Source organism: Lonchura striata, chromosome 2 (assembly GCF_050655825.1).
Source record: "Lonchura striata isolate lonStrDom1 chromosome 2, ASM5065582v1, whole genome shotgun sequence".
NCBI classification, from domain to species: Eukaryota; Metazoa; Chordata; class Aves; order Passeriformes; family Estrildidae; genus Lonchura; species Lonchura striata.
In genome coordinates, this window is record NC_140704.1 from 52,236,637 (window position 1) to 52,346,905 (window position 110,269).

The 110,269-nt window shown below is 42.4% G+C and overlaps 5 protein-coding genes and 1 long non-coding RNA gene across 13 annotated transcripts; 4 read left to right on the forward strand and 2 right to left on the reverse strand.

Annotated features, from left to right (window-relative positions):
* Positions 1–1,054: 1,054 nt before the first annotated feature.
* Positions 1,055–2,476, forward strand: LOC146768246 (inositol 1,4,5-trisphosphate receptor-interacting protein-like 1). Its single transcript, XM_085561305.1, has one exon. It carries the CDS (start codon positions 1,055–1,057, stop codon positions 2,474–2,476), a length of 1,422 nt encoding a protein of 473 aa, XP_085417431.1.
* Positions 2,477–6,943: 4,467 nt separating this feature from the next.
* On the forward strand, positions 6,944–8,365 carry LOC144245964 (inositol 1,4,5-trisphosphate receptor-interacting protein-like 1). The gene has a single exon (XM_077781736.2). The coding sequence runs from the start codon at positions 6,944–6,946 to the stop codon at positions 8,363–8,365; it is 1,422 nt and encodes a 473-aa protein (XP_077637862.2).
* A 3,799-nt stretch (positions 8,366–12,164) lies between these two features.
* Positions 12,165–13,586, forward strand: LOC144245913 (inositol 1,4,5-trisphosphate receptor-interacting protein-like 1). The gene has a single exon (XM_077781424.2). The coding sequence runs from the start codon at positions 12,165–12,167 to the stop codon at positions 13,584–13,586; it is 1,422 nt and encodes a 473-aa protein (XP_077637550.2).
* A 2,885-nt stretch (positions 13,587–16,471) lies between these two features.
* LOC146768247 (uncharacterized) lies at positions 16,472–25,965 on the reverse strand. The gene is made up of 2 exons (XR_014952316.1): positions 19,378–25,965; positions 16,472–18,104 (listed from the first exon to the last, which is right to left on the reverse strand). It is a non-coding gene; the product is annotated as an uncharacterized LOC146768247 (long non-coding RNA).
* Positions 17,359–69,746, forward strand: COA1 (cytochrome c oxidase assembly factor 1). 8 transcript variants are annotated; one of them, XM_085570221.1, is made up of 7 exons: positions 17,359–17,428; positions 29,304–31,349; positions 45,231–45,431; positions 61,911–62,013; positions 64,827–64,978; positions 66,874–66,950; positions 69,411–69,746. In XM_085570221.1, the coding sequence occupies exons 4-7, from the start codon at positions 61,920–61,922 to the stop codon at positions 69,505–69,507; spliced, it is 420 nt and encodes a 139-aa protein (XP_085426347.1). In that variant the 5' UTR covers positions 17,359–17,428; positions 29,304–31,349; positions 45,231–45,431; positions 61,911–61,919; the 3' UTR covers positions 69,508–69,746. The 8 variants fall into 8 exon arrangements, with proteins under 8 accessions (XP_085426347.1, XP_085426352.1, XP_031359789.1 ...); XM_085570226.1 differs by lacking the exon at positions 29,304–31,349 and adding an exon at positions 37,978–38,147; XM_031503929.3 differs by lacking the exon at positions 29,304–31,349 and adding an exon at positions 45,897–45,956.
* Positions 69,747–74,367: 4,621 nt separating this feature from the next.
* On the reverse strand, positions 74,368–99,999 carry STK17A (serine/threonine kinase 17a). The gene is made up of 7 exons (XM_021531977.3): positions 99,707–99,999; positions 92,374–92,586; positions 85,201–85,345; positions 80,314–80,440; positions 79,586–79,634; positions 79,279–79,458; positions 74,368–78,449 (listed from the first exon to the last, which is right to left on the reverse strand). Exons 1-7 carry the CDS (start codon positions 99,883–99,885, stop codon positions 78,116–78,118), a joined length of 1,227 nt encoding a protein of 408 aa, XP_021387652.2. The 5' UTR covers positions 99,886–99,999; the 3' UTR covers positions 74,368–78,115.
* Between the last annotated feature and the right edge of the window lie 10,270 nt (positions 100,000–110,269).

The window sequence follows — 110,269 nt, forward strand, 5'->3', positions numbered from 1 at the left end:
TGCATGTCCTTTTGTTCTGCTGATTGTCTTTCCATACTGTTTCTGCCTACTCTCACCTTCCGCAATTCCACCAGTGTCACAAGTGTTACAAGTGCTAGCAAGCAGATCCATTAATGAATTCTATTCGCCCAGGGAAGAAACAGTATGACCAGAGGAAAGTTTCTCCAGCTGTGCCACAGGAGATTTAGATTGGATCTGCAGGAAATATTCCTTCAACAAAACGGATATCAAGCTTGGGAACAGGCTGCCTAGGACAACGGCTGAGTCACCACCCTCAGAAAGCTTTAGAAGTCCTGGGCATGTGGCATTTGGAGACCTGGCTGATTGGTGGAGTAGGCAGTGTTAAGTTTGTAGTAGAACTGTATGATCTTCAAGGACTTTTTCAACCTCGGAGATGCAGAGATTTAAGGGTAATTCAACCAGGGTGGAGTCAAGGCTTAGACGCAGTGATCCCAAGGGTGCCTTCCACCACGGATATCTGTGAGACTGCCGATGGAGGCAGCTGGTAAGAAAGACCAAAGAAAGACCAAGGGAAGCTCTTTGAAGAAGGTTCACTCAAAAGCAGCCTTAACCATTACACCAGGGCTACTTGGAGGGGCTGAGCTGGGCTGGGGACAAAGAATCGACTTGGCTGGGTTGTGATGTGCTGCGGCAGTTGTGACATCGTGGGGGACGTGTCACAGTGGGGGCAGGTACAAAAAGGCCCCAGCAGGTAACAGTGGCCCTGGATTCCTTGGGCAAGCGGTGAGTGCACACGCGTGGCAGGGAGGCCGTGCTGGGGACAAGGGGCGGGGTTAGAAACGCTGCACCCCTGGCTGGGTTCTCCCTCTGCATGGAGGGAGAGCCCCTCATGGCAGAGCCTTGGCCACGGTACAGTGCTGCTGCTGCTGCTGCTGCTGCTGGGCCAGTGGGACAGGCCTTCCTGCCCCCAGCTGTCTGGGGCCCTGTTCTTGCTGCCCTCAGATCACTGGGATTCATGTCCCTGCTGCTCCCATTGGCAGCTGCCTGCCTCCCCACTCCCCATCAAGGCCTTCTCTCCATCCTCCTGCAGACCATGGATTTCTGCGTGTTGTGGCTCCTGCTCTTGCTGCGTGTAGTCCAGTACCCGCAGCCCGTGGGTGATGTTTTGGATGAGGTGACGCATCGGGAAATGGAGCTGCGTGCAAAGTTCCAGGAAGAGGAGAGGATTCGGCTGGAGCGGGAGGTGGAGCTGCTGGCGCTGATGCAGAGTGGCGCATCCTGGAGAGACCTGCTCTGGTCTGCCTTGCAGCCCTGGCAGGTCTGGGCATTTGCTGGGCTCTTGGTTCTTCTCTTGGCAGCATGGTTTATGCGGAGGACAAGAAGTCGTGGGGCAGAGTTCGGTGGCAAGGAGGAGACGGAACAGGAGAAGGAGGTAGAGGACGAGACATGCGTGTATGATGTGAGATGGCTTCTAGAGGAGCACATACAGGGGCCTGTAGAGGACCTGCAGACAGGCTGCAACAGGACAGTGGCCCTGATAGACAATTTCACAACTTTCCTCGGGCGTGCCTTGAGTGGGACTTTCTACCCGGTGCTGCAACAAGCCATTGGTTTTGGCAGTGCCTTTGAAGGTTGGGCCGCCCGTGAGGAGGAAGTTGTGTACCGGGTGCTTGTACCCCTGACTCCTCCCCAAGGCCACATCTTCCACCTGGAGCGTGACACCGACCAGCAGAAGCCTGGCAGGAATTTCCGTGTCCTTGTGGAGCTGGAGTGCAGCTGCCCCAGGGATTACCAGGGCACGAACATGCTGTGCTTCCAGCACCACCCTGACGTGATTAGGAGGAGGACTCGCCAGCCCAACCTCCTAGACACGCTGTGCACCGGCTCCTACCTCGACGTGGAGAAAACCGTCCAGTGGTTCTGCGCGCTGGTGGAAGAAAACTGGCGTCTTTTGCCCCAGTCACGCAGTTGGCGTTTAGAGCTGCTGCCCTCCAAACGCTCTTGCAAGCTCAGGCTGAGCAACAGCCAAGAAAGCTTCCAGGTTAAGGTGCTGTTTGGGGTGCAGCAACACGCCTCAGACATCTTTATCAGCAGCCAGCATCGAGGGGCCCACACCCCAAGCACAACGTGGCCCGAGACCTACAGCGTGGCAGAGACAAAGTTCTTGAGGCGCATGGCCAGGCCGGCTCCCCAGGACGACTCACACCTTAAATGCCTGCAGCTCCTTGTCCGTGTTCTTGCGCGCAAGGCCCTTTCCATCCCTTCCATCAAGACCAATGTCACGCGCCTGCTGAGCACCGTACCGGCGTCGCAGAGGCACAGGAGACATTTTCTGCTGCAACTGTCGGATGCTCTGGAGCAGCTGCACTTATCTCTGGAAGGCAAACCCCTGGAGCATTTCACAGTGGGCAACCAGAGGCTTCCGGAGGAGTTCCGCTTGCCCCCAGATACACAAAGGGCTAGGCCATCCAACCTGTTCCACGGCCTGCCACAGGATCTGGCTGCCCACCCCTAGGCCTTGATCTGTGCCGTCGCCTGGCAAGAGTGCCGGCCTCTGGCCGCTGCTAGCGGGGCACGTAGAATCACAGCATTAGAGAATCACAGAATCACTAGGTTGGAAGGGACATTTAAGACCATCGAGTCCAACCCATGGCCTAACACCACCTTAGCTATTACCATGACCCTGCGTGCCATATCCAACCTTTTTTTAAACACATCCAGGGATGGTGACTCCACCAGTTCCCCCAGGCAAACGATTCCAGTACTTTACCACTCTTCCAGTAAGAATATTTTTCCTAACGTCCAACCTAAATTCCCCTTGGCACAGCTATGTGGAGTTGTGCAATTTATATGTTTTAATATTTCTGTATTATCCATTGGTTTGCCCCTGTACACCCCTATTATCACTTGGTTTGTTCCCTGTTTTCCCGCCTGGTCCTCCCTTCCCGCCTTTCCAGTATTTGTCCATCATCTTGGAAAGTGCAAAGTCATTCCCCTGTCTCCTCCCAGGTGCCTTGCCCGTCACTCGGTGTTCCTTCCCCTCCACCTAGAAGCTTCTGCTCAGGGCACCGAGTGATTGGACGAGGGCCTGGGGCCCCTCCCATATCCTCCCCCCATTGGACCAAGTCAGATCACCCCATCCTGGAGCCACTCCCTTCCCCTCACCTCATTGGATCACCGATATCCCTCCCTAAAGGTTTACCCCTCCCCAAAGGTTTATAGCCCAGTGTCAGACCCCTCTCGGGGTTCCAGTTGGCTGGCACTGTTCCTGCATGTTTGGCCCGTTGGCCCGAATAAAGTGGACTTAGCCCCCAGCTGGATCCGCCCTTTCTTTCCTCACCAACGAGGCTTGCCTGCGCCGCCCAGGGACCCACGAAGGCACCCTCTAAACCCCATCCGGGAGCAGCGCAGGGTGCCTCCACCGACCACTCTCGCCCCAGGAAGAGCTAGCCGGGGCTAGAGAGACCAGGGATCTGGGGCAGGAGCGCGGCACAGCTAAACACTGTGTCCTCTTGTTCTGTCACTTGCTGCCTGGAGAGAGACACCAACCCCCACCTCACTACAACCACCTTTCCCGTAGTTGGAGGGAGTGACAAGGTTGTCTCTGAGTCTCCATTTCTCCAGGCTAAACAACTCCAGCTCTGTTCCTCACAGGGCTTGTGCTCCCAAGCCTTCACCAGCCTTGCTGGCCTCCTTTGGATGCGTGTGCTTGCGGGGCTTGCAGCTGGTGGCAGAGAACCAGCTTGTAGCTCCATGACAAAGACAGGAATGAATGGGATGCATAGACAGATAGATATCTGTCTATATAACTATAGTGTGTATATATTGATACAAATATTTTTACTAACAGATGTGTTTTAATAGATACATATTATAGTGATAGTTTAGAAATGATCACCTTATCTTAAAAAAAGAAGTAGCAAGTATAGGATGTCACTATTATGCCACAGTTATTTGTGGCTGTTGTGACACATATTAATCCTCTGTGGTTACTGCATTTATCAGAGGCGAGATTTTGATGATGCAGCTATATTTATAAAATATGTATTATACATACACATATTGTATTTACTACAAAACAGTAATTTAATACAATATCTTTAAAATTATCATATTATTTTATAAAAAGAAATAGCAAGTATATGATGTCACTATTATGTCAGAGTCATTTGTGGCTCTTGTGACACATATTCATACTCTGTAGTTACTGAATTTTTCGGAGGCAAGATTTTGATCGTACAGTTATATGTATACAATATGTATTATACACACACATATTGTATTTACTACAAAACAGTAATTTTATACAATATGTTTAGAATTAAATGTTTATTAAATATGTGGAATGTTATATAATTAAAAAATCATCATGATGAATATGACAGTGGAACAATATCAATTGAGTATTTAATAGATCTGTTTGGATGCGTAGTAATGCTCCATAGTTAGCGCATGCATGACGAGCAAGCAAGGATCTGCTGTGCTCTTGTTTCAATAAAAGGCAGTTTTGCAGAATCTGGAGCATGCGAGACTTTCTTGATCTCAGCCACACCTATAGTATTGGTAAATGTCACCCGATGGGAATCTGGGCTTGTGAACAGTCTCTGCGAACGCAACCAAACTAACAGTGCTGAATTGGTTCTAATCAGCAATTAAGGCCACGTGCTCCTGACCCCCCTCTGATCCCAGAATCACAGCATGGCTCCGCTTGGAAGGGCCCCTAGACATTGTCTTGTTGCAAGCCTGCTGCCAAGGGCAGGGACACCTTGCAGCACCAGGCCACATTGCAGCAAGCCCCATGCAACCTGACCTGGAACACTGCCAGGGACTGGGCAGCCACAGCTTCCATGGGCAGCGTGGCCCAGGTTGTCACCAGCCTCAGAGGCACACTTTCTTGCACATCTCCAGCCTAACCCTGCCCTCTGTCAGTGGGAAGCCGCTGCCCCTGGTGCTGTCCCTCCAGGCCCTTGTAAGCAGCCCTAGCGCAGGCCTCTGCTGGGTTTTGTGCAGGCTCTGAGAGGCTGCAGGAAGGTGCCCCAGGAGAAGCCCTTGGAGAGCGCTGGGGGCCGGGAGTGCCACCATCAGGGCAGCAAGCAGGGCCTGGCATGGCCGTCGGGGCGGGAGGGCACAGGCTGGGCGCTGAGGCCCTGCCAGCTGGAGCTGGGAGCTCAGCTGTGCGGCCCAGCAGAGAGCCACGGGCTCTCGCGGCTCTGCATCCCTCACGGCTGAGGCAGCGGCCCAGGCGCAGCTGGCCGGGGACAGGCAGCCAGCCCCGGGCCACCCTGAGGGGCAAACTGCTCTGGGGCCAGAGTCTTTGGTGGCTGTGAGAAGCGTGGCCAGCCTGCCTTGGGCCCCTAGGGTGCTGACAAGTGTGCAGAGGAAAGTGCCAGCCCAGGAAGAAGCAACAACCAATAGCCCCCCCTGCATGGCCATAGTAATACTGGTGTCTTACGCTGGCTGTCTCTCCTTCTATGTGGAAATAGCAGAGGGGATCTCTATGAATAATAAGCACCTTTCAGAACCGATAAAGCTTCACCAGTGTTGGACGGGTATTGCACAGCTTTGGTTCTTGCAAAATTACCGGGAAAAAGGGACAGCAGGGGTAGGTAGGCCAACACAGGCACAGCTGAGAACGGAGGACAAGTTTCTGGCCCAAAATCTTTCTTCAGGTCTGACATGTATGAAATAGATTTTTTTCAGAGAGTAATTAGATAGGTAGGAATCAAAGCACCCTGAAAGTAAAGGCAGCAACTGATTTCCACAAAGAAGGGCCAGTAGGGAAAGGTAGGATGAGAGGAAGAATTAAAAAACGCTGCAGCTTTGCATAGAAAACAATCTCTTAACAGGGCTTCTTAGGAGTGTAAGAGGCTGGGCCTTTCACTCCTTTTTTTGTTCTCTCTATCTCATTGTCTCTTTTTTGGTCATATCTGCATGTCCTTTTGTTCTGCTGATTGTCTTTCCATACTGTTTCTGCCTACTCTCACCTTCCGCAATTCCACCAGTGTCACAAGTGTTACAAGTGCTAGCAAGCAGATCCATTAATGAATTCTATTCGCCCAGGGAAGAAACAGTATGACCAGAGGAAAGTTTCTCCAGCTGTGCCACAGGAGATTTAGATTGGATCTGCAGGAAATATTCCTTCAACAAAACGGATATCAAGCTTGGGAACAGGCTGCCTAGGACAACGGCTGAGTCACCACCCTCAGAAAGCTTTAGAAGTCCTGGGCATGTGGCATTTGGAGACCTGGCTGATTGGTGGAGTAGGCAGTGTTAAGTTTGTAGTAGAACTGTATGATCTTCAAGGACTTTTTCAACCTCGGAGATGCAGAGATTTAAGGGTAATTCAACCAGGGTGGAGTCAAGGCTTAGACGCAGTGATCCCAAGGGTGCCTTCCACCACGGATATCTGTGAGACTGCCGATGGAGGCAGCTGGTAAGAAAGACCAAAGAAAGACCAAGGGAAGCTCTTTGAAGAAGGTTCACTCAAAAGCAGCCTTAACCATTACACCAGGGCTACTTGGAGGGGCTGAGCTGGGCTGGGGACAAAGAATCGACTTGGCTGGGTTGTGATGTGCTGCGGCAGTTGTGACATCGTGGGGGACATGTCACAGTGGGGGCAGGTACAAAAAGGCCCCAGCAGGTAACAGTGGCCCTGGATTCCTTGGGCAAGCGGTGAGTGCACACGCGTGGCAGGGAGGCCGTGCTGGGGACAAGGGGCGGGGTTAGAAACGCTGCACCCCTGGCTGGGTTCTCCCTCTGCATGGAGGGAGAGCCCCTCATGGCAGAGCCTTGGCCACGGTACAGTGCTGCTGCTGCTGCTGCTGCTGCTGGGCCAGTGGGACAGGCCTTCCTGCCCCCAGCTGTCTGGGGCCCTGTTCTTGCTGCCCTCAGATCACTGGGATTCATGTCCCTGCTGCTCCCATTGGCAGCTGCCTGCCTCCCCACTCCCCATCAAGGCCTTCTCTCCATCCTCCTGCAGACCATGGATTTCTGCGTGTTGTGGCTCCTGCTCTTGCTGCGTGTAGTCCAGTACCCGCAGCCCGTGGGTGATGTTTTGGATGAGGTGACGCATCGGGAAATGGAGCTGCGTGCAAAGTTCCAGGAAGAGGAGAGGATTCGGCTGGAGCGGGAGGTGGAGCTGCTGGCGCTGATGCAGAGTGGCGCATCCTGGAGAGACCTGCTCTGGTCTGCCTTGCAGCCCTGGCAGGTCTGGGCATTTGCTGGGCTCTTGGTTCTTCTCTTGGCAGCATGGTTTATGCGGAGGACAAGAAGTCGTGGGGCAGAGTTCGGTGGCAAGGAGGAGACGGAACAGGAGAAGGAGGTAGAGGACGAGACATGCGTGTATGATGTGAGATGGCTTCTAGAGGAGCACATACAGGGGCCTGTAGAGGACCTGCAGACAGGCTGCAACAGGACGGTGGCCCTGATAGACAATTTCACAACTTTCCTCGGGCGTGCCTTGAGTGGGACTTTCTACCCGGTGCTGCAACAAGCCATTGGTTTTGGCAGTGCCTTTGAAGGTTGGGCCGCCCGTGAGGAGGAAGTTGTGTACCGGGTGCTTGTACCCCTGACTCCTCCCCAAGGCCACATCTTCCACCTGGAGCGTGACACTGACCAGCAGAAGCCTGGCAGGAATTTCCGTGTCCTTGTGGAGCTGGAGTGCAGCTGCCCCAGGGATTACCAGGGTACGAACATGCTGTGCTTCCAGCACCACCCTGACGTGATTAGGAGGAGGACTCGCCAGCCCAACCTCCTAGACACGCTGTGCACCGGCTCCTACCTCGACGTGGAGAAAACTGTCCAGTGGTTCTGCGCGCTGGTGGAAGAAAACTGGCGTCTTTTGCCCCAGTCACGCAGTTGGCGTTTAGAGCTGCTGCCCTCCAAACGCTCTTGCAAGCTCAGGCTGAGCAACAGCCAAGAAAGCTTCCAGGTTAAGGTGCTGTTTGGGGTGCAGCAACACGCCTCAGACATCTTTATCAGCAGCCAGCATCGAGGGGCCCACACCACAAGCACAACGTGGCCCGAGACCTACAGCGTGGCAGAGACAAAGTTCTTGAGGCGCATGGCCAGGCCGGCTCCCCAGGACGACTCACACCTTAAATGCCTGCAGCTCCTTGCCCGTGTTCTTGCGCGCAAGGCCCTTTCCATCCCTTCCATCAAGACCAATGTCACGCGCCTGCTGAGCACCGTACCGGCGTCGCAGAGGCACAGGAGACATTTCCTGCTGCAGCTGTCGGATGCTCTGGAGCAGATGCACTTATCTCTGGAAGGCAAACCCCTGGAGCATTTTACAGTGGGCAACCAGAGGCTTCCGGAGGAGTTCCGCTTGCCCCCAGATACACAAAGGGCTAGGCCATCCAACCTGTTCCACGGCCTGCCACAGGATCTGGCTGCCCACCCCTAGGCCTTGATCTGTGCCGTCGCCTGGCAAGAGTGCCGGCCTCTGGCCGCTGCTAGCGGGGCACGTAGAATCACAGCATTAGAGAATCACAGAATCACTAGGTTGGAAGGGACATTTAAGACCATCGAGTCCAACCCATGGCCTAACACCACCTTAGCTATTACCATGACCCTGCGTGCCATATCCAACCTTTTTTTAAACACATCCAGGGATGGTGACTCCACCAGTTCCCCCAGGCAAACCATTCCAGTACTTTACCACTCTTCCAGTAAGAATATTTTTCCTAACGTCCAACCTAAATTCCCCTTGGCACAGCTAAAGACTGTGTCCTCTTGTTCTGTCACTTGCTGCCTGGAGAGAGACACCAACCCCCACCTGACTACAACCACCTTTCCTGTAGTTGGAGGGAGTGACAAGGTTGTCTCTGAGTCTCCATTTCTCCAGGCTAAACAACTCCAGCTCTGTTCCTCACAGCGCTTGTGCTCCCAAGCCTTCACCAGCCTTGCTGGCCTCCTTTGGATGCGTGTGCTTGCGGGGCTTGCAGCTGGTGGCAGAGAACCAGCTTGTAGCTCCATGACAAAGACAGGAATGGATGGGATGCATAGACAGATAGATATCTGTCTATATAACTATAGTGTGTATATATTGATACAAATATTTTTACTAACAGATGTGTTTTAATAGATACATATTATAGCGATAGTTTAGAAATGATCACGTTATCTTAAAAAAAGAAATAGCAAGTATAGGATGTCACTATTATGCCACAGTTATTTGTGGCTGTTGTGACACATATTAATCCTCTGTGGTTACTGCATTTATCAGAGGCGAGATTTTGATGATGCAGATATATTTATAAAATATGTATTATACATACACATATTGTATTTACTACAAAACAGTAATTTAATACAATATCTTTAAAATTATCATATTATTTTATAAAAAGAAATAGCAAGTATATGATGTCACTATTATGTCAGAGTCATTTGTGGCTCTTGTGACACATATTCATACTCTGTAGTTACTGAATTTTTCGGAGGCAAGATTTTGATCGTACAGTTATATGTATACAATATGTATTATACACACACATATTGTATTTACTACAAAACAGTAATTTTATACAATATGTTTAGAATTAAATGTTTATTAAATATGTGGAATGTTATATAATTAAAAAATCATCATGACGAATATGACAATGGAACAATATAAATTGAGTATTTAATAGATCTGTTTGGATGCGTAGTAATGCTCCATAGTTAGCGCATGCATGACGAGCAAGCAAGGATCTGCTGTGCTCTTGTTTCAATAAAAGGCAGTTTTGCAGAATCTGGAGCATGCGAGACTTTCTTGATCTCAGCCACACCTATAGTATTGGTAAAAGTCACCTGATGGGAATCTGGGCTTGTGAACAGTCTCTGCGAACTCAACCAAACTAACAGTGCTGAATTGGTTCTAATCAGCAATTAAGGCCACGTGCCCCTGACCCCCCTCTGATCCCAGAATCACAGCATGGCTCCGCTTGGAAGGGTCCCTAGACATTGTCTTGTTGCAAGCCTGCTGCCAAGGGCAGGGACACCTTGCAGCACCAGGCCACATTGCAGCAAGCCCCATGCAACCTGACCTGGAACACTGCCAGGGACTGGGCAGCCACAGCTTCCATGGGCAGCGTGGCCCAGGTTGTCACCAGCCTCAGAGGCACACTTTCTTGCACATCTCCAGCCTAACCCTGCCCTCTGTCAGTGGGAAGCCGCTGCCCCTGGTGCTGTCCCTCCAGGCCCTTGTAAGCAGCCCTAGCGCAGGCCTCTGCTGGGTTTTGTGCAGGCTCTGAGAGGCTGCAGGAAGGTGCCCCAGGAGAAGCCCTTGGAGAGCGCTGGGGGCCGGGAGTGCCACCATCAGGGCAGCAAGCAGGGCCTGGCATGGCTGTCGGGGCGGGAGGGCACAGGCTGGGCGCTGAGGCCCTGCCAGCTGGAGCTGGGAGCTCAGCTGTGCGGCCCAGCAGAGAGCCACGGGCTCTCGCGGCTCTGCATCCCTCACGGCTGAGGCAGCGGCCCAGGTGCAGCTGGCCGGGGACAGGCAGCCAGCCCCGGGCCACCCTGAGGGGCAAACTGCTCTGGGGCCAGAGTCTTTGGTGGCTGTGAGAAGCGTGGCCAGCCTGCCTTGGGCCCCTAGGGTGCTGACAAGTGTGCAGAGGAAAGCGCCAGCCCAGGAAGAAGCAACAACCAATAGCCCCCCCTGCATGGCCATAGTAATACTGGTGTCTTACGCTGGCTGTCTCTCCTTCTATGTGGAAATAGCAGAGGGGATCTCTATGAATAATAAGCACCTTTCAGAACCGATAAAGCTTCACCAGTGTTGGACGGGTATTGCACAGCTTTGGTTCTTGCAAAATTACCGGGAAAAAGGGACAGCAGGGGTAGGTAGGCCAACACAGGCACAGCTGAGAACGGAGGACAAGTTTCTGGCCCAAAATCTTTCTTCAGGTCTGACATGTATGAAATAGATTTTTTTCAGAGAGTAATTAGATAGGTAGGAATCAAAGCACCCTGAAAGTAAAGGCAGCAACTGATTTCCACAAAGAAGGGCCAGTAGGGAAAGGTAGGATGAGAGGAAGAATTAAAAAACGCTGCAGCTTTGCATAGAAAACAATCTCTTAACAGGGCTTCTTAGGAGTGTAAGAGGCTGGGCCTTTCACTCCTTTTTTTGTTCTCTCTATCTCATTGTCTCTTTTTTGGTCATATCTGCATGTCCTTTTGTTCTGCTGATTGTCTTTCCATACTGTTTCTGCCTACTCTCACCTTCCGCAATTCCACCAGTGTCACAAGTGTTACAAGTGCTAGCAAGCAGATCCATTAATGAATTCTATTCGCCCAGGGAAGAAACAGTATGACCAGAGGAAAGTTTCTCCAGCTGTGCCACAGGAGATTTAGATTGGATCTGCAGGAAATATTCCTTCAACAAAACGGATATCAAGCTTGGGAACAGGCTGCCTAGGACAACGGCTGAGTCACCACCCTCAGAAAGCTTTAGAAGTCCTGGGCATGTGGCATTTGGAGACCTGGCTGATTGGTGGAGTAGGCAGTGTTAAGTTTGTAGTAGAACTGTATGATCTTCAAGGACTTTTTCAACCTCGGAGATGCAGAGATTTAAGGGTAATTCAACCAGGGTGGAGTCAAGGCTTAGACGCAGTGATCCCAAGGGTGCCTTCCACCACGGATATCTGTGAGACTGCCGATGGAGGCAGCTGGTAAGAAAGACCAAAGAAAGACCAAGGGAAGCTCTTTGAAGAAGGTTCACTCAAAAGCAGCCTTAACCATTACACCAGGGCTACTTGGAGGGGCTGAGCTGGGCTGGGGACAAAGAATCGACTTGGCTGGGTTGTGATGTGCTGCGGCAGTTGTGACATCGTGGGGGACGTGTCACAGTGGGGGCAGGTACAAAAAGGCCCCAGCGGGTAACAGTGGCCCCGGATTCCTTGGGCAAGCGGTGAGTGCACACGCGTGGCAGGGAGGCCGTGCTGGGGACAAGGGGCGGGGTTAGAAACGCTGCACCCCTGGCTGGGTTCTCCCTCTGCATGGAGGGAGAGCCCCTCATGGCAGAGCCTTGGCCACGGTACAGTGCTGCTGCTGCTGCTGCTGCTGCTGGGCCAGTGGGACAGGCCTTCCTGCCCCCAGCTGTCTGGGGCCCTGTTCTTGCTGCCCTCAGATCACTGGGATTCATGTCCCTGCTACTCCCACTGGCAGCTGCCTGCCTCCCCACTCCCCATCAAGGCCTTCTCTCCATCCTCCTGCAGACCATGGATTTCTGCGTGTTGTGGCTCCTGCTCTTGCTGCGTGTAGTCCAGTACCCGCAGCCCGTGGGTGATGTTTTGGATGAGGTGACGCATCGGGAAATGGAGCTGCGTGCAAAGTTCCAGGAAGAGGAGAGGATTCGGCTGGAGCGGGAGGTGGAGCTGCTGGCGCTGATGCAGAGTGGCGCATCCTGGAGAGACCTGCTCTGGTCTGCCTTGCAGCCCTGGCAGGTCTGGGCATTTGCTGGGCTCTTGGTTCTTCTCTTGGCAGCATGGTTTATGCGGAGGACAAGAAGTCGTGGGGCAGAGTTCGGTGGCAAGGAGGAGACGGAACAGGAGAAGGAGGTAGAGGACGAGACATGCGTGTATGATGTGAGATGGCTTCTAGAGGAGCACATACAGGGGCCTGTAGAGGACCTGCAGACAGGCTGCAACAGGACGGTGGCCCTGATAGACAATTTCACAACTTTCCTCGGGCGTGCCTTGAGTGGGACTTTCTACCCGGTGCTGCAACAAGCCATTGGTTTTGGCAGTGCCTTTGAAGGTTGGGCCGCCCGTGAGGAGGAAGTTGTGTACCGGGTGCTTGTACCCCTGACTCCTCCCCAAGGCCACATCTTCCACCTGGAGCGTGACACTGACCAGCAGAAGCCTGGCAGGAATTTCCGTGTCCTTGTGGAGCTGGAGTGCAGCTGCCCCAGGGATTACCAGGGTACGAACATGCTGTGCTTCCAGCACCACCCTGACGTGATTAGGAGGAGGACTCGCCAGCCCAACCTCCTAGACACGCTGTGCACCGGCTCCTACCTCGACGTGGAGAAAACTGTCCAGTGGTTCTGCGCGCTGGTGGAAGAAAACTGGCGTCTTTTGCCCCAGTCACGCAGTTGGCGTTTAGAGCTGCTGCCCTCCAAACGCTCTTGCAAGCTCAGGCTGAGCAACAGCCAAGAAAGCTTCCAGGTTAAGGTGCTGTTTGGGGTGCAGCAACACGCCTCAGACATCTTTATCAGCAGCCAGCATCGAGGGGCCCACACCACAAGCACAACGTGGCCCGAGACCTACAGCGTGGCAGAGACAAAGTTCTTGAGGCGCATGGCCAGGCCGGCTCCCCAGGACGACTCACACCTTAAATGCCTGCAGCTCCTTGCCCGTGTTCTTGCGCGCAAGGCCCTTTCCATCCCTTCCATCAAGACCAATGTCACGCGCCTGCTGAGCACCGTACCGGCGTCGCAGAGGCACAGGAGACATTTCCTGCTGCAGCTGTCGGATGCTCTGGAGCAGCTGCACTTATCTCTGGAAGGCAAACCCCTGGAGCATTTTACAGTGGGCAACCAGAGGCTTCCGGAGGAGTTCCGCTTGCCCCCAGATACACAAAGGGCTAGGCCATCCAACCTGTTCCACGGCCTGCCACAGGATCTGGCTGCCCACCCCTAGGCCTTGATCTGTGCCGTCGCCTGGCAAGAGTGCCGGCCTCTGGCCGCTGCTAGCGGGGCACGTAGAATCACAGCATTAGAGAATCACAGAATCACTAGGTTGGAAGGGACATTTAAGACCATCGAGTCCAACCCATGGCCTAACACCACCTTAGCTATTACCATGACCCTGCGTGCCATATCCAACCTTTTTTTAAACACATCCAGGGATGGTGACTCCACCAGTTCCCCCAGGCAAACCATTCCAGTACTTTACCACTCTTCCAGTAAGAATATTTTTCCTAACGTCCAACCTAAATTCCCCTTGGCACAGCTAAAGACTGTGTCCTCTTGTTCTGTCACTTGCTGCCTGGAGAGAGACACCAACCCCCACCTGACTACAACCACCTTTCCTGTAGTTGGAGGGAGTGACAAGGTTGTCTCTGAGTCTCCATTTCTCCAGGCTAAACAACTCCAGCTCTGTTCCTCACAGCGCTTGTGCTCCCAAGCCTTCACCAGCCTTGCTGGCCTCCTTTGGATGCGTGTGCTTGCGGGGCTTGCAGCTGGTGGCAGAGAACCAGCTTGTAGCTCCATGACAAAGACAGGAATGGATGGGATGCATAGACAGATAGATATCTGTCTATATAACTATAGTGTGTATATATTGATACAAATATTTTTACTAACAGATGTGTTTTAATAGATACATATTATAGCGATAGTTTAGAAATGATCACGTTATCTTAAAAAAAGAAATAGCAAGTATAGGATGTCACTATTATGCCACAGTTATTTGTGGCTGTTGTGACACATATTAATCCTCTGTGGTTACTGCATTTATCAGAGGCGAGATTTTGATGATGCAGATATATTTATAAAATATGTATTATACATACACATATTGTATTTACTACAAAACAGTAATTTAATACAATATCTTTAAAATTATCATATTATTTTATAAAAAGAAATAGCAAGTATATGATGTCACTATTATGTCAGAGTCATTTGTGGCTCTTGTGACACATATTCATACTCTGTAGTTACTGAATTTTTCGGAGGCAAGATTTTGATCGTACAGTTATATGTATACAATATGTATTATACACACACATATTGTATTTACTACAAAACAGTAATTTTATACAATATGTTTAGAATTAAATGTTTATTAAATATGTGGAATGTTATATAATTAAAAAATCATCATGACGAATATGACAATGGAACAATATAAATTGAGTATTTAATAGATCTGTTTGGATGCGTAGTAATGCTCCATAGTTAGCGCATGCATGACGAGCAAGCAAGGATCTGCTGTGCTCTTGTTTCAATAAAAGGCAGTTTTGCAGAATCTGGAGCATGCGAGACTTTCTTGATCTCAGCCACACCTATAGTATTGGTAAAAGTCACCTGATGGGAATCTGGGCTTGTGAACAGTCTCTGCGAACTCAACCAAACTAACAGTGCTGAATTGGTTCTAATCAGCAATTAAGGCCACGTGCCCCTGACCCCCCTCTGATCCCAGAATCACAGCATGGCTCCGCTTGGAAGGGTCCCTAGACATTGTCTTGTTGCAAGCCTGCTGCCAAGGGCAGGGACACCTTGCAGCACCAGGCCACATTGCAGCAAGCCCCATGCAACCTGACCTGGAACACTGCCAGGGACTGGGCAGCCACAGCTTCCATGGGCAGCGTGGCCCAGGTTGTCACCAGCCTCAGAGGCACACTTTCTTGCACATCTCCAGCCTAACCCTGCCCTCTGTCAGTGGGAAGCCGCTGCCCCTGGTGCTGTCCCTCCAGGCCCTTGTAAGCAGCCCTAGCGCAGGCCTCTGCTGGGTTTTGTGCAGGCTCTGAGAGGCTGCAGGAAGGTGCCCCAGGAGAAGCCCTTGGAGAGCGCTGGGGGCCGGGAGTGCCACCATCAGGGCAGCAAGCAGGGCCTGGCATGGCCGTCGGGGCGGGAGGGCACAGGCTGGGCGCTGAGGCCCTGCCAGCTGGAGCTGGGAGCTCAGCTGTGCGGCCCAGCAGAGAGCCACGGGCTCTCGCGGCTCTGCATCCCTCACGGCTGAGGCAGCGGCCCAGGTGCAGCTGGCCGGGGACAGGCAGCCAGCCCCGGGCCACCCTGAGGGGCAAACTGCTCTGGGGCCAGAGTCTTTGGTGGCTGTGAGAAGCGTGGCCAGCCTGCCTTGGGCCCCTAGGGTGCTGACAAGTGTGCAGAGGAAAGTGCCAGCCCAGCAAGAAGCAACAACCAATAGCCCCCCCTGCATGGCCATAGTAATACTGGTGTCTTACGCTGGCTGTCTCTCCTTCCATGGGGAAATAGCAGAGGGGATCTCTATGAATAATAAGCACCTTTCAGAACCGATAAAGCTTCACCAGTGTTGGACGGGTATTGCACAGCTTTGGTTCTTGCAAAATTACCGGGAAAAAGGGACAGCAGGGGTAGGTAGGCCAACACAGGCACAGCTGAGAACGGAGGACAAGTTTCTGGCCCAAAATCTTTCTTCAGGTCTGACATGTATGAAATAGATTTTTTTTCAGAGAGTAATTAGATAGGTAGGAAAAGGTAGGATGAGAGAAAGAATTAAAAAACGCTGTAACTTTGCATAGAAAACAATCTCTTAACAGGGCTTCTTAGGAGTGTAAGAGGCTGGGCCTTTCACTCCTTTTTTTGTTCTCTCTATCTCATTGTCTCTCTTTTGGTCATATCTGCATGTCCTTTTGTTCTGCTGATTGTCTTTCCATACTGTTTCTGCCTACTCTCACCTTTCACAATTTCTTTAGTATTACAAGTCCTAGCAAGGAGTTATATTAATCAATTCTGCTACAATATAGAACCTTCCCATTGTTCAATTTTTTGAATTAATTAATTGAATCAATTAAACATCTGAATTAATTAATTCATCTCTTGTATAGAAACCTCTCACTTTTTAATTTTTTTGTTAGGAACAACAAAGCAATGCAATAATGTAACCAAATCCTGATTGTAGAAGTTGACTGGAAACTGCTAGAAGCGTGCCGTGGGAAGAAACAGTTTTAATTTACAATGTGAAATAGCAGACTGTATTCCACTAAATCACCGCAGTAATGCAACAGGTGTAAATAAGTAGCTGGAAACTGCTTAGGTTACAGAACAAACTGGCTTTGCAATATCCCCGAACATAATGCCTTACTCACCTCAGGCAGGGAACGCATACAATAAATATCAAAGCAGGTAGGATGCACTAAGGAACAGCAGCAGAACACACTCTGATGTCATTGATGCACTCATCATTTAATTTCAGATGAATCAAAGCCGTGAGCCAAGGCTTAGGTTCATGTAATCCAGCACTGCTAACACACACACACTTGACAAACACCAGAGCCGAAGTGCTGAGCTTTGGGACATTGTTGGACAGCTTGTTTAAATAAACTGCAACAGGGACAACAGCTTACACAGAACAATGGAGAAGGATAAATCTGGAATGAAGAAGATGAGATAAAGACAGCAGTGGTTAAATTAAATGCTAATATCACTGTGTGAAATGAGATGGCCAGATTACATTCAGAACTTTCTTTAGGTTTTGCTGGACAGACACTGTTGGGCTTTTTTTCAATTTTGACTGCACAAGAGTGGTTTTATGGTGTTCCTTGTCCTGAAAAAAGAATAAATAAAGGAATAATAAATCACCACAGAAGAGAGTAGATCTGGGCAGCAAGCTCAGGTGTGGTCGGGATCTTTCCGAGTCAGGCGCTGCCCTGCCACCGTCCCCTCCTCTCCGCCATTCGCAGCGCCTCCCGCCATCGCCCCCTGCCGCTCCCCGCCGGCGCCGCAGCCATGGCGGCCCCCACGGCGCCCGCCTGAGCCCGACGCGACCGCGCTGCCGTGAGTGAGGGCGGGCGGCCGAGGCCGGGGCTCGGCCAGGGCGTCCCGGCCGCCGCTCCCGTCCGCACCGCCGCACCCGAGCGAGCCTCGCCGCCCCTCCCGGCGGGCTCGGGCCGGCGCAGAATGGCCCCGGGGGGCGGAAAGAGGCGCGGGAGGGGGTTGGTACCGGGGGAGTCCCGGGCACGGCAGCTCCGCGGCGGCTGCGGGAGCGGCGGGGCCAGACCGGGGCGCGGAGCGGTGGGGCCGCGGTGGGGGCAGCAGTGCCGTGAGGCGGGCGGGGCTCGCTCACTGCCCCGAGAGCCTCGGCACGCTTCCTCTCGGCCCTGTTAGTGGTACGTGTACTTAAGATACTTCTCAGCCGCCGTCGGGAGAGGAGTGCGAGGCAAATTTGTCTAGGAAGCTACAAAGAAAACCTGATACGCAGAGAGCAATCAGAGCTGCGGCAGGAAAGATCTCTTGTTGCTTAAACAGGCACAGGCACGCGGTGCCCTGTATTGTGGGGAACTCGCTGACTGGAGCACATCCCGGAGAAATGTGGCGAGGGTAGGGCGATTTCCACATAAAGCAAGTTGTTTGCAGTGACTCATCCACGTAGTAAGGAATCAGATTTACTTTGTTATTCAGGTACAGCTGGTGAAGCAGTTGGGTTGTCTTGAACAGGTCTAATGTTCAAACACTGCAAAGGAAAGGGATTATTATGCTTCTCTATAAAGATTGGAACTTCCCTGTTCAAGTCTGCTCTGATCACTGAAGCAAATATCATTTCCCCTGTCCCTTCTTATCGGGGACGCTGGTTGCTCCCGTTTTCCAGCCTAGTTGGTTTCTTTCTGCTCATTCACATGAACTCTAAGTGCAAGAAGAGAGCATGTAACTCGAAGAGTGGTCTGGGTTGCTTTTAGAGACATTTTTTTATGAATTGAAGTGTTGAAACAAATTTCAAAAATTCCTAGTAGAGATTCAAAGGCTGGAGTAATAGCGGGCTGCGGCAGCAAGGTGGCCCTGTTCCACCGCACAGCTGTACATCGTGCTGTACCTCTTGCATCCGGTTTAGGGATCAGCTGGCTTTTTGAAAGTTGGTTGTTCCAGTGTTATCAATGCTTTCTAGACATGGCTAGCACTGCAGCTGCACAGCCCAGCAGCAGGACGGGATAAGTGGCATGAGCACCTCCATTCCAGCAGCAACTCCTCAGACCTGTACTTAAATCCAGTGTTAAACTGCAGCTACTCTTTGTTTTTAGTCTAAGCTTTGACTCAAATTTGAACAGTAAACCGGTGTTTCATATCATGCAGTGGCCCGTGTCAAGGGTTCTCAAACTTGACTGGGGGTGTGGTAGAGAAAGATGACTGCACGTTGAAAGATAACAAAATGCTGCCTTTCTTCCTTGAGATCCTTGTGCTATTCAAGACTTGGCAAAAATTGCTGCCCTTGCTGTCTCAATTATTTAACTGCTGAAATAGCCCAGATCAGCCAAATTCCATTAAACACAAAGTGCAAAGGAAAGTTATCTTAAACAAGCAATGTACCAATTGTAAAGTTGTTGCATTTATTCCCCAAGGAAGAAAGTATTCTTATCAAGAGGGGGGTGAAGAGGTTAGCCGAACTTAATGTGTCATTTTTTTATTAGATGAGCTTTAACTTAGACTACTGTAAATTGAATGAAAAAACATGGAGAAGGGAGATAAGGAGCTTTTGGGATTAAAAATAAAAATAAACCCCAAAGCCTTCATTAGTATCTTACAGCTTTTTCTAAGTAGTGCTTCGCTGTTGCATTTCTGAAATTAATGAAGTGTGCATGGATTATTGCTGAATGTATTTTACTTCAAAGCTGGTTATTCCCCAGAAGTCAGAGGCTTTGAGTGTCTGTTAACACAGTATTTTCCAGGCCACTTTTCTAATACAAACTTCTGGGTTTTGACTCAATGCCAGAGGAGCAAAATAACATCCTTACCTTTGCAGCTGTGACCACAATATAAGATCAAGCAGGAAGAAGAGCTGATGCTGGGGGTTGTTTTCACTACACTTAAGACACCTTGAGAGTTGGAGCTCACACAAAGAGATGGGCCCATTCACACCCTCCCTAAGCAGTGTGGCTGTTAGGGCACTTGGCCTTTCTTCTGTATCTTTAGACAGCACTCCTGACTGCATCTTGTCTGTTAAGCAGCCCAGCTCCCCCTGCGTGAGCATTGCTGTTGCACAGCAGCTTTTGCTCCATGTGCCTGTGCTGCCTTACCCAGGCTGCAGGACAGCCCTCAGAGCAGCTCTGAGGTTAGTTTGGTAGCAGCCTAGCTTGTGGTTCTGGGAATTAGGAGGAGGCTCTAGGCTTTGGACAACTTTTATGTGTAGATCTCCCTGCTTGTCCAACTAAAACACAAGTCAACAAGTGATGTGTGTGAACACCTACCTTGAAAATCTCGCATATACAAGCAAGTGGGAGGGTAGAGGGGGAAAGAAAGGCACTGGCTGGATTTTTCTATTTCTCTGTGCTGATGTTAGTGACTAAGTCTACAGTTTTGAGCTGTGATTTTGCGTAACTGAGGAGGATGCAGAAAAGGACTATGTTATGTCTCAGATTCTGGGAGGAGCAGTTACATGACCATCAGGCTAGTGTGGGAGCTAACCCTTTGAAAATGCAGTTTTACTTTTTTCTGCTCAGCATATTGTAAGGAATAGAAAGTTCTTGAGAGTATACTTCTGAAAAGCAACCTGATACACAAGAATATTGGAACATGTTAGTAAAATTTCAAGTTATCAGTTCAGCATAGTTCAGGCTGTGAGCCTGTTGCGAGCAATTTGAAAAAGCATCACCAGGTATTTTATTGTTTGTCTTTTAGCATGTTATGAGGGTCCTTCCTGGTATTAGAATGTCATAAGTGACAGAATCCTTTCATCTGCTGTGGTGCAGTGGTGGTTTTTTTAACAACTGCACAGCAGTAATAGCAGCTGAATTTAACCACCCAAACCCCCTTCCCCCAGGGCAGAGTAATTTGCTTTTCTTGATGTTTAAGTGTTTTCACTAAGTGTTTGCATAGCATACCACCAGCTAAAATACATAGTCCCTATTTCCAGAGCTCTCTGAGAGTACTCTGCATATCTTCAGTACACAGCAGATAATAGGGGCTTTGCCCTGCCTTTCTTACCCCTCCCTTCACCAAATAAAAAGTCAATTTGATCACTACACTAAACATAGTAAGCTCAATTATCCATTACTTCAAAATGTATTCTGCCATCATATTAGACCTCTTATAGATCAAACTGGAGGCAAGTGAAGAGGGAATGTTTTCTTTTTTCCTATCTGTAGCTGTATCTGCTTTGAAGATTGGCTTTGTAAGCTTCTCCCATTAACTAACAAAGAGATAGAAATCTTCCACATCCCTGTGTGCCTTCTCCAGATGTGGATTAAGTTCATTAATGGCTACAGTAATCTCCCAGACTGTCTAACAGGTGTTGATCTGTGCGCCAGCACTAGTGCAGATTCTCACTTTGATGGTGTTAAATAAATGAGAGCCAAGAGCGTGGGTTTGAAGCAGATTATCTCCATGTACTGCACTTTGATTTGAACATGAAGTTTTCAGATGGATCACAAGAGGCTGCACCACCAGTGAATGCTCAACCCTCTCTGCAACGCAATGGTGGTAAAGTCCTTGAGGCCAGGCAAGACCTAAACCAACCACACACACAGAACCCATAGTGGGAACATGGCCCTCAGCATCAGATATTTTCATTTGCAGACTCATGCTTATTCCTGATACAGACATAGCCAGCAATAATTTTAGGAATCCGGTCTAGCATTAAATTAATTAAAATTGACATCTTGAACTCCTCCAGAAGGAAAACACATAAGAAATAGGAATATCCTTAAGGAAATTTGATCCAACAGAAGTCTGAAGCAATCCTAAAAGGTCTCACACCACTCCTTTTCAGTCTTTAGAAGGCTACAGGAGCCTCTACAACTGGTTGCATGGTATTGGTGAACACCAGAAACCAAAGGTGTAAACACAGGGTGATACACCAAGATCCAGGCTGACCGAAAAGACATAGTCATTGAACAACATTAATTTTGGTGTAAGATGAGGGATCCATCACCTGAGGCTGGGAAATGTATGTAGGGCACCTGGGAGGCAAGCTAAAATAAAAAGATACTCGGAGTACAGAGGTTTTTATGGATACAGATAGTTCAGTTTAGCAGGTTATAAGTAAGTAGAAAGAATGCAAGTCTTGCCAGAGATAAAAATAAGTAGATTTGTCCTGTCATGGCAGAAGAGAACCATGAAAGAAGTTTTAACATTAAAACCAGGCACAGAAACAAAAGTTAAAAGGTTAGAGAACTGCAAAAACCTGCTCTGGAAAACATGTGAGATAAGAGTGATTAGGATTCATTTGAGAAGCTTAGAGGAAATTCAGATACTTTCCATGCAGGTGTGGTTTTAATAGCGATTGCTGCTGGGCTGCTATTCAGCCTGCTGGGAGAAGTGTAAGCCAGTAGGGGAAGGACAGACCTTGCCAGGTAAAGAGTCAAGGATAATTTAGATGGACACACAGTGAGGAAAACAAGCCATTAAATACCTTATTTAACAGGATGGTGGTTTTTGCTGAGGTCTAAAAATGAGGAACACAGTTATCTTGAAAATCCTTCATGTCTTGTCAGCAGAATACAGACATCACTAAGTTCTTATGTATAGCCTTGCTTACTCTGATTTCTGGTATAATTTTCTTCTGTCTCCTCCACAAAATTAAAACCTCTTCAAAATACATAGTTAGCATCCCTTCAGTGGCCTTGGTGGTACTGGTTGTCCAGTAAGTATCTTATTAATGAGCATTCTGAGGAAGGAGACACAGCCTACCTACAAGCACTGTCTTTGCATTACTTATCATACATTTAACTTCTAGTCAATAAAATATTTAGGCTTGAATTTTTGCCTTGGCACCTTAATACCATCTCTCCTTAGGAATCTGAGAGCAGCAACATGATGTAGTTCATACACCAGCACATTTTGACTACTGAGTTTAGATGAAAGAATGATGTTGCTTATTCTACTAGGACTAGAAAGCAACTATCAGCACTTAGAACTACAATGTGAGCTGCATGTGAGTTATTAGAGCTGCAGCTATCTAGCTTAATCCTGGCATCCAGGAACATTTCCTTGGATTTTACTGGACAGATGCATTTGTGGACGCAGCTGTACAAGCACTGAGAGAGAAAACTACAAGCCTACGTGCTTCAGAGCCTGCACAACAGTTAAAAACATATAGCATGCTAGCACAAGTGAAAGGGAGAGCTGCCATGTGCAACTTGATCATTACATTTGGTCTAGCAGTTGCATAGGCACAAAACTGCTCTACAAGTGCTGTAGTACAACATTTCTACATGTATCATGGTTAGACAGCCCATCTTAACAGTGCTTTAGAATAAATAGCACTTTTAAGATTTCCTGTGCTGAATAGGGGTGCATTAAGAAGATGGAAGCCATCACACACCACTTGGAAAAGGGTAATTAATAGCTTACCAAGATCCCCATATACACCACATAACAGTCTTCAATCCTTGTCAAATGAAAATATATCAAAATTTGAAGCCTAGAACATTTTCACTTAGTTGCCTACCTAAAGTAGCTGTAGGCTTCTGCCTTAAAATTACTTTTCTTAATACTAGAAGCTCACAAGTATCTTTTCTCAAATTTTTGTGCCTCTCCCTTGCTACTCCTTTTAACCTTTCTTCTTTGAGTCTCACAGGTGTAAAGCTTTCAGTTGAATTAACTCTGCCTTATCCACAAGTGGTGAGGAACTTGTTTACCTGAATATTAATCTTGTTAGGTGTGAAGGACTAATGCTTAAAAAAAAATAAGTTGCCTGAATTTCTGTTACTTTGTGAGTTTTGGAATTTGTTTGTTTTGTTTTTCCAATCAAAATTCCACAGGCTTCTGAGTAAGTGAGTTACCTCCAGGGGTATACTGTTAAACACAGGATGTTTGCTTCCCACATTTATTACAAAATTTACAGTAATCTCTGCAGAGCTTCTATTTAATTGGAGTTCTGCCATGAGCTTAGAAAGGTAGCTCAAGTCCAAGTTCATTAACAGTATGGAAAGGTTTACTCCAAGTGTAGGATGTAGTAGAAAGATTAAAAGCTGAGCAGTTGCCTTTACATGGTGAGCATGCCTGAGCTTGATGAGATTATTTCCTGAACCTAAACTATAAACAAGGAACCAAGAAAAGTTGCAAACTTGCATATGAAATGCATCTTTTGGAAACTATGACAAAAACTTAACAATCTTCACCTCACTGAAGTCAGTGAAAAGTTTTCTGTGTACTTGACTGGAGCCAGGATTTTGCTGTAGGCACTTACACTTCAGTTTTGCAGGAATTAATGCACATCACACAGTAAATACCGCTGAAAAAAATGTTTTAGCTCTTCTCCTTCCCAGTTCTCCCTTTTTCTTTAGGCTGAGTTTTAAATAGCTTTCCTAAACCTTTTCCATCTCCATTTCCCTTTTTAAATCAGAACCTGAATAGATATCCTTTCAGCATTCTGCTTGAGCAACACCAATGGCATCACTTTTACACTGTATTAATCGTTACACACAATAGTATGATGTCTTCCATCAGAATGGCAAAACAGTTAATATATATTAAGTACTGTGTCTCTGTGAGGCATGTAAAGAATTAATTTTGTAAGCCAATGCCATTTAAAGGAGAGAGAAAGGTGGATTCTCATCTTAGTGAATAGCCTCTTACTTGTTTACAGTTATTTTCCTCCTGGGTGTGTAGACCTGAAGTGAGTTCCTTATTAAGCTTTTGTAATGGCATCAGTAACACCCACATTTGTGAAACTGAAATTCAACACATCTCTTCTATTTCCATTACATGAAAGCATGTCCTCTCAAATTCACTGTCAAATGTAATTTTGGTAAATCAAGTCAGTAGAGAAGACAGGGAAAGTATTTGAGACTTAAGCTGCAGCCCTGCCTTCACTTCATTAGAACAGGTGTTCCTAAACTTTTGGTGTCCTATGTTTGCTTTTGTGCAGGTAGCAAAGGACTTCCTAGATGCTACAGGCTTCCTTTTCCCAGGCACATTTACTCTTTGCACCTGGAAATAATATTTAGGCAGATTTTCAGAGCTTCATAAATTTGTCTGGGTTTTTCAGATATGTGGTAGCTGTAGAGAGTAGACTCTTTTGGGCTGGTTGCTGCATGCCTGGGAAGTCTGGATGTCAGCACTGCAAGCACACACAGCAGTTACAGGACATGAAGCCCCTCACAGGAGCAGAGCTGTGTGCGTGCTGTGCTGTCTGGCCGTGCATATGAAGTACAACTCATCAGAAACAGCAGACTTGATGTAGTCAGTCTACATGGGCTGTGCAGTCAGGCCCATTCTTTCATGGGGAACTACATAGTTATTTGTGTATGGATTATACGTCTCCTGTTCCTGTGAATTGCAGCTGCTGCCTATATACACGGTTTTTCTTACCCATGAAATCCTCTGCAGACCTATGGGATTTCTACCATTCTAGTTTGCACCCTGATATACACACTCCTCCAAAGGACAGGACCCTTACTTGTTCTACCTCTCCTGTCAATTCACCCTTCTCTTCTAATAGCAAGTCCTTGCAATGAGACAGTTTTTCCATGATACACCCTCAGACAATTTCAGTTTGCACAGAAGAGAGACATGGCAGTCCCCAGTCCTTTTTCTCTCCTCAGGAGTCTTAGGTCTTGGTAATTCTGCTGCTTACCATGCCCTGGTTCTGACGTGTTGGATCTCTCCCTTAGCCACTTTGACCTATTAGCCTGGAAGAAAAACAGCAGGAAGGTGGGTAGGTTTCTCCGGCATAGTGAGGTAAATGGCTGAGTAAATGACAGGAGGTAGAGGATCAGCAAATTTGCCAATGACACCAAGCTGTGAGGTGTGGAGGGAAGCGATGACACTTGGCATGCTCGAGAGTTAAGCCTGTGTGAACCGCATGAAGTCCAACATGGCCAAGTGCAAGGTGCTGCAGATAGGTTGGAGCAATCCCAAGCACAAATAGGCTGAGCAGAAAATGGATGGAGAGCAGCCCTGAGGAGAAGGAGTTGGGGGTGTTGGTTGACAAGAAGTTTGACATGACTCAATGTGCACTTGCAGCCCAAAGATCCAGTCATGTCCTGGGCTGCATCCAAAGCAGCGTAGCCAGCAGGACCAGGGAGGGGATTCTGCCTCTCTGCGCTGTTCTCATGAGACCCTCTGTAAAATGCTATGTTCAACATAAGAAGGACATGGACCTGTTTGAACAAATCCAGAGGAGGGCGATAAAGATCCTCAGAGGGCTGAAGAGGTATCCTCCTGTGGTGACAGGCTGACAGAGTTGGAGATGTTCTGCCTAGAGAAGAGAAAACTCCAGGGAGACCTTCGAGCAGCTTTCCTGTACCTGAAGGGGACCTTTAAAAAGCTGGAGAGGGACTTTTGACAAGGGCTTGTGATGATAGGACAAAGGGGGATGGTTTTTAAACTGAGAGTAGGTTTACATAAGATATCAATTTTTTAACATCCTCACATAAGAATGTGAGGATGTTAAAAAATTGGAACAGGTTGTCCAGAGAGATGCCCAATCCCTAAAAGTATTCAAGCACAGATTGGATGGGGCTTCAGTATCTTGATCTAATGGGTAGCATCGCTGGCCATGGTAGGGGGTTTGGAACTAGGTGATCTTTGAAATCCCTTCCAACCCAAATGATTTCTGTGATTGTATGATCAGGGGAGTACTGAGATGTTGCAACTGCAGCTGAGAGAATGACAAAGAGATTGAGAGACCTGACCTTTCACTTTTTCAAGTGACTTGATAAATCAACTTAGCTGCCTGTGAAGTGGTAATTTGTTTTCTTTCTTTTATAGAACAGAGGTCTATTGCCTCTTTTTTTCTTCTCCTTGGAAATGTCATTCAGTCTGGGAAAATTTAGGTGGATTCAGTTTTTCATCATGCCACCACATTAGAATAATGTATTTGGAAGGGTTATCAAGGATTTTCTACATTGCTTTCCTACAGGCATTTGCATAGAAACTTTCTTCCATATGTTTCAGTGGCCTCACACCAGTTGCGTTGTTTTTCACTGCTATTCATATGTTGGAAGCTAAAACCATTGCTATAATTGTATTCATAAACCTTTATGATTTTTAATCATGCTTATTCTGATTCTGTGTTATCCTCAAAAATACTTTGAATCCATTACCTTGCTCTGTTGAATTAATTTCAGAATTTTACCTAAAGCTAAATATACCTCCCATGTTGTGTGGAAACTGCTTTGAAATTAAACAAACATTGAGAAGCTTCTGTTGGCTGCCTCAGTGCCAAGCACATGAAATATTCCTCCCACCGCTCTGGAAAATGAAGAACTAAAGAAATAATTTTCTTTTTTCCCCTACTTCCAGCTAGATTTGAATTGGAAGAACATAAAATCACACCATTATTAAATTCTGATTTTTCTTTTAGTATTGTTTGAGAAATGATGGAAGACTTCAGTGCATTAATAAAGCAGTTTAGACACTCGTCTGCCACAGTGGTAGAGCTCAGAAGATCAAAAGAACATTCTCATCTGCCTCACACACACACACACACACACACACACACACACACAGTGTTTGTTCATTAATGGCATACTTTTAGCGTAGGTTATAACTGTACACATTTTACAACAAAGCATTGCCATGAAGTCCCCTGACCCTAGGGAACAGAAGGAACAGAAAAAAAAGTGGTTGATTAAAGCATTCTCAGCAGCTTACACTGACATATCTTACTGTGAACTTAGAAAGGGTGGGAAGAATAACTGCTCACCACCATCTTTATTTGATGGTATTGTTCAGAATAAATCCCCCACTAGTAGAATAATCCCTGATAAGAGGCATCCTAGCTTTCAGAAATCACACTCTCAAAGCGTACACAGTCAGGGGATGTTGTAGTATCAGTGCTCCATAAAATATGCACAAATTTGTTTGGGGTTGCCCATCTGTTTTGGTGACAGAAAGTGAAGGTCTAGATATGTGTGTCTTAAACCAAATATGACCCATTTTAGGTTCTGAAGTAAAAGAGAGTTTGTCCTTCCTTGACAGAGACAAGATCCATTGTGTTTTTCGTGATACTCATTTCATAGGGTGTCTAAAGACCCAAACTTAACTGAAAAGCAAAAAAGCCCATGGTGGGAGGGGAGGGGTTGGAACTAGATAACCTTTAAGGTCTCTTCCAATGCAGACCATTCCATTATTCTATGATTTGCTTACTGGTTTTACAATTTCAGAAAATAAATTTTCTCACCTCTTGTTTAGGAAAATCCCAGTGGCAATGAGGTTAACTGGGTGGATTCCAGATCACACTCAGTCCTTGCATGGTAGCATTGATTTAGTGGCAGAGCACCAGAAATGAATCTGTCCCTTTCTCTCCATGAAAGTGAAAGTGTGTTAGGCAGAGTAATGTGCCTTTGGATCATACACATCTAATCCTCTTTATATTTTGCTGACTGTAACCTGCTTAGTCTTACATGAAATGTATTTGTCGTCTTTTCCTGAGCCCGATCCAAAGCCTGTTGAAGTCAGTGGAAAGAGTCCAGATATTTTTTCAGTAGTTTTGGAACTGACTCTATATGAACAGCTGGTCTAGCACTGAGTCTTGTAGTTGAAAGACAAGGAAAATAAGCAGCACCAAACCACATTGGACTCAATGCTGTATTAAATATATAAATGAAAGTAATGTGAAACTTGTAAAACCAGACTGGACAAAATGCTATGAAACATGCTGCAGGGAACAGTCTAGTGCTAGCAGGGGAATAAGTTAGCTATTTAATGATTTCTTTTCCATAGCTTTTACTTTTCCACATATTCTGTAATGTAACAGTACGTTTTTTCTCCTTGGGCAAATAGCTGTCAGACAGCAGCACTGGGATGAGAATATATGTAGAGTTTGCTTTTATGTTACATTACAAAAGAAAAATGAATACCTTGTGTTATTCCAAGTATAAAATTACAGGTGTCAAATAATTTGGTGCTTTAAATCCTGTGCCAGAAAAGTAATCCAGTAAAAATATCTATGTCCTGTCAAAGCTGAGCAGTTAGTATTGTTATGACAGTTTCTTGCATGGCTCCAATAGTGTAAGATGGCAAAAACAAGTGTAAGAGATCAGCAAGAAACTTGCCTGGAATCACTCAGAGCATAGAAAGACAGGAGGATGGAAATGAGGTAAACCTAATGACCCAAAGTGAGAATCTGCCTGGTCTGATTTACAGTTGGTTTGTACTTTAAAAATGCTATTAAAGAAAAGCTGGTTGACATCTTAGGGGCTGATTCTTACCCAGAGATCCCAAAGAATTAAATTAGAGAGTAATTTGTGCTGGGTTCTGGGTAAGTATGTGGTTGATCCTCTGTCCTAAGAATGTACCATTTAAAAAGCAGAAGAATATTTAGCTGGAAAGATTGAAGAATTTTATCATCTCCACATTACAGGTGGGAGTGTAAAACAGGGGTGAAGAAGTTTGGGCTGGGTTAAACTGTCAGGGTCTGAGTTGTCTGTGGCAGTGAAGCCCTAAGTTCTGTCAAGTGCTTTGCAAACAAGGCCATCCATACCTAACTGTGGTATGGATGTGAAGTTGTGAATGAATGTATGTGGTGAATTTTCCTGGGGACCTGAAGTAAAATAGGAGATACAGGAACAGGTCATAGCAGACCTATGGGTTTTGGTATGTGAATTTCTCCTCAAAAGATTGTGAAGAGCCAGATACACTTTATGCAGCTTCTGGAATTTAGGTTAATAATTTTGTTGTCCATTCCACAACAGCCAGGACAGAAGAAAATTTATATAGTAGATTATGTCTACTAGGGGGCAGAAGAATCACTGCCTTTAATACTGTTTTTCAGGTCTTCAGAGTTACAGCGAAACCTGGACAGAGACAGCCTGATTTGCTAAATTGGGAACATATACTCCTTCAGTCAGTATGGATGTTATAAAGCTAATTTAAGGACATAGCAGCTGACAAGTGAATCTTCAATCCCTGACAAATCCCTTAAGTTTATGACCAGTGTGAAGTAGTTCATATAGAAAATAAATTTTTACTCCTGAATTCACATGTTTCCAGATTAGATGTGTTTATTTTCATGGTAATAATCAGAACACATTTTACTTAATATTTTTGGGATTAATTTTTTCTGCTTTATAAGTCACTCCCCAAATCCCAGCTCTCTTCCCATTCTTCTTGAAAACCATGGGAGTCATATTAGTTGTCCACACTGGTATTTCAAGTAGGTGGCATGAAGGGTGTGTCAGGCTGCATAGCATGCTGCTGAACAGCAGACCAATTCCTGGTGCTTAGAGGCTGCAGTTGTGCTGAAAGGTCAGAAACACCAAGGACATATAGTGTACCAATATTTGCCTGTCCTGAGATAGTGAGGAACAGTCAAACATGTTGATTTACAGAAAAACTTTTTTTTTTGGTTCCTTTTTTTAAAATTTGCAAACCACATGCTCTTGCTGAATATAAATATCTCATGCTGCAATGATTAAATCCATTTTAGGTTTGTTTCCATTAATCTGTGAAAAGACTGTGCCAAAACCCAGAATCAGCTATGAAGTTGATAAATCATGTTTTTTTTTTTAAATTTCTGAAAAAAATCAGCAGTAGGTTGTCAGTTAGTACATCAAAGGATGCATCTAGTGTACCTCGGTATGCTGTAACATGAGCTATTTGTTCAAAAGTTAGCTCTGGTTAACTAACATGACTATTCATTCTAAAATAAGCACTCAGGCAGTGTTTGCTCCCAGGCAAATACTTGTTCTGCTACAGTTCTTTCTCAGCTCAGCTGCCTCCAATCCCCTTTGCAAGTGCCGAAGTTGTAAGCCTTTGTAGTCATGAGAGTTAATTACTACTCATTTTGTTCACTTTTCTGCATGGCCAAAAGCTTTTATGTCTTTTACATGATTTGGGAGTGGAAAGACTTGCCTGCATTAAGGGACTGTTTCTTATGCAATATGTGATTAATAGTTGCCAAGAAGTGGTCTGCCACATGTGTGCTGGCAGGTTGGTGGCTGTGCAGCTGCGCTGCTAATTACATGGCTGGGCTGGGTAAGCACAGTGCATCTGATGATGGAGATAGGCTCCAGGGCCCTGCAGGAGATGGAGGTTAGGTAAACTGGGCCACCTGGGTTGTGGTGGCTAGATGTGGCATCTGGGGACAGATGAGATGGATCTGCCGGGGTTGAAGCCTGGACATGTGGAGAGAATACCTAGCAGCTATGATATGGGGCAGTCATAAAGGAGCAGAGGAAGAAGTGAATAGCAGGCTAAAGCAATTCATATGGCAGTCAGCTGTACACAGCGTGGCCCTTTGGTATTGGACTGGACTCCCTTAGTTTTGGGAGTGTTTGTGTAGTAAGAGAGGAGCATGTATTATTGTTTAGCTTTCATATCAGTCCAAGAAAACTAGGTTTATCTCCCAGCTCAAAAGCATTGTCTTTACAGAAATGGATATTCAAACACAGTGCTCTTTAGAGGTTGTGACCTGCAGTAGCAGGAAGCTCAGGAGAGACTGTATACTTTTAGTATCTCTAAGCTCTGGAGCTTTTTCCTTGAATTATGTTTTTCCTTTTCAGTTAAATAAACCATAGCAAAAAACCTTTCACTCAGTGCTAAGATATTCTCAAGTGCTCTTGTTTCCAAGGGTAACTTTACTGGGGGCAGCAATGCAGTCTCAGAACAGAGCTCTTATGTGTTCCAGTTACAGAATTACTTCCCGTGCTGCTGACAGCTTGATTTGTGAAAGAAAAAAGATCAGGAAAACAAAACCCACAGCCTGTGCAAGAGAGAAAAACACAGACTTGCTGTGCTTTAGGGAAAGTGTCAGACACAAACATTTCAAAGGAGGAAAGCTTCTAGTCTTCATGTACATGATAAAAATCCTTTTATAAGGGTAAGTCACATAACTGTAACTATTTTTAAGGTTTAAATGTTTCCTGTTTAATACCTATGGGATAGGTCTGTGCAGCTAGCTGGAGGCCAATTTTAACCTTGGACCATTGAAATCTGTTGACCTGTGGTTTGGTACAGAGCTGGCCATTGTTGTTTTTTTTCCCGCTTTGAAATAAGGGATATTGGGGAAACCTCTAGTACTGCCACCACCCAAAACAAAAAAAATCCACATATCTGACTGTGCAGTCGACATGCTTTACTTAGCTGTCAAGTGTTGCAAAGTAGCCAGATACTGAAAATGCTGCTAATTGAGCAGATACCAGACTTAGAAACTCATCATTATGTGTTTATACTGAATCTGGTAGATACTAAGAGGACTTTAGGCGCATGTATAATTCCAGAGCTGTTTAGTTCTGGTTTAAGACTAAGCAGTAGTTGTAGAAAAAGAAGACTGAAGTGTTCTGCTGTTGAGCAAGCAATTTTATTTGTAAAGCAAAATCTCAGGCTCATGATTCAGAAATCTGGTACAATGCTGAAGGAAGCTGTGTCTTGATTTGCAGCTTATAAAAACAGAATTTTGCTAATAAATGTGTTCTTCAGAATTACAGACCAGCAGATTCTTAAATGTGGAGATCATGGCTTAGACAGTAGCCTCCTATGATTACTGCGTCCTGTGTTTTTATGATAGCTGAGACAGCTTCTTCCTGGCTATTTAGTTATGTCACCATTAAATGGAGAAAAGGAATTGAGATGACCTAGTCTGGAAGGGGTAAAGCAAACAGCAAAGCACTGCCATTGGTGAAACAAACTTGCTTTAAGCACATTCTCTAGTTAATCTGGGTCATCAATCATCAATCATCATTTGTTCTTTTCTTCCTCCTCTGTCTTTCCCTGAGCTGTATTATAAAGCAGTGCTGTGACTGGAATCAGGGGTGCCCTATATGGGTGTGGTCCTTAGAGAAGAAAGGGATGCGGACAGTGGGTAGGGACTGAGCAAAGGCATAGAGAGACAAGCAGAGCCTAGTTTGCAAGAACTGCTTGAGTCAAGTGCTGCCTCTTAAAAATAGCTCTGGAAGGACGTATCCAACCATGGATACCATGCAAGCCATGCATTAGCCCAGTAACTTCCTTGGTGCCATTCCCTGCACTGCCTGTTCTACCTCTCAAGTCTGGAGTTGCCCCTGTTTTTTCCTCCTGATGCAGGCTTTGGTCCCAGACTGTGTATTCCTCTCCCTGTTATTGCCCCATCCTCAGATGTTCACAGTTGCTCACAAGTACACAATATTTTCTAAAGTCAGCCAAACACACAGTTTTGAGGATGCACTTCTAGCATGTGCTGAGCTCAGAAATCTACCTTCACCAATTTAATTCCCTTATAAGAACATGTCAGAAATGTTTTCTTCCCTTAGCATGTCTGTATACACATGTATGTTCATCAGTGTAGCTGTGTGTTTATCCCATTATTAACAGTGAGCATTGTGTATAGACATCAGGGATGAAATGGACTGTAAAATTTCCATGCCATCTGCCCAAACAGCACACTGGCTGCAAAAGAATGCTCAGATGTTTATAAAAGCTAGACTGAATGATGATGATGATGATGATGATGTTTCTGTGTGAGGGATGATGATGATAGCTTTCACCTGGCAAACTTTTCTGAAACTCAGAAATGTTTGCTATGTCATATGCCATCTTTTCAAATTTGTGATTCCAGTTTTCTGCTCTGTTAGAGCACCATGTAGATTGAGCAAAACAAAGTTAGTGATATGACAAAATGTTTTGATCTCTTGTCCTAATTCCAGAAAGCGTTTCTCACTTCTCCATCAGAGAGAGCTGGTTGGCAGCCTGGGCTGAGGCTGCAGCAACCCTAGCTGACAGTTGACAGTAGCTATGTCATTGGTTTTGTTCTTCCATGGGACCATGGGACAAAAGCAGAACCATTAAGGTGGCAGTAGAGCTGGCAAATCTGTAGATTGAAGAATATAAAATCAGTTCTAGTATTGGTTATGCTATCATCCAAGTTCAACCAATTGCATTTATGTTGAGCAGCACTCAGAGCCTGCTGGAGCCAGTGGGAATTTTGCCATGAGCTTCCCCGAGGAGTAGGATTTTACTTATTGTTTAAATTAGTTATATCTTCATGGGAGCATATGGGAGCAAATGCAAAGATCTTGAATTGAAGAAGCCAGTAAGCAGTTTTACGCGTTTATTTTGTTACACAGGTAAAAGCTGAGACAGCAAAACCCATCTGCTAAGACTTCAACACATCTCTATAAAATCTATGTTAGGGTAAGAGTATTCTTTTCTATTTTATTTATGGCCTTGGCTGCCTGAATGAGTGCATCTGGAGCTCAGATGTCTGATGCCCTTATTGTAAATTAGTTAACTTGAAAAACTGCACGTGCTGTCAGATCCTTGCTGTGGAAATGCCAGGCTCTGTAGTGGAGGTGCTTTTGTGTGTGCATATGTTTTTTTTATGTGAAAAGGCTCTTGTATTTTCTGCATAAATACTATTCTCTGTCCCTCTTTTTTTTTTTTTTTTTTTTCTCTTCCCTCTTTTGTTACAGACTGTGGACTAGCATTGAATATTCAGGGAATGCTCCCCAGGGAGATTAGGGACACGGACAGATTTTAAACAGAGGCCTAATGCATGGACATGCAAGGACAAACATTCTAGTGGGAATACTTGTGCAAATTTCCTGCTTTGGGGTCAAAATGCATTAAACATCTGCTTGCATACTGAAGATGCTTTTAAAATCAGTACAGACCAGAAATGATAAAATTTATAAATAGAACTGGTTCTCAGTGAGAGTAGAAGTACTTTGGTGATGCCTTTCGTTATAAATCATACAACAGTATATAGCAGTCCTAGAGAGAACTGCATCTGTAAATCCCTTTCTGCAGGGCTCAGAATCTCAGATTGTGCTGAAACTTATTTCAGGTAGGATTTGTTCTTATCCTTCCATGTCCTGGAGGGCTATGGGAACTGAGACTTAACAGCAGTAAGAATTAGAGGCCTTGACATGAATAAATTGCTCTTATCATAATTTATTCTGATTACACTGTTGTGGAAGATAGTTTATTGCTATATTTAATAAATCTACATTAAAGGAAATTGAATTAAGCCAATGCACAAACAAGCAGTAACAATACATTTCTTTGGGGCTGCTGTGCAGTAGCTAAAGTCAGGTAGAGTCCAGCTATAAAAACTGGCAACCTGGATGGGTCAGCATCTGAAACTGGGCTGCATAACAGCAACATGGTAATATTAAAACTGCAGTGTGTCGTTAATTGCCACACAGGTAGTATTTATGATATAGCTATGCACATATTTGAGAATAAATGCAATTTAAAAAAAGACTTCATTCTGAAATAAATATATTGCTTTACCTTTGCTGCACATGTGCTTTATGGGTCCTTCAGCCTGACTCCACATTACTTCTGAGCCCTGTCCTCTGAATGGAAACAGGTGTTATTTGCAATATAGAAGGAAGTGCAGCAGCATTTATATAATACTTAGATCATTCAAGTTGTCATTATTGACTAAATTTTATTATGTGTACATTTCATAAGGCCCATTGCCTCTATTTTACCACTGTCTCATGTTATGGTAATCCCTAAAAAAGCTGCCACTAAATTGAGGCCCTTTGTTTTACATGCTGCATGCTTGCAGCTGCTGCAAGCATTTGACAGCTTCAAAGTCCGTATTTCTTAAGTTCCATCTTAGTTTGGGGCAAAAGTACTGCACTCTTCAGCCTGCAGCTTTTTATTGCTGCCTGCTTCCTGACTGTCCCCATAGCTTGGCTTTTGGTTCCAATTTGTTTTCTACTGGTTCAGACATTTTTTTCCAACCTCACAGCTTTTTTTTCTGACCTACCACTCCTAATTGCAGTCTTTAAACCATTCCTTGGAGACATCTTCTCTGCACTGAAAGTTGTTCCCAATCTTATTCTGCAAGCCACTTTTGAGGACTGTGTTGGGTGTATGAATCAAATTTGCCTCTTGGAAGACAGCGGTCAAATCCCACTCTGCAGCTATAAGAAATAGAAAGAACTGCAGCTGGTGTACATGTGAGATATAATTTCGGATTGTTTTGGAATGAGGTGGCCTCTCTAACGTTGGCCTTGCTCTCAGAAATACCTGTGTAACCACATGCAACAATTTATGTTTTGGATGTTAAAGGGTACGGTTCTCTGTGACAACACAACTGCTGTTGGCATAAATGGCAGGATTTCGTATCTGCACTCGTATGTGGCTATTAAGCTAATCAGCCACCAAGGCAAGTCAGACCCCTCTCCACAGGCTCAAATAAATACTCTGAGCCCCTGAGATGGCACTTCTGGCATTAACATGGGTGCCCTTAAGTACCCCTGCTTTTCATCCCTAAAATGCACAGGTGTTTCTTAAATGAGTCTTGTGTCTACTTCTGCCAGGCTTGGCAGTTTCACAGAAATGCTTGAAGAAAATGAAATACTAAAGGCTGGGAACATTTTTGAGAGCTTGTGGTATATTCTTTTCCATGGGAGGTGAGATGTGCAGTGCAGCCGCACATTCTGCTGCTGCCTCCTTGTTGGGGCTGCTCCCCCTCAATTATGTGCTACATGACTGAGGTATTCGAAGAGAGGCGTGTAGAAACCCAGAAAAGCAGGATCAGGGAGTGAAAGGAAGCCACTTTCCGTGGTGTTCTTCCATCCGAAGAGGAAGGTTAATAGCGCTTGTGCGTGTGTCCAGAAGGTGGCACCGGCAGCCCGAGCCTGCCGGCAGCTCCTGCTTGGTGGCACCGCCGCCCCGCTTGGAAACACCCTCGCTAATCCGGAGTCTCAGCCTCCTTAAAGCTCTCAGCTCTTTAAGCTTGTAACTAAGCCGGTGCTCTCATTGCCTGGCTGCAGGCCTCTGAGCCCACGGGTGACAGGCTTAGGGGGTGACCAGTCATCGGTGCGACTGAGATCTTGGGACTTTGAATAGGCAGCTAAGTCCTGGCTGGAGCAGAAGCTCTAAGCTGCTGGATCATTACCTCATCACAAAATTAGTTTAAAAAAAAAAAAAAAGCAGCCCTGCATGGTGTCTCCAGACAGGCTTTTCTTCACTTGAACAATAAAACTATATCTTGCAACAGATGTGGTGTTACACATGCTGGCAAGCATTTCTCAGGTGTCACAACTCTAAATCCTAGAAGAGGAGACGATACTTTGTTTTCTCTGTTTTGGGGAAATTGCTGTGAATGCGAAAGGTGGACCTGGAGCAGGGGTTTTGCACTGTGATCTGACACTTTCAGCCAAAACATGAGGTGAGGAGACACCTTGGTGCTGGAGGGCTCTCAGCTCAGCATCCCAGGGCAGTGCAGCTGTTCTGCTACAAAGGAGAGTAGATAAAGTTTTGGAGCATGCTCGAGGAGTCAGACAAGTTAGGCTTTTCTGCAAGAGTGATTCTAGCTATTATGTTCCCTTCCTTGAAATGGAAGATAGCTTTCTTAATTTGGGTAATGGTGTTCCAACCTCAGAAACCACAGGGTTCCATGTGAAATTTTGGAGATATCCTGCTCTCCATGTTGGCAAGTTGATTCCCATTTTCCCTTACTAGCATTATTGCTTTTGGTTATAAAATGAAAAAAAAAAAATTCAGCATATTTTCTTCCCTCCTCCCTTCACCCTGTCTCACCTCAGCAGGAGCCCAGACCAGTCTCCTGTGCCTACCACTTGGAGCCAACTGCTGTGGTAGGAAGGAGAAGGCAGGCACCAAGCCAGCTACTGGTTGCAGTGCCTGTGCCAGCCCTCATCTTCCAACCACTGCCCTCTGCTCCCTCCATGGCAACAGTCCAGTTTTGAACATTTAGCAGGCAGGAGCAGATACTTGAGGGAAAGCAGTGGTCTGCCTACTGAACATGTTGGTCATTTTTGAAAAAAAAAAACCAGAAAAACCCCAAACAAACAAACAAACAAACAAAAACCAAAAAAAAAACCAAAAAAAACCCAAAACAATGGCCAAAATATCCCTAAACTTCCAAAGTTCTCTTCTGTGCTGGTTCTTAGGCACTATTAGTTTTCATCTAGTGGCATGAGATTGAAAAGCTGTCTGGAATAAATTCCTCGTATTTGGGCACAGTGTGTTACTGTGTGCCTTCACTTTAACAGTGTCCTGAAAGGACCCTTTTTCTTTAGAGGAATAAACTGAGTAGCTAGAAGTACAGGTAATAGGGTCCATTTAAATTTTGAAAAGGTTTTAGCACTAGGGAGGAAATGTGAAGGTTGAAAATAAGGAGCAGAGGAAAAATTATTTTGAGTTTCACAGTTGACATTGTGCTGGAACAGCTTGCTTTTTCCTAGGTGCTTATCTGCTATTGATGGCTTTTGGCATTCTGCATATGCAGGAAGGCAGAATATGCAGCTGGACAAGAGGGCTGCATACAGAGAGAACATTTTTGACCTTAAAGCTGCTTCAGATATTGCAGTTCCTTCTTATTTCTTCCCATATTTTTGGTTTCTTATATAGTTTCCTTGTTTAATATAGTTTAGGGGTTGGGACTCTTTTTTTTTTGTTTGTTTGGTTGGTTTTTTTTTTTATTTTTTTAAAATTCATTTTATTGGTTTACACCACTTCTGATAGATTCTTTATCACCTGCTCCCTTCAAGGCAAACTGCAGGGCTGCTTCCCTTCTGTAGCAACTGTGCTGGAGGGCTGCTGATGAGGAGCAAAATGGGAGCTACTGAGCAGTCATTTGAAGGCTGGCTATTAAAAAGAAAAAAGCTAGCTAATTAGAGCTTAAAGGAAGAGGCAACGCTTTGTGCAAAAACACCAGAAGGTAGGCCCTCCAAATCCCATACACTCCCTGTAAATAGCTATAATTAACCCCATGGTATTCAATTTATTAAAATTTAAGTAATATTTTCTGTCCTTGACAGTAATTTCAGAGGTGGTCAGGAAAACATAGTGGCAGCTGGGTTTCCATAGAGCAGCAGTGACATTCAAAAGGGCAGAGCCACAGGAGACTCATCTCAGTCCCTTGAATCATACCTGTGATAAAACAGCTGAAATTGGCTGCTGGATTTCTGGGAAAGGAGGGATGGGTGACACTGCAAGTCCTGGTGTTCTCCCGCATACTTCCAGACATCACCCTACAAATGCAGTACTCATCTTGATTATCTTAAAATGTGAGAGAGCAGTGGAAAATGTGTGTAATTTTTCCTTACTGACCAATTTACACACCAACTGAGGGCTACTGTACATTGCTGTGTTTCACTTGGGTTTGATGTTCTGCTTGGTGTTCTGTCTGGGAGAGTAAGAGACCTCTCCTGAACTTCATGGACCTTGTCAAAGTAGAACAGCTATTTCTTAAAAATGCTGTGGCTGAACTTGGTGCACTGCTGTTCTTCCCCAGCAAGGGGTTTCCTGGTCATTCATACTACCCATGGTCGTACCATCAGTGTCAGAGCACTCCTCTGGAACAAATCCATTGGGAACTCCAATGGGAATGTGAATGTAGTCACCTGTGTAGAGCACTCCAAGGTTTGTTTCAAACAGATAGGATAGATGTGGAAGACACCAAATGTGTTTTCTTCAGCAAGGACAGTGCTTCATCATTATCCAAGGTCAGGCAATAGTGTAATTTGTGCCCTCCCCCATCCTTCTTCTAGAGCACACAATGATTTTTTTCTGGCATTATAGTTTTTTGACACAGCAGAGATCTGATTGCTTGTAGCATACACCTATTAGTACTCTGTATACTCTGAACTGAAAAAACCCACCAAGCCCATAAACAGGAAATCCTAACTGTTAACTACATGAAAAGAGATGTGGGTTGAGCACTGTGAAGTGTGGCTGCAGCCAGTCCACTCAGTAGGAACCAAACTCTTAGCAGTGTGGTCATGAGCCATCCTGAAAAAACTGGCCTGTGGATAAGGGTCTGCAGTACAGGCCTGGTGAGGATAGCCATGAGGTGAAGGAGGTCTTTTGTTTCCCATTTGACAGAAGGGTGCATACTGAATGAGCAAGAGAAGGTATTCAGAGCATGTTTGAAAGCAGATCTCCCAGGTCACAGGGGAAAATCTTCCAGTACAAAACTGTTAATAGCAACTGGGAGAGGAGGTGGACTTCACTGATCATCATCATGAACACCTTCTCTCCTCTTCTCTGGATGAGACATGAAGGGTTAGGCAGATTTTTGATATACCTAGTGATTCAGGTCCTTATGGTAGTGAAGTGGCATGACATCTCTCAATCCCAGGGAGGCAGGCACAAGCTGTGCAGTGCAACGAGGCCAGAAGTGCTTCTGAGAACACTCAGAAGCAGACTGGAGTTTTCCAGGGAACATGACCATTAGAAAAGATGATTATCACAATTTGTAGTTTCTTTGGCTTCCAAACTTTGGTGCACCAATGCAACTTCAGGACCATCACAGAGCCTGTTTGTATGGTCTGTCCTATGGTCATGCAGGAAACCAGCCTCAGACCCATCAGGTTTTGAGTCACATCTCCCGTCAGATGTGTTTTCCCAGGTGTGGCAGTGTGGGGCTAGAATGAACAAGTTCTCTACCTCTGTGTGAAAAGAAGTGCCTCTGATGCCCTGCAAAGGTGCCCACAGAGGGCTGTCCCCATTCTGCCAGCAACAAGGCCAGAAGGGTGGAGATGAAGATGCCATTGCTATTGCAGTGGTTCTGTTGGCATCAGGCTGGGACATCTGATGTGGCAATGTTGAGTCATAGCAGCGTGTAATCTTGTGTTGCCACACATGATGAAGCAGGCCTGATCCATTGTTAGACTGTCGGTGATTCCAGGTAAATTTCAGCAGAACTGAGGGAGATGGAGATAGATGCTGAGAGTCACTGCAGCCTTCACCCTGAAATGAAGTTCCAGAAGAGCACAGCAGTTGTCCAATGACTGTTGCAACTATTGCTTGACTTTGCATGTATCATTTAGTCTTTCTCCCTGCTTTTCTTTCTTCCTTGCTTTCTTCCTCTCTCTCTTTCTGTCTTGTAAATAACTTTTTACTGTATTTTTAGAAAAGTACTTCCTCTACCTCTCAAAAATTCATCTGTTGCTTGACTTTTACAAAGAGAATAGGGGGAAAGAACAAACCCCAGGCAACTCACTGCTAAGTTTTGAATATGATGTGCAGAACAACAAATTCATCCAAAATGAGCTTTGCTTTACTATTAGTCATTTGTACCAACCTGCAATTAAAAGGCTCAGCATTTATTCTCATCACTTTCTGAAATTACATTTTCCACTTCCTAGGCCCTGGCCTGGGGCAGTGGATTTTTGAAGCAATCATGCCTTGGTAATTAATGTTTAAAGATGAATGTTGCAACTTCTAAAACAGTGTTGCTGAGTAAACATACAGCAAAAAAAAAAAAAAATACAAAAACTGCAAGCCTTTTATGGAAAGTTGCAGAGTTTGTAGGTGTTATCCTTAGAGCTTCCAGCTACAGAGCATTTGATTACCCCTTCCTCCATTCTTTCAGGTGTGGGTGACAGCTGTGCTTAAAAAAAGTAGAGAAAAATAAATATCAAATCTAATCTGTCATTTCTTTGTGTTACTGACTTATCACCCCAGAAAGCTTGCTGGGAATGATTAACTCATGCAGAGAGAGAGAACAGACAAGTCTTTGGCATGGTGTGTAGCTATAACTTGACAATTTTTGGATTTTTGCAATAGAGTGGGAGGACAAGGAATAAAATATGATGGGAGGAAGGTGTAAAAATGGAAGGAGAAGTTCCCTTCCTATGTCACATCCATTGGTTTGTCATGAGTCTGCCTTTTCTCTGTAGAAGCGATAGATTCCAGTTGGTTGCTAAGCCAGCTGGATTTACCTGTGACAGAAGCCCATCCTACACAGAACTTCTGTATGTGACAGAAGTGCTCCTCAGTACCATTAGCAGAATCCATCATTGCAGCATTTTTTGGTGCTGTTAAAACAAAGTTGCTGTATCACCACTTTCTAACAGAAATCCATAGCAACTGAAAAGGCAAGTTGGGAAAATTAGTAACTTCAGCATTTCAAGAAGGGGAAAGGCTAGTCTGGATAGAGACTACCTCCCTAATTTAGGCATCTGATCTGGGCATTGCAATCCTGATTCAGACCTTTTGGAAGACACACCTCATGTCTAATGTTTCCCAATAGGTTGGCATGATGCAGCTGTCTCTTCACCTGAGACTCCTATGACAGGAAGAGTGGGAAAGCACTTGTAGTCTTGTGAGTGATTTCTGTAGAAAGGGGCATTGAGGTCCTGCTGTACCATGGGAGGTGTGCTGTTTTTCATACCCAGAAGTCTTTCCTGGTCTAGCAAATGCCAGTGACAAAATCCTGAACAGATCAACTGGAACAAGAACAGAATACTGCTCTGGACTAGTTTCCTTTGGTTAGGTTTTTTTCCCCTCTTCTTTTCTTTCTTCCAGAAAAGAGAATAAAATACCAACATACAGCTGGTAGGTTGGCTAACCAAGTTGAAAACAGGTTCTTTGGGCTTTGTTACTCTGATATTCTTTTTTCTCAGAAGAAACCAAAACCCAAAGATCTCTTGGAAGAACTCCATGTGTCTGATTCTGTGTTTAACTGTAAGAATGGAACCTCACAAATAATCTTGCCTTTCTAGATGTGAAGTTCAGGCTCTAAAAAAGATTAGTAAAAGACTCATTCAGCACTAGTCATACTCATTTGGGTAACAGGCAAGTTCCTGCCTGAACTCACTTCTAGTATTTATAATGAATGTGCATTAGTGACTTCCTAAGCAAGAATTCCAGCAGAACAGTAAATGAAGTATTGTCTTCTGCTTTAATAATTTTCCTGTTCTTTTAGCATTGTTTATATACCATTATCAGTATGCTGATACATTAACTGGATACCAGTGCTTGGCTATTTTTATTATCCATTGCTTTAGTTATCTGTCCAGACTACTGATCCTAAAAGGATTAAGCTAAATTTTAGATGATTTTGCTGTTGAAGCACAGTGGTTTTGATTTGTTTTGTTTGTTTGTCTTTATGACCTCTTTAAAGGTTTTCCAGTAAAGATGAGGGCTTATTTGTACTAAATTTATGTCTGCTTGTTCAAAATAGCTTGCTTGTGTTTTTTAATCTTGATTTTTCAGAGATCTGTTAAAAAATTCAAGTCCACAAAGCACTTCTGCAGGATGCAGAGTGCTTCAGTTACACTTCATGTTAAACATGAAACAGATCATTCAGATCATTCAGCATTTTGCTAAAATGAAGCAAATGGAATGGAAAATGCTTTGGTATTAAAAGCAGTGTGTCTTTCAAGAAATGTTTAATCCTAAACAGATGATTCAGATGGAGTGTAATAAAGACTACTGCAGCTGATGAAAAGATATTGTTCAGCTCAGTGGGTTCTCAAACAGGCAGAGATAATATGCTTGCCCTTGCTAACAGTGTTCACTTAGCTGTGTTTCCTTTCCTAGAGTAGAAATTAGATTTCCTTCTCCATTGTTTATATAGAAAACTGAGACTATTCAAGAAGATCATGTGGGAGCCACTGTTTTTAGAAGAATGATCTGCGTTTGGATAAAAGATACTTCCCAACTTCATGTTCAGCCACTTAGCAGTAACCAAAATAAGCATCCTTACGATGTTTTTGAGCTGAAGCTCTACACCAAGCTCTACCCCGCGCTGCAAGGAGGGACTGTACAAGAACCTGCATCAATAAACAGCAAACAGCCAGCTCCTCTGCCAGCTCACACATGTGTGTGTGCATGTTTTCCCACTAGTGAGCATTAAGCCACCCACATTTATACACCTAAGTTTAGAACTGTCTATCTTTTCTTTTTTCCTATGCTTCATTCCCAGCTTATTCCAAATCCTGTCCCCAGACTTAACACACTTCGTTCTTACCTTGCCTACTTTGGAAGGCTTTGGACCAGAATTGAAGGCTCCCAACACCTTCAGCTGTCTCCAGACCAAACTTCAATTGGTACATCTTTATGTAGGGGACATTTTGAAAGACATATGACTGTTGTTTTCCAAGGCTGTTTCATAAGGACCAAGACTCATAAACAGAGGCACCAAGAAATAAACAGAGGCACAAGAAGAAATTTATCAGAGGCACAGTCACCTAAGTATCAGGGATGAGGATGAAATTTTGGGATCTCGCTTTTTACTTGCAGCACAGCTTAATTTGGTTTTGTCTCTTGCTCTTTCTTCTCCTTATTTCTTCACTTGTAGAATTAAAATGGCCAAGGTAATTTATGCTCCTAATTTATTTTCTTGTTCTGAAACTGGCAGTGAACACTGTAGGTTTTTCTTAAAGAAAACTTTCTCTAAACGTTTCTCTAAAGGTGTCACGCACAGAGAGCTTCTCTCCAGGAGTGTGAGGCAGGGAGGAAAAAAACCCTGTTAGTGACCTTTTTACTATGTAACCTTTCCTTAAAATGCCAGCAACTGAGCTTCCACAGAGAGAACAACAAATATTGAAAGAGGAATGTGAAGGACATTATGAAACAAGAAAGTAAGGAAAGGGATCTGCTCAAACAAGTTTCTCAGGAAAGGTGATGTAATATGTACTGTAGAAAATCCTAGCAGTTGACATAACAAAGTTTCTTTCTAAATAACTGTGGATGCCAGCAAACTGGAAGAAACAGAGTGTACAGCTGGGAATACAGCTGAGCAGACTGTTTTGTCCAAAAGAAATATAGTAGGTGTAAAACTTCTTTTCAGAAGATGTCATTGAAGTTTAATTGAAAAGTGGCCTTTTAATTAAGGCAGAGTGACCACTGAATGAAAGCCTCATTTCTGCCGAGGCTGTTCTTGGTGATACTCTAAGATTAACCCATGCAGGCTGGCAGTACTCAAGAGGATGCTGATGAGATGCCACGGTACACAGTTTCTGTAGCAAGTGCTCAGTCCTATTCAAAGACTTTTTCCAATGTTTATCAATCTTTTAACTGCTGTCTTGAGAATTGTCTTTTTATTGACTGACTTGCTCATATTTCAGCGTGGTTTCCTGCATAAATGACTCTTCTAAACTCACGTGTTTTGCGTGTATTCACATCTGTATACATAAAATTTGGGAACCTCCCTCTCTGTTATAACAGACCTGACAGAGACCCACAGGGTCTTTGAGATAATGAAAATTTAGAATTTTGTGGCAGCATGTGGCTGCATATTGGAGAACATCTAGATCTTCTCTGCAGGGGAAGGGCTGTATGGAACTATGCTCTTTGTCAGCCTTGGAGACTCCAGAAGGCCCAGATCTGGAGGTGTTCTTATTCCACTGCTTACACAGCTTACAAATTTTAAGGTCTTGATTGCAGACTGAAACTTTAAAAATTACTGGTTCCTCTATTCTTTTCCTCCTGGTAATTACAGAATAAAATACTGCATGTGCAAAGACTGATATAGACAAATCGTCATTAGAAGTGCCATTTTCAGATAGGTTAATTCATAAAAGTTGGATAAACTGTCAAACAAGAAATCCTAGCTCATGGACTGTTGTGGATTTATTCATCATTACAAACAGAGGAAGAACTCTATAGGAAGAATGTCTATTATGAAAATTATATTTAGTTATAGGGCTGACATACACGGTCTGTTACCTGCTCTTTACAAATACTGTTATCACCATTCAGGAAGCCAGCAAGCATGGTTTCATGCAAAAGACTGTGTGGTTATTTTCATAAGGTTTTGTGAATAATGCTTGAGAAGACTGCAGGAGATCCTTAATGTTTTTGATGGCACTACTGTCTTGTCAAAATATCATGTACCAACTTCTCCCTTTACTATAAACAGGTTATAAGGAAAACTAAGGCAGTAGGACTGACAGTGCTAGATGTCTTGGAATGGGAGGTTGAGTGACCATGTTGAATCCTTAGGAATGTTTGAATATTCTTCCCCTGTCTCTGATATGTACCCACTCCTGCATTTTCTCTTTTCTTTTAGGTGGAGTCCGGATAAGAGCCATCAGGAGGCCTTTCTAGCCAGTTTGATGCTGAGTGATAGCAATCTTGAGCCACAGTTTTAGAGGAGTGGCACCAAAAGGCCTGTTGTTAATGCTGAGTGTTTTACAGGACAAGTAGCACTACCTGCTTCCTCCACTGCCTGAAAATCAAGCCATAGATACTGACCTTCAATCCAAACAGAGTAAGTCAAGACTGCATCAAGCATGACTGAGTTTAAAATATGGTTATCAGCCTATCATACAACTGTTTGAAATGAAGCCAGAGGAAAAAAATCACTAAAGCACAATGATGTGCAGAGGTCACTAATATTGCCAGATCTCTCCCTGTTGTGCTAAAACTACAGTAAATGATGTATTGTTAGTACTCTCTAGTGCTGTGCTGAAGTTGGGCTGCATGTCAAAAGTTTCCTGAGTTACAGCAATGCTGAGGCTGGCAAACTGCAGTAGATCTACTGGAAAAGAAAAGCTTTGCCCAGTGCAAAAAACAGACATGCTTCTTGGCCATGACAAAGGTTCTAGATTTCTTTGTGCAGCTGTAATTTATTTCCTAAAAAGCAAAGTACAGCAGACATCTAAACTGACCAGTTACTTAATGAGAACAAGTGGTCTTATTCGGTCTACCTTATTTTTTATTTTTTTTTACTCAGGTAAAAAATTTGAGTATCCCGGTAACAACTGCTATACCTGAAGACACAGTCTCCAGAAAGGTTACTATATAGCTAAAGAGACCTTTCAAAACTAACCTTTAAAAAAAACCAAACCCAAACCCATATCTTCAAGTGGGGTATAGTATCCATGAAGTATCTCTTAAGGTTACTGTATCATTGTAGAGAACCCATTCAAAAGCCTCAATTTGGGTTTTCCTTGTCATTTGTGGGGCTCAACTTAACAGAGTTTCCCCCAGCTAAGACTTGACAGCAGCAGTGATGGGGTAGGAGAAACAGCAGCTGGCTGCTCTCATTTGGCACAGAGATGAAATCCAGGCTTTAGTTAGCCTTTAGGCCAACACTTGATAAAACTCTCATGCCTCATTTGCATGTGAAGCCCTTTTCCATTCTCACATAACCCACATACATACTCTTTGTTTCCCTATAAAAGTCCATTTGGGGCTTTAAAAGCTCATGTCAGATATGAAGCTATTTAAATCTCTCATGATTTCTTATGTTTATTCTTTTGACATTTGAGCACAGTTGCTGAAAGTTTGAGAATAGTTGCTGTTCCTGAGTGAATATCTTCACCTCTCCACTCCTCAACCAGATGACATTTTAAGCTTACATTGTATGGCATGGAGCACCTTAAACATTAGATCTGAGAGAAATAGGAAACAGCATCATGGGACTGCAGCTTTGGGTGCTGCAAACAGCCCAGATCTCCATATTAAATATCAAACACTTTTTTTGGTTTAAAATGTGAACCATCCCTCAGAAAGCTACATGAGATCCATTTTCTGGGTGATGGAATGTGTGCCTACCTAGTTTGCTTCCTATGAGGTTATTAACACTTGCTGCATTTGTAACTGCTGGTTATTGAAGAAAAGACTTAACTTCCTCCCAGAACCTGGGACTAATCAAAATATTGCCATTAACATTTAATGAGAAAGTTGTTGCTGTCACCAATAAACTGGTTTAGACTCTTAGTCCCCTAAAGCACAAATGGCATATACTGATCATAGTTAACAAGCAGATTCTGGAAAAAAACACAGTCAGAGGTATGCAGTTTGTTGCATAAGCTCAAAATGACTGGCTGATTTCTTCTTACTTTCCCCACCAGCACTGGAAATTATGTATGCTAACCAGTATTCATCTCTCAGCAAAGTATCCAGACCTTGTAGGGCCAGTTCTTTCTTCCAGTAAAACCTCTGCATCATAAAGCAACCCAGACAAAACATGCCCAGGGGAAAATCCCATGCTTATAGGAACTTCCAAGACTTTTCAACCATTCGCTCCCCTAGCTGCTTGTCTTGGGTGGAGGAGAATGGCCTGTTAGAAAGGAATGGCCAGTGGAAAAAAACAAATAAGACACTTGAGGGTGTGTCTAATGGATCCAGATATCCAGGACAGCAAAGGAAGTATTGCTCCTCATCTGTGCCACACTCAGGTAGAGGAGCCAAAGTGGTAAATTTTAGGTCTATCAGCTAATTCTGCCATTTTGGAGATAGGACTGGGTTTACACTAAAGAGGCATCACATGAGGAGAATAACATTTTTGGATACTGTGGGTCCTCATTACTAAATTTAAAAAGGTTAGAGAAAGCTACCACAAACAGTTTCACAATGCATTTACCAGGAGAACAGTAAGAGTGGTGAATAGTGCATTTTATTGCAAATGCTTCATTTAGCAAAGATTAAATATGCATCTGAATACTGTCACTTTGAGGTACATTCCTAATCTGACTTTACCCCTGCTTATAGTGGTATAAATAAAGAATTATTCTGCTGAAGTCATCAAAGTCATTACCTGGTTTTAACTCAAAAGAGAGAAAATCTTCCTTTTTACTTCTATAGAAAATCCCATTCAATTCAATAGGAATACAAGAGTATATTTAAGAACAGAGACAACTGAAAAATCTATGTCCAAAATTCAGTAAAGGGTTATGGAGCTGAATTTCCATCTGAGCTCTCTTGAACATTGAAACATCAACTCTCCTTTTCCTGCAGTGTAATCTAGTTTATTTTCCTTTTTGTAAACAGAAGCCACATGAAACATGTGGTTATCTTCTGAGCAAAAATATCAAGGACCATAGTTTACACATACTAAAAAATCAACAACCCACAAACTTCTGTTTTAAAGCTAAATGCAGGTTTTTAGTCTATCACCATTTTTATTCCAAGCTAGTTTTTACATAATGGAAAATATGCACCCTTAGGAGAATAATAATATGATAAGTTGTTAAAAACCAAATTATCTAGGAAGGTAATTTTTCCCATTATGAAAGTGACTTGCTTGTCAGATATTAGTGAAATGAACTAGTCACTTAGCACACCTTTCACAACCTCTAAAAATTATGGCCTATATGTTTCCATGACTAACAGGAGCAGTTCTCCTCTTTGTATATAGAGTAGTATCACTCCACAGTTTCTGATTATGTTTTATTCACATGGAAGCATAAATCAGTCATAAATCAGTCATAAATCAGTCCAAAGCCTAAAACTAACCAAACCAGTTCATATTTCTCACATGCACTATTCTATTTGCATGCCTTTCCAGATTAAACATTTCTTGTGATATAAAAAGATTCCAGGTACATGGTATTAAATGGAAAAAGGTGACAGCATGACATTTAGAATATGTAGGCATGAGGAAAACAAGGAAAGTGGGAAAACAACAGGAAGAGAAAGGAACATTTGCTTATAACCATCTCAATAGAGGAAAGTAAATTGAACAATACCTACCCAATTTATTCCCTGATTTGTCCCTCTGCTTTCTGGATCTATTTAGAGTAGAGGAGGTGCAAGCATGATCTCATCAGTGTATGTCAATATGTGAAGAAGATGGAGCCAGGTTCTGTCCAGCAATGCCCAGGGATGGGCCAAAGTTGATGGGCACAAGCTGAAACACAGGACATGCAGTCTGAACATCAGGAAATGGCTTTTCACTAGGAGGTTGACAAAGAGCTGGCACAGGTAGCCCAGAGAGGTTGTGGAGTGTCCATCCTTGGAGATACTCAAAAGTTGTTTTTTGCCTAGGACATCATCCTAGGCAACCATTTGTAGGCAACCACGTTTGAGCAGGGATACTGGACAAAGTGACCTCCAGAGATCCCCTCTGACCTTAGTCTGCTGTGAAACTGTGATGCTGCTTTGGTCTCTTGTCAGGGAGAAAGGGAGGCAGATCATTTTCTTGGTTGGCTCCCTTCAGTCAGGAGCAGCAAATTTCAGAAATGCAAAGGCACTCCAGCAGCCAGGTGATCTGGAAGAGACCCCAGTAAGCATGTAGAATTTGCAGTGGGAAGGGGTGGAATGCATGTAGGGTCAAGATAAGGCAACTTTACATCTGGCAAATTAATAGAAACAAAGCAGGAGAGCAAGAATTGCGTATTACTTCCACTTCAGTCACTCTGAGAAACATTCCCATCCTTTTTGTTTCAGAGAGGGAATTGTGATATAACTAATAAGTATACATCAAGTGTCATCTGATGACTGCAACTTTGTGCCAGGGGCTTTGGGAGCACAGGAGGAATGCTGAGAACAGCTGTGAAAGGACTTGCAAAGCAGAGAAATCTGGATGCCTGAATTTTATGGCATTTCATTTCAGTGCAGACAACTGAGACCTTGGTAGTTTCTGGGACTATAATCACGTTCTCCAGACTGATTTACCATATCATTCTCCTGCACAGGATGAAGTTAAGCACATCAAGGGGTGCTTAAGTCCAGGAGCTATGTAGTGCCAGTTGCTGGTGCTGCAACACTTAGCTCTGGCCCTAGGCACCTAGGCAAGAATTCACACACTGTTCACTCAGTAAAAAGGGTCACACACCTCCTCCATCTCCTGTGACTGGCTTGTCTTCTTGAATGCCAGCTCTCCTACATGTTAAAATAATATCCAAACTGGACTTAATGCAGGGTAGGGCAGTTGAAAAGGTTGGAGGGCAAGTTCAGTGCCAGGTTAAACACTGGATCCTTTTCTTGGATCACTACCTTCCTGATACAGCTTCCCATGAGCATGGCAAGACAAGGGAGCTATTTCTTTTTCTTCCTTATGTGAACATTGCAAAAGGACAGCACCGAGGAGGCTGAAACTTTCAAAACCAGTAACTCTGTAATGCTGAATTTAAGCAAAAATGCAGTACTTTCAGATAATACCTGGCACTTTAAGGTAACCCTGACAAGCAAGATACAGCGGTGCAAATGCAGGTTTAATGTAGAAGTAGCAAGTTGCTGTCTGAGAACACAAAATCTTGCCAAGTTAAAATTGCCAAAAATGCCAAAGAAGGCATTTTTTCATGCTACTAACAGTAGACAACACTGTTATCAAACAGGGTGGTCCTGTTGGAAGTGGAGGAGGAGCTCTTTATACATTTTTCTCTAGACTATTTTTGCTTCTAATGAATACAAGTGCCTGTTGAAAAGCTGTGTGCTAAAGTAACTGGATTTCTTTAACAGGGAACTCAGAGGAGCAGTGCTAGGGTTAACATAGTGTTTTTCCCAGGCATATACAAGTGTATTGCAGAAGGCACTATGCAAATAGTGTTCACAGAGTTTATAATTTCCTGTTGGAACAGCAAAGAAAAGAAGGTCATTGATTTAAACCAGAGAATACAAATTATTTCCTGCCCACAAAGCTGCCAAATGCTTGGAGTTATTGATTTTTTTTTTCTCCCTGCTGCTAGCCAAACACTTCTGGTCCTGTCATGGGCATCATCAGCTTATTGACTAAGTAAACATAACCCATTAAGCTGAACATTTAAAAAATAATAGAAATTTATATGGCTTTAGTTAAAAAAAAAAAAAAAAACAGAAAGGAGAAGAGAGGAGAAACTGTTTCTGAAGTTAATTAACTTTTATGTAGATTCAAGTTTCTGCAATATAGGTTTGCATCCAAATGAGAGAGGAAGGAATAAATTAAAAGAAGACTCAGGGGAAAAAAAAAAAAACAAAAGTATTTTCCCAAAGAAGCCAAGAAGAGGAGGGTGCAGGGAAGCAGGTACTTCATATTTTAAGGCTTCAAGTAAAATAAAAAATTACTGCAAAATTGAGATTGAAAGGATAAAACCATGTGGCAGAAGCATGGTGAAGGCATGTTTTTATTTATTTATTAACTTACTAGCAGCAGGAGGTCTGTGCTATTGTCTGAATTTTCTTTTTTTCTAAGTAAGAACAGAACACAGCTGATGCCTGGCCTTGGAACCTGTCAGTTTGAAGATAACATATACAGTATTAATAAATGTAGAACAATACTTGCTGTCAAGTTGGTTACAAGGCAGTGGTTCACTGAAGGGGGCCTGACAATGTCAAAAAGCATTAGACCAGAGCCAGCAAATGTTTTATGCTCTACAGCTGAACCCAAAAGATGAATTGATGCCCTGAATCTGACTTCAGGGCATCTGTCTGCTCTGGAGAGTGTGTATTTGTCTGAAGAAGCAGGGAACAAGTTGCTTTTCCCTCCTCTTCCAGTCATCTGACTACATGAGGGAGGCATTGACCAAGACACAAGGGAACAAATCCCAATGTGGTGTAGATGGACAGGGATACCTTACATACAAAATAGTCTTTAAAAGTAGGAGAATACACTCAGGAGAGGTGTTTACAGGCAGTTCTGAACAACAGGGAGACATCTACCAGAGAGGGCTGGCTTTCTCCTGGGACTGGCTATTGCAGGTGGCTTCCCTGGCCAAGAGCCTTGCAGTCCTTTGGTGTGAGAGTCAGCAGTGAGAGAAGAGCCAATGGGAAGAGACACACGAGGAAGGAAGTAAACAAGCAGATTACAAAGTGATGATAAATGAGGGCATTGGTCTTCTACAGTGGCTTAGAGGAAGGTGTGACTGTTTCTTCCACCCCCTCACCTTCATGCCTGTTGACTGAATACTATTAAGGCAGGTAGTCACAGATTATTAATGACCTGTTAACAGCTTCTTTAATTTTCTAATAAGTGCCAACTGCAGCTGCTATAATTATTCTACTGGTCCTACAACATGCCCTATGCCAGACTGCAAAATATTTTTTTTTTTTTTTTTTGGTCTGGAACACACTGTTGTGCTCTTAATATATATACTGCACATGGGCAATTGCATGCCTAAATAAAATTACATCTTAGGCTGTCAGAGCACTTTGCAGCCATTAAATATCAGTATCTTCCAGCAAAGTAGGAATCAGGAAGTATTTAGTCACTTATTTTTGCATGTGTGAATTGAGACACCCAAATTTTATAGTTTTAGCCACAGTGATACAGTGAGTCAGTCCCTGGGCTGTTTGTGAAACCTGGGAGCTCTGTCTTCTCTTGTGGTTGTGCTGGTATCATACAAACTGCAAAAGTCATGGATAGGTTGGAGGTAACACTAAGCAGGGGCTTTTTCTATGTAAGCAGGGTTCCCTAGGAGTAATATTGTACAAAAGTGGTATCCATCATTCTTCCTAATTCCCACCACCACAGAGCTAAGTAGCATGTGATTGGAAAACAAAACATAAACAAACATACAGAAATGGATCACAGCCCACCTATGTGTCTCCATTTGCCACATTTGTCAGATTTCATTGCATTAAACCCTTGGTAATCTAGTGTTTAACCAACAAATGCCACAACAAGTATTTGAAGATTACCATTTTCTGAGAAATAGTGTATGTTGTTAGCAGCCCTGTTTGAAAGCTACTAGTGAGGATGTGTCTTGAAATGCTATAAAGCAGATGCTGAATTTTCAAAGATCTTTTGAAGGCAATGATCCTGTAAAGGTATAATCTATTGAGCACACATAAAGCACACAACATTTTGAAAAATCTCACCCATCAACAGTACATAAAGGTGTGGTCTGTGCTTTTGTCCAGCTCTTGGACAATTGCACCTCCTTGCTGAACAAAGCCCTGTGCTGTAGCTCCATTAAGGAAAGCTTGTCCCTGTATCTCTAAAGGTAGGTTTGCTGTAGGAAACAGCCCTGGAGTTCTGCCAAATCTGTCTAGTCTGGCATGTTTTAGCCTAGGAGAGAAAATGGGCAGGGAACAGGGAACAACCCAAGTCTCTGGGAATCAAGTGCCTGACCTGGTACTGGCTTCCTGTGAAGTTGTTCTGTGTTTTTCTGCCATAGCTCTGCAAAAGGAAAAAAGAATCCCTGCCTTCCCAGGAGCTATTGAATGACTGAAGATTCAGTGAATCACATTCAAAGTATTAAACAGAGAAACATTTATTCTTTAAATGCTTTCCCACACATGTTCTGAGGACAAAAATATGGATTGCAGTCAGCTGTTCTCTGAAATTCCTCTTGTCCTGACTCATATTTGGAAGGGAATCTGATTCATGTCCAACTATCTTGTGAGCATCCAGTATAACTTTTCCTTTTTCCAAGGTTGGATGAATAAATCAGTAGCTACTCCCCAGATGAAGCTAAAGGTCTGACTCCAGATGTTTCATGTGCACTTCCTTTGCCCTTTTGCACTCTCCATCTTGCACAGCTCTGTGCACAAGTTAACAAGCTGGATCTGTCTGAACAGAAACCCTCAAGTACTATGGGAACTTCTTTTCTTTCTTTTATTTGTAATGGTTCCCATAATAATTATTTTTTCCCTTTTTTGTCTGTCTGATAATAGAATGTTTCTAGGTCAGAATCCCAGTTGGTGTTGTGCTGGTTTTGGTCCCCAGTGCTTATTAAAGAGTCACGAGTCTTTGAGGTTAGCTTTTCCCCAGATCCTAATTTGTGTTAACAGATTTAGCTGATACTGAACCAGTTCTGCTCATATGGGCAAGGACCAACTTCTGGAACCAGTCCAGGGATTCAAGAAAGTAATTCATTTTCTTTAAAGCCTTGGGCTGTAGGTGTTGATCTGAGACATTTAAAAGGGATTTGACTTTTAGAAGGGTAGGGTCCTTCTTTTCTGAAGGAGGGGCCATGCTGTGAGGGTATAAAAAAAGGGCACTTGAAATAAACTTAGTCCATCTGAGAGGAATTAGGGTAGCTTTTTTTTTTTTTTAGTTTTGGTTTTCAGTAGGAAGTAAGAATAGGAGCAGGATGTTTGTTAAGTGCCAAAAGTATGTACTGCTGTAATACTATATAATAAAAAGCATTAGATCAGCAAGGTGTTTGGGCACAGGACTGCAGACTTTCCCAACTCCACCAATATTTTTAAAAGCTTTGTAAATCAGGCTCTTGTTGACCAAAACAGAGCAGACCACACCACATCTTTTACCCCTCATCTCCAGAGGCAAACAAGGGAGCAAGCATCTGTGAGAACTTTGGGTTTGGTGTAGGGGTTTTGTGTGGTGGTAAAGTTTTTCTTCTAACTTGTGTTTCTAAAGAAAAACTCTGCAGGCTCTTGCTGTTCAGTCTCAAGGCAGTTTATTGTTGGTTATCTAAAATATTGTCTTCTTGGGCTGCGGCTGTTTGGTCAGCAGCCCAGGCAGACACACACACACTCCTGTCACCCTCTCTGTCTGCTGTCTTCTTCTTCTCTACCCCCGCCCAGGGCTGCTGCTATCTTTTATAAGATATATTACGTGTTCTATGTTTACAGTTTTTTCCCAATACCTACTACCTATGTTACAAGGTGCTTTTCTACTCTAAACCAATCCATAAGTGCCGCCATCACCAAGAACATGGAGGCAAGGAAGAAGAAGGAGGAAGAACAGGATCAACTCACTTTCCTCATCTTAGAACTTTTAACCCCTATGTAAAAAGTAAAAAAAACCCTGTACAGGTGTTAAAACCCCCCTGTACAACACTAAAAAATTTTCCCCTCTATTTTGTAATTATTTTTACTATACTATCTAACCCTTTGTGACTGTTTGTTCCACCTTTACAGTTGGTAACTCATTCTATGGTTCAAACTCAAAATCACAGCTGTTTTCAGCTGCCTGCCAGGGTCTAAAATGCTTCCAGACCCAGGCCTGTAACCTTTAAAAATGTCTGAGGGACATTTTGAGTTCCAGCAAGCATCATATGATGTACACTATCTTCCTGCTTTAAACATTTTTCCCCTGTGACTGCCTCCCCTGACATTCAGTACCTTTAGGTCACTGTCTACTGCATGCCTGTTTAATGTGGGCATGTGGATGATACTGCTGAAGTCAGAAAGACTACAGACAAGCATAAGCCTTATCGCGATTGGAGTTGGTAAACTTCCAGGTTTTTAACATAGCCACATGGAGTTCTTACTCCAATGACATCTGCAGTACTTGTGTGAAGTTCTGAGACCATTTTCTTTTTACAAGGTAAAATGTAACCTGTTAGCCAAGAAAGTTATCACAGATTCCTGGTGGTTTTTGATCCTTTCACACATCTCAGGATTTAGTGAGTTGACTTAAAGCTAGATTGGATATTGGTTTTGGCTTTAAGATTTTGTCAGTATCTTCAGCATAATGAGTGTATTGGACATAGATAAATGCCCACAAACTGCTAAGAAAGATAAGTAATTACTGCTGCATAGAAATAATTGCAAACTCTTTCCATGAGAAATTTTTTAATCTTCCCTGGTCCCTTACCTTGCAGGTTCAGTGAACTTATTCTAGGCAATTATATATGGGGAGCACACATCAAACTGAAAACCTCACTGGCTTAATTCTTTCTGCTAAGCACAGAGTTATTCCCTCTCATCATGACAGCACAATATCTATTTGATATTTCTTTATATGATTCTTTTGTTTTAACATGGCTATTTGGAAGCTGGCCTGTGTTGCAGGCTGTGCAGAGGCACAGGCACAGCATAAAGCAATACTTTTGAACCTTGGATTGCAGCACTCATGTCCTCACTCCCAGCAGCAAGGAAGTCAAGAAGTTATCCCAGCTCTCTCAGGTAAACCACTCACTGGTAAACCTGTAAACATCACTGATATTTTCTTCTGGCGCCCTGGATGCAACTTTTTCATTTACCCTACTTATGAATTCTTTCTCTTAAATCCTTTGCAATTCACCTCTAAAATGCAGAAGATGAACATTCTCTCTCCCTCCATGGTGTCCAATTACAGAAACATGCAATTAGGGATGTTAATGACAGATTATTAGGCATTAACCTATAATGCCATCCACCAATAGCAGCAAAAATGGGTCACACTGTAGGCATAATTATCCTGGTTCTCTAATAATACACCCTGGTTGTGCCTTTTTTCTGTGATATATTCATTGTATTTCAGTACAAAGTACGGGCAGCTCTAGTTGTGTTGGAGAGTGATCTGGAGCAAGCTGCTGAACTGCTGGCACATGGGTCTGGCCTTCAAAAAGACTGAACAAACTAGGCTTTAGCATCTTTCCAATGCAGAGAAAATCAATAAGGGACTTTGGCACCTGCCTTTGTTACCCACAGTTAGGAGGACAGGTTCTATTCACATAGGGATAAACTGAGGGACAGCAGGAGACAATAGGACTCCTTGGACAATAGGAATGGTGGGCCCACTACTTCTGTCTGCTCAGCACCAGGGTGGTGATGCAATATTCTTCAGGGAAGAGGGCACATAAAGGGGTAAAGGTGGGCAGGCAGGAGGAAGAGAAATGCAGTGCAGGTGAGCGCACCGGATGAGACAGCTTAAGAGCACCAAGGGAAGTTGTCTGTGACAGCAGAACAGAAATTCTATTCTGTAAATAGAATAGAAACATGAAAATAAGAGTGACCAAGAGAGGAGAAAAATGAAATGAAACTAAGATATCTGAAGGCATTGTGCAAAGTTTTGTGCTGACTGAGAAGCCAACTACTTTGTAGCGTGTGCTGCAGGAGAAGTGATGCAAAAGTGAGCTGACTGCTTAGAGTCCTTAATCATTTTATTGACTACTTTCTCTTGTCTTGTTAATTAGTTAGTAGCAAAGGCAGAAAATAAACTTAACAGTCTTTCTTGGCTTTCTTGCCCGTAGTCTTTCTCATATTTAGAATGGGCTCCTTAAAGCATTCTGGCCAGGGCCAGCTACACAAATCTAGGAACTGATCCACGAGGAGATCCTGGAAGAGACTATTTCAAAGCTGTCTAAAAAGATCTTTTACCTGCCTAAATGCTAGAATACGTGTTTTCAGTGCATCTGAAGAACAACCAAGGGGGAAAAAGAAGAAAAATAGTATTAATCCTACTTTTGGTTTGACTATGAATTAAGCAAACTTTACTACAAGTTTCTGAGGTCTTGTTGAAGGCACTCTTACATGCAAAGTCTTTGATGTTTCTGAACATGCTGGTAGTGTCAAAAATTTGTGCTGTTACCTCTCATAAATGACATAAATAATATGTTGAGGCTATTTCCATGAAATAAAGGGGAAAATAATATGCTGAGATTCTGTCAGAACACTTCTGCTGTATTGTCCTGTTTTTGGTGAGAGTCCTGATGATGAAGGGATGTTGTAGACAGTGAGTGTCAAAAAGATGTGTCTAAAATGTTGTCCTAGCATGTTGTTAGTATAGAAATTGGCTTACACCCAGATGCCTGCCTTATGGATCTTAGAAGATCAATGGATGGGCAAGAAAGCAAGAATGTGAAATACAAGTGTATGCTCGTGTGTGGTTTGCCTGACGTTGCCCTCATCTCCTGTGACTTCCTGGGTGGTTTGCTGAAAAGCTGTGCCCAAGGCCAATTAAAAACCCACCAGCCTAGGGAGAGTTCCATTGCAGAAGGGTCAGCAGCAATTCCAGCCTTGAAGTTAGATGCTCAGGTCTGTGTTCAGGTCTATTGATAAATTTTAATTTAATTAAATAGTAGTCTTTTGCTGCATCTATTTAGTGTGTCATTCCAACACCTCAGGACTCCAGTGGTTCAAGATGGTGGTTTAAAGGCTCCCAGTTGCTTGTGTTGGTGGCATGGCACTATATTTTTTCCTGGCCAGGTGGGTAGGCAGTAGCCCAGATTGAGATAGGCAGCAGTGATCACACCAAGTTTGCATTGATCAGTTGCTTCTGTCTTGTGTCAGAGCAGTATTACTGTTTGCTGTTTGGTCTGTAGTAGAACCCAGAGGCTGGAAATGCTGGTGGAGTTTGGTAGCACCAAGAGGAGGAGCAGGACAAGGAGAAGGAGGAGGAAATGCCATCCCCATAGAACCTACAACCCCAGCTCCCTTGCTTAATTCCAGGGAAAATAAAATTAATGTTTATGGCTGATGAAAATGCCCTTCTTCTCCAATACCTGCCTTTGGTGGAGGTGCCCAGCAGCAACCTCTGCCAGGATAAATTTCAGAGACCAAACAGAAAACCCAAATTTGCCAAAATAAGGGAGACTTAAGCCAGCCTATTTTTAGAAGATACTCTGTGGAGAAAACAAAGTCTAATTTTAAACAGCCTTTACTGTTGCAGTAACTTATCATTTCACATGTGACCTTGGGAGTTTGTTAAATCTTGTTAACAGCCTGTGTCCCACTTAGCTTCAAAGTCAAGCCTTCTTCTCTATATCCTGCTATTTTCAAGGCACAACATGAACACCATTATTATTAGGGTGTTCTGGTCTTTAACAGTTATGTTTTGAGAACACTACTTCAAACAATTTAAGGTCTCTTCGTGGTAACTGTGGGTTCAGTGTTTTTGTGTGTGCTAATCTCCACTTAATCTTTCTTACCACTGCAAATAACACGGAGGAATAGATGCCTTTGCAGAACAGCACAGCTTGGAAATTGTGCTTTATTCATTACTGGCTGTGAAAAAGTCTGTTTTTCCACAAATTGACTTGCATACTCTAAATTTTAGAGATATAAGAGGTTCTCAGATAGCAGCATGGGCTTCCTCCTTAGGAATTACATGTTGTATCTATAAAATTCTCTCAAATACTTAGAGTTGATCCATTTGTGGCAAATGAAGTGGAGAGGGTTTGGTCCTTCCCTGTGAGAGCCTCTACAGTTTGCAAGCTGTATGTCGTATTCGCAAAGGCTCAGGGCAAGAGGCTCACCTCTGAACATGACTCTGCTTCCCTTCCTTAGTGAGCCACTCCCATGGCACTTCAGCAGAGCAGCCAACGGAGCAGCAAGTACAGTTGGCTGTAGGACAGAAATCCAACTGACAAGTCCTTGCAGACAACAGATCCTTAATATATTTTGGTCTTCTGCAAGCTGTCACCATTCAAAAGTCGTTGGCAGCTATGTGCCAAAGGATGCTCAAGGCTGCAATATTCAAGCATCCATTCCACAAGGGACCAGGATGGCAGGGAAGGGAAGCAGCAGCCCCTCTGTGGGGGATGCTTTGGGCTCCAAAGACAGTTCTGTCCTTGGTTTTGAAGGCTGGCAAGGAATTGTGGGATCGGTGAGAGGGTTTGCAGTCTTGAGAGGCTTGTTAAAATGTGTAGCTCTGAACCTTTTCCTACAGTGTGCTGTCATAGGACTGGCTTGGGAAAACAGCTGAGAAACAAGTGGGACCAGAGCATCAAGAGGTAGACAGGGATGGGGTGGTCTAGCCCATGGGCTTTCAACTGTGACTGAAAATGAGCAACAGAAACCTTAGTGCACAATTTGGGTGCACCTCAGTTCTGCACATCTCTTCTGCAGCAGGAGCAGCAACAGAAGACAGCTGTGGGCAGGGGCAGCACCTTAGGAGCAGCCAGGCGTGCTGCGTGGGGCAGCAGTGCTTAAAGGGATCACCATTGCACAGCTGCCAAGCTCCCTTGCCAGATGGCACCACCTCTACACTGCAGCACTGGAGCAGAGGTGGTGACAAGAGTGTGCATGAGCATGTGACTGATCAGCAGTAAGTTCTTCTTTCTTCCCATCCATCTCCCTTGTGAGGGTGTGAGCAGACTGTGAGACCTAACAAACCTCAAACCCACTGACAGCAAGTTTGCAGAGCCTCTAATTTCCGCTGTTTACCAGGCAGGTCCCCCGAGCCTCAGTCAAAACCTTGCTGGTGCAAGAGCTCCCTGTCTTCCCACCCTTACTCAGCAAACTGCCAGCAGCACCCCCCAGACATTTGTATTCAATCACAGAATTTAATCACAGAAAGCAAATTTTGCCTGGCCACAACTTTGAAAGGGACAAAAACAAATGCCTCAGGTCACAAACTGTTATATCTGATCCTCCCTCCAGATTTACCATGGGATTTTTTTCTCCACCTGTTATGTGGTGTTGGTGTCAGAGTCTCCTCCTGGTCAGATGAATCTTATAAGAAACTTGGTTATTAATCAGATTTTGTGGGGATTTAAGGAAAGTTGCAAACACAAACAGGCAAGCAGGAAGTTCTCACTGTCCTTATGAAATGACTACCACTGTTTCTCTGTAAAACCACACTTGCATATTTCCTCTGCTGTAGCTTCTCATGCCTTTCAAGTTCCCCAGGGGAAGTGAGAAGAAAAAACTCATCAGAGAAACAGATCAGGCGTGAGAGAAATGATAACTGATGATACTAATGGCACATTTAGGGATTTTGGGGCATAAAATAGGCATAACATCCATATGCCTCTCTGAGTTGCTATCACTACTAGCCATCCACAAATCTGAAATTATTTAAATAGTAAACTTAAATATGAAGGGTTCTTAAAAATCAAGGAAACTAGTTAATAAGGAAAGCATTCAGCCTAGGAATAGCACACGTCACAAATAAGTGCTAATGTCAACAGGGCAGGAGATGAAATTTATACCTGAATTGCATTCATGGTTTTGTAGAATCATAGAATATGCTGAGTTAAAAAGGACCCACAGTGATCATGGAGTCCAATTCTTGTCTCTACACAGAACACCCCAAAAATCACACCAGGTCCCTAAGAGCATTGTCCATGCTCTTCTTGAACTCAAGTTTGGTGCTGTGACCATTTTCCTGGGGAGTCTGAGTTTCCCTCAGTTTAGAGCATGCAAGTGTCATCATGAGGACATGTCAGCAGAGTGGTGAGCAGAGGGAGGCTGCCTGTGTCACCCTGACCTGGCCACCATGGGAAGAAGTTCTGACACTTGTCTCTCCACCCTTGCTGAACTGTGGTTGTCAGCTGAACAATAGCTGACTAACACATATCTGAGGGATGTTAGAGGTGGTTTCCAGAACATGGCTCCAACAGTCTTGCCCAGGTCACATTTCTGGTTACATTTTGGTTTGGGCCTTGGTTTAGTAATCAGCTCTCATTGAGCGTAGCACTTAAGCAACAGTATTGTGTGACAAGTATTGGGGTGTAAAGCCTTTGGGATTACAAGTCCCATACAGCTCCCCCAGTTATTCATATGCCTGTGTGCCCATTGAAAAATAAAAGCTTTTTGCTATTTTTTTTTTTTTAATTGCTGTCAAGACCATTCTTCCCTCCTGTTCCAGCTCCAAGAGATCAGGAGCAGAAGCCAATACTCAGATGCTTGTTCAAGTCCTATCCTGCCGCAGCCTGAAGCAAAGTGCTACACCCCCACTGACAACTCAGCTTGACTCCTACTAACCTGCTGTGGGCAGGAGCATTAGCTCAGTTTTTCAGTCCCCCTCTTACCCAAACTATGGAAGTGTTTCTTATTCTGCTGGGTCATGCATTCAAATGTGAAAACTGTGACTCATTAAAAGGGCAAGTTTGGACGGGGGAAGGGGGTTACAGGAAGGAAGAAAAACAGCTTGGAAGAGACTTCCTGTTTATCCACAGCTTGGGAAAAAAATTGACACAACAGAATACACACACCCTGGCTCCATTATCTTTGCTGGCACAGTGCTGGCTTGGCTCTGTCCCTTACCGCTCAAGGCCAAATCCATCCCTGCCGCGAGCGTGTTTACTTGAGAGGAGCTTACTCCAGAGAGGAATCCGGTGCCCGGAGCCTGAATGCTCACAGCGTGCGAGCAAACGCGCGGGGCACCGGAGCCCCGCCACAGTGCCCCGGCCCCGGCCCCTGGCCGCACCAGGGAGGGCGCTTTCTCCTCGCCAATTAGCAAAGTGGTGGCATCGCTAAAAGAAGTTGAATAAACACATTCAACCCAGCTGGGTTTCCCAGTTTGCTCTGTTCTCACCACTCTTCCTTCTGGGCGCATGGTGGGGCCCCAGCAAGCTCGGTGCCTGTGCACTGCGCTTTCATTCAGGTCTGGTTGGAAAGAGCTTTTAGGAGAGAGGAGGAGGGGGGAAGTAAGTAACCCTTTTGGCTTTCTTCTTTTACAACAACTGTCTTCTCTTTTTCTTTTCAGGGAGGAAAAATGCCAGCTTCTCTGAAAAAGCTGAAGCAAATGGCTATTTTCATGGGACTGTTCAGCGGCGGGGGATGCATCGTGATGTATAATCTTATGCAAAGTAAGTCTTGGTGTTGTTAGCAACCTTATTTCTCCTCTGCCCCTTTCACTGGCTTTTGTGTAGTGAGGAAAATAGCAGCATGCGAGTTGTGAAAAGCAGATGAAATTAAGGCAGGAACTTCTGGGTTCTGCCTCTGTAGGTTCCACTTTTTTCATCCTCAGTGGTTTTGCTCTCCCAAGAGCTGCTATGTGCATTTCCAGAGGCATCTATTGCATAGGGAGCAGGCTGTTGTGCTCAGGAGAAAGTCTGGTTTTTTGGGGGGTTTCCTGAGGGTGATGGTGAAGAGAAAGCTTCACCTGCAGTAATCCAGGTTTCATTTCTTAACTGAGATTTTGTAACTGGGCAGTAGAAGAGGACCGTCTGTGAGAAGGTGTTGAAGTCTAGCAGTTTTATCTGTAAATCTCTGTGTGGTGCTGGCCCTTAAATACAACATACCTGTGAAGTGCTAAGAAATCATGAGTTTCTCCTGAATGAAGTACAGATAAGAGCAGTCAGCACTGAGAAGACCAGGACAAAGAGAAAAGCTAGACAGGTGATGTTGCTATTTATATCTAGTTGTTTATTTCTAGTTGCTATGTGTCTTTGGCCAAGAATCCACATTATTAGTCCAAATAATAGATGTTTATTTTTTCTAAAACTGCTTTTAGGTACTTAGCATCAGAGCAGAAATAAGCTCGGCCTCTCTCTCAGAGAGTGCCACAGGCCTCTTGGCCCTTTGCCTCTCCCTTGTTGGTGCTATCAAATGGTATTGCTTTTCACCGACCCTGATACCAGAGGATGCTGCCAGAAAAAAGTGTAACCAAGCCTGTTTCTCAAGCCCTCAGATAAGTTCTGAAACCTCCCCTTCATTTTACACATATTAATAACAAATCAGACAGGGCTAGAAAGCAGGCTTTAATTTTAGGCAGCTCATGCCCCCAGGCTCTGGAGTACCTGACAGAAATATGATGCTTATGCTGTAAAATATTGAATCTGGCTTTAACAAGGACATTAGCATTTTTTAATTTTCAGTTTCAGCACTGTTAGTCACCCCCTGTGCTACACAGCAAGCCCGAGGGCTGATTCCCCACATGCCTTGGCTGTGCAGTCAAGTGGCACGTTGCAATGGCTACTTCTGGCCCTCTTGTAATTTCAGTGGCCACTGGGCAGCTGCCTGATAACTCAGACAGGCTGCTGAAAGGACATTTTCTGCAGCCAAGTGTGTCCTTCTCTATCCTCTAAACAGACACAGCAGCCACACTTAGAGCCTTCCTCCCTTGGCTCATGCCTGGGGCTATCCCAGTGCCTTCTGTCCAGTGCACAGAACTGGCCTATACGTGGACTAGTGAGGAGCGAGTGGCCTCCACAGTGGTGGGAGCAATTGGAGAGGATCCGATCCCTTCCCTTCCTTCAGGCTGAAGGGAAGTTTGCATGCACGTGGTCTCTGTGCAAGCTTGTACAAATACTAAGGTAATCCTATTTCTACTTATTCTCATCACCTCCACACCCTTCTCATGGAAGCAGTCTGCTCAGGCAACTCCAGCATGCTTTCAGCTCCCCTGCCAAAAGATGTGGGGACAAATGGATTAGTTGGGCATTTAATGTCTAATGCATGAGATGCTAACAAGGAACAGCTGAGAAGGAACACCAGTAAATTAGAATCCATTTCTCCTCCAACCTGCAGGATGAACACAACATACTTTTCACATAGTCTGAATGGCTGTTTGCCATGATTTATAGGTACTAAAGGGTGAGCATGCTGCAACAGCTTTGGTTGGAGCTCCTTAGAATGTGCCAGGGGACACAGGAGGACCAACACAGGTAACAGCCTAGCAAAGCTGTTTCTATGCCAACTGGATGCTGCCTGCTCACAGGGGATTGCCTCTAATTAGGGTGAGGGGGCAGCATCCTTCTGCCTCATGCTCCAGGATTGATACTGACAGGCAAGAGACCAATAAACAAACCTTACACCTTGTTTTAAACCCTTTGAAACATGAAGGCAAAGTTGCCAGAGTAGGATTTAACAACCACAAACTCTTAGCTTAACTCTGCCCTTCTTGATGTCAAAAGAGTGAAGTTAAGCTGATATGGAAACCCCAATAAAGCAGCCTTAAAACTGCTAAAAAGCGAAGCTCTGTCTCCATAAGGAGGGTCAGGAAGTCTCCAGCTCTTCAGCTGTGGCCTGTCCATTGGTGACCACAGTACAGCGTTTCACAGAGCAGCAACTGTCCTCCATGAGCCAACACCGCAGCGTCCATCTGCAGTGCTGTTGTGGCTGCTTGACCAGTAACTCGAGTGGTGCTTCTGAGTGCCTCCCTCCTAAGGCATCCGTCAGCAGAGTTGTAGCTTCATGGCTGCCACTTGGAAAGCTGCACCAAGACCACAGCTAGAGTTCCACAGCAGCAGTTGTTCGCCTCTCAAAGTCTGCAAGATAGTCTCTATTCTTAAAGTATTTTATGTACCTCAAATAGAAAAAAAAAATAGAATTTTTATCAGAATATTTCAGATATTCATCCTTATACCTTTTCTCCCCTTCCTTTTAGATAACCTACAAATGTATGAAAACAGGGGAGACACAGCCATAAGCTGAGTTGTAGATCAGAATGGAACAGGCCATGTTTAGAGCCCTCTTCACTTAATGAGCTGAATAACATTTTCTTCTCTGATGTAAGGGTGTGTTTCCTCCTTTAGCCAAATTTCTCCTAATTAGTAGTTTTGGACTGTATTTCAGGGAGGGTGTGGTCATCTGAAGAAAATGCCTTTTTCTCTTTTTTTAAGATTATGTTTTGATTTTAAGTGAAAAGTCTTCTCACTACCCTGTTTCTCTCACATAGAAAGTTTTGCCAGGACCCAGTATTACCAGCAAGCTTTGGAGCAACTGAACAGCAATCCTGATGCCCTGGAAGCCCTGGGTGCCCCCCCTCTTAAGGTTCACAACATCCACCTGACAGATGGGAGCAATCGCGTGGACACAGAAAGAGCGCGGGTAACGCTGGGCGGGCGGTGTCACAGGGTGGCTTCCTGAGATGTCAGGTGACAGGAGATCAGCCAGGGGATTTTCAGCGGGTCATGAGTCACCTGGGGGCACTGGAAGGAAGCAGGATGGAATACCAGTTGATCTGGAAGAGGAATGGATTTCCAGAGCATAAATCTCCTAGCTTAGAAACAGTAGGAGCAGCATCTCCCTGTTGTGCTGTATGGGCCCGTCACACAATGCTGAGGAGCCTCTCAAGACAATCAGTTCCCCCCTCACATGGTAAAAGCCACAAAAGCATTTTCAGAGACATATCAGATCCAGCTTTAAAATAGCACCTGCCTTCCTTTACCCCCCCAGATATGACCCATGCTAGTTTTTAGGGCTTTATTGAGAGCAGTTTTACAGCTTCTTACAGGCTGTGCTGTGGTACAGCATAAATGGTGTGGTTTTTAAGAGCACCTGTAAGTTTGTGTCATTGAGAGCAGCTGCCCAGCCTGAGACTGAGCATGATGGTTACTCAGTGACTGGAGAATGCTGTGCTGGCTGCTGAAGTATTGCACAAGGCTGCCTTGTATCAGCTGAGGGCTGGGCCCAGGCAAACCTTGCAAACGCAAGTCCACTTCCACTTGGCATTGAAGCCCCAAGAGTACTTCCTATCAGTGTTTTTACCCCTTAATCCAGGACTGGATGCCCTTCCCTTATTTTGTTAGTAACACCAAGTGCCCCTAGCAACCTCTTCAGGTCCTTCACTAGGGTAACTCATCACATTGGAATAATTTTGTTTTTACTGGTGAGTAGTTATGAATGCCAGGGACCAAGCAAGGGCATTAAGGAATGAGTCAGATGGTACAATGAAGGAATGTGGCTATCAGGGTAAGATGAAAAAAACCCCAACCTTTAACCAGCTCACATAAAATTACTTTCCATTTCACTTCAGCCAGGCTGCACTTACATGATACCCTGGACCAAAACATTTCCTGCATTTCATAGATTCCACCAGGGAACATATCTAAGGAAAAAAGTTGTGCAAAATCCCACACAATCTTATATACTGACTGAAAAGAAGATAACCTTTCCCACGGGTGTTTTTCTATGTCACTGTTTAAGAATGCTAGTTACTTGGGTGACTCAGGGTGAAGTCAAACCCTGCCTTCTACTGACCTCACCCAAGACACAAATCATCAACTTTCTTCTCTGCTTTTTCATGCTCTGAAGTATTCATGTTCTCATGAAATAAACTGGTTAATCATCATTATGCCACAGGTCAATTTACAGACTTTACAACATTCTCAGCTCCTGGGTCTGTTGGCAAACACCTGGCATTGTCTCTGTGATTGCATCACCACCAGCAAATGCTGCACCTGAATAATTTCTTTTATTCAGGCATTAGACCCAGTGCAATTGGCCATGGTTGCTGCTGCAGCTCCAACTTTGTTTGTTAAACAGATAAATGATAAAATTTGTGACACCAAAAATAAAAAGAATCACTGAACATCTCATTGCCTCAGTGTGTGTTAAGGACTGATATGCAGAGGATCTCTAACCTACAGGCTAGTAATGGTTATGGGAAGCTCTGACAGTTCAGGTCACCTCTGGATGACCATACATTCTGCTAAGGAAAGGTGTTTGCTCATAAATATTTCAGGGATCCAGTGGTTTTCCCTGGGGGTTGCAGCTATAACACAGCACATTCTTTCGCAGAGAGAGATTAATGCATGGCAGAGCAGACATACTTGTATAGCCACACACACGTATTAGCTGTTAGAGTAGATCAGTCCAATTCTGAAATACAATAAAAAAATAAATTATAGTGTTAAAAAGGTGTGAGCTCTTTGACTAGAAGAGGTAAATGTCTGTTTCATAATAAGCTTTGCTGAATCTTTAATGTGCTTTCACATTTGCAGATAAAGTTACCAGTCTCTGGAACAAAATCAGCGGGCTACCTCTACATTAACTCAAAGATGGACCACTCCCGTCAGTGGTGCGTACTGGGGGGTAACAGGAGAAATGGGAAAGTGGTAGGGGAAAAGAGTAGAGCAGCATATTTGCTTTAGTCATCCATGGTGCTGAGGTCATGCACACAAGTCAAGCAGAAACTCGTGTCTGAAGCTCTTGTCAAAGGTTATTATTTTCATTAGGACAAAAATGTAATTTTGAATCCTTCTCTCTGAATGTGAATAGAAGAGGAACATGTGCCATTCCTGTTTGTTAAATGTGTTCTGCAAGCTGTAGCTCAGTACATATCCAAATACTGTGAGCCAAGGTAAAGTGTGGTCTCCTCCCACCTCACCTCCCCACAGAGGTGCAGAGGCTGTTGAGCAGCAGTCCTAACTCTGGTCTGGTATTACGGATTGCAGTAAGGGAATCACGCATTATATCACAGCTCTGCAAGGCGAGCTGAAAACACAGGATTTGTTTTTCTAAGCTATCCAAGAAGTGTGGTCCTTATGGTTAAAAAAAAGTGCTAGAATGGATGCATTATAGTAGAAGGGTACTCTGATACCATATCATATAGAAGTGACTTTACATTTTCTTAATACTGAAGCCTCTAAACCTCCTTTGTCAACAGTAAACTGGTTTTTGGATCTGAGCAAAGAATTACTACATTAACTCAAAAGTTTTACTAGATGCAAACCTCTTGTGAGGTACTTCTATTAGCTCTGTTTAGAAACCAAAAAACTACAAAACTTTTACTCAACTGCCCCCAGCCATATGGTGATGTTTTCTATTCATAATTAGATGAGCATGACTTACTGGATTTCTCTTCTAAGTATGGGGAGGAAGAGACAGGCACTAGGCTGGGACTTGAGAAACTCAGTACTGGACCTGGCCTCCTCCCTAATAAACAGGGATAACCCCAAGGGTCTGCAGCCCCATTTCTTGCACACCTCACTTCCCTGGTGCCTGAGCTGTGATCTCCTCACTCCTCCTTAGCCCCTCCTCACAGACAATTCCCTGTTATTCCTTGTTCACAGTTACTATGAAGGTAACTGAAGATTGCAAAATGCAAAACTCCCAAGAAATACATATGCACTACAGCAGTGCATACACATTTCTTGGAGTTTTGTTTTAAATGGGCTCTTTTTACATTTCTGCAAATCTAAGGAAAAGAAAAGGCATCTGCTTGTAAAAGGATTTGTGGCAGATAAATCTGTCAGACTCCACCAAATCCACCCACGTGCAGTGTCCTGTGCACAGCTTCACATGGGGCTAAGACAGGACTTGGTGCCCTTGCATCCTACTGAGGAACTAAAAGTAAAACTGCTGGGAATAAGGAGCAGATAAGCAGGCCATCCTGATGGGATGCTGCAGAGTTCATGTGTGCTTTTCCAGGGCAGCTCTTACACTGATACAGACAGAGCTCAATGACAGCTGTAGTTGAGTGCTCTGTGCAAGAGTAGCTGAGGCACCAGAGCCACTGAAATGCATCTTTGTGCAGAATGTCTGTAGTGTTTTATTTCTTTTATAAAAGAGAAGACAACTGAAAAAAAAAATTTGGAGTCTTTGACTTCATTTGGTCCAGAGGGAAGTGGCATTTACCCAGAGGCAGGCAGTACAGGGATGGGGAGGATGCCCAGAGGCAAGGGCAGCCAAGGCACTGCAAAGTTACTCTTGCCTGCCCTGAAGTGACCAAGAGAAGGACTCAGCCCCAGGCCACACTGGGGAACAAGCAGGTCACCCCCAAGTCCTGTTGCTTGGCCTGGGTTGGGGGTGGGAGCAGAGGGCTGCTGAGCAGAGCCGTACTGCAGACCCATTGCACAGAGGTGCAGCAGCCTAATTACCTACTCTCCACTGACTCCAGCAAAAGCAGAGCTGGGCCAGTGCCAGGAGCTTTTGAAAATATCCTATTTTAGTACCCCAAAATAATAGTCCTTTCCAGCTGGAAAAGCAGCATGAGCAGTTTCTCAGAAGTGGGTTTGGAGCAGAGCTTAGAGGAAGGAACAGGCTCCCCCTCCGTCTCCAACAAATGCAATTTTCCTTCTTAGAGTAACCACTGTTGTACCCTGTCAGGTTTTCAGCAGTCACATTGAGCGATCACACAGTGTTCAAACTCTTCCAAGCCAGAATAATTCCTTAGCAACACTGTCTGGCTCCAAGGCTGGAGAGGAGTGGAGCAAGGAATGCACCCGCAGGACAGAGAGGAAAAAAAGCACCAGGTCAGGGAAGGAATGTCCTAAGAAGAGCTGGCAAGTTTTTATTTGTATTACAACAAATAGGAACATGCATATCAGACCTTAAAATCTGGGCTATGCCACGATATTAGGGAGACCAGTTTTCAGAAGCTGGCACTCACAAACCAAGTTTTAAAACACTTGAGGGAATTTTTAAAAGCACCGAATGTGTGGAATTATTTGTTCCTCTGAGCCAGCTGTTTCCACACTGACTTGACCATGTTAAAAGTGATTGCTACAAGTTAAAAATCTTCTTTGGTTTGTGTCAGCTGGTGCCTTCAGGATGTCACCTTGAAACTGCGGGATGGTCCAAGTATTCCCATTTACCACTCTCCAGTGGAAAGCATTGGTGTGCAAGAAGGCTAAAAATCAGGGACAGCTGCATCTCCGCCTCCCATTGAGCCAAAGGAGCCATTAATCGATTGCATCCTGCTGTGTCTGTGAATGTACACAGTTGTCACAAGTGACAGTTTCACTTAAGCGGGTGCTCTCAAGACAATTTTCTCTCTAAGATTTACCTTATTATTGTTGTAATTGTAATTTATTTCTTTTGCTGGTTTAGTCACGTGTTTAACAGAAGTCTAAAATAAATATCTTGCAAAAGAGTTGCTGTTGCAGAGAAGTCATGTGTTATGCCCTGTGTGTGCTGGTATTATGAATTTGAAATAAATAAACTGCCAGGAAACTGAGCATTGTTTTACAGTGGACCAAAATCAGGACAAGTCAGTTTCTCAAAGCCTTGAGAAGCCTTGCTGCCTCAGTTCCTCCCCATTTCTCAAGGTCTTGCCTAAATCAGGAAGGATGAAGCAGCAAAAGTGAAGCTCAGCAGCAGCACCCACTTGTCAGGTAGATTTGGACCCACTCCACTTATCAGGTGGATTTGGACCTTCACAGTTATCTTTGCAAAGCTCATGGGATAGCTGAGGCCACTCAACTTAGGAATTCCAGGAAGAGACCTGCTGCTTACACTGAAGGTTACTCAGAAGAAGCCACTGGTTCACACCAGCACTGCCTGATGAGTTTTGAGAGGACATTTAGGGAGAAAACCATTTAGGAGGGTGCAGAACAGATGAAGGCATTGCTGTGGTTTCCTCTGACTATGACAAGAGATTTTGACTGTGCCATCAGGCAGAGAATTTCCCATCACCAAGCAAGTTGAGGAATAAGCAAAACACCCCAAACTAACAAAAAAACATCCCAAACCGAAACAATTTCCAGTCCCATCCCAAAAGGCCCATGCAAACAATTGCAAAACCTAAGACACAGTCTGAGGGACAAAAAAAATACAAGTAACTGTCCTGTCTGTAGCAGGAAGTAACACAGGAGCCCTTAAGAACATCCAGACAAAAGAGTGTTTTGAATTCACTGTAATAGAGATGTTTAATCTCTAGATTAAGAGTGGCTGTAGCTAAGGATAGCCCAGAGCTTATACCACTCCATTCTCTGTTCCTCACCTCTCCATCTCATCTTCCAAATTTGAGTCCAAGAAATCCAAGGACAAAGGCACTGTAAAGCTTTTCAAGAGCCATGAGTATTAGACAGAGAAGGGAGAGCTAGAGCAAAGAATTTTAAGAGCAGTGAGCATTTCTTTGTTTAAGAACAACCCAGCAAACTGGGCAAGGTGGCTTTTGAACAAACCTGAAAAGCAAATGCCTAATTGGAAAAGAGATGCTAAAGAACCATAGCAAAGGCATCTTGGAGAAACAATTTTGAAATGAAACAATACATGTGTGCTTTAGTTTGAACTTCACAAAGAGCTGTCAGGATGAACAGCACTTGTGACACCTGAGCCAACCCACATGAAAGCCCTGCACACAGGGGAGAGGATTAGAATTAAAGACAGCATTGCCCAGCTTTAAGATTGAAATTGCTGTTTACTAGTTTCACAAAACAAAATACAAGCCAAATCGAATTTCATATGATATGAAAACATTAGCCTTGCACTACCACTAGCAAGAACAACACCTCAGGGATATGGAAATCTGCTGGCCACCTGGTGCCTCAGAGCTTGATTGACTCTAGCTTTTGGTCACTGAAGAAGTTTGGTGGGAAATCAAAACAGCTGACAATAAAAAGCCAAGACAACCACTTCCCATCCATCAATTACCACTTCCTTGCCTCCAGCTTTGATTTGTTGCTAATCTGCAGAAATACCATGGCTGTGGAGAGGAACCCCAGCCTATTCAGTCCCTCCCTGTGACTGCACTGGGAGCATCTGGCACACATTGCCATTTATCTGCCTTTTGTCACCTCTGTGTGCTCAGTATGCCTGGGACCTGCCTTGGCTGCAAAGTCCTCAAGTGTCGAAGGAATTTGGCCACAGCCACCCCAGTTACAGCACAGCACTTGCTCACCACCTCCCTGTCCTTGGGCTGGCACACACAACATCCCCATGCTACCATCACAAGCTGCTGCACCACAACACCACTGCCTGGCCTGGCTCCAACCCTGGATTTTCCAGGCCTGGAGGAGTTATCCCCACACAAACCTTACAAGTAACACTGGGGATTTTATTACCTTGCCTGGGGGAAGTACAGCTTGCAAAGAGGCTCCATCTCTCATTTTCTCCCTTGAGCAGCTTTGAGGGCTCTCAGTCACCTCACCAACCCATTGGTTCCCCAGAGCTTTGAGAATGGGCCATTTCATATCATACCAATGGTTCTCTTAATCAAATCTTAAACCCAGAGAAGGAGTAAAGCAAGGGGTGCAGCTGGAAGCCAGCAAATCAATGGGAGGGCACAAGTAAATTCACAATTCCCTGCCTTTGTTTTACTAACTAATAGCCAGAGAACACAGAATTTCTTGCCTCATGACCTTGAAGAACCTCAGAAGTCACTTCCTCTCCATGTTTGGGCTCTTTTAAGATGCACATATTCAAAAGGAGAAAAAAGCATCAGGCTGGTGTGTTCAGTGCCAAGAAGCTTTGGTCATGTGGCTCCTATTAAATAAACCACAGCCCAAGGGGGCTGCTTTTACAGAGGACACAGGTGCAGCAGGAGTAGCCAAGGGAGCTGGAACAAGCCAGGAAAACAGGGAGAGCAAAGGTCTCAGAACCACCAGCAGCTGCTGAAAGCCCACATAACTTCAAAAGGGCACCTGGGCATCCCTCTTGCAGTCTTTTATTCTGATGAGCACTGGAGCAAGTTTAGGTTCTCTTTAGTTTCATCATGGATCACTGGTTTCTTCTGGTTTTTTTTGTTTTGGTTTTTTTTTTTTTTTTGGTTTTGTTTTATTTTGGCGTTTTTTGTTTGTTTGTTTTGTGTTGTTTTTATTTTGTTTGTTTTGGTTTGTTTTTTTTTTCTTTTTGAGAAAGTATTTATCCTTTGAGAAAAGACCTTGGGTCCCACAAAACACTTAAGGTTGGGAACCTTGGGAGATCATTTAGTCCAAGTGCTTCACTCCCACCAGAGTCAGTTTGAACAGATTACCTGAAAGCATGTCCAGTCAGATGGAGACTCTACAACCTCTGGACAAGCTGTACCAGTGTTCAACCATTCTCACAGTAAAGAAAGCTTTTTCTTCTGTTTAAACTGAACTTTGAATGCTTGAGGGTGTGCTGACTGTCTCTTGTCCTGATACTAGACACTGCCAAAACAAATCTGTCTACATTCTCTTTACTATGCCCCCACACTGATCCCCCCCCAAGCCTTCTCCAATTCCAGGTCTCTCAGCTTCATTAACAGAAGCTACAATCCTTTAACCATCTTAATCATGTTGATTATGTTAAAATACTTCTTTTTAATTGGCTTGAAAATCTGTGCAGTTCCTTTTCCAGTTTTTGGTGTGGTTAAACCAAACATAATTTTCATGACCTTTTGCTGGATTGCCTGTTTATTTCTTATTCTCTAGTTTGATTTTAATAGTTTCTGCCAGGCAGTAATCACCCTCAAGGAAACTACCAAGGTGGCAGACTGTTCAGGGCAAGAATTTAATTTACAGCTCAGGAACAGCAGATACTGCTCAGCAGTGTTACAACACTTGCACCTATTTGAGTTGGAGCTGATGGGCACACAGAGGCTGTGTTTTGAAAAACAAAAAATCTAGATGTTTTGAAAGCACTGCCTTCAAAAAGGCTAAGTGGCTGACATGTTACCTTTGGAGTATGTTTCTCCAAGGGGTGATAGAATTTTGTCCAAGTTATGGGCCACTCAGTTCACTTCCTGTTTTGAGCAGATGTTGTGCACTGCACAGGGAACACAGATTATTTGGATTCATCTCCCATTTAGAAATGAGGATACATCCAGTTTTTTCCTGCCATGTGCTGCATCTTTCCTGCTTGTCAAAGACCTAACTTCCCCGAGTTTTCCACAAAATTTACTACTGAGTTTCCTGCAGCAGGCCCTGGGCAGTCCCGTAATATCAGCAACAATGGAGACCTGCCTGCTCTTGGTGTTACTTTGGAAGATACATCACACCTGGCCAAACGCCTTTGGTTCATTTTAAGTAGCACTAATTCTATAAAAATACTAGACTAAAGTAATTTCTTGACCAATCTAAGGCAGTTTATATTAATTTGCTTTCCTAGAAGATTTAGGAGCAAAGGACCTTAATTCAGTAACTTCTGAGAAACAGTCATTGTCTCTCTTTGCTTGGTAAGGCCCACAACCTTCCATCCAGCAGCCAGACCAGCTGCATCTCACAAGGTGCTACTGGAAGGTGGAAGATGCTAAGTGATATCCTGACTTCTCTCTAAGGATTAGTTAAAAAACACCTGTGTAATTTAGTCTGTATGCTGGCATTGCAAATTAATTGAAGAGGTGAGGTAAACTGATTTCAACACCTCACCGACTTAGCTTAGTGATTCTACTTTTACAAGCAAGCAAAGACTCAATGTAATTAAGTTCTGTGTTTACAGGAAAAAAGATAATCCTTTCAAATAGTTCCTTTTCCTCTCCTAATTTTGCAGTAATGACTCTGGTCCTATATATTCTGCTTTACTTAGACAAATCCTATCCTTTTTTTAATTAGGAGAGATTTTTATCATATCCATCTGTACTTCCTTTTTTTTCCCCGACTGTTTTTATTAATCCAAATGGCAGCTTAATTCAACATCTGTACCATGAAGAACTTTACAGTGGAAGCATATTGCTTTAGTACGGAAAGCTTTTGGTGCATTTTATATTTGTTGCACATATTGAACAAATGTGTGATTCAGAAAACTAAAATATCAGTAATCCTGCTAATGGGTGTTTCCCAAAGCAGAAAGAACAAAAGACCCATCAGCTGTTCAGAAAACAAAATTTAATTTATTGTAAAATTCCTGAAACAGTAAACACCTTATCAGAAGTACAATGAACTGGCACTATTTCTTTAAAACATTGAACTGTCTTCCAGGAACACCTGAAACATTCAAGGGAGATCTTAAGCCACAAAGTAAGTGATGCAAGGCCCTCTTCCCTCCCCATTCCTTGTGAGCACCACCAGTGGAGAATGGGCAGTGAACTTTTATTTGCATTTGTGACCTAACAGCTCTCAAGAGAGATTCAGGGAGTAGATCACACTTTTGTATTTAGAGACCTGCACACAAAAATGTTAAACATGAGACAAATCACAATGCAAATTCCACGCTGGACAAAAAGAAAAATACTGTTTTGTAGAACATTTAATTTAGCAACTATAAAATCTATAAGCCTCTCCCTTAAAGAGGTGAATAGGGCAACAAGAGGAGACAAGGCTGTGCTTTTCATTAGGACTTTGCTATTTATTCCAACAAGTGAAAGAAGGCCAAGGCCTGGACTTACCCCTCCTATGGATACAGTTCATGGGTCTTCCATGAACCACAGATTACAAGTCTGTAGGAACATCTGCCCTTCCATTCCTTCAGCATCCTGCATCTGAGCAAACAGCAGCCATGCTCCCCATGCTACAAAGACAGCCAGCATGTGCTCAGTCTGAAGAGTGGGGACTGGGAGAGCATTGCCCACAAGGTCCACGGAGCTGATTCTTTCTCCACAAGCAGCCCCTTCCCCACCAACACAGCAGCTTTTTCCAAATGACCTGTGTACATACACACAGTCCCCCATATTCATGGAGCAGTACAAAACCAGCTGCTCCTCACAGCTCTTGGTTTGCTCCTGGTTTTACTGATGTGTCACTTCACTCGTAACTGAGCTCCTCAACAACACTGACTGAACAGCCCCTTCCTACAGCTCAGAGTAAGAACACCTGGCTTGCAGCTTTACCCATATTCATATTGGAACAGAAACAGCCTCAAGGGTTTGGGTCTGGCTGATAGTCCTGCAGTTAAATGTTTATGGAAAATTTTCCCTGTTATAGGGTGAATCTAAGATGTCTTGTTTATAACTTACACTATTAAACCTTCACAACTTTATACAAATTCTTAATGACGTTTAAAAAGTGTGTAAAATCACCTTAAGGCACAAAGAGTTAAACAGAAATGCAGACCATTGGAAATCTCAAAGCAGCCAATTCAAGAAAAGCTGGCCTTGAAATAAGTGTGTATTTCACGTATACGTGTTAAGCTTCACTGTCATTCATTAAAAACAGTATATATAGGACAAAATGTATACTGCTCAGCACCTCTTTTCCATTAGTACCAGTCTCAATCTGAGACATGATCTGTGGTTACAAAGAGGAAGTGAAATGGGTGTATATCCCTCAAATAGTTTGATGTGGACAATAAGGAGTTATTAAACATTTATGTGCACAAAACTGGCAACATTGTTCTGTAAGAGTAGGATGTGAACATTCTTCAACCTCACTTCTCCGCTCAACTTAGTAACATATTGAAGCATGGGTATGAGGGAAAAAAATGTCAAAATGGGAATGATGGAAGATAGGAAAAGTTGCAGTCTTGCACAGAATCAATGTCCCCTCATGCAAGCAAATTGTCTTGGGCGAATGACTGGAGAGTAAAAGAACGATGGCCACGATGATACTGTCCTGCCTAACAAGGCTGAAACAGATCAGCATTGTAAGTAGGGTCAGCTCCTCTGTGTGCCCAGAAACATCCAGATAACACAGATACGCTGTTGGCTCAAAGAGTCTCCTGCTGAGATGCAGCCAGAGCTGTCCAGCAACTGACTCCTTTCTCCAGAGCATCAAAGGCATCTCTACATTACAATATATAACACATCCAAACTCAGTTCTGAGCAGCACTGGCTGTTTTATATGAACACCTTTGAGGAATGAGAAACTGCCCAACCTACTTAAATACTCAGTATGTAATTCCATAGGGGAAGAAGCTTGATAGAACAGTTTAATTTAGCTGCAATTTCCCTGATGTGGCTTGAAGTGAAGGTAGCCCAACCTCTGGCAATGAAGCCTTACGGAAAAACTACTCATTGTCCCACTGCTTTGGTTCAGCTTTCTTCTGTACTAGTGCTTTTTCCCCACCTTTCCAGCCATGCTGATCAGATCACCCCAGTACTGCTGCTCTTATTAAGCCATTTAACTTTTGTGTGAAGGAGGAACTGTAACATTAGCACAAAGCCCTGAACTCCTCCTCACTAAAAAGAGTAGAACATTTGATATATTTAAAATTAGAAGAGTAAAGTGTTTACCAACATGAAAAAAAGGGAAAAAATAGCTCAAAAGTTTCTATTCACTGTTTTATAGCAAGAAAACTTTTGTCAGAGTTTATTATAAAGGAACAGCATAAGGAAACCAAATAAATAGTTGAATAGTTAACAGTATGCAATATAATAGTACTAAACTTCCATTACATAAAAATTAAACTTTGGAACAGCATCAATATGAAATAATTCTTAGAAAACTAGGACTCAGGTCAGGATCCTCAGATCTGTACATTGGTGCCCAGTTGGTGCCAGCTTAGTCTTCTGAGGGACTGCGTCCATTGAGAACTACGACTCATCCATACTGCTCCCTAATCCCACTCTGCCAGGCCACATAACATGCTGTATTTCCAAGTGTTTAAGGGAGAGTGATCAGGAAGCAGGAGGCATGAGCTGTGCTTCACTGTTTCAGAAGAAGCAGTATCTTCTTCTTCATCTGACAGCTATATTGAACAACTGCAATTTAGCCTAAGGATGCTCCTTTTTTTTTCCTTAAAGCAGCAGTTAGAGGAACAGAAAGAAGGTAGAAATTACCTCATGATCCCAGTAAAACCCCAGCTGGTTCTGAGGGAGGTGGAATCAAGGGCTGAGTAGCTGGACAAACTGTCTAACCTAACATGGTAAAGTCAGTGGAGAGAACTTCAGTAACTTCAGAGGAGCTACATCAGACTGCATTCTTTTTTCCTCTCATCAACACTGTGTGGCCATGCTGAGCTGGATTCTATTGGCACATCTCACCCAGCATGGGAGGAAAAGGAACAATCTCTGCTGGCTCACAAGTGACTGAAATAAGCAAATACAACACCCTCAGGAGCAGGATTTTACTATGCTCCCAAATCATACATATCTCCAGTACAGATTTCTTTCCCAGTGGGGCATGTGCATCTCTGCTTCTCTAGACAAAGACAGAGTCTTTGACCTGATGTAAAAGAAATACACAGAGGATGATTTTGAAATCTGTATGTCAAACCATGCAATCAAATTCTCCTCTCAAACAAGTTTTAGATGAGCAGGTAGTTCCACTGAAGTCAAGAGGCATTTACGGAAAACCCAACATTATATATTTGCATTAAATACCAAAACGTATCCTAAAATACTCCTATTGACATCTGGCACTCAAACACTTCCAGTGTCGACTTCTCAAGAACACCAGAACAATTAGCAAAAACTCTGTTACCAATCAATAACAACAACAAAAAACCAGAAATAAAAATTAAAACCAAAAATAAGCTTATTCTCTTCGTTAAATTCCTGTCAACCACTTGAAATCTTATCTGTTCCATGAAAATAAGCACTTGGCACTTTTTTTTTGTATGCCATTTATAAACACTTTCTTTTATCTAGAACATTTATTGCATATCAGAAATTCACTTGGCTAGAATACTCTTGTTTAGTAGGAAAAACTGCCTTCCAGTTATAGCTATGAAGCTCTGCACAGTTCAGTAAATGAAATCTCCTGGTATTTCCTGCAGTAATGGTTCCTCAAATTTAAATCGTTTGGAAATGGCTTTCTGCTCAGTTACTTTTTCTTTTTCTGACTGCCTACATTGTCCCAGTGTGTATGAAGCCACTACTATTAGTTCTTCTGTCACTATTGATTCTTCCTCTCCAGTCTTCTCAGCATCTACTGATTGTTCAGAGGCAGAATCTGCATCTTTCTGGCTGGCATCACTGGTCTCCCCTTCTGTACTCTTATTCCAGGCCCTGCAAGCAGGATTATCACTTTGTTCCAACCATGGATGTTGAAGACATTCTTCAGCAGTTGCCCGGTCCCTGCAGAGGAAGGAAAGTATAAAAATAAATATCCAAATCAATACAAAATTCAGAACCTTGCAGAAGAGATGGCCAAAAATTATTCCAAGGATATGACTGTATTAAAGACAGATAGATTTGCAAATTAAAAAAAAAAAAAAAGCACTGACAGCTATCTTTTACCAAAAAAGACCACAGCAGTTCAAGTAGATGAACTCCTAACACTTACAAGAAAGGAATTAATAGATCTCTAAATATAAGTTTACACTTCCTTGTTGCCAACCAACTTTTGAAGTTTATACTTTTTATATATAGAAAAATTATCCAACTTCTACATTCTTCAAATAGTCCCACAAACATGCAGTAGGCAATTTCAATTATAAATAGCTGACATGTCCCGTGAAGAACTGGTAAAGTTCCAAAGGAAACACCTGTTCTGTTTGGAAACCTGGAATTTTCAGTTTGCTGCCCATTAAGAAAAGTGCACTAATAAACCAGAAAAGGCAAGGTTCTCTACCAACCCATCCAAGATTAAGGACTCAAAGCTCAGTTCATTTAAAAGACTTCAGCAAAGTACCTGCAAGATGAATGGGTGTAATGTTCACCGCTACAAGTTACAGTTCATACACAGTTTTCTGAAGGTAATTTGAGTTTGAATTACTAACATTTGGACATCATTTGGAATATACAAGCTTGGATGGAAACAGAGGAATTCTCATATACATAAAAAGTAATAGCACAATGAAATCAAAGTCCCATTATACTTTAAAAATGAAAACACTAGCACTCGCTACATTTAAAATTAAGTCAGTCTGACATATTAGCATATACAATTGCGTATTTTACTTACTCAGGTTTCTTAACCAGCAGAGTTTTGATGAAATCCACAGCAGACTCTGATACAAGGTCAAAGTCCTCTCCAGAGTAACTTACGTTCATTTGAGATATATTTAAGAATGTTTCTTGTTTATCATCTCCCAAGAAAGGTGATATCCCTGTTAGCATAACATATGCCAGTACTCCAATGCTCCTAAATTAAAAGTAAAAAAGAACACCAGTTTTTTAGTCAGCCTTTTTTTCTTAAAAGCAAACAAATAAAAAATTCCCAAAGAAGAACTTCAGTAAAGTTAAGATGACCATTAATTTGTTCAACTTACCACATATCAGTTGCTGTACTGATTGGATCATAACTCAGAATTTCAGGAGCTATTAAATGGAAAAAAAAAAGGGTTTTGTCATATGCAGACATTACACTTGAGCTAAAAAATGCAATAATGGCCATGTGATAAAATGTAAGATAAGCCATTTGATGCATGACAATCTTTTGAAATCAAGATACTTCTATTCAGGTAATTTAAGTGGTTTCTATTATTCACTGCTTTTAAGTGTAAAAAATTGTTTTCCTTTTACTGCCATCTTCAAAAGCCAGGCCAGTTTCCTTCCCATTCAAGTAATCTGCATACAAGTTTCTTGCAGACAAAACAGAAAATAGCCAACATTGTATATTCCAGCACTGTAACCCGTAACTATGAAGATATACCACACAACTCAAAAATATATTTTCAAGTATATTTTCAAGGCCTGGAGTGGTTTGGGCTTTTTTTAAAAACAGAAAACCTACACTGGCTAAAATATTGTATTCAAAGACTGAGTATGTGAATTTAAACTTTTAATCCAAGTAATACTTGTTATGACTGCTGGTAAGACAATGATAGTTCATTAGACTGGCAAGACTTGCCAGTTCTACCTTTGGCAGCAGTACCACATCCAAGTAACAACTCGATCTTGTGACACAGTAACTACACAGCCAGGCTGGCATGCTCCAAGCGCTCTTTTCACTCCCCAGAAGCCTGGACTATTCATCACACCTATAGGAACAACTTACCTACATATTCTGGAGTTCCCATGATTTCTCTTAGTTCCTCACTGCTCTTCATTATTCTGGAAAGGCCAAAATCTACTATCTTAATGTCTCCCAGAGGAGACTTACTGGTTAGCAGAATATTTTGGGGCTGAAATACAAGAGGAAGAGAATTTTGGGACTACCAAAAAACAAATGTCTTTGACATCATATTGCATAATTATTTTAGACCATGAGCAACAACAGTGCCTCCCATAACAAATATGATACCCTGGATCATTTATGTATTTTCCCCAAGATGATTTTGAAGAGACACGTAGGCCAAAAGGAATGCCAGTATTAACAATTTAGGATTGAGAATCAAACCTTTGTTAGCTTAGAACACATTGGAAATACATGCCAATAGCTGTCATGAAACAATAGCATGTAAGCGCCTCCACACTTGTACCTCCCTAGTCCTTTGTATCACCTTTTTTACTCCTTTTGTTCCTCGATTCTTCCAATAGATGGTGTAAAATTCCTCCCTTTGAAGGTTGTCCAAAATCACCCAATCATTTAAAAAACCCTGAACACACAACTATTTTAACTGTACCTGTTTAAAGGTCTGTTGCAACCAACCTGAATCCTAGTCAAAGTACAAACAACTGTATTACAGAATACTAACTGAAGAAGAGTTTAAAAAAAATATAGCAGCCTGAGAAACAGGTTTTTAAGAGCATCACCTTTGGATAAACTTGTTTGCACTGACGTCACTAGATCTTGGCTGTCTTCCTTCAAAGCACCTTTGTGGTCATTAAGAAGTTACTTACTATTTTAAATGCTAGCTTAATTTAAAAAAGAAAAATTTTTGCAACTGAAGCATACTGTTGCCAAAAAAAAAAAAAAAAGGTTTGACTTTACCAACCCCCAGACCAGTTATCACACTGGGTTTTATCATTAACATTTCCAAATGGCAGTGCTGGCAATTGACACTGCCTTCATGCTTCTAGTGAGCGCAAGTTCCATGGAGGTGCAGAAGTCTATTGGGAACTTGGATCATCTTGGATCAGAGTGGTTGAAAAGGGAGAAGGACAAAAGAGTAAGAACAGCAAAGCAACCACTGACTGATAATCCAGATGGAGTAACACCAACATTTATACTCCTTCCCTAATCATGGAGCTGGTCTGTCCTCCATCCCCAGAGTCACTCATTAAGACATGCTCTCACATGAAGAGCCTTGCTTCTGAATACAGAAATAAACCTGGGCAAGAACATTTTAAAAAACTTGGGCCAGTTCTCCTTACTGCAACACCTGAATATAGTAGAGTTTTTTGATTCCTGCAGAGTTAAACTGTTATTTGAAACTGACTCCATGACTGTCAATTTATCTTTTGTTTGTAAACCTACATATTAAGAATAGCTCTTCTTAAATTTCCTTCACAAATTGGGATCTGGTGGCTATGCAAAGGCTTTTGGAGCAGCACATTCCCACATTCTTTACAGTTCAAATTTGTTATTCTCTATTTGTATTAGAAAAGCAAACATCCAAAACTATGCCTCTCTCATTACCCTCTTAGATGTAATTCCCAGTGAGAAATTTAGTTATGAAGAGTCAAATTAAAAGTATGAGAAAAGTATATTTTCTCTATATTTAAATGAGGAAAAGTTTTCAATGGAAAAATTTTGTGAAATTCTTCAGCCTTGTATTTTAACATTTTAGTAGATAAAGCTGTTGCAATTTTTATTGCCTTTTTAAAAAATCTTATTATGCAAAACACACCTACGCAGAAAAAAAACCAGTCTACAGTATTGAGTCATAACTATGAATCAATTCTTAATGAAATACCAGTCATTTTCTTATTTTAAGGAATCATTATGGGATTCTTGTGAAGTAAATACCAGCCCAAATGCCAACATGAAACCTTAAAGAAGCCATAGCTTTGAACTCACCATAGTTTTCAGCTTGACACCATTACTCAAACTTTCAGAAAAGGAAGATTATTTCCTCACATCTGTAATCTGTTTCTCTTTTGGTTTTACTCTGCTAGAATACATCTAGGTTTGCCTAATGCCAGTCAGCCCACAAAGACAGGAGATGCTGGCTGGAGGCTCTCCTGGTGACTATTTAAAAAGGGCTTTTCACTTTTACCCTCAAGCACAACTGAAATTATTGATGAAAACCATCAAATGGCAATGTTTGAAGACCATCCCCCTCTACTGCAGCAAGACTTAAAGGTTCCATTTAGATCCTCTTATTTCTTCTATCTTTAATTGGTTTCAAGAAGACACATAAAAACTAAGGACACATAATAAAGGTCAAGTTTTTAATCTAATCAATGCCTCACCTTACCTAATATCATTAATGTTGCAGATTATCTAATTATATAATATTCAAAAGCCTTCAGATGCCTAGAAAAAGACAGGCATTATCCAAGAAATAGTGGTCAGAAACAGGAAAACCAGACTAGCTGAGATGCCCCAGCTTCATTATGTCTAAAGATACTAAACTAGGCTGATTCTAAAAAAAGTAAAGCATCCCCATATCTTCTTTCTCAGCCCCCACACCTGCCTAAATCCTCTTCCATTCACAACTACCGTAAGCTTTTACCAAATTCAAAATTAAGTCACCAATTAATTCAGCAATGTAAGATTAAGTCAAAGAGCAAATGAGAACACAGAGAAAGGAGACTTCCCTTACTCTGCAGCTTTTAAGCGCCATTAAGAGGAGATGAAAGACTCCTGACTACAATCTGTGCACACCCTGCAAATTAAATAGCATCAACACAATGCTGTCAAGTGATAATTAATTTGCACTTGGTAGCATTATATTTGCTCTTCATCCAAGTCAAAACTAGGCTACATAATGGTATTTTGCAATTAAAAATAAGACACATTTAAGCCATCTTTCAGTAGAACCATGCTTTTGGAAAGAAATGATCAGGTGACAACCTTGCTAGACCACATCAAAATACCCCATTTCTTTCTGCAGTGTTTAGTCTCAAGAAAAATCTTGTATCTATTCAGAGGACAAAAATAATCCAAAGCAAGGGAGCTATCAATGTCATAGATCTGGTTCATTAGATATATAATATGAATAATAAGCTGACAATTGCACATGGACAACCACCTGGGTTTAAATTCTTCTGGCTGTAGAATTTAACTTTTCTTGAAGGTGCAACATATGGAAAAATGGATGGACATTTCCAAAGGAATTTGAAACAGACAAATTAAATGGAAATCTTTAGAGACACAAAGGTGAAACTAATAGTGCAAAAAACCCCATTTTAGCAAGAATTTGTAAAATTTGCCATTGGCAAACACCTTGCATAGCAACAGTAAACATACAGAAGTCTTCCAAATGTCACCACAAAGTACTTAGTAAATTCCACTGTGCTTTAAGCTGCAAGTTAAAGCAGCATGAGACATAGGATACAACAGAAGATGAGGACTGTGGGTTAATAAATATGTGGCCAAAGGGAGCACCCAACTTTCTGAGTTCTGTAAAAAATGGGCCTTTCTAAAAAGTCTTGGAAGGCATGTGGATCAATTACTCTTTGCAAGTCATGGTTTTTAATTCTACCATTTCCATCATTTTTATTTGCCAATACTCTGAAGACTTCCATAAACCTTATTTTGCACAAGACTGATAGTTTTATAAATAATGAAAGTCATCACACAGTAAGTAGGACTCAGATTAAACACACATTGCACACTGCAGTAATGTATAAACATGTTAATTAACCTCAATTGCTACACCAATTCCTCTGCTAATGAACTTCTGTAAGGCAGCAAAGCAATGCTGGAGTTTTCAGTGAGATCTGCATATGCTCTATGTTACAGCATAATTTTTCTGACCACTTGGGAAGTTTTTAAGTAAGATTTTTATTAATTTCTTTTCTGGACAAAATCTGCAATTACCATCCCAAATCTACTTTTGCAAATAAGTACTGTAGTCACATCACATTTCCAGTTACAGATATCAAGCTGGTGATGCTAAGAAACACCACAACTTTAACTAAAAAATATACAAATATATACTGTCCACAAAAAACATTTAATTTTACACATTTTGCTCCAAGGAAATTAAATGGCCAACCATTGATACTGAGTATCTTTTTTAAGCATACTGGAATTTTGAGGAATTCTAACTGCTCATTTTTAGTCTTTCTGAACGCTTACTCTCACATCACTTACTAAAAATGAAGCTTGCTGCCCATAGGAGCTAAGCCATCCAGGTTAGGTCTCTGGATCCCTGTTACAACTCCCTTCTTGACCATAAGATTTCATATGATGGCAACTGTACTTGTCACTTGGTTTGGGTCAAAACTATTTTTCAATAAGAAAAAATACTTGTTTCAGTAAATCATGATAATTTATATACCAATAGGGTGTCAGTCAACTGGCAGTAAATGTCTGTCTGACAGACATTTAAGTTAGGTTTTACAGTAACTATGAAAAAAAAGGAAGAAAATGCTATAAATATACTTAACACATTAATTTACCAGTCCTGTTTGAACATTTCATTCTGAAACATTACACTTTATTCCACCAATGTCACTACCACCCTTTTTCATTAAAACTCGAGTCAATACAAAAAACAAACTTGGTTTTCAATGGCCAGATATTTTTACTACAATGTAGAAATAAATCAGGTATTACCCAAAGCACTCATTTACAATTTAAGGTGCAAGGCAAATTGACTTTTGAATTTATTACATTTCACTTAATCAAATGAAGTTTATATTTAACATAATCATAGAAACCCCCCAACATGCTTTCAGACCTGGTGGTTACTCTATCCCAAAAGTTTAATTTTATCATTCAAGGTATAATTAGGTAAAATTGTGTTAATTACAAATTCGCATTATTGTGACATTAGCAAGAAAGTCAACAGATGAGAAATCAGTAAGAAAAATACAGCACCAATCTTACCTTTAAGTCAAGATGAACAACATTGTTTCTGTGCAAGAATGAAACTCCTTCTAATATCTGCTTCATAAGTCGCTTAACATCTTTTTCTTTGAAGGCCTCCTCTCTTTCAGCCACACACTGGTCAAAGATTTCACCTCCAGCAGCACTGTGAGCAGTAGGAATATTGATAGTTCAGACTAAATTATAGCTTGACTCAGACTTTTCTTTCTGTATAGGCAATACCAGCAGGAGGTATAATCCGATAGTGATATTTTCAGTTATTAGACATTTGGCAAGGTTTTACAGCCTTGGAAGTGTTTTCTGCAGTATGGCAGCTTTGGAGACAGGCAAAGATTTTAGTAATTTAGGTTAGAGAATATGAATAGCACAGAAATTTTGGGGACTACTTTTGAAACTCTACTGATTTTGCTTTCAGATGAATGCCACAATTGTTTGAGGACAGTGTATTCATAAAAGTTGTGCCTTTTGCCGTTCCTATAAAACTATGTCGAAATTTGGCCAAGGCAAATCTTAGCAAACATAGAGCAAAGCCACCCCACCTCCCACTCTCTTCAAAATGCTTTGCACATACTCAGAAGAGTAAATGTAAAGTCTGCAACTGAATTGTTTATGAAGTCTCTGGTATACAGGGATGCATAAAGTATCTAAACTTCTTTCATCTAAAAATAGCTCTGAAAATTTTATCTCCAGCTTGCATCCTATTTTGTTTATATATGTTTAAACAAATAACATAATAACAAAAAATATAAAAATAACTAGATATTGACGAATTTCAAGTACTCTGAAGCCACATGCAGTACCAGCTCTGTATAGCAACAGCTCTAGATAACTAAAATTGTTTTACAATGTAAACCTGTAGCATCAAAAGTAAAATAAACTGAACAGAAGCTCCATCTTAAAATAAGAATGGGCATAAGAATGTTATAATGAGGCCACTTTGCATATGGATTGCTGAGCTCCTACTATGAAATCAGCATATACACCCTTTGTCTGCATGAAATTCTATAATCACCCCTTAGGGAAAGGTGATGAAACCCTCAAGGCAGAATCCTCTCCAGTTACACCAAACTGTGACATGCAAAAATAACTTTGCATAAGCATTAATCTGCCTTTGCTTGCTTTTTTTCCAGTGAATTGTACTGCCTAGGCTGTCCTGAAGACAGCCAGACACACTCAACATGAATATAACAGCAAATGGTGCATTTCAACTGTGTACCCCCAAATAAAGAACACTTAATTATATTCAAATGTTCATTCTGCCTATTCTGCCTACTAACTTTGCTGCTACAATCCTAGTACTTTCAAAAGTCTCATGGATTAAAAAACAAATGGTTTTTCCCTCCAAGGTACTTTCACTGTTATTATTTTAAATTTTCCCTATAGATGGTCTTACAAAAAAAAACCAAAACAATTAAAAGAAGGTTAAATCATACCCTTTTCTGAAGATTTTTACACTTCTGTTCTATATGCTGGCTAGCTTGTACAGCAGTACAATTTCATACATTAAACAAAGATTTTTCTTTGAGAAAACCCATCTATTAAATATTTATTTTTCTTTTATATGTATCAAGAGATAGAGCTCAAGAATAAAATTAGTTTTTCAAAGGGAATATTAATACTATAATTCCTTTTGAAAAATTTCATATGCCTGACACTATCACATCTTTCTTCAGTCCATTTTTATTTAATTCATGGAAATAGTCATATTTCAGTTTTGAACAGGATTCAAATATTAATGACATTTTTAAAATTAACATCAGTTAGTGTATTCTACTATCCTAAGCCAAAATCCTTGAAAAAGCAGTATCACTTGGTTTTTCCACATAGGAATAGAAAAAGATGTACTGCAACCCATAAATTAAACTTTCTGCCTTAAGAATGTCATAATATGTTACCTAAGAGTGATTTAATTCCTTGTAGCAGTGAATTATAGTGCACATACAGCGATAAGATCTACTACCAAAATTACTAACACGCTATGTTTTTTAGCAATAACTCTGGGATTTTGCTGGTAAAGCTCTGCCACTTCAAGTAAGGAAAAAATACTTCTGGTATTTAATTCAGTGAAATCAGATTTATACCGAAAACCTAGGATCACACTTTACGTTTGATAGACCCAGCTGAGAAAACAGTGGAAGTTGAGGGTGGGGCGTTATAAAGCCCTGCTTGCTATATGTCTACTTGGTAGGCATCTGTTACAATTTGTTTATTAGTGTAACTCAATTAAAACGGAGGTAGACACAATGCTAAAATGCAAGCTACCTAGAATTTTAATACTACACCTAAAGAATTCTGAATTATAGGTGTTAGAAGTCAAGGCAATAAACGTTGAAGCAATGTCCCAACAGTGAAATCAAGAGGCAGTGCTTACCAGTGTGAGAGTAGAAAACCCTTGATCCAGAAACTTTATTTTAAAAAACCAATTTAAGTTTCTCCCTATACATCTGAAGATGCCTGGGTTCATCAGCATTTTTAAGAGTGAGACATGCAAATACAGCCCTCACGCATGCACACCCACTTCAGAACTTACAAAACACTGCCATTCTCAGCTACCATAGACACTTGGCTTTGCAAAATAAGTTTCACATGGGAAAGGTGACTTCCTATGCAATGTTCTGTTTTTTGATCTTAACTTGGCTATTTAGAAGGCTGATGGAACAACTCCTTCTGGACAATTCATTCTGTCCAAAGAATACCACATTCAAATAAGTAACCAGTAACCCTTTACAAGAACACATGGAAATTCGATACTGCAAGACCATTTTGCGTATTGCTGCCATGGAGCGTGGAGCAAGCTTAATGGATTCCCTTAAGCAAAACAGGCAGGGAGCTGTGAGCCAAGCCAGCCACAAGTGGTTGGAAGCACAATGCAAAAATGAACTCCAAAAAGATCCTCCTGCACACCTATTCCAAGTTTTGCCAAGCTCCTTAACAATATTTTCAACTCGGCTATTTTGCATTCTGCAGCTAGATTTCAGGGGGAAAAAAACCTAACCATAGAAGGGTTCAAAATATCTCCTAAGAGAGTATCAGAGGCATGTCACTCTTATGATTTCTGTATATATGCAGACCAGGAGTTCTCTGGTGTTAATAATATTTACATATTTTTCATTAAACTGTAGTTTTTCTAATCGTCATGAAATAACTTAGCAAATGACTGGGCCAGTCAGAAAATGCTCTTAAGGGATAAAAGCAAAGAATTATCCTTCGGACAACAAAGTTTTTAAGTTTTTAGGAAAACAAGCCACCTTAATCTGAAAAAAATAAAAAAATTTGATAAGGACATATTTAATGGCAAAACATTCTGAAATCCAGTGTTACTTAGAATGCATTATTTCTCTAGTACACCCTCCCTTAGCTAAGTGTATGAAAAAATTGTGAGACAAAAGAAGGCTTTCTGAACTTGAAAGCTATGGCAACCATAATTCTTTAGCTATTTTAATTTACTTATGAAAGTAGTGTTGTGACATTAATTTCTCTAATTTCAAGTGAAATCCAACTGTCATTCGTCAATGAAAAGCATGCTAACACTTTATTACTGCTTAGCAGCATAAATGAGCTGAAAGTCATTTGGAAGTCTATAGAACTAATCTTTGTTACAATTATGTTTGACTTTAGATTAAATTGAGACTACTTATCTTCCTTGAAATATATCTTAACAATGAGCTGTATGAAATTCAGCATCAAATTTCATTCAAGTGCACTTAGGAGACACCAACACAGTCATTTAACTTATCATTAGAAAAAGACTGAAAAAACCTATTTCAGGGCACCTGAAGAAATTAACCATTCCCCCAGCTTTAATGGATCAGACATTAAATTACTGTTCTAAAGGATGCAAGAGTACAAATATGTAGACCAATTCCTAAAATGCTTGATTTCAATGCTGAGTTATATACAGTCTGCAATGGACAAAAATTTACTTCCTGAGTCTTCAACTCTGTCAAAAGTCTTTCTTGAAAGGGTTATCTTCACAAAATAATGGAAGGTCATCTACCCTCTGTACGTGGACCTTACAGTACAAGGTGTTCACACCACAGTGGTTGTAACATTATCACCAGAGGTCCAAGCTCACTGCTGCTGACAGCCAGACCTCTTTCCTTGGCTAGGCTTTCCATTGGATAGTAAGTGCACTTACTGTTAATTTTTCCAGTGTAAGGCAATGTAATGTACCAATGTTTCTAAAGCCTGAGAAAACTACAAATCCATATCTGTTGAGAGGACATGGGAAGATAAGCATCCAAATACATACAATTATAGATACTGGTCTTAAAAGTTCTCAGACAAATGCTTTTAGTTATTTTCCTTCACTTTTCCAATCAGGCAGCCCAAGAACTGAATGAAACACAAAGGTAACTAAGACCATTTGAGAAGTTTTCCCCTAAATTTTTTTTAGACCTCCAGTCTTGATTTGAGACTGCTAACTAGAACAACTCTGCTTGCTACTCAGATAGACAAGATGCAAACATTGGAGCAGCAGTTATTTGTGATTACAGCAGGTTTGCTTCAAGTTCAGTCTGTTGAATCCTATGCCAAATGGATCACTTCCTGCCAGCAGACTCTTACTTTAACCTCCAGTAAGGAGGACAATAAATAAATAATGTCCAAGACTATATAAGTACATTAGTATTAATGGACATATAAGTCCATCACATTATCCAGGTCCAAATAATTACAGGGGAAAGAACACTTCATTCAGCATATCAAATAAATACTAACTGTGTCTTCAAGATGAAAAAGACTTCTTCCTCTTTTTAAAGCAAGCATGCAATTCTACTGTATTTACACAAAGCTCTGGCTCAGTTCAGAGGCTCTTCATAACAAAATATTAATGATGAAGATTTTTGACACTCCACTTAAAGGTTTCTATACATTTGACCCACTGATTACCCACTAGTATCATCTAGCCCTTCCCCAGATGTGTAAAAACATGGTGATGAACACTTATGAAAAGGACCAGTTCTTAAACATCACATGCTCTACTGCTCTCTCTTTCAGAAGAAATGGGAAGATGACAGGTAGGTTGCATACAGGTATCAAGTCAAAAAGTTACCAAATTTGCTTTTTCTTTTTATACCTGATATGTCAACTTTCTTGGAGTGTATACCTGTACCTTCTTCAGCAAAATTCCAGGTTCTTTTCATTCCATTTTCAGCGAAATACAGAAACATAACTGATCCACAGATTAATTCCGGGCTTTCTGTTACCCCTTCAGACTTACACACCCCTTCAATTCTGACTTAAATACCCTGATTGAGGTTTTATGACAACAAACCAAAATCAGAGACTGTTGTGAGGGTGGATGCAGACAGCCTCAATTCACTATGGTACAGCTGAAGCCAAAACTGTAATGCCTCCTTGCTTCCCACTGCTCAACACTTAATATTAACATGGCAAATTTTAAGGTCATTTTCTCTCAAAAACTGATAGTGCTTGAAAGACAACACTCCATGTAACATTAACATTTCTCTTCCTGAAAGCAAAACATTTCCTGAAGGCAAAACCCTCAGCCCTCATGACAGATTCTACATCAAGACAAGAAACTTTAAAATCTCCACAGATGAAGTTAGTGGCCAAGATTAAGTATTTGTTTTACTTCTTCAGGAGATAAAGATCTGCCACAAAGACCATCAAGCTTAATAGAAACTGAAATGCCCTAGAGAATCTTGCAGTCTAGGTATGTTCTTTAATCCTCTGCATACAGAATGTCAGAAATTCACTAACATTCATACCTGTTTTGTTGCAACATGTCTTTGGAACACTAAAGAAGCATCCAGACATACCTGCTGAAGTCAGGGAAAGACTGTTTTTGTAATTTACAACTCCAGCACATAGCTATTTATCTGAAATGAGGTATGACTGATGCATATAAACCCAGTAATTTTGCTAATTACTTAACAACCTAGTTAATACTTCATATTAAAAGATTTTGCAACTGTAAGAAAATTGAGTTCTAAAAGAAAACTTGGGATTTTGCATTAAAATTATCACAAAACTCATTGCTCATTTAGATTCCATTGCTCACATTAAATCCTATAGGATCCAGAAAATGAAACTGTATTTGAGTTTAAATTTCTGCCAGTGTTTAAAGCAAGTATTTATGAGTCTTCAGTAGCAGCAGTTAAAACCCCAGCTCTGTCACACCTATGTATTATAAAAGATACTTGAATATTTCACATATGATGACTTCACTAAGGTCACAATGAAGTTTAAAAAATGTATTCTAGAAGGAATTTTGCCTTAGGAGACATGGTCTCATTCCATTTCACTAAACTTTGAAGATACAGTTTCTTTTGACTTCTAAACAAGATGTGATTGGTATATAAGATTCCTCACAATTTCTTTTTGCTATCAAGTAAGAGAAGAGCTGCACAAACTAGATTCATTTTAACAAACAAGTCACTTCTGAATTATTGAGTCTCACTGTTCCTCTCTTAATTATTTTAAATCCATAGAACTAACCAAGAATTTAGAGTTCAGTAGCAACAAGCATTTGGCTGAATCTTGGAAGCTAGTGAGATGCCTTACTATCTAAAGCCATTGGCATATGAGACGAACAGTCACAACAGCTGCAGGAATGCCCATCTGGACAAACTCAAGTGGAAAAAACCACATGCAGAGTCATGTGTCCTTTGAAAGAATCTATTCTAAGTCTCAATTCTCCTCCCTTCTTTCCCCAAAAAGATACTGTTTTAGCAAGTTTTCTATTGTAAAGGGTTTTAATACGTTCTTTTTAGCAACGACGTTGCTTTCAATACCTTTTTTGTAACTGGTAAAAAAACCACAGCAGATTTCATCCTATCTTTGCCACTGTAAATGAAATAAACTTTGGTTCTTGAACAGATACTCACTGCTTCTTTCCTCTTCCTCTTTCACATGCAGGGAGTGTACAGAGTTCATATTTCATTTAAGATGCTTTAACTACATAAATTATAGTTCAGCTTTGAAAGATACTACATAATTAGAGAAATTTGTTATAATCTGAACTAGTTATGAGACTGCACATATTTTCTTGTAATTGTCATTTTCTTAGCAATTCTTGAAGTTTAGCAAGGGTAACAGGCAACAAAAAAACTTTTTTTACATTATTCACATTGATACACAGTATTTTTACATTATTATTTTAAAGCAAATACTGCAGAAAGTTATTCAGGAATTATTACTAATACTTACTATTCCAGGACTAAAATCATCTCTGTCGCAGTTTCATAAACTTCATGCAAGTTAATGACCCAAAGGTTGCATTGTGCCAGCTCAAGGACTGCAATTTCGTGGATTATTTCCATACGACAGTCTTGGCCCTTTCTTCTTTTTCTCATGAATTTTGCTGCAAACTCTCTTTCAGTGTCCTTCTGGATACACTTCTTCACCACTGCAAATTTTCCCCTGAAATTAAATAAGAATTTAGTTTTACATGCCTTAGTGACAGCTTTAGCCTTTTTAAATTAATGTTTCAGGAAACTTGAACCAAATCACTATTAGCATTTAAGAATCAATCTGAATATAGAAAGATGCCTCGCTGAGTGATGATCCCTGTGTTCAAAACACCCCAGCCCAGAATGTAAATAATCTCCATGAAACATAAGGAATTAAAAAAGAAAAACAATTAATTCAAACAACACAGTTTTTAAAACACAGTGTAAACAAGCTGTGCTAGTTCCTAAGATTACATTATCCTCCAAACTTTAATTTAAAAAGCTGGCAAAATCAGAATGTGCAAATGAGCAATTTATGCTTTCTCTGATAACCTCACAGTAACCCATTTACTGTGTTCTCAAGTATCCCACCATATCCATTGTAAGAGCACTCTCATTGAATCCTGCTCCATTTGCTATGCAATATCCATACTGTGCATTTTTCAAGATGGCATTTTCAAGATGGTATTTTCACCATGGCATGTATGAAATGATAACAGCTGGAGTTTTTTTTATTAACAGTTCTCAAAACCCCCTACTTATACAGTGAGGCTAAGGAACATGGATAATTTAAACATAATGAAGCAGCTTGACTAAAATCAAGCTCTGCAGCACGATTTCTGCAGCAATGCCAAGGTGAACAGGAGCACTGAGAGCAGAGAGAGCTGAGCACCGTGCTTAGCCCACATTAATGAGCGTCGCCTCGGCAGAACACACACCTGATGATGCACCAGGCCAGCTCAAACCACACTGCAGCGCTTGCATCACACCACTTCCCCCACAGCACTCTGGCACAAGTGGCGGCTTTTAACTTCCCTGCAAGAGTCCCACACCACCTGCTCCACTCAGTTCCATTCACACAGCGTTGATTTTTAGACTAAAAAGGTATTTTAATGAATACCTCTCACTAATGCAATGATGAATTCTCACACTTTGAAGTACAGTAACCTTACTTTAGCTCTTACCATACAGGTATAATGATCAGCAAAACTACATTTTTATTTATATGTAAACATTTCTTATAAGTCTGCAGGAATAGCTTTGAGATCTTTATTTTGGTCCTTTACTTACTGTAGGGCTGCTGAAACCAAAATAATAGTCCTCATCTATTTTGGAACAGTTACTATGGGTTTTGCCCCTCCTATGTCCAAGCTGAAGTTCACAAAATTAATTACTTCAGCTCGTGTCAAAGTTTTCACTCTCCCAGCCTATTGGCAGAAGACTGCTATCCATGAAATATAACTGCTAAACAAAGTTGTGGTCGGCTTGCTTTTAATAAGCATTTGTTTCAAAATCACACAGTCTAAATGAATCAAGTCAAATAACTACCCACAAAGTAGGTATTTGCTAGGCAATCTCAATAAAATAATTGGACTTGTAACCACTGATACAGCCACAGTTATTCCTCTAGGAATACTATTTTGCATAAGCACATTATTTACAGCACAATATGTATTAAGACTAGATCACAGCACAGTCCACATGTCTGGTGAAGGTAGACAAACAGAATATGCTTTCAATGCCTTGAGCCTAACTTTTTGGGAAAATGTTCTTAATTACTAATACATACATGAAGACAAAACTATTGAAGTTTGTAAATGCATGAAGATAATTTTATAGCACAAAATTTATATACAACAGGGAGGTATGCACTTATCAAAAGTGTTAATACACTTGTTCAAGTTCTTAGCACTAAAAAACATCTCAAGAAAAAAAAAATCAACTGATAAATATATTGTCAAAACCATATAAAAATAAATTGAGAAGTCCTTTAATAAGCAAGTTATTTAAACACCTCATACATACTAAGCCTTACACCAGTAAATCTAGATCCCTGTCTGGGTTCAACCTTCTCTGTTTTCCTTATATAGTATCTGAATGAACTGCATACTTCCTCTTAAATGCTGCCTTAGTACAGTCAAAAGCTTTTAATTCTAGCACCAGAAAAGACCTAGAGAAAGTGGCTTAGAAAAGTTTGAAATCTCTTTAATACACCTTTCAAGTACCATGCTGTTTTGAATTACATACAAAATCTATCTGGAAACAAGTTAATTAACCTAATGAGTACGGATGTTGCGATTCACTGTGCATTAGTCACTCTGGAAATAAAACAGTATTCATGAAGCAGCAAGAAACGGCAAGAGCCACCACTGTGTGTGGCCACGTATGTCCTGTTTAGCTGAGCTGGCCAGAAGCCTGATAGGTGACGTAATTCAAAGGACAGGTTACACGGGAGTTCAGGTGGCTGACAAATACTAATTCTAAATTGTTTCAGACCAAGAATCCTGCCCAGATTCCTTATGGTTATGCCTATAATTAGAGCTATTATAACTACTGCCTGTTAGAACTCATCTTTTCTGAATACGATCCCCAAAAAGATCAAACTTGACAAACCTGATGTTTATAACCAGTAGAACTAATTACTATGCAGTGATCTAGATTCATGTCTGAGAAAATTTCAGAGCTAAGACACAAAGACAGCATCCACTATATGGTTAAGCCAACAGATACATTTTAAAGAATTTTTGATTGAGACAGAATAGTAGATAAGACATATATAAACAAGCATTTTTATGAAGTATACATTCCCTACACTTCATCTCTGCTTTTCTTCAAATCCTGCTTTTCAGAACTTATAATAGAAGTATATAAAATAGTGTTAGATCACATCCCTGCTACTTTAGTGTATTGAGAAGAGCTAGCAGTGAGAAAGTTGCATGGAAGGAAGAATAACTTTAAGGTGAAAATCTTAATGTGCATTTGTCAAGTTGAAAACAGACCATCAGACATCCAATTACAAACAAAAATGCATTGGAGAGAGACGAGAATAGGAAACTCTAAATAGTTCACAGTCCTCACAAGAGTCTCATTCAAGAATTATGATTTAAGAGAAATCAATTCTGATTACAAAGAAGCTCAATGTCACCTTTTCAGATTGTCAACAGAATTTGCATTGTTTCATGAGGCACACATTATAGCTCAAAGGAAAATTGTCAAATCACAAATCAAATGTCAAATCAGATAAGCAGCAACATTTATGTCACACCAATTAATTTTTCCTGTCCTAGGATCAGAAAAACAGAGAACTAAGCTTACTAATTTATTTATAATATATAAAAATAACTAAGCTTAACTAAATATTTTTAAATAACTTTATTTTTAAAGTGACCTATAAAACACTGTCACTGTAACAAATGCAGTAATAACTTCTTTCTGTGAAGATGTTTACTTTATATAAAGTTCAGAAAAAAACTTTTCTGAGATCCACAATACTATATGCACTTTATTATATAACTCATATAAAATATTTTTTATGAAGTGTAGGTTTTTTCCCCCAACAATTTTGGATTTCCAAACAGCAAAATGCAGGGATGATATTTCTGATGTTCATTAATAATTTGCTCACATAAATTTATTCTCAAGTGGAAAAACCAACTACTTGCAAGTCTTCATTTCCATCTCTTTTCCACTTTTGCTTAGTTCCACAGCTACTTCATCCCAGCTGTTCTACTGCAGAGAGCAGCTGAGGACAGCAATATCATGGCACAAAATTGTACAAGTGTCATGCACTGCTAAGACACACATCACTGAAAGCTACCTGAGAAATAAAAGTTCATGCCAAAGTTTTTCTTTTGTGGCGGGGGAGGGAGGGGGGGGGGAAATAAAATCCAACACATGCATTATCTGCAATGAAACTACAGCCACATCACTAGTCAGGAAGAATATCTCACACTCCTTGGATGATTACAATATTTTTTTATTCTTACCTTTGAGTCGACAATGAGCATTAATAAAAAACTGGGAATGAGGAGACACAACTGAATTGCACTGGACATATTTACATGCGTGCACATGTTTTGCTAGAGATAATTTTATTGTGGATCAATCATTTGAGGTGACCATTACCTTCCAGAAGAAAGACAAACCAGTCAACTTATAACTTCCTCTAACCCAGCTCTAGAATAAAGAGCATTATTTTCTGTACACAAATGATGACTTCCAGTATGTGCATAGGTTGTTTCACATAAAAAAAGGAGTGCAACATACCATCAATAAGCTGAAGAATTAATAGCCTAGTAATACTTTGTCTGCAATTAGGAATTTTTTTCTCAAGGAAAATGAGTAAAGCAGCTAAATATAATTACAATAGACTCCTTAAGGAAGTTCTTGGTAGTAAAAAATGTATTGTTCCCCATTTTACAGTACAATTATGGCTTAAGCACAAATGGTAAGGGGAAGAGTTAAGCAATTGGTGTCTTGTCCTCTGCAAAGGTGACGCTGCTTCAAAATAACCTAAGTTAGCACTGTCTGAAAACATTTAAGTCTCAGTGAGGTGATGAGAAGTGACACCCTTAAAACAATCATCAGAGGTAAGTTTGATTTCAAACCTCATGCAAGTGCAGATTTGTGTGAGAATATTGTGATTCTGAGGACAATAAAATTATTAAGGCTGTGAATACTGGACCAAAATGTCATATATTAAATAATTTAATTTAAAAACTTTTATTCCCATGTCATGCTAAGGAACTTGCAGTAATTTCCTTTCCAAAGTTGCCATTATAATGAAGTTTTTGATATTTTTCCCCAAGTGAACCTGGCTTTCCCAACAGCTGTGCTTCAACAGACTTGCAAATGCCTATTCAGCCACTGATTGAGGCAGCAACTTCTGAAGCACATAAGCTCTACATTCTGAAAGCAGTTTTCTTCTCGTGAGCAGAACTAATGAAGCCTGACTTCCCACAGGTTTGTACTCAATCCCTCTGGTGACACTGTGATCAAGCTCCTCCTAGGTTCATCCATGCCTTTCAGGACAGCTTCCCCCAGGATTTTTGCTCCCTAACATGCCACCAGGGGCCACAGACCTCACACCTCTCTTCCCGGTATGACCAGCACTACATGCCATTTTGCCATGTTCCACTTTCTTCCCAACCTCTTCCCAACACAGGAGACCAGAGGCTGTAAGTGCCCTGGGAAGTTCAACATACATGTGCTGACTGACAGAACGGGAGGCCAAAGACCACACAAACCTGCTGAGCTCATGCAGCAGCCCTGATCTCAGCAAAGGTGATAAATCTGCTCGCTTCTTTCTCTGTGCTCACAGTTTTAATCACAATCCATACGAATATTGTTATTTTCAAACCTACTTACAGTGCAGCTTTCCAACTCTTTCTCTAATTCTGGGAAATGGGGTGGACAAATACAAAGTGTATTAACTTTTTTCTACCAAATCTTAATGCTAAAATAGATTATGTTGTGTGCACAAGGACTGCTTTTCATCGAAGACAAAACCTGCCATACCTGGGTGCTAATTTGTTCTTTGTAAAGATAAACTCTACCCATAAAGAATTATACCATTTATGAACATATGAAAGTGAAACAATTTGTGTTAATAAATTATCAATAAAATTACAGTTGTAAGTGACAGAGAGACTTTCCACCTACATTTTGTCACAGATTTGGCAAAAAATAGTCTTTAATGGGAGTACTACAGCTGAAGTGTCTGCTTTTTAAAAAACAAAATTTAAAACTGTTGAATAAAAAACCAAGCACATGCATTCATACGTAGAGATTTCTATATTCTAAAAGAGAAGATAGTGAAAACACTTGTGAAGTTGAGGAGAGATAGTCTGAACCAAAAATATGAGCAACTGTTGCTCAAAACCACGACAAACACTTAGAACCTCCACTTAACTCATTTTAACTACAGGTGTGCAAAATCACAGCCTTCACGTGAAGGTCATCCTTAAAATATTCAAAAAACATTCCACACAAAAATCCATTATGCTATTTACTTGTTTAAACTGCAGATGAAGACTTCAAGCAGTAGTCAATTCTTATTCTTAGGGTAAAGCAAATCATCTGAGTTGTATTTTTTTTTGTTCCAGAAGGAACCTTCATCTACTCCATGCTCTGATTAGGCCAATGACCACCACTCGGCTCTGAGGGAAATGGCCATTCCATGGAAGAACTGCAAAATATTTTCTGAAGTCATCTGAACTTCAAATAAAAAAAAAAACAAACCCAAGGTCTTGGACATTGTTGTCACAACAATCTACAAAAAGCTTTCCGATTCCACGGGATGTTTCTCCCACCTGCTTATCATGTGAATGCTTTAGATCACTATGTTTACACAGGTATTATTCTACTGGTACACCAGAGCTACTGAGCATTAAGCTAACACCTAGGGCAGCCTAAGTATTTGTTACAGGTGCCTACAGCAGCTACGTTTGCCTTGAAACTCCTTAGCTCCAAAGGGGTTGGTTTTGTCACTGTATAAAGTGAGTTACAAAGTGAGCATAACTTGCAATAGAACATACATTGAGGAGTATATCCTTCCATATATCCGGTGGTATTCCATCTAATATTTTTTATTGAAACAATCTCTGGATGAAGCACATGTAATTCTAAGAATACCATTCTTTTAATAGGAAGTGACAGAATTTCACACAAAAGTATTGGTTAAGTGGTGCTGAAATTCCATACATGTAGTTCCCAAGATGCAAAAACCTTTTAATGAGACTTTTTGTCCTAAGCCTTGCTTTCTATCAGTCATGTGTTGAAATTATACATGGACTAAGCCTTACATGTGGAATCACTTCCAAACCCAAGATTTTAACCAGCTTTACCTCCTTGAAAAGTTCCACCATCGGATTACTCTCAAGCATATGGTATCCCAAAGGAATATAAAATAGTTTTTCCACGTCACAGCTTATAAAGCTCGAGGAAAATAATAAATACCACCAAAAATAAAAATAAGGAAAAAAAAGGGCAGGTTTTCTTCTCCAGTGGAAATATAAACCAATATCCACTACTCCACGCGGGCTCCCAGGAAACCACAGCACCTTCCCAGCCAGATCGGCAAGGCTGGGGAGCCGAGGATGCCTTCTTCGGCAGGAGGGACGGACAGCTGCGGGGTGCAGTTGCCTCCAGCAGCCTCTCAGCCGAGCCGCGGCCAGGGGCACGCCCCGGGAGCCGGCCCGGCACAGCTCCGGGCTCACCGCCCGCTGCCCCCGCGGGGACCCGGGGCTGGGACGCCGCAACCCCCCGGCCCCGCTCCTCCCCCGCGTCCGGGCAGCGGAGGCAGCGCTCACCTGCCGAGCTCCCGGCCGGGGCTGAGGCTGTACCGCTCCTGGAAGGGCTCCGTGCGGATGGGCGTGCGGATCTCCGCCAGGAGCCCGCCCCGCCGCCGGGATCGCCCGGCCGCGGGCTGAGGCGGCGGCGGCCGCTCACCGCGGGAGCGACCGGGCTGCGGCTTCTCGTCGGGGCTCATGGCGCGGGGCTGCTCCCTCGGCGCGGGGACGCCTCCGTCTTGTCCTCCGGTCCTGCCGCCCGCCGCTGCCCGTGTCCCGGCCCGTGTCCCGTGTCCCGTGTCCCGTGTCCCGTGTCCCGGCCCGCGCTCCCGCCGGGCGCTGCCGCGGCTCGCGGGGGCTGCGGGCAGCACGCGCCGGCCGAGGGGGCGGGGCGCCCCGCGCGGCCCCGCCCCGCGCGCGCCCCGGCTCGGCGGGCGGGCCTGGGGAGGGACGGCGGGACAGCGCCACCCGGCGGCGGCGCGGGGAGCGGCGGGCCCGTGCCGCTGCCGGGTTCCAGCTTCCAACGCGGCGGGAAATAAAGCCGGGAAGCCGAGGCTGTGCCTGAGGAGAGACCGCCCGGCGTCCCTTCGCAACCCGGGTGTCGTCGTGTCACTGCAGGTGGAGGATCCTCCCCTCCGTTCGGCCGCATCTGGAGGATATATCCTGCTCTGGGCTCCTCAGGACAAGAGCATCTCTCTTATGAGGAGAGACTCTGGGAGCTGGGCCTGTTTAATCTAGAGAAGAGAAGACAGAGAGGAGATCTAATCAATACATACAAATACAGCACACGTGGGTGCTAAGATAATGGTGCCGGACTCTTTTCAGTGGTCTCCAGTGACAAGATAAGGAGCAATGGCCATAAGCTCAGGAAGCTCCACCTCAACATGAGGAAGAACTTATTTACATTGAGGGTAGTAGAGAACTGGAATAGTCAGCCCAGGAGAGTTGTGGAGTGTTGTTCCCTGGAGATATCTGAAACCAACCTGGATGCATTCCTGTGTCACCTGCTGTAGCTGCCCCTGCCTTGGTGATCTCCAGATGTCCCTTCCGACCCTAAGGACTCTGTGATTCTGTGGTGCCCCAGCCCAGCACCTCACTCTGTGGGCGCTCAGGTGTGCCCCGAGGGGCAGCAGGGAAGGACCGTGAAGCCTGGGGCAAATCTGCAGGAGGTGGGAGGCTTTGGCCATGTGGGACATCCAGGCTCAGGACACTGGGAAGCAAGGCTGAGAGAGGGCGAGGAGAAATGGGGCAGCAGCAGTTCTGCATGGGGCAAATGCACCTGGGCCGGTTGATGAAGCCTCGGTCCCTGTGGTGTCTGAGGCACAAGCCTCAGTTAAGCCTTCCCCACAGCCGGGGCGTGTGTAGCACCTCTCCTCCAGGCATGCCTGAGATCCAGGTGTCTCTGTGAGGTGTGCAGCAATTGCCTCCTAGTCATCGGTTTGTGCAGGCTGGTGGCAATTGCCTCATGTATTGGCATGAGCCTAAGTGGAAAAGCTTGATAAAAGCATGTGCTCACTTCTCAATCCCTTCACTGTCTCAATTACTTAATGTAAATGTTAAAGAGATCTGTTCTGGGTGGCTGTCATTTATCAAGGCACTTCTGTGCCATGTGTCTCTTTTAAGGGCATGTAGCCTCCTGCCAACATCCAGAGCATGGAAGAGAGAAGACTATTGAGGAAACAGGCCAACACACAGGAAAGGATTCAGTCCAAACCTGGGACATTGATCCAGGATGGGAGTACAATTGCTCCCATGGGAGTACAATTGTGCTAGAATTCCCTCACTCACTTACTGCCAGATCTGATTTTCAGAAAAAAGTAGAATCACAGAATGGTTTGGATTGGAAGGGACCTTAAAGATCACCTCATTCCAATCCCCTGCCATGGACAGGGAGACCTCCCACTAGGCCATGTTGCTCGAAGACCCATCCAGCCTGGCTTTCAACACTACCAGGGATAGGGCATCCACAGCTTCTCTGGGCAACCTGTTCCAGTGTCTCACCACCCTCAGACTAAAGAATTTCTTCATAATATCCATGTAAACATCCTTTTCAGTTTAAAACTATTTCCCCTTGTCCTGTCACTGTCACCACATGCCCTTGGAAAAACTCCATCATTCTTGTGGGGTCTCTCCAGGTACTGGAAGGCTACAATTATGTCACCCTGGAGCCTTTTCCTTTTCAGCTTGAACAATCCAAATTTTCTTAGCCTCTTTTTGTAGGAGAGGTGGTTCATCCTGCTAATCATTTTTAGTTTAGGAATAAATTCCAGAACTAATATGTCAAGTAAGAGAGGGTTAAAGCCTTTTAGTATCAATGTGCTTTCCACTCAAAAGTTGTGAAAGTTGTAGCAGAGGCAGGATATTCCTGCTGAACATTAAAATCTAGATTAAACTGAGATTATATAATTGTTATATCTGAAAGTAGATATCAGTGGCATTTACTACAGAGAGGAGGTTTTTGCCTGACAAATGCATTTGATCTTGAAAGTATGTGGTTTCAGATAAATGAAAGTTTCAGATACTTAATTCTTGTGACATTTTCTTCTTCTTTACTTACTTTCACAATCACATTTTTCTGGAGGAATGTGATTTATTAAATTTATGAAAATCAGCGTAATTATTGATTCTGAAATATGAATGTATTTCCTCAGAATACTTTGGGATATTTAAGGTTCCCTGACTGTATTTTAAAATAATTTCTAGATTCTTAGATGCTTTTAAAAATCTAGCAAGTGGTTCTGTTTGGCTTAGGAAGACAGATTTGGTGCAGTCTTAAAAAGAATTATCCACAGAATACAAATAGTTTTATTATCCAGCAATGGGCAGGGACATCTCCAACTTGATCAGTTGACCAGCCTGTCCAACCTGACCTTGAATGTTTCCAGGGATGGGATATCCGGTATCTCTCTGGGCAACATATGCCAGGGTTTTATCAGCCTCATTGTAGAAAATTTCTTCCTTATATTCAGTCTAAAATGACCCCCATTCAGTTTAAAACCATTAGCCCTTGTCCTATTACAACAGACCCTGCTAACTTCTTTGTCCCACATCTCTCTTGTAGCCCCCTTCAAGGACTGGAATGCTTCTTTAAGGACTTCTCAGGCTGAGTAACCCCACTCTTTCAGCCTGTCTTTATAGGAGAGGTGCTCCAGCCCTCTGAGCAGCTTTGCGACCTCCTCTGGACTCACTCCAGCAGATCCATGTTGGAGACCCCAGAGCTGGATGCAGCCCTGCAGGTGGGGTCTCAGCAGAGAGGAGCAGAGGGGCAGAATCCTCTCCCTCACCCTTCTGGCCTCGCTGCTTTGGAGGCAGCCCAGGACACGTTTGTCTCTCTGGGCTGTGAGTGCACATGGCTGGGTCATGTCCAGCCTCTCATCCAGCAGCACCCCCAGGCCCTTCTCCCCAGGGCTGCTCTCCATCTGTTCATTCCACAGCCTGTGTTGGTACTGGGGGCTGCCCCAGCTCAGGTGCAGCACCTTGCCTTGGTCTTGTTGAACCCCATGGGATTCCCGTGGGGCCACTCACTGAGCCCGTGGATGGCATCCCATCCCTCAGGTGTGGCAACTGCACCACTCAGCTTGGTGTCATCGGCAAATTTGCTGAGGGTTCACTCCATCCCTTTATCTGTGTCATTAATGAAGATATGAAATAGCACAGGTTCCAATATGGGCTCCTGAGTGACATCACTGAATTTGACTGTCCAACCAAGTCCTTATCCACCTAACAGTCTCCCCCTCAAATCCATCTCTCCAGTTTGGAGAGAAGGATGTTGTGGGGTACAGTGTTAAAGGCATTACAGAAATCCAGATAAAAAACATCTGTAGCTCCTCTTTTTTTCCACTGATGAAATCACGCCATCATAGAAGGCCACTTCTGACATCCACATTCTCTGGACAGAGAGACATAATCCTCTCTCTCAGGATTTCTTGGAGAAGCACAGAGAGAAGAAGAAAAAACATTCTTTATCTCTGCACCTTTGTTTTCTCTATATGGAATTTGGTATGGAGGTAGTTTACCTGAATAGATTGTTTGATTGGATTCTGGTGAAGGCTGTTTGGGTCAATGACCAATCGGATCCAGCTGTGTCTCCAACTCTCAGCAGAGTCATGAGTTTGTGAGTAAAATAGGTAAGTAAGTACATAGAATAGTATAGTATATCTTTAAATAGTATATTAATGTAATATAGTATAGTTTTAATAAAGCTGTGCTTCAGTCTTCTGATCTGGAGTCAGGCATCATCATTTCTTCCATGCATCTGGGGTTCATCACATTTTTACTATAGCCACTGGGTAGGTCAGACAGGACTTGCCCTTGGTGAAGCTGTGTTGGCTGTCCAGCATTTTTTCCCACTTTGCTATGCACTAGCCGTAGAATAGACCATGCTTGGTCTAGTAATACCAGAATATTGTGGAGCTGATAAGTGCTGTATTAATTTTAGTTGTCCCTCTAGAAAGGATAAATATAAGCTTCATGATTCACTGTAGTTTCACCTGTGCACTAAAACAACACTGATCTCAGTCTTAAATTCTGCAGCATAAGCTTACCTGTGCCGCCTACACAGGGACAAACGTGTGGATATGAACAATGCTTATCTAGAGATAAGCTAACAGGCATATTTAGGCTGTTTTCTCTCATGTGTTACCTGCTCTCATGTGTTACCTGAAAAAGTATATACTTTTTCTCTGCTGTTTGGATATTTGTCTTCAATCACTTAAATATTAGCTGCTGTATATTTAATTGCACTTAGATTCCATAGCAAAAATTAATTTTTGCTGGTACACATAGCATTAACTCTTCTACATTTCAATATATATTTTTTTTCTTTCTGTCAGTAGCATCCAAGGAATTCATTCTCAAGAGCTGTTTTTGGCCTGCAAGCTAAGAAGCAGAAGGTGAGGTGAAAGACACCACCAAAGACAGGTATTCTGTTAAAAACTATGTCCCTTTAAATTTATGTCTGCATGCACTGGAATAAGACTTATTTCTATTCTGCCCTGAAGAGGTAGATCAAAAGTGTTGCATAGGGACATAAGTTTTGTTCAGTTATTTCAATCTGACTCTAGCTTGATCATCACAGGATGTTTCTCTTCCCAATAAATATGTATTCGGGCAGCTCATACATGATAGACATCATCATCATCATCATCATTGTAATCATCACATCCATTTGTTACAGAAATATGAAATCTTACCATCAGTAGCTCAGCACATGTAATTTAAAATAGTTTTCCATTCTGAATTGCTAAGTACATCTTTTCAACTTATATACTGGTAGAGAACCATGAACTTCTGTGGCTGGAATTTCTGCAGGCTGCTGAAGTTCCATTCTGAAGTTAGTTATTCTGCATTGAAGCTACTTATTTCTTGATGCTGTGGCTTTACCACATCCTCACACATCCTGTTGTGAGGCAACAGGAAGAGTACACATTCCTCACCTGAGGGGTTTTGCTCCTGTACTAAAATGCCTCTTATCACGTAACAGCACTTACACAAGAACTCCGAGTACCCAGCACCGCTGAAAAACTGCCTGCTCCTATACTTCTATACAAATAGATGTTTCTTACCACCTGCAACAAAAAGTGCTATTAATCTTTTTTCTAATTTAAGGGAGGAAGGCATGGCTCCACTAAGTGGCAGCAGTAAGTATCATTACTGCCACCTTGCTGAATTATTTTTATATTCCTGAGAGATTTAATATAAACTGATGCTCATGTTACAATAAGATTTATTCCTCTTTTTCCTCATAGGGATTGATTTCATAATTTATAAGACAGATGAATAAAATTGTGCTTAGGGAATCAACAAGTAACTTTTTTAAATACTCTCACAGTTTCATATTTCACAGAGATTCTCATTTGAATACGAATTTTACATGTTATTATAATATTAACTTACCAGTTGAAAAACACATCATATGGGTCCCCAGGCACTACATTGGGTGCCCCTCAGATCAGTTTTACAGCTTCTCTGCAGTGGCCAGGCAGTCCCAAATACTAATTCAAAGTCAGTAGGCTGTATTTTTGCAAAGTCAGTAGGCTGTATTTTACAAAATCCAAGATGCATCACTACTTATTTTATGACTGTATCCAGAACACAAACTGTTTCAGTTTGTACTTTTGGAGGACATTGTTGAAGCACAGCGATGGTGTTCCACAGTCATATCATGGGCTTTACATAATGTAGAAGCAGGGGTTAAACTCTAAGGTCCCAGTTCTGCTAATCAATGCACACATCACTAATGCTGTTATCTTACATGCCTAAAGCAGGGAAGCCCATTTTCCATTGTCAAAGATGCCAAAGCTGTCAGTAAACATATCCTCACACACTGTAAGTATAATCTTATATAGCAATCTCTATTAATAATTTCAGTCATTCTTAACTGGTCACTGATTGTACTTCAGTACCAAGACATACCTAAGAGGTACTGAAGTCAAATCACAGCTTGTAACAGTTCCTAAGCAGATTCTGTGGTGCCCCAGCTGCATTTCTGAAAAGCTGTTACCTAAACATGATGACTCCATGTGGCATGCTGGTAGGGAACCTGTATTGCTTTGTCTACAGACTGAAGCATATAAAGTGCTGAAAACAGAAAAAAACTGAGGATATGCACTTCATTTTTGTATGCTGTTTTGATCTTGGAAAAGCAGCATTAGGAAATCACGTCCAACAACACTTTTACAGTTCTTGTCTGTGGTCCATTTTGAAACTGACTGGATACATTTTCAGATTGCAGAGTATTTTACAAAATTACTTTTTCCTTACAACTGGTTTATTTTGTAAGTGGGAAACAAAGAAAAGCCAAACCAGTCTTCTAGTTTCATATTGAAAAAAACAAAATTAAAATGTTCCCGAAGTGTATTACTCTTCACAAAAGGAAAGGCAAGTTATCTCAGTGTTACTATTGCTTATGATTGGCACAGAGAACTCCTCCATGCAGCCCCATTATCTTCTTGTACCATAGCAGTTAATTCATTATATGAAATCCTACATGCCAGAAGTTCAGGAAAAGAAAATCCCATTAGTTGCACTCTTTGTGTGTTCCAGTGACTTCTGTCTAATCTCAAAGAGCTGTAATACAGCATTGTTGGGTTGAGCTTCATTTACACCTCAATTAAAACAATATAAATCTGCTTTACATCAAAGCATAATACAAAGAAGAATCAGGGCTTGTATTTCAGGTAGAATAATACATTGGGTATTTTTCTTCTAAATTTAGTTTCAAAATATTAGGAACTAAACACAGCCACACACTCTTCATCTTGATTGATCGACCCATAAAAGGTATTTTTGATCAAAAGTGATTTTCAAGTTTACCAGAATTAAATGTAAAAAATAGTAAGTGTGTCTTTGCAGCTAAGGAGGATTTATGATTGGAGGAGACACAGCAGATCCTTTGTGCCTTTGTTCTCTTTGGCCTCTTGTACACAGATGAACAACAGGCTATATGTGGATTTATTGTCCTCTGTAGAAAAAAACTATGACACTGCTACCACAGGCAGGAAAAGATTGCTATTGATTTTTAATATACTACAGAATTATTACAGCTTTGTTAGCATGCCAAGAAAGATTCTGGATATACCCATGGAGGCATCATGTGCACTGCTGCTCTATTTTAACCAAAATTCATTAATTTGTCATAGAATCATAGAATGTTAAGGGGTTGGAATAGACCTTGAAGGCCAACTGGTCCCAACCCTGTCTGCCATGGGCAGGAACACCTCCTACTAGACCAGATTGCTTAAGACTGTATCCAGCTTGGCTTTGAATGGGTTCATAGGATCCATGGGTTCATAGAATTTGAATGGAATCACTGAATGTGTTCTGATAAAAGGCATTGTTCCAGCCACATATGCAGATCACTGCTGCAGAAACTGACACCTCTGATACAGCCTAATGATCAGCAGCTCATCTCACTGCTTTTTTAATAAATATGAATTTTCCCTTCCTTTATATATGAGCAATGCATAGAATCCAGCTTAGTGCCAAAATGCCCTCTCGCTCACTTCTTCCTCACATCTGTGCACAATCACACACACAGAGGATATGAATAAAGGCTGAGCTATGAGACCTGTATTTCTTGAGCATGTGAATGGATGGGTGCTACTCTTGCCACCAGCACCATCATCCCTGCTGAAGGAGAGCCAGTGCTGGGCCTTGTGGACCTGTGCTCCTCCATATGGACTGAAATGCAGTGCCAGCTCCAGAGGCGCTCTCAAGAGTTCTCAGAGTCACACACTTTCACATTTGTTACTGATTTGTCTTGTGCAAGATATGCTCACCACTTCTGTTGGAGTATCTTCCATGGATTTATATTTTTCCTTATAGAAACAGTGCATTATATTTAAGCTTTCTCATCCTTCCTATTGTACCATGATCCCTCATGGTGTGCCATTTATGTAACAAAACAGGTATGGTCAGGAAGGTGTCTGCTGATGGTGTATCTGAGGCGTGTTAATCTATCCTGGAATGTGTTAATGAAACACGCCAGAGATATTACAGTGACGAGCAGGAGAGAAATGGGTGTGACATACTGAGGTGCCAGGGCATCTTGCTATGTATTTGCTGTCAACACAGTGCAGACCCAGCATATGCTATTGAGAAATCATCCTTGCAGTTGCATTTCATCCCTATAATGCAGTAATTATACTTAGAAGCAAGGTATGTGTAAGTAGCATACACACTGCTTTTGTACCTCTGTTTGACCAGACATTTCCTATAGCGAGGAATAAGCTCCCATGCTCTCAAGGCAGGAGAGCCTGGGGACTCTGGTCATGCAAACCTATGTGGAGAACCACAAGTTTTAGACATATCCCCTGAAAAATTGAATAAAAGCAGTGGAAGGGCCTGAATACAATAGTGGGAAAGGACATGATCCTGAAACTACAATTTCTGAAATTAGCAGGTTTTGACAATGCCAGTTTCCACCCTCTATGAAATAGTTCATTTGTAATAGACAGTCCACACAATGCCATAACAAAGTGATTTTATTGACATTCCTCCATAGTGATATGGTTGAATAGAAAGCACAGCCTGAGTATAATGTGACATTTTTCTGTCAATAAAAGCAAAATCAGTCCAATAATGAGGACCTTTCCTGCCACTGACTTTATGTAGTCTTTAACAAAAACTGTAACAGACATTTCCGTTAGATAAATCGGAAGCTGCAGGGAATTTGGCTAATGGTACAATATTTACTATACCTAGTATCTACTATCTACAGGAATCTGTTTTTCTACTGGAACAAAAGAACTACATGACTCACTAGTGAGAAAGTAACAATCCAATCTCTTGGAGCTTGTGATAACTGGAAAACCTATCCCAGATTTGTATATTGCAGTAGTTTTATCTTTTCAAAATGAACACTGAGGTACAGCAAGAATAATAAAAAAGCACCGCATTTGTTGTAGAAAGATCAGTTGGTCTGCATTTGACTGAAAGCGTTTCATCTTGACTGGGAAGCCCTATTAATATTACTATGGAGACAGGGCAAATATAATTTCAGCAGAAATTAAACAGATCTCCAGTCACATTTGGCCTTCTGAAATTCCATGGACTGTCAAAGGATTGATAGTGAAGGACAAGTTTAACCTGTCCCCTGTGCATTTATATTTTAGCTTATTTCAGTTTTGATTTTTGTGTTCAAATTCAGTATCCTATTGTTTCCAACTAGAGGTATGCCAACTATTTGTTACAGTGAAACTAGAACAACAAAACACAATCCCAACAAGCACTCCCCTCCCCACAGGCCATCTTTCAGACTAGACTATGAACTCAAACCTCAGCTACAGTTCATTCAAAAGTTCATTCAAAAGTTCATGGGCACTTGAGCAAACTGGGTGCAAAAATTCCCCTGTGTCAGACCTGTACAAAACTCATGATTTCTCCATTAGATATTAGATGTCATTTGGACCACTCACTTCTTGCCTTGTGAAGCCATGGACCTCTCTGGAACATAAAATTCAAGTTTTGAATATGCACAGACTGAAACTGAACACATGTAACTTACTGCAGACTGAAGTGACAGCATTTGCAAAGTTTAGACCTGTCACTGTTAACACTAAGATGCAGATGCTTATACTGGATTAAATCCTGCATAGCTGATGTGGTTGAAAAGTCAGTGAGACTACTTTGAGGTGGAAGACCTACTGATGATCTAAAATACCTACTTCCATTCTCGTATCTCCAGATTAATGCTAACAGGATTTCAAAACAGAAATACCCCCTTTCCTCCCTTTACCATTAATACCATCATCATTTTGATGACAATCATTTTGAGAAACGTGGACCCTCTGAAACCATTGCCAGTATTTGTTGCTCTAATTGAAAACCAGAATTCATGAAAGCTATCAGACTGGGTCTTCCATTTTCGCTTCAATTTTAAAAATCTACTGATGCTGACATTGAATCTTAATCTAGCCACCCCCATATCTAGCCACCATCAGGTTTAAAGGGAACTGAGGTGAAAGAACTGAAAAGATTATTTCACTGTAAATCTGCCCTATGGAATATCTTCTAGTCTTTCCTGTGGAAAGAAAGGAAACCAGAATTCTGTAATCAGCAGTCAGTGTTCTACAAATGAAGATG

Coding starts and splice junctions, on each gene's coding strand:
- LOC146768246 (XM_085561305.1), top strand. CDS start 1,055: ATGGATTTCTGCGTGTTGTGGCTCCTGCTCTTGCTGCGTGTAGTCCAG.
- LOC144245964 (XM_077781736.2), top strand. CDS start 6,944: ATGGATTTCTGCGTGTTGTGGCTCCTGCTCTTGCTGCGTGTAGTCCAG.
- LOC144245913 (XM_077781424.2), top strand. CDS start 12,165: ATGGATTTCTGCGTGTTGTGGCTCCTGCTCTTGCTGCGTGTAGTCCAG.
- COA1 (XM_085570221.1), top strand. CDS start 61,920: ATGCCAGCTTCTCTGAAAAAGCTGAAGCAAATGGCTATTTTCATGGGA. Junction 62,014..64,826: donor GATGTATAATCTTATGCAAA/GTAAGTCTTGGT, acceptor TCTCTCACATAG/AAAGTTTTGCCAGGACCCAG. Junction 64,979..66,873: donor TGGACACAGAAAGAGCGCGG/GTAACGCTGGGC, acceptor TCACATTTGCAG/ATAAAGTTACCAGTCTCTGG.
- STK17A (XM_021531977.3), bottom strand. CDS start 99,885: ATGAGCCCCGACGAGAAGCCGCAGCCCGGTCGCTCCCGCGGTGAGCGG. Junction 79,635..80,313: donor GGGAACTCCAGAATATGTAG/GTAAGTTGTTCC, acceptor TCCATTTAATAG/CTCCTGAAATTCTGAGTTAT. Junction 78,450..79,278: donor CTGCTGGTTAAGAAACCTGA/GTAAGTAAAATA, acceptor CTTCCTCTGCAG/GGACCGGGCAACTGCTGAAG.